The sequence below is a fragment of the Neolamprologus brichardi genome, chromosome 15 (assembly GCF_056152115.1).
Source record: "Neolamprologus brichardi isolate AB-2024 chromosome 15, ASM5615211v1, whole genome shotgun sequence".
Lineage (NCBI taxonomy): Eukaryota > Metazoa > Chordata > Actinopteri > Cichliformes > Cichlidae > Neolamprologus > Neolamprologus brichardi.
The window spans coordinates 8,402,322-8,524,217 of record NC_142118.1 but is presented as its reverse complement, the minus strand read 5'-3'; the positions used below and the strand labels follow the sequence as shown (position 1 = coordinate 8,524,217).

The 121,896-nt window shown below is 39.8% G+C and overlaps 7 protein-coding genes and 3 non-coding genes across 18 annotated transcripts; 8 read left to right on the top strand and 2 right to left on the bottom strand.

Moving 5' to 3' along the window:
* The first annotated feature begins 1,966 nt into the window (after positions 1-1,966).
* Positions 1,967-15,563, top strand: LOC102775744 (scavenger receptor cysteine-rich domain-containing protein DMBT1-like). 2 transcript variants are annotated; one of them, XM_035910478.2, is made up of 17 exons: positions 1,967-2,077; positions 3,101-3,178; positions 3,486-3,512; positions 3,614-3,925; positions 5,337-5,627; positions 5,739-6,053; positions 6,134-6,424; positions 7,777-8,091; positions 8,298-8,597; positions 9,112-9,411; positions 10,362-10,676; positions 11,255-11,563; positions 11,658-11,951; positions 12,038-12,373; positions 12,462-12,569; positions 14,605-14,689; positions 14,817-15,563. In XM_035910478.2, the coding sequence occupies exons 2-17, from the start codon at positions 3,127-3,129 to the stop codon at positions 14,962-14,964; spliced, it is 3,798 nt and encodes a 1,265-aa protein (XP_035766371.2). In that variant the 5' UTR covers positions 1,967-2,077; positions 3,101-3,126; the 3' UTR covers positions 14,965-15,563. The 2 variants fall into 2 exon arrangements, with proteins under 2 accessions (XP_035766371.2, XP_006797237.2); XM_006797174.3 differs by lacking the exon at positions 1,967-2,077 and adding an exon at positions 2,837-2,985.
* A 1,489-nt stretch (positions 15,564-17,052) lies between these two features.
* LOC102799142 (scavenger receptor cysteine-rich domain-containing protein DMBT1-like) lies at positions 17,053-31,133 on the bottom strand. 3 transcript variants are annotated; one of them, XM_087851933.1, is made up of 14 exons: positions 30,985-31,133; positions 30,838-30,915; positions 30,501-30,527; positions 30,057-30,368; positions 27,013-27,303; positions 26,613-26,927; positions 26,242-26,532; positions 24,929-25,243; positions 24,367-24,666; positions 22,989-23,288; positions 22,481-22,795; positions 21,548-21,856; positions 21,156-21,449; positions 17,053-20,429 (listed from the first exon to the last, which is right to left on the bottom strand). In XM_087851933.1, exons 2-14 carry the CDS (start codon positions 30,887-30,889, stop codon positions 20,218-20,220), a joined length of 3,333 nt encoding a protein of 1,110 aa, XP_087708059.1. In that variant the 5' UTR covers positions 30,890-30,915; positions 30,985-31,133; the 3' UTR covers positions 17,053-20,217. The 3 variants fall into 3 exon arrangements, with proteins under 3 accessions (XP_087708059.1, XP_087708060.1, XP_087708062.1); XM_087851934.1 differs by lacking the exon at positions 30,501-30,527; XM_087851936.1 differs by having other exon boundaries at positions 20,293-21,449.
* LOC118454680 (SH3 domain-binding glutamic acid-rich-like protein 3) lies at positions 18,016-20,204 on the top strand. Its single transcript, XM_087851937.1, has 3 exons — positions 18,016-18,190; positions 18,417-18,584; positions 19,961-20,204. The coding sequence occupies exons 1-3, from the start codon at positions 18,146-18,148 to the stop codon at positions 20,021-20,023; spliced, it is 276 nt and encodes a 91-aa protein (XP_087708063.1). The 5' UTR covers positions 18,016-18,145; the 3' UTR covers positions 20,024-20,204.
* A 3,610-nt stretch (positions 31,134-34,743) lies between the features above and the next one.
* Positions 34,744-38,267, top strand: rps12 (ribosomal protein S12). Its single transcript, XM_087852017.1, has 6 exons — positions 34,744-34,831; positions 34,956-35,002; positions 36,143-36,259; positions 36,397-36,499; positions 36,776-36,877; positions 38,180-38,267. The coding sequence occupies exons 2-6, from the start codon at positions 34,989-34,991 to the stop codon at positions 38,240-38,242; spliced, it is 399 nt and encodes a 132-aa protein (XP_087708143.1). The 5' UTR covers positions 34,744-34,831; positions 34,956-34,988; the 3' UTR covers positions 38,243-38,267.
* On the top strand, positions 35,983-36,059 carry LOC118454685 (small nucleolar RNA SNORD101). The gene has a single exon (XR_004843849.2). It is a non-coding gene; the product is annotated as a small nucleolar RNA SNORD101 (small nucleolar RNA).
* On the top strand, positions 36,585-36,668 carry LOC148098392 (small nucleolar RNA SNORD100). Its single transcript, XR_015720774.1, has one exon. It is a non-coding gene; the product is annotated as a small nucleolar RNA SNORD100 (small nucleolar RNA).
* A 2,512-nt stretch (positions 38,268-40,779) lies between the features above and the next one.
* On the top strand, positions 40,780-42,917 carry LOC148098391 (small ribosomal subunit protein eS12-like). Its single transcript, XM_087852018.1, has 4 exons — positions 40,780-40,896; positions 41,033-41,135; positions 41,425-41,526; positions 42,830-42,917. Exons 1-4 carry the CDS (start codon positions 40,799-40,801, stop codon positions 42,890-42,892), a joined length of 366 nt encoding a protein of 121 aa, XP_087708144.1. The 5' UTR covers positions 40,780-40,798; the 3' UTR covers positions 42,893-42,917.
* Positions 41,234-41,317, top strand: LOC118454686 (small nucleolar RNA SNORD100). Its single transcript, XR_004843850.1, has one exon. It is a non-coding gene; the product is annotated as a small nucleolar RNA SNORD100 (small nucleolar RNA).
* Positions 42,918-45,346: 2,429 nt separating the features above from the next.
* eya4 (EYA transcriptional coactivator and phosphatase 4) lies at positions 45,347-97,323 on the bottom strand. 5 transcript variants are annotated; one of them, XM_006797177.3, is made up of 20 exons: positions 96,976-97,323; positions 93,193-93,253; positions 73,737-73,786; positions 70,906-71,027; positions 66,084-66,167; positions 65,301-65,378; positions 64,120-64,186; positions 63,822-63,964; positions 61,066-61,209; positions 60,899-60,981; positions 59,616-59,790; positions 58,252-58,388; positions 56,849-56,932; positions 52,793-52,882; positions 52,250-52,308; positions 51,827-51,987; positions 51,317-51,431; positions 50,992-51,113; positions 49,532-49,632; positions 45,347-46,251 (listed from the first exon to the last, which is right to left on the bottom strand). In XM_006797177.3, exons 2-20 carry the CDS (start codon positions 93,223-93,225, stop codon positions 46,171-46,173), a joined length of 1,929 nt encoding a protein of 642 aa, XP_006797240.2. In that variant the 5' UTR covers positions 93,226-93,253; positions 96,976-97,323; the 3' UTR covers positions 45,347-46,170. The 5 variants fall into 5 exon arrangements, with proteins under 5 accessions (XP_006797240.2, XP_006797239.2, XP_035766418.2 ...); XM_006797176.3 differs by lacking the exon at positions 49,532-49,632 and adding an exon at positions 49,351-49,451; XM_035910525.2 differs by lacking the exons at positions 49,532-49,632; positions 66,084-66,167 and adding an exon at positions 49,351-49,451.
* Positions 97,324-105,864: 8,541 nt separating this feature from the next.
* On the top strand, positions 105,865-108,871 carry LOC102776793 (zinc-binding protein A33-like). 2 transcript variants are annotated; one of them, XM_006797178.3, is made up of 6 exons: positions 105,865-106,516; positions 106,651-106,746; positions 106,828-107,058; positions 107,157-107,179; positions 107,324-107,442; positions 107,594-108,871. In XM_006797178.3, exons 1-6 carry the CDS (start codon positions 106,115-106,117, stop codon positions 108,100-108,102), a joined length of 1,380 nt encoding a protein of 459 aa, XP_006797241.2. In that variant the 5' UTR covers positions 105,865-106,114; the 3' UTR covers positions 108,103-108,871. The 2 variants fall into 2 exon arrangements, with proteins under 2 accessions (XP_006797241.2, XP_087709016.1); XM_087852890.1 differs by having other exon boundaries at positions 106,651-107,058.
* Positions 108,872-121,896: the final 13,025 nt, after the last annotated feature.

The following is a 121,896-nucleotide window of genomic DNA, read 5'->3' as shown; positions in this document are numbered from 1 at the left end:
GTTTGGAAATAGAAGATTGCCAAGACTCAGTTCAATTCATTGGGCCAGTTAGTACTTTCACGTTATTCACAGCCTCTGGTTGTGCTACAACCCATTTTTTTTCTTCAAACAATCCCTATAAGGACATTTTCACTGCATGCAAGCTTTTAACAGATGAACCAAGTACTTCCCTCTGAGGACTGTTGACTGAGACTTTGTAACAAATAATATAAAACTGAATAGACAAACAAATGTATCTATTTTTTTCTATCACTTTATTCCCACACATGCGACTGAAGATGCTAAACTCTGGTTTTGAAGTATAAAGAAATGAATGGAGAGTGTTATAGAAATGCACACATGAACTTTAAAGTAATCAACCTACTATGTGACTTCATTTTATGCAATATATGAAAACATAAGCATAGACTTTGGCCACAAGTCTAAGCACAACCACAAACCAAACAAAGCTGAAATATTTGGCCAGTCATCCACCCATTTTCTTAGCTATCACCAGTCTGTTGCAAAACTAATTAAGAGAGACAGAAAACCATTCTCACAAACACACCTATAGTCAATTTACAATTAACAGTTAACTTAACATGCATGTCTTTGAACTGTGGGAGAAGACCAGAGTACCTCTAGAGAGGACACAAAGGAACATGCAAACTTCAAGATTCAAACCCATAAGTTTATTGCTGTGAGGGGACAATGATAACCTTTGCTAACCACATTGGATTTTTCTGTCTGACAAAAATTGATTCACAGTATATCATAGGATATACAAAAATAAGTCAGTGTGGAAAAGCTCACTGTAGCATCCACAAGTGCAGGTTAAAGCACTGCCATGCAAAGAAGAAGTCATCTATAAACAGTCTTATCTTGGTCAAAGCTCAATTAAAATAGACTGAGACAAAGTGGAATATTGGTCTTTGGTCAAAGGAATCAAAATTTGAAATTATTTTTGGAAAACATGGACAACACGTCCTCCAGACTAATGAACAGAGGGACCATCCAGCTTGTTATGAACATTTAGTTCAAAAGCCCGCATCCCTGATGGTACAGGTTGCATTAGAGCCTATGGAATTGGCAGCTTGCAATGGAAACTCACCATCCATGCAGTGAAAAGTAAACACTAGGTTTTAGAGCAACATATGCTCCCACCTAGACAATGTCTTTTTCAGGTAAGGCCTTGGATATGCCAGCGAAACACTTCTAAACGGCACGCTGGAACTATTACAACAGCATGGCTTCACTGCAGAAGAGTCCACATGCTGAACTACCTTTCACTACCTGAAAACATTTGAAACACACCATGAAATGAAAACTATAAAGATGACTCGTGACTGTTGAACAGCTATAATCCTATCAGACAAGAATGGGACAACTACTCATCTCCTCTTATTGCTCAATAGTTGCTCACGTCTCAAAAAAGCAGATAGGGCCATTTATTTGTAGGATCCCCTCTTCTTTGAATAAAAGTATGTAAATGGCAACACACTGGAAACAAACCATCAACTTTCTTCTCAATATTTGACATTTTCCTTGTTAAAATGTTGTTTTCTATCAGGAAAGCAAAAATGAAGGAAAAGTAAGGAATACATTGAGAGGCATAGGCTGGGAAAAGAGGAAGTTAAGATAATGTGAAGGAAATTGCTCTGTGTGACAACAGATAAAAAAATCTGCCAAAATCAACAAAAATGCTGAATGGACAAATTAATTAGGAAATAGCAAGTAAAGAATGAACACAGCGTTCTTAGAAAACAACAAAACATTTAATCGAAAGGTCATTTTAAAGCAATGATTAGTCATCAATTTCTTATTAATCTGACTAATTAAAGTAATGTATGCTTTTAGTATTTACAACAAAAAAGGAACAGATTTATAAGACTGACTGAGACTCAGAGGTTCACAACAGGAAGTGCTTTGCATACCCAATCCCAGATGAGAACGCCTTGAATAATAAAATACAGGACAAGAACTGGGTCTGAACAGTTTAGCGAAGGAACAAACTTTAGCAAGTTGAGATCTGGTACCTCAAAACAGAGTTATTCTTCATTATACTGATGAACAAAACCTACAATAATCTATTTTAAAGGTAAGAACATTATTTGCAAAATATATTCAAATAGCTTATTTAAAGTTTAAAGTTTGGTTCATCTAACATAACAAAAGACTTCTTTCTTATGCTGTGTTAGATGTACAGAGAGGAGAATAGAGATATCCTGCACAATAATCCAGGTTCAGAATATCACACTGTAAGCACAAAGTGCCACATCAGCATTAATATATGATATATATGAACATTGAAATTCCACTAACATGTGTAAAAGTTATTGTGATACTAAAAACAACTATAATTAAGCTCTATATTCACGTCAAATATCTGAAATCAGCTGTTCTCTGGAGGCTTCCTAAGAGAATCTGTGATGTAGAATTTTTATTTTTTTTATTAAAAAAAAGGTTGTTTGCACATGAGTTCATCCTGCTTAGTGGAATTAAATAGAAGGATTGTTGCAACATGTACAAATGAAAGATGAAAGCACTGCTGTGAATGATAACCAGAGGTGGGAGGAGGCAGGTGACGAGGGTGGTCAGTGGTCAAGTTCACCAATCAATATTTCACAAAAATCGTCCCTGTGATCTCTATTTCCTAATTATCTATGTTGCGTGCAAAAATAATTCTTACTGTTGTAACTCTTTTCCAGCATTATTTTAAATGGTTGTTTCTCTTTCTGCTCAATTTCACACCTGTTTTTTTTAAAATAGTAATGTAGGCTTTGTGTAAAAAACAAAATCCCCTCTCATCATCTCCCCTTTAATGATTGATCAAAATGTCAACATGGATCCAGTTTGCAGTCCAAGTCCAGGTGGTCCCTTTTGATTCATAACAATTACTGGATATGTTCATGGGGCCTTTTATCCGTAGGGTATTTCAAACATGAGCAAGTTAGTTTAAATTTTGATTTCATTTCAATAGTGTTCTAGACATTGTGAATTTAAAAGGTAAGAGGACTATATGATCACCTTCTAGATAAAAACAAAAAGGCTTTAAAAAGCTTTTCTAAACACAGGAGGAGAGGTAAAGCCACTGTTTTAATTTTACAAAAATATTTTACAGCATTTGATCAACACTGAAGACCAAATATGATCCTCATTTCGGATGAAAAACGACATTTTGTTTTTTACTTGTCTCTTGGTAAGTTACTGGAGGTTTTTTCTCAGTCTGACTTCTTGTGTTTTTTCTTGAGTGGACATAGTTTGATTGCTTGTTAACATCATAAGTGACCAATGGGAGTTTTAGTGTCTGCACTGAAATACTCCTGGATGACTGGAAGTGTTAAATATGCTTTACTGCATCAATTAGAAAATATTCCAGACTGTTCTGTATTTATAATATATTTCACATATTATAGCTATGACTGGCTGTTAACTGAAGAATATATCTAGATTTACATATCAGGCCTGTCAGGCTTAATCACATCATTTTGCTATTTCTGCTGCAGGCCTCTTGAGTTTTCTACAGTTTACTGGTCAGTAAGTAACACACAAATATATATATATATATATTAAATTTTTTGTAATGTCTTTATGGCCAAGGCATCCTTTGTGGTTTTGTTTTTCTCATATCCAGAATGTGAGAAAATTAGGCTGGTCGGACCTTCGCGTTGCTCTGGTAGAGTGGAGATCTTCTACCAAGACAGCTGGGGAACTATCTGTGATGATCAGTGGAGCATTGCCAATGCTGAGGTGGTGTGTCGAGAGCTAAGCTGTGGGGCAGCTATGGAGGCCAAAAAAGGTGCTTTCTTTGGACAGGGAAAAGATGAGATCTGGTTGGATGATGTACAGTGTGTTGGCCATGAGTCTTCAATCCTTAAGTGTCAACACAGACCGTTTGGGCAAAATAACTGTGGCCACAGTGAAGATGCGGGTGTGGTCTGTTCAGGTAAGCCTAAATAATGTTTGACTTCAGATGTGAGGTTTAACTTTATCAAATAGCATTTTCTCAAAGAAGATGTTTGTGTATTTGTTTTTCCTTATACGCATCTATTAAGAACTTTGCCAGTCTTACTTTAGGTTCAAATATAATATTGTTTTGATGAATGCAACATGTTTACATATGATTTTTTTTAAGGATTAAACAAGCAACACATGAAATGTTACACTAGTTGAGAAGGTGGATTTTGTCATTCTCAGACAATCTGGCTGTTTCCACTATTCTCTGATTTTTCTGCTAAGCTAAGCAAGCACTGTACTAACCATTATCATTACCACTGACAGCAGTCATGCAGAATTCCTTCATATGAGAAAGGTGTCAGCTCAGCAAAACCCCCAAATGTCCTTTTCTATGAAATGTGGAACTGTAGTTGAAATTGAGAAATACTGCACAACTTAAAAACCAGCTAACACAGCACTTATGTTAGCCTGCGGCATTATAGTATCTCCTGTTTTAAGTTCCTCTGTGATTATATTTCTGTGAAACAAAAATATAACTGATAAAACTGAATTTTATATATTGCTGTAGAAGCCATCATAAGCCTATATAAATTGTAACATGCAATCATGTGTTCATGTGTTTGGTATTGAAATACAGACAGCTATCTGTGTATATTATAGAGAAGATCCATTTATTTGCACAAAATATGAGTACAGATTTTATCACACAATCACAAACATTCATTTTTAGTCTTTTGTTCTTGCCATGTCCAACTAAAGAGGTAATAGTGTTTTCCTCCACTTTTTTGGACTATTAAAGTAGTTCACACCAGGAATTTGATATTTAATAGATTTATTATGTGTTGATCCTTGCTATAAAGATTTAAAGGTTGTGAAGGGCTACATTTAAAGCATATTTTACAGTGTACAATGTAACATGTACAATATATGCATTCCTATACACAAGACTATAATGATATATAATAATAATAATAGTACTAATAATAACATATACATTAATATACACAAAATAAATGTTTCTAATCTTTATTACAAACATTTATTTTTGCCCTTAATGTCTAGTGAAAGTGTCAAATGAAAACAGGTAAATTAAGAATTTGGTTTACTGGGAAGTACACGTATACCTATTACTGATCACTGATTACTAAGCAAATCAGCTTAAACAAACAAGATAAACCTGTCTGATGGTGATAGCTGACTCCAGTTTTGATTCTGGCCTTAACCAACCAGCTCCTGGCCAAAAAAGGCTTTAAAATTAGCAAGCTAACTTACCAAAAAAATTTCCATCCATCCATCCATCCATATTATTTAACACCGACTTACCTCTTAGTTTTATATTTAAGAGATATTTGTTATTACATTTTTTTTAAATATAATTTTTTTTTTAACATTATTTACAGAAAATGTGCGGTTTACAAATGGAACCACTCGTTGTAATGGCAGAGCGGAAGTCTACCATGAAGGTCAGTGGAAAAAAGTTTGCAATGACTGGGGCAAAGAAGCAGTTCAGGTGGTGTGCCGAGAGGCCGGCTGCGGTGATCCTCTCACTCAGACCGAAACACCCTATTTTGGAGAAGCACGTGACCTCACCGCAGTCAAAACCATCTGCTCTGGAAATGAGACCTCTGTCTCACAGTGCTCAGTTCTAAAAGTCAATGAAAGTTGTGAGGATGCTACTGTTGTCTGTGGAAGTAAGTCACACTTGTGCCCACAAAACTATCACTAATTTGTTGTAAACTGACACTGTTAGACTGTCCCCTTGCTGAATAAACTTACCCTCAACATTTTTTTTAACCCAACAGACAGTCAACCCATTCGGCTTGTGAATGGGACTAACCGCTGCTCTGGTAGAGTGGAAATCTACTATAATTCACAATGGGGAACAGTCTGTGATGACAGATGGGGGATGCAAGAAGCAACTGTGGCATGTCGAGAGATGAACTGTGGCAATGCTCTCGCAGTCAAGTACAAGGCTTACTTTGGGAGAGGCCAGGATCAGGTTTGGTTGGATGATATTGAGTGCACTGGTCATGAGAAGTCCCTTGCTCAATGTCCTCACAGAGGTTTTGGTGAACATGACTGTGACCACAATGAAGATGCTGGTCTCGTGTGCTCAGGTAACGCAGGCTCTATTCTGTTTGTTGTTCAAAACTGAGTTTTAAAGAAATTTTTAACAACACCAAATTTTGCTTTGCAGAAACAGTCAGATTGATAAACGGGACTGATGGTTGTTCTGGCAGACTGGAAATTTTCCACAATGGCCGATGGGGGAAAGTTTGTAATAATAACTGGGGCCTTAAAGAAGCTACAGTTGTGTGTAAGGAGCTCAACTGTGGAGTGCCAATGAAACCCCAAAACAACTTCTTTTTTGGTGACAGCTCACTGCGAGGGTTCACAAGTAGATGCACTGGTAATGTGAGCACTATCAGCCAATGTCTACTGCAAGAACACATGGGATCATGTGCAGGTGTTTCTCTCGCATGTGCAGGTAAGAGACTAAAGATACAGATAAATTGTGCCACTATTTTCCAAGGATAGCAAGCGTCATGTTTGATTATTTAAGAAGAATAGCTTTTGTCTATTATCTTTTTTTTTTACTAATTGTTTACCAGTAAATTAAATTAAAGGTTCGAGGCTCATCAGAAATATTAAATCTACCAACCCAGTGGTAGACACTGACAAGTTAAAGATAACATAATGGTTTCCAGTTATGCATTTAGTAATTTATAAAGGCAAAAGTCATTTATATTATAAGAAAATATTGAGTGAATAAGAATAGTAGTAGTAGTAGTAGTATAAATGTAGATGTGGCCCAGGTGGATACAAAGTATAACTTTGGATGGATACAAAGTATAACTTTGGATGGATACAAAGTATAACTTTGGATGGATACAAAGTATAACTTTGGATGGATACAAAGTTATACTTTGTATCCATCCAAAGTTATACTTTGTATCCACCTGGGCCACATCCACCTTACATGAAAGTTTCAGGAATTGCTCAGCAATGGAAGTTCATGCCATGAAGCTCCTAGCACACAGTTGTTGTGCTGACTTTAATGCTAGAGGTCTGGAACAGTTATTAAGTCAGCAGAACACATTAAACTATCCTACGACACTATCCTAGCTAATATAACCCTTGGGGTTCATGTGTGGACACTCGGCAAACCTACAGTGGGCTGCCTTCATAGGACCACACTGTGGTCCGAACATGTGCCATGTCTCTTCCCATGCCCAAACCAGGAATATTTGCTTTTTAGCAAAACATATAAACCACTACCCTTTGGAGTCACTTGCTCTCAAAGATAAAAAAAAAGTTCAGATCCTATCAAACAAGTTTGTCTGTCTCTATAAACACATCTAGAGTGAAAAGAAGTGAGTGAAGAAGAAATGCTCAATGCATTATGGGCAACTTCCAGTAGCCCAGGTCTACTGCAACATAACTAAAGAGCATTTAGGCTTACCTGATCTAGCCATAACTATAACTTTTAACAAAATAGGAAAGCTTTTAGTCCAATCTTAAAAACAGATAGGGTGTCTGTCTCTTGAATCGAAACTGGGAGCTGGTTCCACAGGAGAAAGGGGGCAGAAAGCTGAAGACTCTGCCTCCCATTCTACTTTTAATTATCCTAGAAATCACAAATAAGCCACTGGTCTGAGGGAGAAGTGCTTTATTGGGCTGGTATGGTACTATGAGGTCTTTAACATAAGAGGGTCCCTCATTATTCAAAATGAATAATGAGTCTGTTTTTTACAATATGCATGTAACTGCATGTAGCTTAATAGAATCAATTTGAAAGTTTGTAATATTTATTGCTAATGCCTTAATGTGTGCCCTTAGGTCAACCACCGCTAAGGCTTGTGAACGGCACTGACCGATGCTCTGGCCGAGTGGAGATTCTGCATGACGGCCAGTGGGGAACAGTGTGTGATGATGAATGGGACTTCAGAGATGCTGAGGTGGTGTGCAGAGCCATGGACTGTGGAACACCTCAGACTTCCAAATCCAGTGCCTTCTTTGGTGAAGGCCAAGGAGTGATCTGGCTTGATGATGTCAACTGTCATGGTAACGAGACGTCACTTGTGCACTGCAGACGTTCCTCCTTTGGAGAAAATAACTGCGGTCATGGTGAAGATGCAGGAGTGATTTGTTCAGGTACAAACTGTCGATGTTTCATTTCATACAATGTCTTCTTTTTACTTTTAGATGTTACTTTGTTTTTTTTCTGATTAGCATTTTATTATAAATTATACTGTAGTTATTTCTACAATACGAATAAGAATATCACACGGATTTCAATGAATTCACTTTTTTTGTATGAACACCAGCTCATTGCTGATTTTCTCCTCTTTGCTTTGTAGCTACCATTCGACTAATCAATGGGACTGACATGTGCTCAGGAAGGGTGGAGGTCCACCATGGTGACCAGTGGTCACCAGCACTTAATGTCAACTGGGGGAGGAATGAAGCTACAGTGGTGTGCAGAGAGATGAATTGTGGAGATCCTGTCAAGATGTCAGGGTCATTTGGTCAAGGTGGAGATCTGAGAGGGTACGAAATCCATTGTAATGGTAGAGAAACCTCTCTCACACAGTGCTCATTTAGAGACTATAGCAGATCTGCCACGAACCGTGTTGAAGAAGCCTCTGTGGTATGCTCAGGTAAGACTTTATGTCAAATTAAATTTCAGAGTTTCAAAATGTAAGTGAATCAATGATAGCCTTCTTAAAAAATATTAAATATCAGTGGTTCCAATTAATGTGCTGATGCAAACAACCAGACAGATATTTTTTCATAGTTGAAACCCATGTGTTGATGCATCTGGTACCAATACCAAAAACATGGTCGCTATGTTCAGACATGTGAGCTATGCCTGAGCATGTACTCTAAGAAGGTCACTAGAATCAGGCAAGCCAAAGTACACACAGATGTATAAGCACACAAAATAATTAGCCTGCAACTTTGTAAAGCAACAATGAAATACATAGTTATCTCATCTGTTCAGATGATTAACCTCCTCTTCAAACAGCAGGTGTAAGTATCATGGATTCAGACACACAGACACTGAAACTTAACAAAGGCTAAGACAATGTAAACAGGATTTAGTGTTTCTGTTTCTGACCTGGCCTCTAAGTTGGATTTCACGTACATTAATTTGAAAACAATGATTTCCAGGTAACGTGAGATTAAATGGTGGATCCACTCGTTGCGATGGAAGAGTAGAATATTTTGATAAAAACCAGTGGGGGACTGTGTGTGCTGAATCCTGGGACATGAATGATGCAACAGTGGTGTGCAAACAGTTGGATTGTGGGAGGCCCCATAAGCTTCTTCAGCTTGGCCCTGGTACGGGACAGACCTGGACGGATCAAATTGAATGCAATGGAAGAGAGTCTACATTTACTCAGTGTCCACAAAGACCATATCCAGACAGGACTTGCAACAACACTGTATTGGCTGGTGTTTTCTGCACAGGTGAGAGAAAAGCATACAATAAAGGCTGTGAAACTATGTGAAATGTCAATAAAAACAGAATTCAGTAATGTGAGAATCTTATAAATCCATGGTTGATTCACAAAAGAACCTAGAAAACACCAAAATTTAACATTCTTCTGGAAAAGCATTGATGACTATGAAATTAGCAGCTTACAAATCTGGAAAGAACCAAAATGCTGCATATAAGTTTTAAAGCAACATGTGTTTCCATGCAAGATGATGTTTATATCTGGGAACGCTTTGAGCAGTTGGAAATAGAGCAAATATTTTTCTTACATTTTGTCAGTTGAAATATTAGACTTTTTTTCCATGGTTCTATTGTGAATAAAATATTTTCTTACTGAATTCTGTTTTCACTTAGATTTCAAACAGTGTCCCAACTTTTTAGGAATTGGATTTGTACAAAAAATGCCAGAATGTAATGTCGGCAGCTCTTCTGAATTTAAATAATGTACAATATATCCCAAAAGGCTGATTCTGTTCATTTGGACGTAGCGTTTTCAGTGGGAGAAACATTTCAGTCTTATAAACAGAACATGATGAGGTCCGTTCCTTGATCATTAATATTTGATCAGTGGTTGTTGATCAACAGTCATGACAATTTGCATTTTAATTATCAAAGAATTGACCTTGCAGCTCATTGTTCATTCAGTTGTGCTGGTTTCAGTCATTATGCAATGTACTGTTTATAAGACTGGGGAAACCTGCAGTCAGCTGAGACTGAAGAAGTCACTTGGATGAGTAACGAAATGTTTCTCCCTCTGAAAACGTTACGTCCAGATGAACAGAATAAACCTTTTGGGATTTACTTAGCTGGATGATTGAGCATGCTTCAAGACAGTGTACAACATACCTAAACACATCACAGTTATTTTGTTGATTATTCTTCCACACCTGTGGCTACATTTTTGGTTTACTTGACTTCACAGGAAGCTTGGCTATCCGGGTGGCTAACACTAACGATGAGTGCTCTGGAAGAGTGGAGGTCCGTCATGGCGAGCAGTGGCACACAGTGTGTGACACGGACTGGACTCTAAGTAAAGCTCAAGTGGTGTGCGAGACGCTGGAGTGTGGACGTGCCATGAATGCTCCTGGTGCTGCTTTTTATGGCCCAGGCAGTGGACCAGTGGTGGAGGCTAGCTCTTCATGCTTTGATAATATGACTTCTCTTGAGCAATGCTCGAGCAAAGGTTTTACAAGAGCAACCTGCGGGCATGAACATGATGCTGGTGTTCTCTGTGCAGGTAAAGACTTTTATCATTGTGTGTTCAAAATTCTCAGATATTTTTTCCTAACATCAAAGACAGTATAAAAGATGAATGTAGCTCCAAGTGTCACCAACTGGTTTGTGAAGTCCCATTATGGAGCCTTGAGATGACTCTTTTTTCGTAGTCACCATCTTGGTGTTTTAAACTAGAGGTGATGAGAAACAGGCTGTTTGAACTGGGAAACCACATGCTAATGACATAATTGTAGCTAATGTAATTACCGAATTTAACCAAGTAATGTGTTACATTACCGCGTTACTGGGAAATGTAATGTGATTACAGTTATTTTGAAACCCGTTAAATAAACAGCACCGCTTATCTTACTCTATAGATTAAAAAGCAAAATGTAAAACATATTAAAATGTTTTTTAATATTTAATTTTCAATCAAAGTCACTAATAAACTATATAATATAAGTAATATTATACTTCAGTATTTTGTTATTAGTTGAAAAAGTCTGTATATGAGCTATATGATTCATGTATTAATACAAAAATATTATTTTAAGGACTTTCCTTTGCACTTGTATTCACTCTTTCTGCTCTGTCATGCAGCACAAGTCCGGTTGGTGGGTGGCTCAGGTGAATGCTCCGGCAGAGTGGAGGTCTTCTATAAAGGACAGTGGGGAACTGTGTGTGATGACGATTGGGAAATGAGCGATGCTGATGTGGTATGCAGACAGCTTGGTTGCGGTCATGCCGTTTCAGCACCTGCAAGTGCCCATTTTGGTAGAGGCACTGGCCCTATATGGCTGGATAACGTGGAATGCTCAGGCGAAGAGTCTGCACTTTCACACTGTTCACATCCTGGTTTTGGACAAAATAACTGTGGGCATGGTGAAGATGCCAGTGTTATCTGCTTAGGTAAGAGACATAGCTCATTTTGAACTAACAAATGATCTCATTGCTTGTAAGAATACCGTGTTGGCAGTTACACAACATTAATTTTCTCTTTTAGGTGCTCTGCAGAAGCCTGAAATCACAATCAACCCTGGGGTAGAGGTAAACTGGGGTGACAAAGTTGAAATTACCTGCACGCTATTAACAGAACACATGGGCGGTACATTTCTCCTGAAAAAAACCCAAGGGTCATTTCAAATTGAGAAATTCTCAGATCAAGCTTCTGCAACCTTTGTCTTCCCTAAAGTGGACTTTAGTCAGAAGGGTTCATACTACTGTGAATATCAAAAGAAAATGGCCAATCAAATCATCTACTATCCTCAAGGAATTCCTGCTGAGCTCTCTGTTGTAGGTCAGTGAATATCATGCACATTTTTTTATACTTGTTGGAAATTTGACTTTTTCTAATATATATTTATATATTTATATTGTTTGCAGTTAAACTGGAAAAACCCAGCATCTCCCTGGTGTCCCCCCATGCAATGGTGGTCTACAGTCCCGACAGAGTATCAGTCACTAAAGGCAGCACCTTCTCCGTCACTTGTTCTATTCATTCCGTTTACTCTAGAGGTTTCTTCAGTTTGACAAATTTAAACACGAACAATACCAAAACAATGTCAGCATTTGGCTACTCAGTCTTATACCTGGCCACTTTTGAGCTCCCTTCAGTAGATTTTAAAGACCAAGGATCGTATACGTGTCGCTACAGCGTTAACATCTCTGCAATGTCCTTCCCTTCTGATCCTTCAAGGAACCTTTATATCTCCGTTACCTGTAAGATCTGAAATTGAAAACAATAAATATATATTACTTTATATATTATTTATATGGTTATTGTGTCTAACTCTTTTTATTCCTACAGCAACCTTATCTTCTTCAGTTGTCGCAGCTGTTGTGAGTGTGCTAGTAGTTTTGCTACTCCTCGTGGTTATTATTTTCCTGGTCTGGAGAAGGAAGTGGGGGGTTTCTGGTAAGAAACAGTTTTTATAACTTCATTATCCTCTTTTTTATGATACATATTGTCTTTTAAAGTGCTCTAAACTATTTTGATGTTATCAATGGACAAATCTACTATGCATAATGTATAAGGTGGCACTTGTAGACATGAACGTACTCATTATTATTTAGGTATTTTAAAGCAACTTTGGGGTCCTTGTTTTGATTTTTATAAACACCAGCATTATTCTCTGGTAAACCCACTGAAAATCTTTCAATTGAGCAGTGTTCAGTCACATCAAACTGGTTAAGGAACTACTTTGCTACTAAACCTTTTCAACTTTATTTCAGAAAAATTCACAAAATTGTACCTTTGGGATTAATAACTGTTAAGAGATATATTCTAAAACACTTCTTCAGCAGAGAATCAGAGAGGAGAAACACACAGATTTTCTTGCTAGCAAGGGCAGCCTCCAGAGCTCACACACCAAGAGTGAGGCTCCAAGATTCGCAAATGAGAGACTGCCCCCGTCTTTATTTATACTTCAGTGGGTGCTTGTTCCTTACATTGGAATGTGGAGGTGTACGTGTGTGTGTGTGTGTGTGTGTGTGTGTGTGTGTGTGTGTGTGTAGGTGTGTGTGTGTGTGTGTGTGTCAGAGTGTGATCCCATAAACGACTTCCCTTAACCTGCTGGTCTGGAAGTCCAACAGTTCATCTATATGTAAAAAAGGCACTTAGACTAAAACTGACATAGCTACGTTAATCCTACAGTAAAACAATAAGACAAGGTACAACCTTTCCCATGCTCCTAGGATGTGGGGGTGAACGCCGGAACACCCTGGAATGTTACAGACCTCCTAGGATGAGACATTCTTTCAATATGCCACCAACTATATTGAAAGTTGGTGGCATATGGGTGGCTGTAGCTCAGCAGGTCAGCCACTAACCAGAAGGTCGGTGGTTCGATCCCTTCGAACCACCGACCATGCCAAATATCCTTGGGCAAGATACTAACCCCATGTTTGCCTACTGGTGGTGGTCAGAGGGCCCGGTGGCGCCAGTGTCCGGCAGCCTCGCCTCTGTCAGTGCGCCCCAGGGCAGCTGTGGCTACAATGTAGCTTGCCGTCACCAGTGTGTGAATGTGTGTGTAAATGGGTGGATGACTGAATGTAGTATAAAGCTCTTTGGGGTCCTTAGGGACTGAGTAAAGCGCTATACAAATGCAGGCCATTTACCATTTACCATATATACTTCTAAACACAAATCAAATCAAATCACTTTTATTGTCACATCACATGTGCAGGTACACTGGTACAGTACATGCGAGTGAAATTCTTGTGTGCAAGCTTCACTTCACAAGTGATTACATGCAGTATTCTACAATATGCAAACTAACTATCATTAAAAGATTATACTGACTACTAAGAACAATTTTCCATTGACAATAACTCATAAAAAGTTATTATAATATCCATTACAATACCTTCACTTTTCTCAATCACATCTGTAATGCAGAAAACTGTGAGAAGAGTACGCAAAGTGAAACACTGAAAAGACACAATACACACATGGCTTACTTTTTGTGATTCAAATATCGACATGGTTTAACATGTCATATTTTGTAGTTTAGCTGAGGTTGTAGTTAGATCATTTTAAGATCTGATAAAGACTGGATTATTTCCATTATGTCTTGACAAGTAAAACCTTTGAACTAAAAGAGGGTGCACTTTCTTTTTCACATGACAGTGAGTGGCAATATGTTGGCTGTCTCACCTTCATCATTTGTTAAAGATATTTATATTTACCGTACTTTCCAGACCAGTTGGTGTGATGTGCATAACTCCTGAGAGTGAATTTACACTGAAACAACAGAATCTCATAACCAGTGCATTGTTGCTCACTGTCTTCTTGAGGTGTAACTGAGCAACTGATTACACTGTTATCAACTTTATTTCTTTATAATGTCAGTGTTGATCCTCAGCAGCACCTTGAATCAGTTCATCGGCTCACTTCAATGTTAAAAAAAAAATGACTGCTAACGTTATGGTGATGTTTGCTCCATTTTCAGAAGTCATTGTTCAGTTTAGTAACAGATTTGGAGCAGCAATAAAACAAGAAATGGAGGACAAAACCACTGTAGCACTTGATGAAGGGTAAGGGGAAAAAATGAAACATGCATTTCAAATATGCACAAATATTTTGAATTTAAGAAAGTTTAAAAAATATATGATATGATATGATTATAATTGCCAATTTTGTGCTCTTTGTTCTCTCCTTCAGAGAGAGGAATAACCAACTGTATGAGCCATGCACTCCCAGCCCAGAACAGAGTAAAACTGATGCAGATACTGATAGCAATGCGGAGAGAGCACCCGAAGACCTGGCTGGAAAAGTGTGTTATGAGCTTGAACCTCTTGTTGTTTCATGATAACATGTATGAAAACATAACCTCAGTAATGTGGTTTTAGTAAATATAAAGAGGTAAAAAGCAGAACTTTAGTGAAATATTTGCAAAAAGTTTCATTTCTCTTTTGACATCTAAACCACATCCATAGTGATGTTGCAATGACCTACTCTGAATCATAATTTTCAACGCAACAGCAAAATGACTGCCAAACTATTTCAGATCAGCAAAGTAAACACTTTCATTCTGTGTGAAGTTGCTCTTTAGGACTGTTTAAGGATTGTCAGTTTTTTAAATTCTTTTGTCAACAAATAGACTTCATTTCATTAAACCTGAGCTGTTTCCAATCTTTTAAGAGAACTTTAAATGATTTGTTTAAAATAACATGTATGCTTATCCTGTCAGAGTATTCCTCTTTTGTGCAAAAGTCTTTCTCACGTGTTTTTATTTGGTAATTTTTGTCTTAACTGAGTGATTCTCACACTTCAAGGTTCAAGGACCTTTACAAAGATGCCTATTATGAATATCATGTTTGACTTTAACACTGACTATATTTCATGATGAGTTGCTTTTTCTTTCTTAATTTTTTCTGGTATAACAATAAATATGTACTTCATATACAACATGGGTCATTTGCACATCATAATTTAATTATCATAATCACAGATTACATATATATATACTTTATAGAGGTCATTCAAGTATCAAAGAGTATCAAAACTGACTATCATCATTAGTATCATTAGTCGATACTGGAAAAATATATAACTTACATATTTCATTTAATATAAATTTTTAACTTGTACATAACTTTTTTTTTTTTTAAATTATCATCGTAATATTAAAATATCTCAGTAGACCTTTGGTCAAAATACATTTGTAGATTAAATAAGCTACATAAAGTTCAATATATTTAGATTAACAAAATTAAAAGTGCCAAATGCACATCTTGATGCACAGTAGCTTTGCACAATAACTGACCTCACAGCCCATCGTTCATTCAGTGAGCTGGTTTCAGTCATTGTGCAAATGGCAGTTAGCAGTCAGCTGAGACTGAAGAAGTCACTTGGATAAGTGATGAAACGTTTCATCACTTGGATAATGCCTCAGTCTTTACTGGGATTTACTTACCTGGATGATTGAGCATGCATCAAGACATTTTGGATTTTAGTTTTTAAAGAACATTTTTTTTTATTGTGCAATTTTTTAATGGTGTTTATTCCTGTTTTCCTTCTCTGGGAATAAACCTTTTCTGATTGGACCTGCTGAGTCTGTGCCCTGGGTTCTGATTCACTTGCTCCCCCTTGTATTAAACTATACTGCCAAAAGTATTCAGTCACCTGTCCAAATCATTGAATTCAGGTGTTTCAAACACTTCCATGGCCACAGGTGAATAAAATCAAGCACCTAGGCTTGTACATTGCTTCTATAAAGATTTGTGAAAGAATGGGTGTGAATGAGCTTGGTGAATTCCAGCGTGGTACCGTGATAGGATGCCACCTGTGCAACAAGTGCAACAAGGAATTTCCTCACTACTAAATATTCCAGTCAACTGCTAGTGGTATTATAACAAAGTGGAAGTGCTTACAGCAATTAAATTAGCCCATATAAAATAAGAGAGTGGGGTCAGTGGATGCTGAAGTGCACAGAGGTCCCCATCTTCCTGCAGAGTCAATCACTACAGACCTCCAAACTTCATGTGGCCTTGAGAACATTGTGTAGAAAGTCCTATGGAGTGGGTTTCCATGGTCAAGCTGCACCCAAGCTATACATCACCAAGTGAAAAGCAAAGCATTGGTTGCAGTGGTTTATTTATTTATTTATTTATTAACCTTTATTTAACCAGGAAGATCCCCTTGAGATTAAAAACCTCTTTTTCAAGGGAGACCTGGCCAAGATAGGCAGCAACAAGTGTCTCACAGTTACAGAAATTACTCAATCAAACACAGGCAGCAACAACACACATGCAACAATAAGTGAAAGAATACAAATAAAATAAAATAAAATTCAATAAAATTCAGTAAAATTCATTTTAAAGTTTAAAGCATGTAACCACTGAACTCTAGAGTGGTGGAGACGTGTTCTCTGGAGGGACACTTCTCCATCTGGCAAACCAATGGACAAGTCTGTGTTTGACATTTCCCAGCAGAATGGTACTTGTCAAATTGTGCCGAGTGTAAGTTTTGTTGAGTGGGGTTGTTGGTCGAGTTGGTTTGCTCCTTAGTTCCAGTGAAAGGAACTCCTAATGCTTCAGCAAACCAAGACATTTTTGGACAGTTTCATCCTCCCAACTTTGAGGAAATAGTTTGTGGATGGCCTCTTCCTGTTCCAACATGACTGCACACCAGTGCACAAAGCAAGGTCCGTAAAGACATGGATGAGTAAGTATGTGAAGTCAAAGGCTTCATATGTGTGTATAGTTTTCTAGTTGATTAACAATTGTTTTGGGTAAACTCACAAGTGTCCTAGTGACAACCAAGGTGAGCGTGCATACAGGGCTAAATGAAATCCTGGCAACTTTTTGTCTGTTATTTAGTGCTTTTACTTTACAAGCCAAAATTTGTCTGTAACACAACTTACGCAGTTGTGTAAAAAGTACAATAGTTACCTGTGAACTTTGATGAAATGAAAGTGCCTAAGGAAATGTAGCAATGTGGTTATCTATCAATCTATGTGTGTGTATACATGTTTCGACATCTTTATGAGGACGGGAAATTGGCTTGCCACTATACCTTTAGGGGGACAAAATGCCTGTCCCCACAAGTTTGAAGGCATTTTTGAGGCTCAAAATGTAGTTTTAGTGTCAGGGTTACAATTAGTTTATTGTTAGGTTTAGGCTAAGAGTTAGGGTAACACATTCATTCTTGATGGTTAGGGTTAGGGTAACTGGCTAGGGAAAGCATTATGTTAAATAGATGTCCTCACTAAGATATGAAATAGAGTGTGTGTGTTTGTGTACTTGACTGGTTTCACAACTAAAGCAGACATGCCACAACTCGAAGTGCACTCAGTCCTGTAGGTGTGTCCTTGCAGACAGGTAAGAGTTGTCCAAACCTGTTTACTTTGTGTGTGGTTGCACCAGCAGTGCCTGCATATCTAGCACAGGATCACTCTGTGACTTGCCACTTCTCGCTGCGCTTCTGTCATTCCCACTCTGTCATTCAGTGTTTTTCTGTATTGGACTATTCCTGTTAATATAGCAGAAATGCCAGTCAAAGTGTTTTTTACAAGTGTGAGTGGTTCTACACAGGTACAGTACACAATCTTACTTGCCTTGTTCTTTTATTTGTAGCCAGTGATTAATATATGTCACTGATACTATGAAAATATTGTGAGATGTGTGTAAAGTATTTACTTTTATAGACAATCTTACTGCTCTCTATGCGCAACTCAACAACTTTTATTATAAAAGAAAACTTTTTATAACAAGTCACACAGCTATTAGTCTTGATAACGGATTAAATATGCCTTTTCAGATTAAGAAGAACCAAGAGAGAGTCTTTTCTATCTTAAATGCCAAGAAGATCCTCTTTCAATCTGTGGACATTTCTCAGAGTTCTGATGATAAGGATTTAATGAGGCAGGGAGCAGGAGATCCGACCGCGCTCCCTCCACAAATATTCAATGGAGACGTCTACTGTGGAGTAAGTCTCATAGAATAACTTGTGAATAATAATAAGCTGAACCTGCGATTCAAAACTTAAAATTATGATCAGGTGTGTTTTATTTACACGCTTTCTGATGGCGTCACACAAGAAAAGAATAGAAAACCATGTGGTTAGTCTAAGGCGTGGACACAGTTTTAAAATCAATATTTACACTGTATGCTAACTACTGGTTGTTCACACAGTTAAGCCAGGGGACAGAAATACATGGAGAAATGCATACATACCAATACTTTGACTTGTACACGCCCTATTCATTCAAGCACTCATCAGATTTCAGCCTTCCAGTTAAACTTTGTGAGACAAACTATTTGCTTGCAGAGTATTCCTTTCATCCTTCCAACTTACAAATGGTATATATACAGTTATATCAGAAGACTGAAATATAGGTGGAAAGAACCCGATTGGCAGCTTTTGATACAGACATTTATGTACCCACAAGTAATGAAGCATGTTAACGTTTCGCCATAGCAAACTTTAGTTTGTGTAATACTTTAGTTAAGGACCAAATATCTCCAAAACATTGAAACCTTTTAACTGCACTATAGACTGTGTTCAATTTACTTTTTATAACAGATACAGACTACAAGCATGCAAACAAAGAATATTGCCAAAAATACCTGAAGACCCAACCCATCAAAAATAGCCAGAAAATTATGATTTTTTTGGAACTGAGATGTTTATTAACCCATATAACAAAGGCAATTTTTTTCCTATGTCATGTTGTGTATGATATATTTTTTTATTATGTATTTATTATATATCTTCTGTATCACATTCGATACATTGGCAACTTTTTGTTAACAACAATGTTACTTTTAGCTAAAAAAAGAGTTTTGTCCATAATATTTTGAAATTATGGCAAGTATTGATCGTGTTGATGAGATAGAGGTCTCAGACACTCATGAATCTAATATAATACCAAGGGCATTATAGGGTTAAATCTGCCATTTTTTTCCTTTTTTATTATCCAGAGCAAGAACAAATTCAACTGAAAGAACTGGGCTATCAAGGAATGCAAAGAAAGATAAAACAAGAAACCCTTATTGGATTAAAAAATGTGTACCCAACAGTAGGGTACTGTTTTGTTTGTTCATGTGCAGTTGAGTTGTGTTTTTAATGGTTTGTGTCTCTTTGTGGGTTGTGAACATGAACATATGCGCACCCCAGTAAGCATAACTGTAGCTAATGGTGATCTCAGTTATCTGAATGTCTGGCTTGTTGTGTTCTATGTCATATTGGACAAATGTACAGTACACAGTGCAATATTTTTAAATAGGTTAATAATGCCTTTGTACTAATAGTGTTTTCACTCTGTTTCTCTGAATCCATCATGCATGTCTTCTCTTTTACAGGACATCAGTGCATTTGACAATGCAATAGAGATGGAACAATTGGAGGACTTCCTTAAGCTCTGAAAGGAACAGTGACAACAACTACATTGCCATAACCAACTAAACCTGTTAAAGAGGTGTTTTTTGTTCTTTTTCTTACTTTGGTTTTACCCACACTTGTGTGATAATATATCATGTATTCAAGTTTCCTCAGAGCTAGTCCTAGAAATGCAGTTTTTTTAAATAAAAAATGCTCAGAATAGAATTGCACGTGGCCTTCAGTGACATTTTTTATTTGTGAAGTTTATGTGGGACCACATCCTCTGTTCTCTTCGTGTAACACCTTCTGTGGGATTACTTGCATAGTAGCATTCAAGCTGTTGGTGTCCACTTATGCCTTCTTGTTCCAGTAGCCCACTATTGTGTGCTGTGCAGATGCCTCTGATGCCATGCTGGTCCTCATCCCCGCAACACATGACCAGCACACCCTCTTTTTACGTATAAAGACACGATGATAAAAACAATCCTCTGGTTCTTGGCAGGTCTTTGATAAACACAACCTTGGATGAACAACTATACATGGCATATTACAATGTGTTCCATTTATTTAACAGGAGCTAACCTTCCAATGTGGCTGAATTAAAACAAGTTTGTAAAGAAGAGTGGACCAAAATGGCTCCACAGTAAAAAGAAACACTCATCACCAGTGAGTGATGCAGAAGCAGTGTCCACAACTTACTGCTTCCATGTGCTGCTAATCAAATGCACTCGATTAACTTATTATCAGCAAGAAAAGAAGAAATAACAACGATATAAATGGTTTATATTACATTGATATTGAGAGTCTTCGAAGGAACTGAATTGAAGGATTTTTTGGCGATGCTAACGCTGTAGAGACAGGCATACTCTCCGTGCTGTTCATGACTTATTGCAGCGAGCTCAAAATTGGCCAGGTAGAAGGCTGAGTGGCCAAATGCTGACTTTGATTCAGTAGTGTTTGTGTTTAAATGTGTGAAATAGAAGACGCCTCTAGGGTATATAGAATGAACAGAGCAAGTGACAGTGAGGGTGCTGCCTCATGAGACAGAAATTGTGTCAGGATTGGTGAGTTCCACTGGGGGACATCAGGGAGATGTTGGGTTTTTCCAGTTTAACCGCAAACAACAATTTCCGATAATTGTGCAAAACAGAGGAAACAAGGCACAAAATTACTGACCTACAACGGAAAGGTCAGCAGGATTTCCTTGAGGATAGTAGATGACTTCACTGGCCAACACCTTTTGATATTCACAGTAGTATGAACCTTTTTGGCTTAAGTCCACTTTAGGGAAGACAAAGGTTGCAGATGCATGATCTGAGAATTTTTCCATTTGAAATGACCCTTGGGTTTTTTTCAGGAGAAATCTCCCACCCATGCGTTCTGTTACTAGCGTGCAGGTAATTTCAACTTTGTCACCCCACTTAACCTCTGCAGCAGGACTTATTGTGATTTTGGGCTTCTGTTGACCACCTGAAGCAGATAATAAATGTTTCTTGTGTAACAGCCAAAACAACTTTCTCAGGAGCAATGAGATCATTTGTCAGTTCAAAATGAGCTATGTCTCTTACCTAAGCAGATAACGCTGGCATCTTCATCGTGCCCACAGTTATTTTCTCCAAATCCATCGTGTGAACAATGAGTAAGTGCAGACTCTTGGCCTGAGCATCCCACATTATCCAGCCATACTGGACCAGAGCCGCTACCAAAATGGGCAGTTAGAGGTGCTGAAATGGCATGACCGCAATCAAGCTGTCTGCATACCACATCGGCATCGCTCATTTCCCAATCGTCATCACACACAGTTCCCCACTGTCCTTTATAGAAGACCTCCACTCTGCCGGAGCATTCACTTGAGCCACCCACCAACCGGACTTGTGCTGCATAACAGAGCAGAAAGAGTGAATACAAGTGCAAAGGAAAGTCCTTAAAACAACCAAAAAGAAGACAAAATTATAAAAGGACTTAAAAGGATTCTTCTGCATATATTATACAAAATGTTTGTATTAATGCATAAAAAACAAATACCAAAATATAATATTAATTGGATATTATATCGTTTATTAGTCCATTATGTTAAGCAAAAGGAGTATTGCAACAACTGGTTCAAGTCATGGGAAATATGACGTTTTCGCTTTTTAATGGATGAAGTCCATACTACTCAAGTCTATGTAAGATAAATAACTAGTAAGCTAGCTGAGCTTAGCTTAGCTATAAAGAAAGCATTACCTAGACTGGCTTTGTCTAACAGTGACCACTACAGAGCTTACTGTTTGGCAATACGTAGCAAGCAATAGGCAAAACAGTTGCTGGCTAATCCTACTTCCTAAGCCAGATAGGTGTAAAAAAAAAAGTACATTTTCTAAAGAAAAAAAACACAAAAAGAAAATAATTTTGTTAAACATTAATCTGCACATGGCTGACCAAATTAAATACGACGGTTTTTCAATCCAGTGTTATAATTTGGAAATTTATGAAACCAACTTTGATATAAAAGGCCTTACCAGCACAGAGAACGCCGGCGTCATGTTCATGCCCACAGACTTCTCTTGTAAAACCCTTCACCGAGCATTCTTGAAGAGAAGTCACGCTGTGGAAACAAGAAGTGCTAGCCTCCACCACTGACCCACTGCCTTGGCCAAAAAAAGCAGCACCAGAAGCATTCATGGCACGTCCGCACTCCAGCAGCTCGCACACCACTCCAGCTTTACTTAGAGTCCAGTCTGTGTCACATACTGCGTGCCACTGCTCGCCGTGACGTACCTCCACTCTCCCAGAGCACTCATCAGTACTGTTAACCAACCGCACTGCCAAGCTCCCTGTGAAGTAAACAAAAAATATAGCCACAGGTATATAAGAATATTCTTCTTTAAACTGTGACGTACTTAGGTATATTATACATTATTTAAATTCAGAAGACAATATCTTAAAAAGTAAGAAAAAGAAGAAGAAGAAGCAGAAGAAGAAGCTGCCAAAATTACATTTTGGCATTTTATTTTTGCTTCTTCTTACCTGTGCAGGAAACACCGGCAACTACAGTTGTGTCACAGGTTCTGTCCAGACCTGGTCTTTGTGGACACTGATTCAATGTAGGCTCCTTTCCATTGCATTCAATTTGATCATTCCAGGTCTGTCCTGTACCAGGGCCAAGCTGAATAAGCTTATGACGCCTCCCACAGTCCAACTGTCTGCACACCACTGCTGCATCATTCATGTCCCAGGATTCAGCACACACAGTCCCCCACTGGCCTTTGTCATAAATCTCTACTCTTCCATCACAACGAGTGGATCCACCGGTTAATCTCACGTTTCCTGGAAATGATATCTGTTATATCAATGTACATGAAATACAACTTGACACACACACAACTGTATATAGTGAACTGTATGACTTTTTTTTGTTTTGAACCAGGGATGTACTGCCGACTGATTAAGTGGTTAATATTTTTGTGTTGCATCACATTAATTTCGTGCTGGATCCAAACAGCAGTGGACAGTCCAAGCACGTAAAACATCTTTTATGCTGAAAATGTAGCCATACTGTAATATATCAACATGTATGTGATATCTGTAGAAGTTGGTCCAATGGAAATGACAGTTGAGAGAGGAACTCTATGAATGAGTGTGCTTGTTTGATACGAGGAGGACCCGTGGTTAATGGGCTTCTAAAATTTCATTTATGTTTACAGACATTACAGTTATCTTTATGCTTGGCTAGAGAGGCTAAATCCTTTTTTTTTGGCTTGTGGTTGCCATGCTGTATCCATTCTTCTGACTGGTAGTTGTCAATAAAGCCAGTCAAAAGCCAGAGTGATGCTATTGGTATTATTGATATATGACATTAATTTTGTATATACACAGTGTCTTAGTGTTTGATTATTTTAGTGACTGTGAGTGTGAAATCTTGATATTTTTGCTTCATGTCTGAGTAAGATGAATTTTTGTGTGGTATGTCGGGACTAAGCCTACTGAGCTTTTGACAGTATACGCAAAAACATAGCACACCTTAAAAACTCAGTATATAAGACTGTTGGAAAGTCTTAGGTTTTGTGCCTTCTAATCTAACCTTTTAGTTGAACATAGTTTCCATATTTATTCTAGATATTCCATATCTAGATTGGTACCTGACAAATCACCGCTTGGGGTTTCATTGCATAATTATAAATCTGGTGTTTTGCATGAACACGGTGTTTCAAAAAATCACTGGTCTTTTTTCTAAAGTTAGTCCAGTTTTCTGCATTTGTTCATGTAACTTGAAGCCCTTGTACCAATATTTAAAGGTTATGTGAAAGGGCCAGAAACAATTTCCATCTTAGTTTTTTTTAAAGAAGAATATAATGGATTCATTTTCTTTTTGAAAGTCTAATTTCAATTTGACATCAGACTTTACCTGAGCATACCACAGAGGCATCTTCAGTACCATCGGTTATAGATCTGGTATGGTCTCTAAACGTGCACTGCGTGAGAGAACTCTCTCTGCCGTTACAGCGAATCTCGTACCCTCTCAGATCTCGACCTTTACCAAATGACTCTGAGATCTTGACAGGATCTCCACAGTTCATCTCTCTGCACACCACAGCAGCTTCATTCATTCCCCAGTTAACATTAAATGCTTGTGACCAGTGTTCCCCATGGTGGACCTCCACTCTTCCTGAGCACATGTCAGTCCCATTGATTAGTCGAATGGTAGCTACAAAGCACAGTAGAGAAAAAATATCAGCAATTTGTTGGTGTTCATCTGAAAGAAATGTATTAATTGAAGCTCCATCTGATATTGGTGTTGTAGAAATAACTGCTATGTAATCAATAACTGAACATATTTTGGAGTACATAGTAAAAAAAAAAAAAAGAAAGAAATATCCAAAGAAAATGCTACATCCAGAACTTTTTGGGATCTAAAGGTAAAAAATAAAAAAAGACACTTTGTGAAATGAAACATCAATAGTTTGTACCTGAACAAATCACTCCTGCATCTTCATCATGACCACAGTTATTCTCTCCAAAGGAGCGATGACTGCATTGCCCAAGAGACGTCTCATTACCCAGACAGTTGACATTATCCAGCCAGATCACTCCTTGTCCTTCACCAAAGAAGGCACCAAGTTTAACTCTCTGAGGTGTTCCACAGTCTATGGCTCTGCACACCACCTCAGCAGCTCTTAAGTCCCATTCATCATCACACACTGTTCCCCAGTGGCCGTCATGCAGAATCTCCACTCGGCCAGAGCATCGGTCAATGCCGTTCACAAGCCTTAGCGGTGGTTGACCTGAGGGCACACATTAAACAAATAACAATAAATATTATAAGCTGTTGCTTTTTTTGGGGTTTTTTTCTTAAGGTTGTCATCAATTTTAAAATTTGTTGTAACAGATTTTTTTTATTTATTCATTTTTGGCATCTTGGGGACAGCAGAAACTAGCTTTACAGCAACATGTTGTGTAGCTTCATATTTATCCATCATACATGAGCAGTCTGAGCAACCTAAGAGCAGACTACATGGCCAAGAGACTGATTCAGGAATCAGTGTTGGCAATGGGGGTAGAATTCAAAGATTAAGAAGTGTTACCCAATACTTTTCACCATTTAGTGTATATCATGTAACAATCAGAGTTTGTGGATATAAAGGAGATGTTAATGTCTTGAAACAGAATGCTTTTATAACAAGCTCTAGGTGCATAAAGGCAAAAAACAGGTCATTTTAGTCCATTGCTAGTTGGTTCCAGCCTGATGGTGTCATAATGTCAGGAGTAACTGAGGTTGCGTAGATATAAATTACCTATTACTGTGGTGAAATAAAACGATACCTGTTGCAGGCAGACAAACATTAAAAATAGGTCATTTTAACATGTTGCTAGGTGGTTGCTAGGTTACATAGTGATATAATAATATCTGATATAGATAAGAAACTTCAAAGTCTTAAGCTATGCCATTTTTAGTTGCTCAGCTCCTAATTGTAAAGAAGTAGTTGGTGGACAACAAAAGAGACAGAAACACAGAGAATGCAGAAATGACTTTATGAAGCCTTTGTAAAAAGTTAAAGTGCAAAACTGTAACCCATTCTATTGTCTTTAACTTGTGAGTGTCTGTCAGTAGACTGAGCCTTCAGGATTTTAGTTTAAATGCTTTTGGTGAGCCTCAGACCTTTAAACACATTCACAAGTACATATTAAGTGAAAGAAATACTCCACAGAGCCAACCTTTTCTTTTAAAAGTTGTCCAAACATGACATTTGCTATTTTTGGAAAGCAGGATTGCAGCTTTTACCTGCACATGCGAGAGAAACACCTTCACATGGTCCTGTGTGTTCTTGAAGTTGACACTGGCTGATAGAGTTCACATTACCAGAGCATCTACTTGTGAGCCCTCGCAGTGAGCTGTCACCAAAGTAGAAGGTGTCTTTGGAATTTTTTGGGGCTCCACAGTTGAGCTCCTTGCATATGACTGTAGCTTCTTTAAGACCCCAGTTATTACTACAAAGTTTCCCCCATCGGCCATCGTGGAAAACCTCCACTCTGCCAGAACAAGCGTCACTCCCATTTATCAATCTGACTGTCTCTGCAAAGCAAAATTTGGCATCATTAGGATTGTCATTAAAACTCAGTTTTGAGAAACAAACAGAACAGAGCCTGTGTTACCTGAGCACACAAGACCAGCATCTTCATTGTGGTCACAGTCATGTTCTTCAAAATCTTTGTGAGGGCAGTCAGCGAGTAACATTTCATGACCAGTGCACTCCATCTCATCCAACCAAACCTGATCCTGGCCTCTCCCAAAGTAAGCCTTGTACTTGACTGAGAGAACATTCCCACAGTTCATCTCTCGACAAGCTACAGCTGCATCTTGCATCCCCCATTTGTCATCACAAACTGTTCCCCATTGTCCTTTATAGTAGATTTCCACTCTACCAGAGCAGCGGTTAGTCCCATTCACCAGCCGAATGGGTTGACTGTCTGTTAAGAAAAGTTAAGGGCATGGTTTTTCTTTCAGAAAGGGACAATCTAACAGTGTCAGTTTTACTGGCCATGTACAACTTACTTGCACAGACAACAGTAGCATCAACACAGCTTTCTCTGAAATCTTTAAGTTTGCACTGTGAGATTGAGTTCTCATTTCCAGAGCAGGTGGTTTTGATGGCAGACAGTTCACGTGCTTCTCCAAAATATGGTGTTTCATTCTGACTGAGAGGATCGCCGCAGCCGGCTTCTCTGCACGCCACCTGAGCTGCTTCCTTGCCCCAGTCATTGCAAATTCTTTTCCACTGACCCTTGTGGTAGACTTCCACTCTGCCATTACAACGAGTGGTTCCTTTCTCAAAGCGCACATGTTCTGCAAATGATGTGGATATTAAATGTAATAAAATAATAATATGTTTCATAAATAATAATACAATCAGCCAGTGTGTCTGTATTTCCCATAGTCTATATACAATAATACTACTAATTAGGGATGGGTATCGTTTAGGTTTTATCCGATACCGGTGCCAAACCGGTACTTTTGAAACGGTGCCGGTGCTTAAACGGTGCCCAAACCGGTGCCCAAACCGGTGCTTAAAGAATGGAAAACACAAAATTGGTCCAAAAACCTCTCATGTTTAGCTGTTTTCCACTTTTTCTTTGGTCATTTTAGCCTTTTTGGCCAGGGTGAAGGGAGCATCTGCCATCAAACAAGAAGACAGCCGCATGTAGCTATGATGATGTTTGCTAGTTCACCTTACATGCATTAATGTAATAACGTGGTTAGCCTACTCAACGTAAATTACACACGAACAACATTAAGCTACTCACGCAGAGAAGAACGGCTGCTGCTGCCATCATCATCCTTCATCATTTCTGCTACACTGGCAGGGCTAGGGGCCAGGACTCTACTCTTCGGTTTTTTGGGGGACGTTGCTAACTCCGGTCCGATAACAGGCACCACACCCGCAGTAGATGTGCATGGTGTGAGGTCTCGCAGCAAGCTATCAAATACGGTGCATTTCTCGGCTTTAAAAAAAACCCGCTATGCATCGCCAGGTGTTTCATCGGATTTAAAGTGTTACCTCCTTTGACAGTATCACAGTATCACCTTAAAGCACTTGTTGCAGGCTGCTGAGTTTGCATCTTTTGCTGTGAAGTACAGCCAGACATTTGACCGCTTCGCCTTGGGCATTTTTAATCTGTAGCTCTGCTCTAAAATAACGTACGTACCTGGACCCGCCTACTATCCTCGGAAACGTAAAATGATTGGCTAGAATCTAAAGTGTATCATTCCATACCAGTTGGTGGCAGTAATGCACCTTCAGTTGTTTGCCAACCGCCAATACAAATGTAAGGAAGAAGAAAGTGTGCCACAGCTCAGGGAAAAAAAAGCACCGAAATAAAGCACCGAAATGTGCGCTGCTTTTCGGTCTGGTACCCATCCCTACTACTAATTCTAGTGAAGATTTTAACTTTGTCAGAACCAAATTGGAAGAAACTGGCATCTAAAGCATATTACTAAAAGAGAACAAAAGAATGTCTTGATGCATGCTTAATCATCCGGGTAAGTAAATCCCAAAAGGTTTATTCTGTTCATCTGGACGTAACGTTTTCAGTAGGAGAAACGTTTCGTCACTAATTGAAGTGACTTCTTCAGTCTCAGCTGACTGCAGGTCTCCCCAACCTTATAAACAGTACATTTGAACAATAACTGAAACCAGCCTACTGAATGAACAATGGGCTGTGAGGTCAGTTCTTTGCTCATTAATATGCAAATTGTCATGATCATTGATCAACAACAACTGGTCAAAGACCACTGATCAATGGCCATGAGTCCCATTCACAGAGAGTTGGGGAATGGCTGCAATCACAGTGTTTTAAGACGGTGAAAGATGTACCCTTAGGCCCCCACCTCGATTCAGAGATGGTCTTTCCCTTTTCACGTAAATGGACTCCTTGACTCCTCGCTCCAATCAGCGTTCCTCCACGATGTGTACATCCTCATCATTGAAAGAGTGTCCACTGGCCTGCAGCGAGCTGAGACTGAAGAGGTCGCTTGGATGAGTGACAAAACGTTTCTCCCACTAAAAACGCTACGTGCAGATGAACAAAATCAACGTTTTGGGAAAGCAAAAGAATGTTAAAGGTCAATTGGAGAAATTAATACTGCTCTCATAAGTATCTGCTGATACCCTCAAGACTAGGAGAATGCTCTTGCCAGCGAAAAAAAATCGGTCTTCCACTATCACAAAAGCTCAAGTTTGCTTCCCAAGAAGCCAAACTGTTAATTTACCTGTTTTTAATTGATATTAAATTCTTGATAATGCACAAAATAATTGTTTGTAATCAAAGCTAAACTTTTAATGTATCAAGAGTTATACACTGCAAATTGTTTTCAACAGGACTGTGTGCGTATGTTTGATCAAAATGTTTTTTAGTGTCTGGGCAAGATAAACATACTAATTAATATATCTTAGCACAGTTTAAATACACTTTTTAAATATACCGACTCATGCATAAAAGTATGTGACATCAGTTTTCTTTCCACAACAGAAGGAGCAAAAACGAAATTAAATCATAAGACATGTACGTTATCTTTAAATGCTATAAGTATAGCACATTTGCTTCTTTCTCTAACTCAAGAAGAACAAATGTGACTCCATGGTGGCTGTTCTCAAAGCCTAACAATTGTGGAAATGTTGCAGCAACGAGAAACCTAAACCACATAACATGGTGAGCTAACATAATTGCTGTGTTAGCTGGTTTTCTCTTAGGTTGTACAGGATTTCTCAATTTCAACAACAGTTCCACATTTTACGAAAAGGGGCAGTTTTGACATCTTGCTGATGTGAATGAATTCTGCCTGACTTCTGATAACTTTAACTGTTAATGCAGTGCTAGCTTAGCTTGGCAGAAAGACTGGAAAATGGTAGAATGTGACAAAATCCACCTACCTAACCTAAACATGTTGCATTTGTTAAAGTGATATTATATTGGACTGTGAAAGCTGTTAACATGTGGCAGCAAATAAATAAATGTCTTAGCACATTTTCTCGAAGAAAAGGTTTTCTATGAAGGTTTGTGAGGGAAAACAAAAATATGTCAAACATCATTGGGGCTTACCTGAACAGACCACTCCTGCATCTTCATTGTGGCCACAGTTATTTACCCCAAACGGTTTGTGCTGACACTGAAGGATGGAAGACTCATGCCCAGTACACTGTACGTCATCCAACCAGATCTCATCCTTTCCCTGTCCAAAGAAGGCGTCTTTTTTAGCCTCGATAGCTGTCCCGCAGCTTAACTCTCGACACACCACCTCAGCGTTAGCAATGCTCCACTGATCGTGACAGACAGTTCCCCAACTGCCTTTGTGGAAGACCTCCACTCTACCAGAGCAATGCGAAGGTCCGACCAGCCTAATATTCTCACATTCTGGATATGAAAAAAAAAACAAAACCACAAAGGATGCAGAATGTGTCACCTTGTCCTCAACCACATTTCACAATTTTTATCTTTTTAATGTAGAAATCAAAGTATCCGAATACTCATAGGTTACTTACTGACCTGTAAACTGCAGGAAACTCAACAGGCCTGCAGCAAAAATACATATCGCAAAAGTGATCTGATTAAGCCTGACAGCCCAGAGGTTTAGATATAAAACAGCATTCTTTAGTTAAAAGCCTTCACTGTAGTCAATAATTTGTCAAATATTTTACAAATCGGGAACATAAGAGGGTCCCGGATCATTTTAAATTTATCCTGTAAACAATGTTTAACACTTTCAGTCATCAAATAATATTGTGACGTAAATACTGAAACTCGCACTTCTCACTCAGTCTCCACTCAAGAAAACACACGTCCACATGAAGTCAAACTGAGACAAAAACCTCCAGTAACTCACCAAGAGACAAGTGAAAAATAAAATGTCGTTTTCCATCAAAAATGAGGATCATATTGTGTCTTCAGTGTTGGCCAGAGACTGTAAAATAATACCATAATACCTTAGTCATTTTGTTTTCACCAAAAGGTGCTTATATAAGCCTCTTACCTTTTTAAATCCTCCAAGACTGCTGCGCTAACAGAAGGACCTCAGAATCTTTAATAAAAATGTTCTCATGTTCCCCAAGAACAGATCCAGTAACTATTTTAAATTAAAAGGTCCACCTGTATTGGACTCCAACCTGGACACATGTTGACTTTTTGATCAATCATTAAAGATGAGACGATGAGAGGGTTTTATCTTTTTTACCCACAAATATCAATATCCAAAGCCTGTGGAAATATTTAAAAGAAAAAGAAAACATTTAACTTAACTTATTAATGGAAGAAGATTGATGTCATTTTAGTAGAAAAAAAACCCAAATTGGGCCATGAGTTTTTTTCAGAATTCATGCTGTTTTTCTCAAAACAGGATGTTTTTGAGAAAAGTCTAGCAGAGAGCCTGTATGAATAATATGACCACTTCTGCTTTTCCTCTTGTTACATATCAGGAAGAAAGAAAAGCCTTTAAAAGAAAGCTACTCTTTTTGGGGTTTTAGATGGTTTACATTTTATGTATTTGTGTAACAGTAAAATTTAAAATAACTTATTATGACATTTGGCAAATCAGACCATTTATTCTTCTTGCAGTGAGCATATGTCTGCATATGAAACTATGCTGTATTTCCTTATGTTTCTATATTGTATATTATTTTAACACACAGTGATACTACACTTCAAAACTGAGCATGTTCAATAGGCTTATGGGATTGAATTAATAGGAAATAAAAACAAAGTTGTTAATTTATCCAATTTACTAATCAGCAAGGTATCATCTTAGGTACACCTTGCTAGTACATGGTTAGACCCCATTTTGCCTTCTGAACTGCCTTAATTCTGTGTGGCACGTATTCATCTGAGATTTTGTTCATGTTGACATGGCAGCATCACACAGTTGCTGCAGATTTGTTGGCTGCACAGCCACGATGTGAATCTCCCATTGCACCACTTCCTAAAAGTGCACTACTGGATTGAGATCTGGTGACTGTTGAGGACATTTAAGGACAGTGAACTGAGTGTCATGTTCAAGAAACCAGTTTGTGATGATTTGTGCTTTGAGGAATGGAATGGTGCTTTGTCCTGCTGGAAGCAGCCATCAGTACACATCTGCACACTGTGGGATGGACACTGTCAACTGCATTACTCAGGCAGGCTGTGGTGTTCAACTGATCTTCTACCGATGTGGAACTACACTCAAAAGCATCTAGCCCTAACGCTTAACACATTCAATGCCACTTAAATCACCTGTCATCCCCATTCTGATGCTCAGTTTGAACTTAATGAGGTTGTCTTAGCCATGTCTACCCTACTAAATGCATTGAATTGCTGCCATGTGATTGGTTGATTAGATATTTGAGTGAATGAACAATTGAACAATTGTACTTTATGAAGTGGCTGGTAGGTATATTTCAGTTGCGTGTTAAAGAGTCTTATTACTCGGAGGCCAGAGGGTCTGAACATTATGAAAACACTTCCTGGCCCGTTGTATTAAATATTGCCTTTTTTCTAACATTACTGAATACCAGTAACAGAACTAGAAACTAGAATTAGAGAATACTTATGTTTGTAATGGACAAGAAGTTAAGCACATATTGACATCTGGGTAAATCATTGCAGGATTTGAAATTCTCTGATGGGAAATTAGATCACATCTTTATTTGAACAAGAAGGCAACACGCGTGACCTGATAAACAGGGTGATTATGTCACAAGCAGGATAGTAGTCTAACAAGTAGATAGGCATAGAAATAGTGTGATTGCATTGCTAGGAACACGGTTATCCATTCATGTGCAGCTGTTGTGACCTTATGTTCTTGCTTTAAAGCAGTACATATCTAAACTTAGTGGCATCATTAAAAGCGTTTACTTTAATGCATCACTTCTCATGAATGACTAAATTATTTTGACCAACCTTTATTTAAATATTGCATTAATATAATTAAAATTGTGTCTAAGCACTTAAATGTGAGTCTGTCCTTAAGATGTACTTGTTTAAGTTACTGTGTTCGTCTCTGCAAGATATAGTGTGAGGGTAAACAATGATGTTATTTTTGTCATGTTTCGGCTGTGTGCAGGCAGGAGAAGACCCAAACACAAACTCACGGGGAATAAACTCAAAAGCACTGCTTTATTGCAGACTCGAGGAAAAGATACAAAATTAAACTATACTGGGAAAATACAAACTAAACTTCACAGTGAGGCACACAAGGGAACACACAGCATGAGGGACAACGCGACATGGAACAAAGCGAGACTCTGACATAAATACACAGAAGGTAATGAGGGAAGTGGAAGCACACGGGGAATACAGCTGAGGACAATTACACATGACAGCGTGGGGAGGACATGAAACTGAAAATGCTGACACCAAGACGCGGACCTCAAACATAACACAGAGAGTACACGGAGAGAACATGACGGAAAGAGGTAAACACAGAACACGAGGAGTATGAACAAAGCACAATAACTCACACCACTATATACACGGTCACACAGAGGGAGACAAGGGGGGATAAAGACACAAGGGGAAATCTAGTAAATTAACCTGAACAACTTAGGACCCATAGAATAACAAATGAACTTAAAATGACACAGGAACACAGGAAAACTAAGAACGCTAGGTAAAATGACCCAGGATCCTGACAATTTTGCTATCTTGTTTACTTTTCCCCCCTGTCTGAATCCGCAATGACTACATCCTGTACAGAACTGGTGTAAAAAGTATTTTGATTTATTGTAGTAAAATGAAGAATGGAAACTCACTAACAAATTTCTAAAGTAATCATTTATGCGAAATGAAAATTGGTGTGAATTTGATAGAAAAAGATTCAAAAGACATCCATCAATTCTTTTTGACTTTAAGGCTGAAATGATAAAATCAGGGTGTCTAATGTTAAAGCAACAGAGCTCCAATGAAGCTCAAGTACAATAAAATGTGATGCAGTCTTAAAACATGCATTATAAAGTTCTCGGCAGAGCAATTAGACTGTAACTGTAAGTAGACTTTAGAGATGCATAGGGCCCCCGCAGCCACTAGGGGGCAATTTTTGAGCCACTTCACTAAAAAGCCAGGAAGTAGCATGGTCACGGTTTAATGTGGCTCCTTTAAAAACACAGCATCACTCTTCCTATGAATTTGCTCTGATTATCTGCACATCAAAGAAGATGCTTATTTATTGTATTTTATGCTGTTTTGTTTTCTACTCATCTCATATTGTTGTTTCCATATTCATGTGAGAGCTGGTTAAATGTTTTTTTTTTTTTAGTTGGTAGGGGAGATCATATTTTATGTTATTATGTTTTCTATTGAAAAAAGGTATTTCCTAAATTTTAAAAAAAAAAAACATTTCTGAGGAAAATTATGCATCTTTTGCATATATGGATTATTATTTACGTTTTATCATTTTTTTTAAAACGTTTTCTTAAAGTTTAAACTTCTTTGGTTTGCTTGTTTTCCTCTAAACATTTAAAGGAAGAAAATTCCAGTAAGATCAAAATCCACCGTTTCTGAGGAGGATCAGTGTTTACACTGTGAAAATGTCCAATGGGAAATGTTGAATGACATTAAGAAGAGAAGTACCCCATATGACGAGTTTATCTAATGACATGAATAAATGTGTATCTGTCCTTGAGATGTGTTTGTCTGAATTGTGTCTGTGGGTCATAAAACGTGTTTTTCGCCTGTATTGACAGACCTGAATAATATCTAGGAGGCAACTTGTAGTTTCAGCTGTTAACTAAAGCTACAACAGGCAACTTATCTGGCGCCACAGTGAGGCGCAGATGGGGCCTGCTGGTTTTAAATTCGCGTCGCGGGCTTATGACGTCCTCTTTACTCGCTGCTTATCTGCAGGAAAGGTGCGTTCCCTCAACTCCTGACACAATCGTCTGGATTAATCAAACATCCTAACTTGTACATTCATAAGAGTTGGCGCTTTACAATGGATAATAACTTTTATATCACATTTCTTCTTCATTGCAGAACTTTTAGTTCACCATCCATCGCAAATCTACAATGGCCGAGGAAGGGTGAGCAAGACGTTTGTGTCTATGATGACTTGATAATAAAAGTTACTTAAACGAGCCGTAGTTAAACTACAGCTGAAATTTGTTTGGGAGAGGATAGTGACCTTGTAAACATAAGCTTTTTGGTAACAGTGTGCTTTATAGCGTAAAAGAGAATATTTCACATGAGACAAGTGGCTAGCTTAGCAGGGATAGAGGTTCAGTTATACTGCCAGCACGCATGTAGCAATTTACTATAAAATTGAATTGAATAGGCCTTTATTGTCATTGTACATGTACAACGCAATTGTGCAGGAATAAAATGTAAAGGGTCACCAGCCAGATAAATTGCAAACAGGAGAAATGTATACAGTCACAAGAAATCTGTGCAAATCAAGAGAAATGTGTACAAAAATGAGAGAAAGGCACATAATAGAAAGCTCATAAATAAGGCATGTCCATAGTCCGGTCCAGGGGGCTAATGTTTAACAGGTTTATACAATCACACAATAGTAAATCTAGTTTAAAATTAACCTGAGATACTGATGCGGCAGCTTCACTGACGTTTACAATTCCTCTTCCCTTTAATGATCACTAGTGTAATCACCTTGATCTTTGTTATATTGCTCGTTACTGCTAGCAGTAACTTATTTGAAACCTAGTGACAGTGTTGTGTAGAACACTGACTCAGTTGGCCTTTCTTCAGCTTAGATTTAAATGATTGAGAAGCCAAACATGTACACCTTGATGGAATATATCATGTTGTTTAAGGCTTTAAGCACATATGCCTCGTTATACAGAATTCTGTAATGCACATGGAGCCAGTCAGCAGTCTGGCTGCAACATTTACAACTAATTGTAACTTGGTAAGAGAGGAGTTCCAAACCGTCGTAGTCCAGTTTAGATGCAGGAAGGCTTGATAAACCTGTTATAGATTTAAGTTTTTAGTCTGGATATTATTCTGAAATTTCATTATTGTGTTTTTCTGCCAGCTGAGCTTTTGTGCATGACTGATGATCCCATCTTTTGTCGGATACCCCTTCACTCTACAATGAGTGAGATTCTCGCCGCTCTGACATGCCAAAAGCTCAGCTGAAGAGGCCCCAATTTCTTGTGCTCATCTTCCTCAAAATTTTAAGATTGTTTTTATCTTACTTCCAACAGCAGTCCTGCCGGAGGTGTGATGGATGTCAACACCGCTCTCCCCGAAGTGCTCAAGACCGCACTCATCCACGATGGCCTGGCCCGCGGTATCCGTGAGGCTGCCAAGGCTCTGGACAAGTAAGTCTTAAACCTTTTTAGAGAGCTTTAACTTCAAACGTCTATCTGAGCCATCCTATCAGTTTAAAGTGCGAATGGTATAATGTAGTAGCCTTTAATGTGAGTTAATTTTTTTTTTCCCCCCTGTTCTTTCATAGACGTCAGGCCCATCTCTGCGTCCTTGCTGCCAACTGCGATGAGCCCATGTACGTCAAGCTGGTGGAGGCCCTCTGCGCTGAGCATCAGATCAATCTCATCAAGGTACTGAATTTGCTTGGGTTTGGTTTGATGTTCATGGACAGTTGGACTGCGTTCTTTTATTGTTTTTAACCAGTTGTGGCACTGCTGTATCGCTGATGATAATTTGGCTCCCTCTACTGAACACTGTGAGGAGATTGCCAATTGTTACCCAATTTCTGTCTGAGATACAGTTGAGCCTGGACTATAATGCACTATTCTACCCGTGCTTATTATTATTTTTACTGTATTGACTTAAATTCATTCATGAAGTTGAAGTGACCTTTTAAACTCTGGCAGGTTGATGACAACAAGAAGCTTGGTGAGTGGGTTGGTCTGTGCAAGATTGACCGCGAGGGTAAACCGCGCAAGGTGGTTGGCTGCAGCTGCGTCGTTGTTAAGGTAATTATGCTGCTTTCTTTCTTTGGCAAGTCTGAATTCTCTTGATTAGCCTTTTGATCTATATAGGAAACCTTAAATGGAAATTCAGTGAGATTCCTCTAACATAACAGCGAAAGAAACATTATGAGTTAGGACTATATTTGCCAGTCAAGTGCAGTTGCTGTGCCTCATGCCATGCAGCTGTTTAACTCCTGGCTAGAGAGGAGCCAGCGTACAAGCCCCGTCATCTGCCTGTGGTGTCCGGGGTCCCTAAGGATGGCTACATAGCGTACCAAATGACAGTAGGCAAAAAAGGTGCTATAAAGGCAATCCATGCAATTCCTCTTCCCTTTAATGATCTCAATACAATACAACTTTATTTGTCTAGCATATTTAAAACCAGAGGTAGCCGAAGTGCTTCACATCATCCAATAAAACAGTAGTAAAGTACAAAAGCAGATACCAGAGAAGCTAGCAGGTGGAAGGCATTGATTAACCAAGTATACAAGTACGCAGATAAGCAAGCAAGACTTAACGATAAAAACAATAAAACAATATAGGCAAAGAAAGGGAAGGGCAAGAAAGTACACTTAAAAGGCATGCTCTGGGAGGCCGGGAAGGCTAAGCTAAAAAGGTGGGTTTTCAATCGAGACTTGAAGGTCTGGTTTGAATCAGACGTGCGAATAGTATGAGGGTTATTCCAGAGGTTAGGTGCAACTGAAGCGAAGGAACGGTCACCTCTGGTTTTCAGCTGTGACCTAGGTTGCACCAAGAGCAATTGGTCAGAAGATCTCAGTGTTCTGCTGGGAGTATACACACTAAGGAGATCAATAGGGTAGCTGGGTTCAATGTTATTTATGATTTTTATAACTAAGCAGTGTTTAATTGGAGGCCAGTGAGAATTGGGGTGATAGACTCAAGCCTACGAGTACCAGTTAGAAGGCGAGCCGCGGTGTCATCACTAGTGTAGTTATAAAATCAGGGTATCTTGAGTTGGTGTATTTAACTCAATCTAAGCAGCATACCTATACCACAGCTGCAGTAAACATGTGTGCCTGAACTAAACGAAATTCAGAGGTGAGTTGTTGACACGCTGTAACAAGCTGATCACCTCCACACTGCATTGAGCCATAATTTATGACAAAGACTGAAACAAGTAGTGTTTAAATAAAGCTGGACATGTGTTAATTGTAGCTCGTTATGTTTCCCTTGCGTAATAAACTTGTATTTATTTCCAAATGGCTGTTTAATCTTTGTAGGCATACATGTCTGTGACGTTGGGCTCAGTTGACCTTAATTTTATTTATTTATCCCCCCCTACAGGATTATGGCAAGGAGTCCCAGGCCAAGGATGTGATTGAGGAATACTTCAAGTCCAAGAAATGAAGTGTCAATAAAACGATGAAATGAAGCTCTGGAGTGTGTTATTGATTTGAGTTGCTTGGTTGGATATTGAGCATTATTTCACTGTGTACCAATCTTGTTGCTTGGTTAGTGCATCATTTCATGAGCTCTTTCTCCAAATTGAGAATTTCAGATTTTTTTAATTTTTTTAATTTTGAAAAAGCTCTTTGCCCTCTGGATAACATTGTTACTGCTTAGCCAGAAAACGTTGATGGTCAAGCAGCATGGATCCCAAATTTGTGAGTATGAACAAGTGAAACTTGAACCGTGCAATGCACAGTTTTGAAATTCACACCATTGGAGCATCTAGTAAAAGTTCAAATCCTGGTGACCTTAACTTGACCCCAAGTTGAGTCCACTTACTATGGTTTAGGCTCCATGGAGTGTTGCTGTCTGTAAGCTGGTTTGATGAAAAGCTAAAAAGCCAGTCAGATAATGAACGTTGTTGAAGCTTTCAAAACATCTTTAAAAACGTATAAATTGTTTTTCAGGTAATACTGAATGCCTCCCAATGTATTACATTGGACAGAGCTTTGAAATGTTAAAACGCAAACATCAAATGAAAGCACTTAAATGGAACATTATCCAAGAAAGAATATAAAGGAATAGCTTTTACCTAATTGGAGAGAATTGAAATAGTTGAGATTAATACCATTGAAGTAATTTGTTTTCTAGATTGTTCTATTTGCTATAGTACTAGTGTCAAAAAATGACATGAAAACCACCAAGTCTAATAACAGCGCTTGTGTATTATTTTTACATAAAATGATGCATGTGAAATCCTTTTGCATGAGAAGCTTACCATTTACCTTGTGCAGCTTGGTAGGTTTGCATACGTTTCCTCAGGTTACAATCGAGTACATCAAAAAGCCAGACTATCACGAGTGTGTTGCATAAGTCTTTTATCAAGTATGACTTGAAATATTTCAATCCTTTCATTTTGGGATTAAGGAAAGGAAATCATACATCAAGCCTGATAATTAGAATATTTCCTAAGATCATTAATTTATGATACAGAAATGCCCAGCTTCATTTAAATGGAACTCAATGGAGTCTCCTTTGCCTCAAATTACTGCATCAGTTTGTGGCCTTGCTGAGTTGATAATCAAAGTCCAGTTTGCTTTGACAGCAACCTTCAGATTGTCTGTATTTTGGTGTCGGATTATTTTTCTATCTTCCCTTTGACTTTAGCAACTCTACAGAGAACACGTGTACATGTTAGATTCAGTTGGGGAGCCATTAGGTTTGGTACTACAAGCAGGAGCCAGGTTTTGCTGGAAAAAGGAAATTGGCATCTCTATAAAGATTGTAAGCAAATGGATGCATGAAGTGCTTTAAAATCTCCTGGTAAATGGTTGTATTGACTTTGGACTTGATAAAACATAATGGACCGACTATAATCAACACTAGTATTTGACATGAAAATCCAAATCATCAGACTGAAAAAACTTCATTGGGTGAATCTGCAGTCTTCCTCCAGACTCAGGGACCTTAATTTTCAAACAAAAATCCCAAATTTACTTTAATCTGAAAAGATGACTTGAGACCACAGAGCAGCAGTCCACTTCTTTTCCTCCTCCGCTCAAGTAAGATGCTCCTCGCATTTCTGGTTCAGCAATGGTTTGACATGAGGAATGTGACATTTGTACATGTACAACGCAATTGTGCAGGAATAAAATGTAAAGGGTCACCAGCCAGATAAATTGCAAACAGGAGAAATGTATACAGTCACAAGAAATCTGTGCAAATCAAGAGAAATGTGTACAAAAATGAGAGAAAGGCACATAATAGAAAGCTCATAAATAAGGCATGTCCATAGTCCGGTCCAGGGGGCTAATGTTTAACAGGTTTATACAATCACACAATAGTAAATCTAGTTTAAAATTAACCTGAGATACTGATGCGGCAGCTTCACTGACGTTTACAATTCCTCTTCCCTTTAATGATCACTAGTGTAATCACCTTGATCTTTGTTATATTGCTCGTTACTGCTAGCAGTAACTTATTTGAAACCTAGTGACAGTGTTGTGTAGAACACTGACTCAGTTGGCCTTTCTTCAGCTTAGATTTAAATGATTGAGAAGCCAAACATGTACACCTTGATGGAATATATCATGTTGTTTAAGGCTTTCAGCACATATGCCTCGTTATACAGAATTCTGTAATGCACATGGAGCCAGTCAGCAGTCTGGCTGCAACATTTACAACTAATTGTAACTTGGTAAGAGAGGAGTTCCAAACCGTCGTAGTCCAGTTTAGATGCAGGAAGGCTTGATAAACCTGTTATAGATTTAAGTTTTTAGTCTGGATATTATTCTGAAATTTCATTATTGTGTTTTTCTGCCAGCTGAGCTTTTGTGCATGACTGATGATCCCATCTTTTGTCGGATACCCCTTCACTCTACAATGAGTGAGACTCTCGCCGCTCTGAGATGCCAAAAGCTCAGCTGAAGAGGCCCCAATTTCTTGTGCTCATCTTCCTCAAAAATTTAAGATTGTTTTTATCTTACTTCCAACAGCAGTCCTGCCGGAGGTGTGATGGATGTCAACACCGCTCTCCCTGAAGTGCTCAAGACCGCACTCATCCACGATGGCCTGGCCCGCGGTATCCGTGAGGCTGCCAAGGCTCTGGACAAGTAAGTCTTAAACCTTTTAGAGCGCTTTAACTTCAAACGTCTATCTGAGCCATCCTATCAGTTTAAAGTGTGAATGGTATAATGTAGTAGCCTTTAATGTGAGTTAATTTTTTTTTTCCCCCCTGTTCTTTCATAGACGTCAGGCCCATCTCTGCGTCCTTGCTGCCAACTGTGATGAGCCCATGTACGTCAAGCTGGTGGAGGCCCTCTGCGCTGAGCATCAGATCAATCTCATCAAGGTACTGAATTTGCTTGGGTTTGGTTTGATGTTCATGGACAGTTGGACTGCGTTCTTTTATTGTTTTTAACCAGTTGCATAAAGAGAATGTAGCACTGCTGTATCGCTGATGATAATTTGGCTCCCTCTACTGAACACTGTGAGGAGATTGCCAATTGTTACCCAATTTCTGTCTGAGATACAGTTGAGCCTGGACTATAATGCACTATTCTACCCGTGCTTATTATTATTTTTACTGTATTGACTTAAATTCATTCATGAAGTTGAAGTGACCTTTTAAACTCTGGCAGGTTGATGACAACAAGAAGCTTGGTGAGTGGGTTGGTCTGTGCAAGATCGACCGCGAGGGTAAACCGCGCAAGGTGGTTGGCTGCAGCTGCGTCGTTGTTAAGGTAATTATGCTGCTTTCTTTCTTTGGCAAGTCTGAATTCTCTTGATTAGCCTTTTGATCTATATAGGAAACCTTAAATGGAAATTCAGTGAGATTCCTCTTAACATAACAGCGAAAGAAACATTATGAGTTAGGACTATATTTGCCAGTCAAGTGCAGTTGCTGTGCCTCATGCCATGCAGCTGTTTAACTCCTGGCTAGAGAGGAGCCAGCGTACAAGCCCCGTCATCTGCCTGTGGTGTCCGGGGTCCCTAAGGATGGCTACATAGAGTACCAAATGACAGTAGGCAAAAAAGGTGCTATAAAGGCAATCCATGCAATTCCTCTTCCCTTTAATGATCTCAATACAATACAACTTTATTTGTCTAGCACATTTAAAACCAGAGGTAGCCAAAGTGCTTCACATCATCCAATAAAACAGTAGTAAAGTACAAAAGCAGATAGCAGAGAAGCTAGCAGGTGGAAGGCATTGATTAACCAAGTATACAAGTACGCAGATAAGCAAGCAAGACTTAACGATAAAAACAATAAAACAATATAGGCAAAGAAAGGGAAGGGCAAGAAAGTACACTTAAAAGGCATGCTCTAGGAGGCCGGGAAGGCTAAGCTAAAAAGGTGGGTTTTCAATCGAGACTTGAAGGTCTGGTTTGAATCAGACGTGCGAATAGTATGAGGGTTATTCCAGAGGTTAGGTGCAACTGAAGCGAAGGAACGGTCACCTCTGGTTTTCAGCTGTGACCTAGGTTGCACCAAGAGCAATTGGTCAGAAGATCTCAGTGTTCTGCTGGGAGTATACACACTAAGGAGATCAATAGGGTAGCTGGGTTCAATGTTATTTATGATTTTTATAACTAAGCAGTGTTTAATTGGAGGCCAGTGAGAATTGGGGTGATAGACTCAAGCCTACGAGTACCAGTTAGAAGGCGAGCCGCGGTGTCATCACTAGTGTAGTTATAAAATCAGGGTATCTTGAGTTGGTATATTTAACTCAATCTAAGCAGCATACCTATACCACAGCTGCAGTAAACATGTGTGCCTGAACTAAACGAAATTCAGAGGTGAGTTGTTGACACGCTGTAACAAGCTGATCACCTCCACACTGCATTGAGCCATAATTTATGACAAAGACTGAAACAAGTAGTGTTTAAATAAAGCTGGACATGTGTTAATTGTAGCTCGTTATGTTTCCCTTGCGTAATAAACTTGTATTTATTTCCAAATGGCTGTTTAATCTTTGTAGGCATACATGTCTGTGACGTTGGGCTCAGTTGACCTTAATTTTATTTATTTATCCTCCCCTACAGGATTATGGCAAGGAGTCCCAGGCCAAGGATGTGATTGAGGAATACTTCAAGTCCAAGAAATGAAGTGTCAATAAAACGATGAAATGAAGCTCTGGAGTGTGTTATTGATTTGAGTTGCTTGGTTGGATAGTGAGCATTATTTCACTGTGTACCAATCTTGTTGCTTGGTTAGTGCATCATTTCATGAGCTCTTTCTCCAAATTGAGAATTTCAGATTTTTTTAATTTTTTTAATTTTGAAAAAGCTCTTTGCCCTCTGGATAACATTGTTACTGCTTAGCCAGAAAACGTTGATGGTCAAGCAGCATGGATCCCAAACTTGTGAGTATGAACAAGTGAAACTTGAACCGTGCAATGCACAGTTTTGAAATTCACACCATTGGAGCATCTAGTAAAAGTTCAAATCCTGGTGACCTTAACTTGACCCCAAGTTGAGTCCACTTACTATGGTTTAGGCTCCATGGAGTGTTGCTGTCTGTAAGCTGGTTTGATGAAAAGCTAAAAAGCCAGTCAGATAATGAACGTTGTTGAAGCTTTCAAAACATCTTTAAAAACGTATAAATTGTTTTTCAGGTAATACTGAATGCCTCCCAATGTATTACATTGGACAGAGCTTTGAAATGTTAAAACGCAAACATCAAATGAAAGCACTTAAATGGAACATTATCCAAGAAAGAATATAAAGGAATAGCTTTTACCTAATTGGAGAGAATTGAAATAGTTGAGATTAATACCATTGAAGTAATTTGTTTTCTAGATTGTTCTATTTGCTATAGTACTAGTGTCAAAAAATGACATGAAAACCACCAAGTCTAATAACAGTGCTTATGTATTATTATTATTATTATTTTTACATAAAATGATGCATGTGAAATACTTTTGCATGAGAAGCTTACCATTTACCTTGTGCAGCTTGGTAGGTTTGCATACGTTTCCTCAGGTTACAATCGAGTACATCAAAAAGCCAGACTATTACGAGTGTGTTGCATAAGTCTTTTATCAAGTATGACTTGAAATATTTCAATCCTTTTATTTTGGGATTAATTATAATGGGTTATAACTCAAGGAAATCATACATCAAGCCTGATAATTAGAATATTTCCTAAGATCATTAATTTATAATACAGAAATGCCCAGCTTCATTTAAATGGAATTCAATGGAGTCTCCTTTGCCTCAAATTACTGCATCAGTTTGTGGCCTTGCTGAGTTGATAATCAAAGTCCAGTTCGCTTTGACAGCAACCTTCAGATTGTCTGTATTTTGGTGTCGGATTATTTTTCCATCTTCCCTTTGACTTTAGCAACTCTACAGAGAACACGTGTACATGTTAGATTCAGTTGGGGAGCCATTAGGTTTGGTACTACAAGCAGGAGCCAGGTTTTGCTGGAAAAAGGAAATTGGCATCTCTATAAAGATTGTAAGCAAATGGATGCATGAAGTGCATAATGGACCGACTACCATCAACACTAGTATTTGACATGAAAATCCAAATCATCAGACTGAAAAAACTTCATTGGGTGAATCTGCAGTCTTCCTCCAGACTCAGAGACCTTAATTTTCAAACAAAAATCCCAAATTTACTTTAATCTGAAAAGATGACTTGAGACCACAGAGCAGCAGTCCACTTCTTTTCCTCCTCAGCTCAAGTAAGATGCTCCTCGCATTTCTGGTTCAGCAGTGGTTTGACATGAGGAATGTGACATTTGTAGCCGCTTTCAAGCTGGTGGCACCAGCCTCGGTCCACTCCTTGTGATGCTCGCCCAAGTTGTTGACAATGCCCTCAAGGCAGCGGGCATCCCCATTGCTTGTGCACCTTTTCCTACGACAACTTTCCTTTCCAGTCAGTTTTCCATGAATATGCGTTGATACGGCACTGTGAACAACCAGCCTTTCAACAGTGACTTTCTGTGGCTTACCCTTCTTATGGAAGGTGTTAATGATCATAACCCGGAGAACTGTCAAGTCAGCAGTCTTCCTTAAGGTTGTGGGTACTTGAGCAGACCAAAAGAAAGAGTGTTTATACTGCTTGAAATCAAGTATTCTGATGGTTTTTATGAACTATAAATAAACCGTAATCAAATTAAAACAAAGGCCTAGAATTCTTCAATGTACATAAAATGGATATTGAATATGGGACAGTTATTATTCTGAATTTAGACAAAAAAAATCAAAATATTCTATTGTTTGTCATCTCTCTCAGTACATCAGCAGAATAGGAAATGGTACCTGTGTGGTGTGTGTGTTTGTTTTTTTTGGGTTTTCATGTTTTTTTTAAGCAAAAACCATGAAAATAACCTTAAGAGGAGTTAGGTATGCAATATAAGGTTCAAAGGCAATCTGTTCAGGTAGAGCACAATAGGGATATTAAACTCTAGCTTTAGGCTCAGTGTGCTCACTAACAGATTGCTCTCCCTTCTTATTATAGCCCTGTCATTTTGTGACTTTAGTTTCAGAGTATCACAGGTTGTGCTAAGGATCTTGTTTCTTTTATGAAAGAAGATGCATAGGTCATGTGGATAAGTTTTCTCCTTTATATCTACATACATAGACATTTCTGAATAAAGAAAAGACATTCAAACACATTAAGGCACAACACATCATGACGCACATCTTCAAGCCCCACCCACCAGAAAGAAAACAAAATACAAAAACCAGAAGGAAAAAACAAAAGAGCCTCAAAATTTCCAATTATTTGACCAAAAAGAAAAAGAAAAACAACCCCAAAACCCTACCACTGTCATGTAAGTTTATTGTAAATAATTTACACAAATTTCTACCACAGACTGCATTCTTTTGTCGTGATTATTATACCACCGGGAACAAAACCCTTACAAAAAAAGCTGTTATCCCAGTATACATGATATGGTCTGTACAGAGAAGCCTTCAAATTAATGCATAGCCAATGATCTTCCCCCCCAAGTGATGCCACAAGTCCTCATTTCCACCTGGGTGCTCTGACCACAAACTAGATCTCAAGGGGAAAAAAACATCCTCCCAGTCCAAGGAAGGTCTTAAGCCTTGACAGTTTTAGCCTGCTACAGCTGCAAGAACAGCAGACTGGATTTTCAGAGGTCTGTCCCCAGCATCAGGACCAGGGGGGCTGAGCAAGGATGTGTCGGATAGCCTTTTCCTAATCCCACTTTCCTCTTCTTTACCTCCTTTAACCTCTTAAGACCATTACGAGTTTGTAAATCCAGACATTCAAAAACAAGACAGGAAACGAAAGTAATCACAGAAACACTTGCAGTGTCGTGTGTTCTTAAATAGTTATACAAAAGAAAGGGGCTGCCTGGCTGACCGTGTCCATGTGACAATGCAATGAGTCCATATTGCTATAATAGTTACAGGTACTCAAACTCCAGTGCTTGGTGTAATGCCAGCAGGTCAGAGTGACTTGATATCCTCCAGAAAGGCATGTTGTGCTGCGGAGTGGACACACATCATTAAAATCAGACGTACAATTATCACTGTTGCACACCACCACCGCCTAACCACATGCAAGCTACACTACTGTAGCTTGTAGCTGCACTGCAAACAAAAATCCATGCATTTCTAAGGCTTTAAGACAAAGGGTGGCATTTTGGGAATTATGCTTATCCTTCTGTTCAGAAGGTTACATCAGATGACACAATTTATATCACTCATCTCTCCCCTCTTGGTGAAGCTACAGCCAGCGGTTCGTCAGTTTAGCTTAGCATAAAATTTTTTAAAAATAGGTATCTTAGCCTTAAAAAAAAGCACAAAAATCTACAAAGGGCAATTCTCAATATCACCAACTTAATTGTAACATACATGTATAAGCAATAATATGTACAAATAACTTTAAAAAAATGTATGAAGGATAACAAGATTTGTGCTGACTGATGCTAGCCTCTACTTTGACTGATGCTAGCCTTTACTTTGAAACACTCATATAACCCATAGAAAATCCATGCAGCTGTTGTTTTTGACTTTTGTTTTCATTATAATTAAATCAACACAATATAACTAAATTGGTGAGCTGTAAAGACTATGAATTTTTTACTTTTTAAAACACCAGTTTCCCCAATGTTTCCAGCCTTTATGCTAAGCTAATTTAACTTTTTGCTGACTGTAGCTTGAAGTCAATAGTTTCCTAAAAAGGTTTAACAGTGGTGCCAAAATTGTATGTGGGAAGTTTTTACACTCTGTTCTACATTTTATTATGTTTTAGACTAATCTTGAAATTAATTCAGTTTTTTTCTAAACAGTCTACACATAATACTCCACAATAACAAAACAACAGAGTTTTCAGAGTCCTGTGATACTGTACTAAAATTAGAGACAGAAATATTGTCTTCATGCGTAACCCCAAAAACTGTTGGGTCACTCTGTGAAATGTGAATAAAAACAGAATGCAATGATTTGCAAATCTCATAAACCCATATTTTAATAAAGATATTAAACTGAGAAAATATACCAAGAAAAGCCTAAAAGTGGTTCTAAAACAAATATCTAGATGAAGAGTTTGCTACTTATCAAGTTAACTTGAGGCAGGCCATTAAGATGATTGGGTATGAAAAGAGCATCAGGTTGAATTCAGTTTTATTTATAAAGCACCAAATCACAGCAACAGTTGCCTCAATGTGCTTTTTATTGTAAGGTCTTTACCTTACAATATTTAATATGTGCATTGAAGGAGACATCCTGGTCAAAAAAGACTCCAAGACTCATCCCAGTGTTACTGGAGGCCAAGGTAAAGCCATCCAGAGTAAGCATCTGGTTAGATACTGTATCTTTAAGATTTTTAGTACAATAACCTCAGCTTTTGAAGTGGAAAACTGTTCTGCAGTCAGATGAATCAAAATTTTGGTAAAATGGACTAAAGAGTGCTCAGTTTGAAAGCCTGCATTTCTGATGCTGTGACACTGGACTTTGTGAATGGAGCAACATTCCTTTCCCAAAAGTCCAGGAGCTGGTCTCCTCAGTTCCCAGATATTTAGAGACTGTTGTTAAAAGAAAAGGGGATGCTACAGAGGTAAACATGACCCCTGTGTTGTGAATAGACTGATGACCCAGTGTCAGATAAGTGGCAGAAGATTGATGGATGGATGAATGGATGGATGATAACAAACCTGTTGTTATGACACTCACAGTTGTGGTGCTTCCTACTTTTATTAAATGTCCTCCTTGTTTCAGCCAAACTCCGTAACTGGGACGGAGGCCATGTAACTAAGAACCCAGTAGTCACTATGAATAAAATCCTTTGTAGGGATGGGAGAAACATTCATTAAGACAGTAATCCAATCTGATCTAAAATGAAGACAGACGCATGGAGGAAACTAGGCACTGGGAATCACCTCATTAATTCCAATCCTACAGTCAAAGACAGAGGTGGCAGCACTATGCTCCATCAGTAATTTTCTGTCAAGTACTGGGAAACCAGTAAGGACAGAGGGAATAATGAAGGCAGAAAATATAAAGAAATCCTGAGTAAAAACCTTTGTCAGAGTGCTCAGGATTATATTTCAGCAGGAAAAAAAGGCCCTAGTGCAATGCCAAAAAAGCACAGGAGTGGCTCTGGGAAAACTCCTGGACTGACCCAGCCAGAGTCCAGACCTAAACACCTCTGGAGAGACCTGAAAATGTCTGACTGAGCTGGCTGAGGTTTAACAATTTTGCTAAGGAGAACTGGAGAACTCTTCAAATGAAAGCTTGAAGGTTCATTTCCGTTTGCTGCTGCCAAAGGAGCTTTAACAAAAGTGAAGGGTAGTCATGCAAAAGGGTTATTCCAGGTTTTTATTCTTAATAACTTGACAAAACACTTCAAAATCCTATTATACTAGGTTCTTGTGGAGTATTGTGTGTAGACTGATGGGGGCCAGGAGGGGGACTGAACCAATTTTAAGATGATGCTAATGTTGAAAACCATCCAAATCCAATGTATTTAGTGCTCAGTAAGAAAGTAAAAAAAAGAGTATATCCCAAAATGCAAAGCCATCTTTTAACAACCCCAGCACCCAGCACGATGAATGAAACCCAAAGCTGTAGAAGAGAGGATTAAGAAAATATTCTGGTGTAGCAAACTTAAAATAGATCACTACTTATCTCCCTTTTTTTGTTATACAACTACAACATCAGTTAAAAACACATAACAGGAGACACGTCACAGGATACGGCAGGATCATTGCTCTGAACAAATGAGGCTGTTCACAGCCCAGTCAGCGTGTACATTTACACAGCCATTCATTACACAATTGCAGATGCCAATGTCAATCTAATAAAAATCTGTTATTGACACAAATTTGGAATAGCTGACGCTGAAAAAGCTGGTGCAAAATATCCATCAGCAGCTGAGGCTCATTCTCAAATTTTCACTCTGACGGCTGCAAAAGTCTCCTGTCACTCCATGAAAAAAACAAAACAAAAACCAAAGCAAGTAGACCAGAAAAAGTAAAGGACCAACACAAAACTGCAGCAGCAAAGAAAGGCGGGCTTCGTCCAATCAGAGCACACGCTGTGCTGAGTAGGCGGGGGTCACGGTGAGGTTGCGGGTCCATTACCTTTTTGGCCGCCTGTTCCTCTTCCACACCGTCCCCAATTACAACATACACTACTTTCCTGCCAAACCTTTGCATTATGCGTTCAAAGCAACTCTCTTTTCCTGCAAAAAACAAATAAACAAGGGGGAGGAAGGAGGGTCACATGGTCAGAGGGGTCAAAGTTCAGGTGTCATTTGTTTACCTGGCTGGCGGCATGCTCTTCATCCTTTCCATCGCCAATCACAACATATGTAATGTTTGTGCCAAAGCGGGAGACTATACGCTCAAAACAGCTTTCTTTGCCTGGAGACAAACAAATGGCTTTCACAGGTTTTTCCTTTGTTTAGATGGAAATAAAACACAGGAAGAGGTAGAGCGGTGCGTACTAGGGTGAAGTGAACACACACACAAACACACAAGATGGTGTCTAGTGATTTAATAGTTAAAAATAGCGTACCCAGAAGTGGCGTGGCATCTGACCTTAAACACTAGTTTTTAAAGATATCAGTTACATCTGTTTGAATCAAGGCATATCACATAGTGACACACACATACATTTCCTGAGTGTTGTATCTTTCTACCCAAACCCCAGTCTGAGTTCGTTTCCACTCTTCAATAAGTTAGCACTGGCTATGGTTGCGGTACACTGTCACAACCAGCTGAGGTTAGAGTCCGTTCAGAGTGTAGGCGTGCAGCCTGAGCGACATGTGTGTCGAGGCCAGATCGGGAACGCACGAGCTGAGTGCAGATATAATGCTGGAAGAATACTGTAAGTGTGGGGATAAGTGAGTCATACTAAAGACACTCTACACCCACACAGGTGACTTCACCTAATGTGGCAAATGAAACATCTGCTGGGTGGAGCTATGTTTCGGATTGTGTGACGTCATCCACCTCAAAAAGATCATCTTCCCTTTCAATCAAAATCATTGACATTAGTAGTATAAGAGCACACGTTTAAATTAGTCTCGAGTCACCCCTCACTTGCTTCTAGCTATCCAGATTATCTTGCAATTTGTTTAGCAATGGTCTTGATATTTATTTATTTCTTTGCAGCTTTTACACCATTTTCAGTCGAGTTCTTATATCTGATCATTTTCACAGGGATGATTTTTTTGCTCGTTAAGCCATTTAACATCTTAACACTGGCCTATGAGTCATTCAAGCATAAAAAAAAGGAAAGGATGCAGTAAAAGCATACCTGGATTTAAAACACCCACACACACACACTCTCTTGACGGAGAGGGGAAGATTTGAATGTCTTTAAGAAGCCTGGAGAACTATTCCTGATGACTGCTCAAGGAATCTACCAGAAAGCCTAAATAAGAGAGTCCAGGCTGTGTATAAAAGTGGTCATATTTAACACTGACTTTCAAACTTGTGTGAATTGTACAAATGGACTGTTTTCCCGTGTGTGTTTGCGCATGTTTTAATAAATCATTGCACCTATTTCCCATTTTCCTAGAAAAACAAAGATATGAGGAGTGACTCAAGTCTTTTGCACAGTACTGTATCTATCCAGTTACTATTTTATGACTTCCATTCCACAATATATTGTATTATTTAATTCAGTCCATGAATGAAATCATTAATTTAGTCTTTGTTTTAAAATCATGGACTGTGTACGCATGAGTACAGATGCGTGTGTTTACGTGTGCTTACCTATTTTTGTTGCACTGTAAATGTTCTCAATAGGAAAAACAGATCCCAGACTATATAAGAGAACTTTGGCCAGCGCTGGTATGAGCTGTGTTGTGGTCACCAACACATTTACACAGTTACTCCTGAGGGACAAAGAGAAAGAATAGGCCATATTATGCACAGTGGAGGTGGGTAGGTAAATGCATGAATAGATCCACGAGTGCCTCTAGTGTCCACTGGTGCTCAGTTCCAACCCTAACTCTTAACCACGGAAATCAAAGGAAGAGAGGACTAGAAGAGACATTGCCATCTGTGTATATCGTGGAACTAAAATGAAAAGTGGCACCTGGAGCTGATTATGGACAGGGACTTGAGTGCGTGGGTGAGCCAGGAGTCAGTCAGAGCTTCCACCTCAGCTCTGAGCTGCAGCCAGGCGTCTCTCTTAGCAGGACCCAGCAGACCTAAAACACAGCACCAACTTCTTTACTCTATAAGCACTCTACAATGCACTCCAATTTTGTTTGAGCATTAAAAAATAAGCTGTATTTGCTGTATTTGTATCTATGTCTATACTGTTCCACTATTTCATTGCACAGTGTTCCCTGTGACAACAAGGGACTATTCTATTCTTCTATTCTGTTATTAATTAACTTTAATATTTAAATAGTCCTATACAAAGTTAAAAACCCCCAAAACAAAACAGTTTTTTAACATCTTATAGATGATCAGGATTGAATGCTCCCCCCTTTCCCAGACAGGGTGTGAATATAATTTTAGAACATTTCAACTCCTGTGGAGTTTAACTAAAGTAAAGCTCATTTTCAACTCTGTTCTGAGTCTATTCTGATTGGCTTACCCCCCACATTGTTTTTGTATGTGCTATACAACTCTTTGACTCGTCGGTAGCGGAAGGCCAGTTTCCTCATCCAGTCGACTCCACCGCGGACGCCCGTAGCCAGGCACAGGTTTGCGCTGGTTGCAGCTGCATGGAAGCCATCAGTTGCAAAACTGTAAGTACTGTCAATAATAATAATATGTTTTATTTGAAAATCTGCTCTGGTAGAAAAAAAAACAAGATGGTTATTTGTATTTTGGTATTGGTATCACAAACATAACGGCAAGCATTTATTTGTAGTGCAGTTAAGTGTCATCTATATACTTAGTAGTTAATATTAAAACGCAAACTGGACAAATGTTGTTAATGTTTATCTGAATATATGATCTACAGAAATGAATGAATACTACAACTTTACACAAAAGTTAATTTTTAAATAATCACCTTAAGTCCTGGCCATTGTCATCTGATGACACGTCATCAATATGCACCTGATCACATTCCTGTATACAGATACACATATAAATAACAATTATTGCAAGCACAATGTGCTGAAGATAGAATATAGACATGTTGTGACATTTACAGTATGTTAACTTCCTTTTCACCACTAGAGGGCAGCAGTTGTATCTAACTGGGTAATGGTTTGGACCTCAGGCTTCCTCCCACAGCCCAAAGTCATTATGTTAATTCAATTCAGTTCTATTCAGATTTTATTCCTATAGCACATTTAAAAGCAACAGAGTTGATCAAAGTGCTTCACAATTAGTTAAGAACAAGAGAAAACAATAGAGACTTTAGATGTGACTGTGAGCATGAATTTTGACAGTGGTGTGCCCTACCGTTTGCTCAGCCCAAGCTGGTGTGTGATAAGGTGTGTATATCAAATCAGTGGAACAATGACATTCTCAACATTATGCTTTGTGCAAAAAGCTGAAGACGGAGCAAAAACTTCAACTGTTGACAACGTTAACAGCTGTGACTCACCTCCAGGTCATTAAAAAATAAGTGTGTGTCAGCCAAGTTGAAGATCATCTCTTCCATCCTCAGACCCAGTGTTACCGCCATGGGAGGGTCCTAAGAGAAGAGGAAGATAACATCATCATGACATCAACATGACAACAAATTTCCAGAGTTAATACTTACTCCCATCTCAAAAACCATTTTAGACCCAAACCCCTATTTGTATACTTGGTACGTTCCGCTCATCACTGCAGACGCTGACAGACAGGTTGCACTTGTTCTGTCCCATCAGCATTCCTTACGTTTTGGGGGGGGGGGGGCAAGATTGTGTCCCTCCATGTGTGTGTGTTGCAAATTGTAGGTACCCTCAAAGGGAGATGCCTGGAGTGTATGTGGTGTGTGAATGGTTTGTGTGTGTCTATGAGTGTGTGTGTGCGGGCGTTCTGGAGAACGCGGCCTGCTCTGCCAGGCTAGCGCTCAGCTGCAAAAAACATCATCTGTGATAGGTCAGCAAGGGTCGACAGCTCGCCGCATGATTCGCTGACGCTGTCAGACGACCAGAATAGAAAGAAACTAACAGGAAGGAGAGTGAAAGTGAGCGGGCGAGGTGTTCAGGCACGGAAAGCGAGAGAAACTGGCGGCATTCATGAGTGTCAGAAAGTGCAAAAGGATGGGCATCTTAAATCAGAAATTTGCTAACGGTGAGGAAGACTGAGGACGATTGCCTAAAGTCTTTTTCATTTAATCAAAACCGTCGCCACATATACTTTGTGAAAAAAAGGTAATGAGTTTTGTACCATAACAACAAATGTTACTAAAATTTGTTATCTCTGACACACAGTGAACGACAGAGATTGAAGAGCATCTGTTAAATCTCCACTATTACTCATCACTGGCTATATTCTACGCGCATACAAAAGTCAATAACTCTTATTTGTTATTGCTAAATAACTATTATAATATTACTGCGCAAAAATCCAGATGCACTCTTCACCTTCGCTGGTATCACTCAAGCTCTGGAAACTCAACACTTCCTCATGATGTGAGCAGCATACTAAGTATAGTAAGAAACAGAGAGTGAGATTGGCTTGTGTGATAAAGACGTCTATGCTTGTATTGACGAAAAGGCGAAACATCATTTGGAGCAGCTGTATCCTCAAAGCTCCATGAGAGGGGCACTTAGGTCTTGTGGTTTCTATGTTAATAGTGTAAACACTATTTTGGGTGAGGTGTGAACAGACACAGCTGCTGCTATATTTCTCAAGGGCAGCGGCAGAAAACGAGGTGAAAGAAATTCTCTCGCAAATATTTTCAGGCAAATATTAGGAGGCATATCCTTTTTTAATGCCGATGATATGCCAGTTGTCATGAGCCATGCGGGTAATCCGACGTGGCGTGCTATGAGAGGGTACATTAAACCCCGATTTGAGTTCTTGGAAACATCTAATTCACTAGTTTGCAAGTCAAGACAAATGCAAAACCTCACTTCTTAATAATAATGGATTGGATTTATATAGCCATATAAATCCAATCTATTATTATATATACCCAAAGCGCTTTACAATGCCACTATTCATTCACATGGAGGCAAGCTACGGTTGTAGCCACAGCTGCCCTGGGACTGACAGAAGCGAGGCTGCCATATCGCGCCATCGGCCCCTCTGACCAACACCAGTAGGTCTTGCCCAAAGACACAACGACCAGGACACAACGACCTTCCGGTTAGAGATGCGCTTCCCAACCCCCTTCTTTTGTGATATTACCATTCAATTCAGTGCTTCTCTACAGTAAATACAACACAAGGAGGCTGAATTATCCATCAAGACCACGTTTGCCCTCGCTCTAAACATGGCGTTTTACAACTCACCAGGGCCTGTCTTATGCCCATTAAATCCCAATTGCCAAACCTTAAAGTCCACAAATGCATAACAACTAGGAAGCACATCAATGCCTGCAAACCCTATTTGTAAAAAGCCTGGGCTCCTATGGCTCAATGCAAGTCAGGCTCCAAATTGTGCATGCGCTGTGCCAGCTTTTGTTCGACTGCCAAACAGCAATATCAGAACGGATTTGTGATGCAAAGCCCGTACAGGCGGGCTGGTGGCCACGCCGGTGCCCACAGGAAACGACATCACCCAATAAAAATCTGCAGCCTTGGCTACGCGGGACGACCACAGATCAGTGCCAAGAACATTTTTTATTAAAATAAAGGGAACTATAAACAGGGATGCTGTTATGGGAGGAGAGACCACCAAATAAGTTCACAGAGAAAAGCGGAATAAACATCAGCCCAAGTAAGAAATTAGCACATTAAATTATCATTCAATTAAAGAAAGCACTGGCAATTATTAATAGCTACATTTAAAGACTTGTTTTATAAACCATTAGATTATCATCCCAAATTGACTGTAACATTCCTGAAATGGCTGATGTCATTTTGAAAAATCTACAGAGACAAATGAAGCTTATTCACTTTGCGTGCTCATTGTCAAATCAAAGTAAGAATGGAAAGTCTGGTTTCAGAGATGGTGTATGAAGGTGCTTCACTGATAGATCCTCACTACATTATATAATTTACCACTTTATGGTAAATGACCAATTTTAATCTATGTTGATTGTATCTTTTCAAGAAAACATTAACTTTCAAAGCTAAAATAGAAAGAAGAGGTGGGATGTGTTTTCAGAATGTGGCCATGTACCACCAAAAAAAACTCCACACCTCCCTACACCACAGGGCACAGTAGCCTGAGCAGCAAACCATCACCATATGTTTTCTTCAAGAGAGTAAGTATACCCTTGATTAACTATGCAGCAAATGTGAGCGTCCTTATAACAGCAGGAATTTTAGCTGTTTAATAGTGCAGATCATTCAGGTGTGCCCAAATCTCCCCAGCAAATTCACCTTAAAGTTATACCGTGAAATGTTGAGACAAATAGCCAAAACCCCAAGAGCTACATCTTAGACTTTACAGGTCTGTGGTAGCATACTAAATGCTCATGACAATGCAATTAGAAAAAATACTGAACAAGAATTGCTAGCTTGGAAGTGTTACCAGAAGAAAGGCTCCCGGGCAGGGTGAACATGGAGGCAGAATTTAGGGATGTAAAGTTGCTTCTGAACAAACCACAGGAACTTTTAGAACAATGTCCTTTGAACAGACGAGACCAAAGTGGAGATGTGTGGCCATAATGTGTGATGTTTAGAGAAAATCAAACACAGAATATCAGCACAAATGCCTTGTACCAACTGTCTGCCACAGCGGTTACACAGGGTGATGATTTGGGTTTGTTTTGCAGCTACAGGACCTCGGCACCTTGCAGTCATCGAGTTGACCATGAACCGCTCTGTATACTAAAGTGTTCTGGAGTAAAATTTGAGGCCATGTGTCTAGCAGCTAAAGCTGGCCCAAATTGGGTCGCGCAAAGGACAATGACCTCAAGCACAGCAGCAAATCTACAACAGAATGACTGAAAAAGGGAAAAGAAAAAAAACAAACAAACAAGGCAATCAAAGTCCAGATCTAAACGCCACTTAAGTGCTGTGGACATCAAACAATTTAACAAGTTATAGCTGCTAAAGCTAGCTGCACAAACTATCGAATCATTTGGTGTACTTAGAGCTGCGTTACATAGTTGAGGTGCAGCTTAGCAGACAGCTGCTGGGTGCAGCTGCTGGTGTCAGCACCAACACGCCACACCTCTAATAATGCGTAACATTAGGTGTCATCATTTAACTGGGTGAGTTTACCTCCTGTTCTACTGTAACAAATGAGTTTTAAATGAGTATCCACATGAATAGACTCACTTGGGGAGTTGAAGGTTCAAGAAACAACACTGGCTTTATTTTCATGCCCACCTTTTGTAAAGTTCAAGATTAGGCCCTCCTCTCGATGGCTCAGTTATTATGGATGATCTATTATGAGTTGTGTTAGTAGTGAAACTGATGCTCAAGCTTTAAATCTGGCACGATGTGAAGGTTCATTGCTCGTGAATCCAATGGGCAGTCAAGCGTAGATACATATAGAAGTTTTACGAACAGTAAACTTAACGTAGCAAGTAAACACAGTAAAACAGTCTTACCTTGCCATATTTTTGTGCATAGGAGCCTGTGAGCAGAGAATGGAAGACAATAATCGTCTCATCCAGATCCCAAACAAACACCCTCTGCACATCGCAACAAAAAAGACACAATGCAAGAAATTTGAGTCTATTCTTCTGATTTTACAAATGGCCCTTATTTAATAAGTACATTTATTTATTAAGTACAAATGTTTCAAGCACAAGTCACTAATTTATCAACATTTTTCATTCCTGAATCTACTTATACTTCATGAACAAATGTAGAAGTGAATCTGTACATGAAAATATTATGATTGTCTAGGTGGAGTTAGAAAACAGACAAACATAGGCTACAATCATTATAGTAAGATGATAGCATGATTATTATACTACTATTATTGCCTATTGGTTATTATTTACCGCTTTCAAAAACACCATAAATCAATAAAATGCTCAGAATTACAGTCAGATTTAACCTAAAATTAAATTGTATGTAAAGAAAACCAAATAGGAGATATAAAGATGCAGACTTTAAAGTTTTTACTTAAACATATCCCAGCATTCCTTTTCTCTTATCTTAAAATATCTGGTCTTCCATTAAAAATGACTTCTATTATTGCTGGATGTCATCACCTACAGTCTAATATCTTGGCACTATCCCACTGGTGCTTTTTATTTATTTTTAATGAGTTTCTCGTCACAGGCTGACAGATCATGTTCTCCTTGTCGTCCATCTGTTTTCTTCTTTTTCTTATACTCTGTTAGCCTTTTTTTCACATCAGCTTTGATGTCCAAACCTGAGCCACAGTGAGCGTTCTCAGGAGAAACAATATTCTAAACCTCTGTTATTTCAGCCGGACCCTCGCTTTATGAAGAGGGCGCCTTTTCTGTCCTCGTCTTTGGATGCGATTGTTTCAGTTTCTTCAGTCTGTCTCCTGCTTTCTTGCTTTAGAGATGCAGGCTCAACTCTCACAACGCTGTCACCGCTTCTTTCTTTTTTTCCCCTGCCATCTAATCTAATTCCATCTAACGGTACATACTTCCTTATATAGAGAAACTGGGATGGAGCAGGATGCAGATTGCACAACCCTGCTGTTTCACAGTTTGATTTACTAATATAATGCGCAGTAGTACAAATAAAATAGTCGGGTGTACAGATTTTATAAATCTGCTGTTAATATGGCATCTACACTTTTTTTTTTTGTTTTACATATACGCATATTAGCAAATAAGGGCCAATATATACATTCAGGCCTGTATTGACAATGACAATGACTCTAATAGCTTCTCCTTGATTGAATTTGGAGACTAAAGTAAAGAAAATGGACAAAGATCAAAGAAAATACCATGTGTCCATGGAGAATTGAAGGGAGCATTCATTCAGTAATCTCGGTGCTCTCGGTGTATGTTTTCTAGTCTCTTACCTCCAGGTCACTATCAGGAGGAGGGGAGGGGTTGTTCTTGCGGCCCCTGCCCCGAGACTTAGACCCCCCACTCCGGCAGGCTCTGTCATCCAGCTCTTTGATGGGTGTGGAAGGGCTCTGCACTGTATCAAAGTCCCCTGAGAGTGCATATAAACACACACAGGGCTTTTGAAACATTTTAAATTTACATGTGATCAAATATCTGTCTTAAACTGCACAAGCAATCACAAACTAAAGTCACTCCATTAAAAGCAGCACTAATGATGCGGTTTGAGGTGATCCCACAGGTGCTCTGGAGTTGTAGCCACTTCAGGAGAAGCAATAATTCAAACCCTGTACAGTAATAAGCCATGTTGTCAGGTTTAATAATTCAAGGTAATTGGCATGACGGATCAACTTAAAGGCTACCAAGAAACCTAAACAAAAGTACCACCGGTATTCTGACTGATTCATGACAGCGTGCACATGCAAAGATTTAACGGGGTAGTGGGAAGATTGAAGTGTGCAATAAATTAGTTAGGTTAGGTAATGTGATGCTTCTTGCTAAGATACAGTACATACAATTTTCTTGAGGAGAATACATGGGAATGCTCCCAAAGGCTCAAACACACACACACGCACACTTTCCTAACGCCATATGCTCCCACTGCTGCGCGGTAACCAGAACCAGACTCTGAGCTTCGGCTCGCATATTATTATGTCTCAATCAGGGAGAAAAAGGGGGGGTGGGGTGGAGAGAGTGAAAAGAGGGAGGGGGGGGGTGGATAAAGATACTCACACACAAGAAAAAGTTGGTGATAAAAAAAAAAAAAGACACTCCTGGACAAAGAGCGAAAGAGAAAAAGTGAGAAAGCCAGCGGAAGAAAAAGAGCTAGTGACAGGAAGAATGATAAGCTCCTTTAATCAGGCTTCCTGAATTACAGCCAAAATAAACCAAATAATAATATGGAAAAAATGAAAAGCCGAACACGAATCCATATTCCTGAGCACAAGTGTGCAGTTTAAGTCCTTCTTGCTTCCCGCTTTCTCCTCCGGCTTGCCCACCAAAGTGCAATATTTAACGTGACTTGTCTCTAATCAAAGTCTCGGACGCTAATGTAAACACATGTCGATTCTCCAATTAGCCAGCGCAATGCCAGGTAACTATGGCTACAGTCTAAAGTTACTTCCTGTGCTTCATCATCGTAGAAAGAGGGCTTTGAACTCGGTTAACTTAAAACTGTGGAAACAAGATTATGAAACCGCAATCAGAAGTGGTGAAAAAAAATTCTGACATTTGTTTGCATATTTATGAAGTTAGAGCCGGGGTGTGGTGTTGGTAATTCGACTGCTTCTTCCTAAACTATGCCCATGTTAACACAAACCTGGGTGAAGTTCAGCAGCCTGTCCGGTTATGGCGGGGGCGGGATCTTGCAGCTGGTAGGCTGCTGTGGAACCGGTGCCATCCACGTTGTTGGAGGTCATGTACGTCCCGTAAGGGGAGGTGGAATAATACTGAGCATACTGGTTTTGGCCAAACGTCGTATATGAGGGATAATCCTGCGGAAAATAACAAGAATTATGAGCACGCAAAGACATACCAAGCAAACAAAAAGAAACAGGGAGACGGGGAGGTTTTCCTGAAAGCACCAGTCTGACTTCTGAGGACAGATTTTACAAGTGTTCCCTCTCATGTCTCTAATCTTTTGTCCCTGCCTTTCTGTATTTTATATCTCTGAAACAATTAAAACCTCGTGCTGCTGCTTTTTACAGACCCAGTGGAGATGGACGCTTTTTATGAGTCAGCTCTCTAAACCTGTCACTACATCCATCTCCAGAAGTCCTTAAACAAAGCCACACACAATAAGAAGGCGCAGTTGGTGTGTAGTCATACAGTGCAACACTTGTGCGCACGCTCTGAAGTATCGAAAGAAGTAAAGAAAAAATGTAAATGCAACAGAGTCATAGAAAGTAAGCTTGTTTCTACATAGAGATTTTTAATTTGACGTGCATTTGTTTCCCGGAGACCAACCATGACTTCGACTGTACTTTGCTTACCCAACAAGATTAACCCTAACCTTAAACCAACTTAAATGTTGCAATTCATGCAACTGGATCTTGCTTCTTTGTCCCCAAAAGGGAGGCAGGTCCCCACAGTGTGACTGTTTAAAAAGATTTATGTCCCCACAACATGAGTAATACAAGTACACACACATGCGCACACACTATATTCCCCCTTAATCCACCCACATGGGCCAAACCTTGACTTTCTTCCTGTAAACAGCCACATCTATCATAGTGAGACATTAAAATCCCCCTTTAAGCATTTTTACTACCACAATGCAATTCATCATATGGACATAGAGAAATATTCAGACCATAACACTCTTTCACAAAGACTAATTGTCTGTTTCTCTCCCAGAATTTTCCCTGTTGCAAGGTTGCATTGTGATGATGAAAATTGCGTGGGAGCATGCCTGGAAAATCATTTCTGGTCTGAAATCCTAATGCAACTAATATGAAATTTGGATCCTTTTTTCCCCTTTCTTTCTTTCTTTCTGCTTTGGAGACAGCATTATAAGATAATCACATTAAATGACAACAAAGAGCTAACACATTAGCTTCGTTTGATAGACCAACCTGTGTTCACAAATGCATGCGGTCGTACCTGCTGTGTGGCAGTGTAGTTGGCGGGGTTGGACACTGAGTTGTTGGTGGTGTAGAGGCCTGAGGAAGGAGTGAAACTGGAACCTGTTCAAAAATCAATCCCCCTTTAGCAAGAACTTAAATACCAAAAATGTTTAAGTTAAATAAAAGGCTGTGCTATAAACAGACCTGGCATTGGATAGGGGGAGTAGGCAGTCTGTCCAGGCTGAGGTGTGGTAAAGCCGGGGCTGTAGCTGAGGCCTGTCTGCAGAGGAGACTGACTCTGGGCTAGGCCGCTTTCTGTTTTTATGCCGGGAAGCATCACACCGAGGTCTATGGCAATTGAGAAGAGAAAAAAAAAAAGATATTAAATGTTTCAGCTTTAATTTGCAGAGTTTAACAAAAGTCTCTTCTTCCTCAGAAGACTTAGAGACTTCAATCTGCCACTGAGGGTGCTTAAGAACCTCTACTCCTGCGCCATCAAGAGCGTCCTGACGGGAAACATCTGCACCTGGTTTGGGAACGGCACCAAGCAGGACAGACAAGATCTGCAAAGAGTGGTGCGCTCGGCTGAACGCATCATTCAATCAGAGCTTCCTGACCTGCTGTCCATCTACACCAAGCAGTGCAAGACTAAAGCCAGGAAGATTATGATGGACCTCTCCCATCCCAACAATGGACTCTTCTCATTTCTTTTTATTCATCATTTCTTACGTAAACTGTTATTTGCACATTTTAACTGTAAATTTCTAAGTTAAAATCTACAAATTTTGTAGTAATCTGTTAATATGTAAATCATTTAATGGTCGGGCATTGCACAGCAATAAGCATTTCACCACATGTCGTACTGTGTATGGTTGTGTGTGTGACAAATAAAATTTGAATTTGAAAAGTATTGCATTAACTATTTATATATACACTGTCCCCAGTTTTAGAGGATCGAAATAAACTGAACAAACTAACCGAATTTTAATTATAAGGATTATTTTTATAACTATAATCCTTTGCAGTTAATGACTGACTGAAGTCAAGATACTATGGGCATCACTAAATGCTCCTTCCATGCTTGAAATGCTCTGCCAGGCCTTTACTTCCACCACCTTCAGTTGCTGCTTGTTTGAGGGTCTCGCTGCATTCAGTTTTGTCATCAGTAACTGCAAAGCATCCAATCAGTTTTGCAGCTGAATCTGAGCAGAGAGTAAAGCCCATAATACTTCACAATTCATCCTGCTACTTCTATCAGCAGTCACATCATCAATAAATACTAGTGACCCAGCTCCACTGGCACCCATACACATTAATCTCAGTTCCATGTGTCCAAAGATTTTTGTCAGAACTGTGCAGACTCTTAGATGTTTTCTGGCAAAGTCCACTCTGGCCTTCTTGTTCTTGAGTGTAACCAGCGGTCTGCACTTTGCTGGTCTGCATTTCCATTCATGAAGGCGTTGCTTGATTGTAGGCCTTGACAATGAAACACCTATCTCTGTGAAAGTGTTCCCGACGTGTTTAAATGTTCTGAAGTTGTTTTTCTTAACCACAGAAATAGTTCTGTCCTCATCCGCTTTAGTTAGCCTCTGTGTTCTTTCAAGACTTGGTGTTGCTGAGATGGGCAGTAACGCCGTAGATTTTTAAGAATCTACCACTGTCTTGGCCACTGTCTCTCTGATAGCTTTATTTGGGCTTCCCTCACTTACATCAACATCTCTTTACACCTCATTTTGACAGTTTTAATGAAGAATAACCAAAATGTAATATAAAAACACTTTGAATCAACTCTTCTCTTTTTATCTGCTTAATTTTTCATTGAATAACAAATGAATAGGCCTTACTGGGACACGAAACTGCTCAACAGTCAACTGCGCAATTAATTTTGAGCCTCTAAAAATGGGGAGACTGGTATAAAAATGGCTGTAATTTCTAAACAGTTAATACAATATGTCTGTGAAGGTTCTCAGTCATCCAGGTCATCGTAGTCAAAGGAGCTTGCAAAGAAAAGCGTCTGGACTTCTTTAAGTTACTTGAAGACGTTTCACCTCTCATCCGAGAGGCTTCTTCAGTTCTAAGGTCAAATGGTGGAGAGTCCCAGATATAACCCTAGTGGGAGTGTCCCCCCACAGAGGGACAAAAGGACCCCCTGATGAACACAATGAACCCACAATGAACCCACCCGAAACTCTGGCTGATTGGGACCCATACCCAGTTCCACACCTTGGCTCAGGCGATTAGAGGATCATCAGGGGGTCCTTTTGTCCCTCTGTGGGGGGACACTCCCACTAGGGTTATATCTGGGACTCTCCACCATTTGACCTTAGAACTGAAGAAGCCTCTCGGATGAGAGGTGAAACGTCTTCAAGTAACTTAAAGAAGTCCAGACGCTTTTCTTTGCAAGCTCCTTTGACAAGTTAATACAATACTTTTGTTAATTCAATTTAATTAAAGCTGGAAGTCTGCCCCTTCAATCACATCTTGATTGCTTGTTTTAAAATCCAGTGCGGTGGTGTACAACAGGAAAAGTTACAAAAGATTGTTTCATCGCCCCAATACTTATGGATCTAACTGCATATTGTCCTCATTCTGCTCCAAGTTCACTTTCAGTTCAGTTTATTCGAATCTTTGGCTGTACCCAGTTGCAATGATTGAATGGGTGAAAATATTTAATTTCTCCCCAAATAGAATACAGCATAATGAGTTTACTTCTAGTTTTTAAAGGGCGTCCAAACCAGTCACTCAGCACAAACACATCAACCCAGTTGCATGGGAAAACTTAGGTTTGAGTTTGAACAATGTCTCCTACCACAAAATAATAGCATATAAATAAGATTCCTTCTTTCACACAACACTTGCAGTTTAGTTTGTAAATCTTCAAAAAATAATTTTTCTGCAGTTTTTGTATGGACATGTGTGGGTAGAACTATGTGGCTTATTCAGCGTGTGTTGGTTCACACCATAGGTAGACAATCCGTAGGCCTGGCCTGTCTGAGAATAAGCAGTATAGACGGTTGATTGCTGCATGCTGCTGAACTGAGGTTGGCCGGTGTACGTCGGCATGGAAGGAGCTGCCGGCGTGGAGAGGATGTGAGGGTAGGGCCTATAAGAGAGAGGAAAGTGACAGTGGCAGTAGGTAAATTAGCCACTTGGTATATTATAGCATTTAGGACTTATTTCGTTGAGTAAAATTCAACTTTAGCTAACCTTACAGAATGTAAACAAAGATGCCTGTTCAGTTTTAAAACTTGGACTTACTTGGATGGGTAGAGAGGGGGAGAGTACTGGTGGGCTGAACGAGGGCTGTAGCCGCTGCTGGTGATTACTAAAAACAGCAAAATAATCGAAAACAACAAGGCAAAAACATGTTACGGATGGTGTCAACTCAAATCTGCTGTTTTTCTGAGCATTTACCAAAACCGCTCCTGAGCAGGACAATTCGGGGCCTCCAGCTTATTTGAGCCGAGATGCCGTTCCAGTAAACATAATTTGAAGCATTTTGAATGGAGGGGAGCCAAGTTCTTCCTTTAGAAATCACTGCAGTCCCTGAATCCCTTACAGTGGGCCTCATAGCAAAACACAATGTCTGTTTGTGGTCATTGAGATGTCAGAGCTCAGTACTGACAAACACCCTGCTGGGTTTAAACCCCTCTCTCTGTTTTGTAGAATGGCTTTGTGTGTGTGTTACAGTGTGAAAGAGAATGGAGGACGTGTGTGAGTCCAAAAAAAAAAAAAAGACAAGTGTAAAATGTCTCTGCCCCTCTCTTATCCCTCTGCCAGCCTTTGATGATGATGCAATCCAAGGACAGGCAATATTTCACTGGATTAAAGCTTTCAGCAGGTCTACCAGTGAGCTCAAATGGATGATGGTGTTTGTGTGACTTCTGTGCGTCTGAACAAAAACAGAGCAAGTCAAGCGGAGACCAGAAGGCATTTATATTTCTGCGTCTATCTATGGATGATTCAATTGTCAACTCACTGTACTTTTTTCCCCCATCTACAGTCTTACAGCAACTCCAAGTGCAGAGGGATTTGATTTTTTCAAACCTACACTGTTTTTAAAAAGCAGTGTATTCACCTGAATCACAGAATGTATATTATATATTGATCAGCTCTCTGACCAGTATCACAGCTACTTATACAACTACTACTACTAAAAAATAAATAAAGAAAAGATGGTCAAAAGGTTAAACTCAAGCCTGCAAATTTAAAATTAGCAATAGCTGTTTTGGGGAAGCAAGTTAAAAACTAACTATAATCTATGCAAAATACACTTCTCAAGTCCACACGCCATTATCCTGCCCATGATGCTTTGCAAATTCCTAGTCTTCCTTTTGGATTCTTAATGCTAGATTAATGAATAAACTCTGATTGACAGGTATGGACTTTGGTGATATTTATGAATTGTGTGCATATTTATCCAAGGGTCTGTGCTTTACCTGAGCCTGCGTATGTATCCAGGGCTGTGTCCCCTGTCGTAGTAACTGTATCGCTGTTGTTCAACGGCTCTGTTTTCACTTAAAGGAAAAGGAAAAGGTCAGTATTAGGGTAAAGCAGTAAAGACTTCCCACAACACACAGACAGAAACGAACCTTAGCGGGTAAGAGCAGAAAACGTCCATGCAATTCCAGCATGTCAACTTAATGCTGCGTGCAGGGTTCACATTGCAAGCGCTATTGAATTTCACAGTCTTTAAATGGCTCTCTGTAACCACTATGCTCGAAGCTTTTTACTTCGTCATTGTTTTCTGATGCTGTTTTTAAGATATGGATGACTTTGAAAACTATAAAATGTAAGTGACACATTCAAAAATGGATTAATGCAAAGTGATCCTTAACAAATATTTGCGATTTATTGCCCTCCCCCTGCAAATTTATCAAATTCACCTCTTTTCAGAGGGTCTTTGGTAGGAACCCTGTAAATATACTGTATTTAAAATAAAAAAATAAAAAAGAGAGAAAGAAACTTCACACACAGTAATAAACTGGGATGCAGAAAAACAATGAAGATTCAGAAAGCAGAGAAAAAATTCACAGCAAACCAAAAATCAGTCAGAGCAACTCTGGCAAGAACCAACAAACAAAACCCAAAATAAAAAAAACACAACTAACAACAAGTCAACAACCGTGGCTAGCTAAAACTAAAGAAAGGCATCCCTTATGCTTTTACTGTATTGCTGTAAAAATTTTTGCTCTGGGATTCACACACATGCACCTCTGTACCATATTCCTTGGAGCCTGTGGCAGGGGATGGGCTGCTGCAGCCCAACAGCCAATCAGCCGTGTTAAGAACGGTCATGCTTTCACCTATAGGGGTGCAAGGTGGGAAGGTGATGAGGATACGACCCACTGAAAACCAGATGCAGGTCAAAGGTATACGGGGTCACATGGTACTGATCTTTTTGTAGACATTTGCATTAAATATAAAAGAAAAAAAAACCATTCCCGAAATAGTTATATTGTGGGAATATTTAAAGACTTGTGGGGTTTTTTTCCCCATCGTCTTGCTTTCATGTTTTCTTGCCAAGTTATTAAGATGGTCAGTAACAATTTTGTCTCTATGCTAAATATGAAGCTAGAGTAAGGAAATGGTTAGCTTATAAAACTGGTAGAACAGCTGCTTCCCAGCGATCCAAAAGCTTAGAAACAAAATGTCATTAAAGGCATATATAACCCCCAACCTGCTGATTTTTTGTACAGATTAAACCAAACTGATTTCAGAACTCTAGAGGTGCTGGTAGGTGGATTTTGTTACCCTTGGACAAAGCCAGTTAAAGTTTTCCCACCTGTTAAGTCTAGTTTGAGTCTTAAAGCAAAGGTAATATATCCATTTGGGTGTAGGTCAAAATAACCCTTATTTATCTCACACTGGATTTTGGTAAGCCCTTCAATTCATTCTCTGTCTGAATAATTTTCCCTTTAAGTCATTCCATTTATGCAAGCTTTCTTGTAATTGGCTGCCCCTTAGGGAAAAAGAGAAAAGAAAAATAGCTGGCTGAGTCAATGTGATGCGAATGGTTGTCTATCTCTATGTGTTTTCCCCGCGACAGACTGACGACCTCTCCGGGGTGTACCCTGCCTCCCACCCTAAGACAGCTGAGATAGGCTCCAGCCAACCAGCGACCCTGAATTGGATAAACGGAAGAGAACGGATGGATTGGGCTCCTGTGCTCACATCCATAACCAGAAGGCTGTGATGACCATATTAAGGATATCCCCTCTTTATGATATCAAAGATCCAATAAAAAACTTTCTGAAACTGAGCATGTTTCAGAAGAAAGAACTGATGCTGCCATGTAGTGAGTCTTCAAGTCACTTCGGAGGAATTTTGGCCCACTCTTCTTTGCAGAATAGTTTCAATCCAACAACATTAAGGGTTTTTAAGCATGATCATCCTGTCATGCCAAAGAATCTCAATCAGAAGTCCAGACTATAACTAGGCCACTCCAAAACCTTTTTTTCCCCTGAGCCATTCAGAGGTGGAATGCTGGTGTTTCAAATCATTGTCCTGCTTGAGTATCACGGCATGAACTGATGGCCGGACATTCTCCTCATTCTCCAGAATTTTCTGGTAGAGAGCAGAATTTATGGTTCCATCAGTTATAGCAAGTCGTCCAGGTCCTGAAACATCAAAGCAGCCACAAACCATCCCACTACCACCACCATGTTTGACTATTGGTTTGCTATTTTTATGAAATACTGTGTTAGTTTCATGCCAGATAAAATAGAACTCAGATCTTCCCATAAGTTCAAGTGTTGTCTCATCAGTCCAGAGAATATTTTCCCAGAAGTCTTGGGCATCATCAAGTTTTTTGGCAAATGTGAATCTTTGTGTTCTTTTTGGTCATCAGTGGTTTCCTCCTTGGAACTCTCCAATGGGTGCCATTTTTGCACAGTCTCTTTGTTATTGTTGAATCATGAACACTGACCATAACTGAAGGAACGTATGGCCTTTTAGTTCTTTAGATGTTATTCTCAGTTCTTTTGTGACCTCCTGAATGAATTGTCGATGCGCTCTTGGAGTAATTTTGGTAGCTTGACCACTCCGGAGAAGGTTCACCATGGTTCCACGTTTTCTCCATTTGTGGAAAATAGCTCTCACCATTCAGTCCCAATGCCTTAGAAATGGCAGTTTCCAACCAGTGACATTAACCGATTCTAAACAGGTCTTACATTTCTATAGATGGTGGCATGATCTGTGACTTTTTGAGGTCTATAAGCCTATTTCACTTTGTCATACAGATTCTGTTTCAATAAGTTCTTGATTCAACAGGTCTGGTAGTAGCCAGGACTGGTTGTAGCTAATGAAACTGAACTGAATTTTGGTTAAACACATTTAATCCCTGATTCATCCACAAAAAGGAACATTTAGATAGCTTGAGTTAGAGTGAGAAATATAAATACATATACATTCTGGGGACATGTGAGGCTAACATTAATATGTCAAAGTAGAAGGTTATGCAACTTTTAAGACAGAGCTATTTTATTATAATACATGACAACTGTATCTGCTTTAACAAACAGCTATGAGATTAATCTCCTGGTATTTCTGTCTATACAAATATGTTCTTGCTAAAGTCTCGAGCTATTCTTCTAATTAGCAGCTCATCTATCATCACGTGATTACGCTTTTTAAAAGAAGAGGACACCTGTTAATCAGTTTATCATTCTACATAATGTTTTTCAGGGGTTTCTTTTCGCAAACGCCCATCACTAGCAACCATCTGAAAACTCAATTGAGTTCAGGACAACTTCATTAACCCCCTAAGGGAACAATACAATCCACTGGACAAGCTGTAATGAAGACAAATGAATTGCTATGGAGATGGCCTTTGGGCTGAGCGTTCGCTGATGTCAGGTGAGGGGAATGTTGAGTATGTAGATTGTTTTGGCTCTCTGTGAAGCCCGAGCTCTGTCTGCTTAAATCATTAACTGTGAGCTCATCAAAAATGATTTAATGTGCTCTAATACAGTCTCGGTGTGCTGTTAGCCCACATTGAGCATGTGTGACTGCGAGTATGTTAACACATCAAAATGACTAAAATACAGCATCTCACTTTTTCCATGACATTATTATTATTATTAGAAGTGGTTTCCACCGCCTGGTAAATCAGCAATAGATCAAACGATGGCCCTCAACAAAAGCACCATGTCCAGGGCTATATCATCAAACTGTCCTGACAGAAATGGTTCCAGAGGCTAGAGCATGAGAAAGTGGGAAGATCAAGGGTGAGAGGAGAAAAAAAAAGATTAATAGAAAGAAGGAGAAACGCATACAGACTCAGAGTAAAGAAAAAGAAGAAAAAGAGAGGAGCGGGCTCACTGGTGTTGACATATAAGAGAGCAGTGATGCTTTAATGCTCTTGTAGAGGAAATAGTTTCCAGTGGGATTTTGAGCTTGCTCTCCAACACACACTTACAGACACTTTGCCAAGCCGTTAGCGGAGGAGTGCAGAAGTGCTTCGCCGTGTGTTTACACACATTCTCCGGTGGTTTATTCAAGAGCTCATGCCAGCTTGGAAGTGTGTATGCATGCATTTGTATGTGCGTGTGTCCCTCCATCTCCATAAATTCCTCAAAAAGTATTTATCTCTACATGCTGAAAGGATTTCTGACTGATGATTTTGCAATAAATTTCATTGCATTACATTTTTCTCATCAAATGCTCTTGCGTTAAGTGACTTTCAACATGTGCATTGGACCTCCTTTGGCGTTAAGATTATATTAAAAAAAGGAATAAAAGACAATGAGTATTCTGAATGGAGGAGTTTAGACTTTCAACTACATTTTACACAACGTTAAAAAAAAATAGAAATCAGTAAATTCACTGTTCCTGCATCAATGGCTCTCTCCTTTCTTCGAAGAAATAATTCACCCTTTAACTTTAATACATCAGGGACCTTTATGCAGGATTTCAAGTAAACGTACATACTGGCAAATTTGTTTTCTAGCTTAGAGTTAGAAAGGACTAAGATCATTTTCAGAGGGTCAGATTAGTTAGCCTTGAAACACGTGAAACTGTTGGCTTTTTCCTGTCCAAATGTAACCAATCTGGCTTACCAGCACCTTTTTAAGCTTAAAAATGAACAAATCTTGTTTGTTTAGTTCAAAAGGGAAACATATAGGTTTTATTTATTTATTTCTTATATAGTATATTTGATATTTATGTATCTGACATACCCCATGTTGGTGTTGTTCCTGGATAAACATTGCATCTAACGGATGATGTTGTCTGAGCAATCAGTTAGCATTAGCCAAGAGGTTAGCTAATGCTATAATGAAACTATCACTTGTAGCTAAGCAACATTGGTAACCTAAGTTTAAATCTAAATGTAACCCAAACAATATTTATCATATTGTATAAATGAATGAAGAAAATGCTTGAAATGCTTAGCATTTGTTCCAGAAAAGAATTTTATACTAACAAAAGCCCCCCCACCCCAACATAACAAAGCTATGACATCACAACATTATTGGTCAGCTGTAACGTTCATTCTGGACCAACATTAATATGACGATGTGGGAAAAGCATCCACACAGGGATATTAGGTCATGCCTTTGACTACAGTTGGCCATAGTCAGACAGTGGTTTTGTGACACAGTGGGCAGTCAATAATGCAAAGATCTATTGCAGCAGCACATCAGATGTCCTTTTTCATGGAAGAAGATTGCAAACAAAGAAAGATTCATATAATTTAACGTCAACCTTTATTTTGGAAAAATAAAACTTAATTTTTAAAATTCTTAGTTCTTTTTTTGTGCTTTACTTAAACTGGCATCTTAGACTGGGAGAGAGCTGCTCAGCTACTTGAAAGTAACGTGGGATGGTGAAGAAGCATTGGGGTTGCCATGAGCCCATAAGCCCACTTTTTCTCAGAAAACAACTAAATCTATGCATTTGCCATCATATTGACTTCCTCTGGGAACGTGTGCAGATTTATTAAGCAGTCGACACAGATAGTTTTTTCTTTGAGTTTCAGATACACAGCTGAATACAAAATACTGGAGCCCCTAAGAAAACGTCCTAGAAATCCCATCTTCTCACCTCCTGTTCCATTGGTGGTGATAGACGGGCTGCCAAGGTTGTTCTTGTCCAGCTTGGAGCCTGTTGAATCTCCACCTCCCACTCGGTTATGAGGACTGGCTAGGTCCTGCATTTCCATAGACCTATTTGGGGACAGAAGATGGCAAGGAAAAAGAGGTAAACTCTCTTCTACTGTTATGTGTTGTTTTTATTCTATTTAATGAATAGCAGATCAATGCCAATATGTTCTCACAGGTGGAAATTTACATCGACCATACATTATGTTAAGATCCCACTGTACTGTAGATCCTCACAGTCATAAACTTCATACTTCTCAGCACCAGTTAGCTTACATGAGCATGTGTTCAGAGGGGCTACACCTTGTATGTGGGCCTGCTGGCTCTTTTATGGTGTGGCGGTATGTGTGTGTGTGTGTGTGTGTGTGTGTCTGTGTGTGTGTGTGTGTGTGTGTGTGTGTGTGTGTGTGTGTGTGTGTGTCTGTATAAATTCTGGGCTCCAATACAAACCCACAGCCTGCCAGCGTGCTTTAGTTTTACAATGTGTTCCACATGCATGACTGGGACGAACCAGCACACAAGGTGGTAATGGTAAAGTGAGAGTGTGTCTGCGTGTGTGCGCGGATGACTGGAAGTGGAAGTAAGTAAGACATGAACAGAGTGCAGATGCACACAGTGGAATAAAAGTCTGCCTTTTGTGTATTACAGTTTATTGTGGCAACAACTGCTCTCTCTATAGGCTCTATAACCCCTAACTAAGAGGTAAAAATCCTATTAATACATTTTTATAGTTGTAGATTTCAAGCAAATGTATATTAAATACTTTATTCAGACTTTTCACCACTGTTACCACAAACCCACATTTCAGTACATTCGGACCAAGCCTGTAGTTTCATGTAGAATCGGTCTGTGTGTGGACAATACTTCTTACGAATGTGCGTGTGTGCATATTTCTGAGCACTGACTCATGCTGCCCGCAGGTTGGTCACACTTGTGCTCTTGTGTGAGACATCAAAGCCAGAAATGACAGAGATGGAAGAAGAATAAAACAAATGCGGGCCGCTGCAGCTCGGTGTGTGTTTATGCACGCGCGCGTGTGTGTGTGTACGAAAAGAGAGCGTGTGCATCTGTGTGGCGGTCTGGCAGAAGGCCATCTCAATGCTATGGGCAGATAGTATCTCCACACATGACTGCAATCCACAGTCGGACTGACGGGTATAAACATATAGCTTTCAGCAAACGAGAAAGACCCTGCTAAACGGTGCAAAATGGAGAATGCGTGAAAGATAAACACTCTAAATCAGCTCTCTCCATTTCGGTCAACTCTTCTTTTTGTTTCCTTATTTACGGCTAAACACTCATTTTGTTCTCCCGTTCATTGCATGGACGTCAACGACAGTTTACGGCGGACAAAATAAACGAGCCAAGTCCTACCTTCAAACAAAGGCCTTAAGTGTATCTGCTACACAAGGGAAAAGTTAAGAACTTTCACAGGTTATGTTGCCGCCACCACTTCGTTTCCCACCCCCAACCCGCATTTCTTTTTCTCTCTATCATGTGCTTAAACCCCGTCATCCATCCTTTTCTTTTGTCTTTCAACAGCAGGAAATGATTCTGTCTCCCCTTCTTGTTTTTTCCTCTTTTCCCTCCGTTTCACTCCTCTCGGGAGGCGATGGCAAGAGTTGTGGTGTTTCATAAACTCTTCTCTGGTTTTCACATCATGGCTCGGTCATTGAAAAAATATGCTCTATATTACCGAGATGCACGGCGCGTTTTGTTAAATTAGCAGATTTAGGCCTGTAGCTGGTTGTTTTTGATTTATCTACTCCTTTCCCCCCTCTTAACTGAATAAGTTGCAGTATATAAACAGAAGTCCATTTCAGAGGATTTTTTATGCAAGAAAGTGCCTTCTTGTCAATTCCTTCTGAAGGCAAAAAAAAAGAAGAAGAAGAAAAAGAAAAGTAGTAAAAAGCTGCAATGCAGCTGTTAAGAAGTATAAACTGCTTCATCAATAAGCTACCAAAGGGGGACAAAAGGGGAAAACAGGCAGTAAGAGAAGAATGGCAAAGCTACAGGATCCTGGCATGCAGTAAGTCAAATCTCCAAATTGTCAGGTTGCAGCTACTTGGTTTCTGCAATTTAAGCTATTTCAGACTAGGATAAGTAGTTAAAGTGGATAATTAAAAAACAAAAACAAAACCGTCTACATTTGCCAGCACTTCAGGCTATCAACAGCTAACTAGATACAGCATGCTACAGCAGTCTTTTGACACTGTAAAGATTTTTGACTCTCGATGTCTGATGAAGCTCCCAGCGCACAGTTTTTGTGCTGATGTTAATGCCTCAATAATAAAGCTTTCAGCTGATCGTAGAATCCCCAAGAGGGGAGGAATTCCACAAACTGGAGGGGGCATTGTAGTACAGAGACAGACAGACTGCACTAAGGGTGCTTGATTTTCCTGAATTCAAAGATTCAGAGGTGTAGCATTTTAGTGCATATAGTTGATTTCCTAATTCGACTAATTGATGTACTGACTGTGTGTAAAGCACGTTCCCTTTTTATTGTTTGTTTGATCAAATCAGTATATCTTTTCCTCTTTGTGAGTGCGTGTGTGTTGTGTGTGTAGGTGTGCAGTTTTAGGACACAGAGGTCTTGGGGAAGTGTTGATGACCTCATCACTGCTTGCAACTGCAGTGAAACCTCACCTCTCTGCACCATGACTAAAGAACTAGGACGGACACACACAGAGACACAGACACACACACACACACACACAAAGTTCTGAAAAAGCACATTCTGTATCTCACATTATGCAAACAGACACATGAGCGTACCTGACGTCTGAAGGGTCTGGAACATGAGATTCAGTGTGTGATTTCTTTACCTGCCGAGACAACAGAGGAAAGGAAATGTTATTAAACACACACACACACACACACACACACACACACACACACACATATACAGTTCATGTGAAAACGCATTTAGTGTGTCATAAACGGGCCTCATAAACCAGTTTGCAAACAGGACAGATTATATTAGTATTAACACCGAAGGGGCTAACACATTTAACTAAGAAATTAAGGTTTGCCAGTTCGATCCTGGGAGGAGACACAAATCCCTTCGGGCTTGCATTTGGGAAGGGCGTCCCGCATAAAAATCTGCCAATTCCAACATGTGCCACTACCCGCCGTGTTAATATGTGAGCAGCTGAACACAGATCTTTTTCTCTTTTTTTCATATACTAGAATCATCACATTTTGAACAACACCAAATACAGAGAAAATTCTGCCAAGGAGGCATTAAAAACCCAAATCGCATCATCAGTTATCTCAACGGGAAATTACATCACATTAAATGTGACTTGTTTTCTCATTTTCAAATGTTAAATGTTTAAAAAGAAATAAATCGGGACGTGGTGTCAGTAGCTGTAGCCGCCACTGTGACAGAAGTACTAACGGGCATCTAAGTGACAGATATTAATTTCCCCTTGTTCACCCGTGACCTCACTCCAGCTCACTCTCAAGCCTCATTTTCAACCCTTAAAGAGTTGAAAGGTCACGGCGGGGTCATGTTAGGTCAAAGCACGGGGTTTAGTCTTCGCCGTTAAACAGGTCACCACAGACACTAAAACAAGCCTTAACTTTTTTGTGTGGGTGGGGGGGGGGACATTTGGCCATGTCAGTTAGTGTGCTGGAACTTTTTACTTCTTCACTGATGTAGGGAAGAAAAAAAGAATCAAGAAAACACTCTTCAGCCGCAAACTTTCTCCCTGTGCTCACAGGCAGGCTGTGTGTGAGGGTATGTGCAGCTAGACTGCAGACCAGTGGTTCTCTATTAAAATTCCTCTGTCTTATTTGCAACAGGAACTAATTAGAACAGTAAATGCAGGGCGGAGCCAGGGCCAATGTGTACCAGCTGCCCTATAATCACTGTGTCAACACACTGTTGAGGTGTAGGGCACGTGTGGGGTGCCAAAGACACACACCCGTACATGGAAATGCACATACAGACGCACACCCGCACCACATTCAAGCAGTCATTTGCACATTATCGCAATCACAGGTAAGTATACAGAGAAAGTGCATGGCTAAGCAGACTCTGAACTGCAGGTATGTAGACATTTCAATATTTATGTGTGTGTGTGTGTGTGTGTGTGTGTGTGTGTGTGTGTGTGTGTGTGTGTGTGTGTGTGTGTGTGTGTAGAACACACTGTGCTGTTATGGTTCTGATTAGAGGGTCCTGCTGTGAGTGAATAAGAAGCAGCACTTAGCTGTTTAAGACGGGGTTCAAAGGTTAGCCGGTGCCCTAGTATGGATCACTTTACACACGCGCACACACACACACACACACTAAGTCACACACACAAGCCACTTTCATGTCACGTTTCATGCTTTAGTGAAATTTAACAAGGCTGTCACTCACGACATCAGCGCCATGGCCGTGAGAAACTGCAATGCACATGTAACGTACACATAGGGCTACATACAGCACGCAGGTGTACACACAGCTCTCGTGCGTATACACACACACACACACTTGAAAATACACAAGCCGGGCTGTTTCTGTCCCGGCATGATCTGTGAAAGCACACGCGGGCTTTGATCCTGAAAAGCTTTTATCGTCGTGCTTTATCCCCGCGCACGCTTTCCCTCCGCGTCGAGCGCGGTCTAGAGGCTCTCACCTCTCTTAACATCTCGCCACTTTTATCTTTTTCAGTCGGATCGAGGACAACTAGTTTCACATTTAAACAAATTCCACACATTGATTTTACTCCACTAACTTACTGATCTAATCACATCGCGATTTCTTTTTAACATAATAAAACAATCAAAAGCATTATTTTTCCTGTTTCATCCAGTTTTCATTTGTTCCACTTGTTTTGGCTTTGATCAATACAGACTTTAACCATTTTCATCGACTATATTATTAAACTACATTATTGATGTCAACTTGCAGCACATTAAAAAAAGCTACAAATAAATGATGACTAAGCCCCGCATTTAGATAGTCTATGCTATTCTTCCTTTATTTTGTAGTACAACGCACCAATTTTCATTTCTAATACTGAAACGACACACCTCTGAGTCCACTCTTTGGTGGCCACTATGCTCGAAGACCCCAATTGTGTCACTTGAGCCATTTAAAAAGGTGACCTTTGACCTGGTTGGCCAGGTGACCGGTCTAGAACACTACCTAGGCAGCCCGAGCACTCCCTACGGGAAAAATACAAGTGCTACAGGTAATTAGCACTAATAACAATGATTTATTAAAGGGACTTATACACTGCTGTGTTTGTGTAACTAATGATGTTTGTTCAATCTAATGGATGTAATAATAACGTGAGGCCTTCTTTGGCCTTAAGAAGCACTAACGCGTATGTGAGAGTCAGAAATAAGCAGAAGCTGCCCTTGGTCTAGTCAGAGTTGTGTTTCCTTCTCTTGTTCTTCTAAAAAGAAAAGTTCACCACAGAATCCAAAAGTGTTCATAAAAATGGTGCTCGAACGAGTTTTTTGTTATTTTCTTTGATACATTATGGAAGCTCAGTGCAGGAAGACAAAACAAGGATGGAGAATGAAGAACAACACATAATCCAGCACATCAGCAATAAGTGAGTTACACACAGACTTAATATTTGATGGTTTTAAAAAACACAATTTCTACATTTGTCTACAAATAAGATTTTATGGTTCACAATTTTTTTTAAAGTTTTTTTTTTTAATTTCTGTCGCTATCCTACTTTGATCAAAATTGTAAATTTTTTTTAAACTTTTTTAAAAACTGGACAATACAGATGAGGTTACATTTTCTACATTAACATTTAAAAAAACAAGTGGAATATTTTACAGTATATGTGAAAACAGTCCTATGAAAAATAAAACACGCCTTGTATTAAAAGCACAAAGAAAAACGTATTTACACAGAATTACGGTAAAAGCGTGTCTTATTTAAGTAAAACAAATGTTAATCCAGTAACACTGCTGTCGCCATACCTTTAAAAATTCTCCGAGTGCTGTGTCAAATGATGTCCAACTTACATTTGTTCACAAATGAGCAAAATACGTAAGAATATAGAAAATATCTCAGTTGCTTGAATAAAAATAACTAGCATTACTCTGAGCGTGGAACGCACTCACGTCCATACAGACCGAGAGATCCTTTTCTTACCTCAGGGTGTAATCGGGTCCGTTAGCAGTCCTTTACTTCCACAAAGCATTACAGAGCTGTACGATCCACCAACTTCCCCTTCCCAGGCAGGCTCGCTGGTCTCTCACACACTATCGGAAAACACACTAAGCGCTCGTCTCTGTCTACCTGCCTCTCCTCACTTTGCACTCCAGGTGTTACGTTTATCTAGTTTCTGCTTTAAGGGAGCAAATGACGACTTTTTTCCTGCTTCCTTTTGTGACGCTCCCTTTCACTCAGAAGAAATATCTAGGGGCTAGAAAATGACGACCGCACAAAAACCAAGCGTTTTCTCTTCCTCTCTGTCTCTAAGGTCAATCCATGCTCAGCTTCTGTCTTCTCGACTCCAGTAATGGGGAACATTTCACTCGTCCCATTTCCCTCCTCCTTTGCCTCCACCCCCTCTTTTTCTCTTCTCCTCTTCCTCCTCCTCCTCCTCTCTCCCTCCCTCTCTCAGCTGTCACTCATTACAGGCTCACTCAAGCTTACGTTTAAACCCAAAGAACTTTTTAAATGTAACAGATGTCATTGTTTTTATGTGTGGGTCCAATCCTAACATAGGCACCGTTAAACGTAATTCCCTAACTCGATTGTGAATGAAAACATAAAAGGAAGAGAATTTAAATGAAAAACAGAAGTAACTAAGTTAGGAAACATCCGAGCTGTACACACGTTTTTAGGATGTTTCCTAAAATCAAAGACTTCCACGTATATAAATCCTGCTGATGGCAGCTCTGCCGTGATTACTTCCATGAAGCTGAAATGGTGTGGACGCAGTGTCAATATCTTGCTGTGCAGTAGAAAGTACAGGCCAGACCATAAACTTCACACCATGCAGGAGACCCCCCTACACACACACCACTACCCCCACACACCCTCCCCCATCTCACCCACTGACTCACATGTGCACCTGAGCACACGCGCACACGCATACTTTCAATCTGTGTTAACTGGAAACACACGTCTGCACATCTGTCTCATATGTGAAGTCTAACAGAGCTAGTGCAATGGACTGAGTGTAATATCAAATCACACTCACACACAGACAGACAAGCGGCCAGTTTCCTCTGTCTGAAGATGGCACCCTTTCACAACAACAGGGGTCAAAGTGGGCTCGGAATGATCTGGACCGGCGTTCCGGCACTGTCAACTAACAAGCAATTAACTCCAAAAGGCATCTTAAGACGTGTTACCGTCAAACAAGTTAATGTTTCATGGAGATACTTGCTCAGTAACAAGAAAATAAAGACATCCCACAGCCCACTTAAACCCTCCACACATCCTTTCCTCTCATCCGTGTGATGCGTTCAAGGTGTAGATATAAACTGCTCCTCAACTAGCTAGCGGTACTGAATGCAGCTATGAGCAGTAACTTTTTTTTGTCTTTACTTGGGAGATAAATTAAGATGCATCTTTGTGAGCCTCTGAACAAATATCAGCAAGTACACAAACGGGAATATGTTTGTCACAAAATAGAGAAAAATGTAAGAAAGAGGACAGGAGGTACGGAATGCTCAACAAAGCATTGTAGAGCAGGCTAAACAGGTTGGCTTGTGCTATTATGGTGAAGTTCACAGTGATACACTATATGCTGGACGGGTACACAGGAGACACGGCATTCAAGATCAGTGTTAGGTTACATCAAAAGGTAGCAAAAATCTGTTTATATTTAAGGTAAAGATGCTGATTAGATTTACTCACTCAATTCTACCTTTTATATTAGCTTCACAGTCTTTGCGGACTGGAAAATCAGCCATGGCTCATGAAACATTTGCTTATATTTTGTAGAACCCACAGAGAGCCATAAATCAGGGTAGCAGCTTGGGTCAGCTGATCACAGCTTCACAAGTGATTCTTTTACCCATACGGTGCCTCTACAACCAATCTTAGGGTTCCTCAACATGCCAAATCCCACTTTAACCCCTGGAGACAGACTCAAACACACATTTGCACACTCACTAGGAGTTAAGCAAACAAAAGTGAATGATTTCACACTCATACATGCGCCTAATCTAGGCCACTGCAAATTTCTGACACTCACTTCTTTACCTAAACGTCACCATAGAACCAATACTGGGATCGGATTGCCCACATTACAAAACTGGCTTTATCAGCACAGGATCATGCGTATAGTTTTGAGATACATGTTTTTCGCGATTTCCCAGTAAACACAAGACTAATGCTATTCTGTTTATACTGCTATGGTTAAAATGGGAAAAAATAGAGATCATTACTTTTTTCCCCATGATTTGAAGAAAAAAAAAATCTGAGTTTTAAAGCTGAAAGGACCTAAAAAAAAAAACAACAAAAACACATTTAACACAAAAGCACTTGAGGAGAAAAATATTTCATGAAGCAAACTCTTGGCATCTGACTCCCTCAGCACATTTTGGAGAGACGTGGCCCAATTTTAGTCCTGTTTAACCCAGAGGGGAAGAAAAGAACTTTATATTACATGAAGGTGCCTTGTGAAAAAAATTTATGAATTTAGACACAACAAAACTCCTCCTGTTCACATTTTAGACCTCATATTGTTGCATATTGCTGGGGAAACCAGTGGATCTTGTCTCTTTTAGATTTATGCACACAAAGCATCACATTTCTAAAGTTAGTATTAACATTTTAGTTTTAGTTATTGCATTTTTTGCTGTTTCAATATGTGTGTGGATGGGTTTCAATGTCAAAGCACTTAAAATTCTGGAAAATATGAGATGTAAAACATGATGTGTAGGCTTTTTATGCTGGTGATGCCACTTTAAATAGACCGATCAAGAATGAATTGACTGTTAATAGTTGCAAATGGTGGCTAGATACGATTATAACACAACAAAAGTTTTAATTGGCATGAATGATCCTTCAACAACATTCAGAACATTTTGAATGTTGCTGTGTGCGTAGACGGCAATAGAAAATAGCTAAGGGAGCAGCAACAAATCTATACAGGCCTGGAGACCAATCTGGAACAGAGCCACTGTCTCCAACTGTGCTCCAGCCACCTTTAGCTCGCTCACCATAGTGACAGCATGCGGCCCCGTCCCAAAGCATTTATCCCCAGCCCCAATAAACTCCGTGATTGATAGACTGTCTGGAGGACCTGTGTGCACAGATCATGGCGAATGTCTGTTGAAAGTGTGTTATATGTGGATGCCGACGTGCGTTCGCGTGTGTGTGTACTGGACGTTTGAGAGTGAATGTGGAGGACTGGCTGTCAGAACAGATTAGGGTGTTGCCGAAGCGCTTGACAACTCAAGCACTTTATTATTAGCAAGGCTAGACCCGATCGGGGGGCGGGGGGTCGTCCAAAAACATCCCCGATGAAATATTTTCACAGCAAGTGGAGAAGGGAGCAGGGGAGGCGTCCCAAAACACGCCTGATGAAATGCACTTGCACACACACACACACACACACACACATACAAAAAGAAAAAAAAAAAACAGGAGTGGGGCATGGGCACATCTGAGCAGTAAACTGAGCAGAGGAAGAGGGCATTATATTAATACAGTCAAATAGCTGCACTTACTTTTGGTTTTTGTTGACTTTAGGAGTGTTTTCAAAGGGCCTGTTGGAGGTGGCTCATTCACTTTAAAGAGGCCCTTGAGAATAACTGTGTTCTTCAAGTGGAACAACAGCAGTTTATCTCTTCACCTTCGACAGCAGGGCTGACTAAGACAGACCCTGCTCCCTTTTTATCTAGCTGTTTTCATGATTTACTTATATTTTTTTAGCTCCATCATCACACTTTAAAAATCCACTTCTGAGCACTTTGATGTTGATCTAACAAATTTAGAATTGATTTATTAAATCTGGCCTAAGCATACGTTCATTCACTTCCTCAGTTAAAGTTAGACAAGAAGATCAAGTCAAGTCAGATCAAATGTGTTTTATTCATATGGCACATTTAAATCAACAGAAGTTGCACTAAAATGCTTTCCAGACAAAAGCATTAACATTCCAGATCTCCAAAAACCTCATTTCAAGACACAATATTGCACCAGAATTCCCAGCTAAGGCCAGTGTTTGGCTAGGTTTAGTAAGCTAACTTTAGTGGTGTTAAAGGTATTCACATTCTATTTATCCTTAGCACATCCTTTTAAAGTACTAAAGTACCACTACTTTAAAACAGCCCTTACAGGACATTTTAGTTAAAAACACAATGATCCAGGTGGTGCTGTGAGCAGTGTTGGGAAGGTTACTTTTAAAATGTATTCCATTACAGAATACAGAATACATGCCCCAAAATGTATTCTGTAACGTATTCCGTTACGTTACTCAATGAGAGTAACGTAATCTGAATACTTTGATTACTTAATATATTATCATGCTGTTTACAACTACATGAATGTACTATTGCTGTGATTTATTACTGTTACTGAAGGTCCGCGGCTCCAAACCGTAGTAAAGGGACCTCTGGCTAATACGGTGGGTTCTGTGTCGGGCTCATAGCCGAAAACTAGCTTTACTTTGTTGTCTGGGTCAACTTTGCTTGTGAGACAGAGAGAGGCGTTGAAAGGCTGCTCCAAAGGAACTTATTGTTTTTGGAGGAAAACACGAACACGGTGTACAGTCGAGTCTTAATAGCTTACTTACAACTGGGCTCGTCAGGCTCTCTTCTTGGCTGCAGTGGTTATTATTATATTTACATGCTTCCAGCTCCCGTTTTTGCTCGATGACAGCTCGTACTTTTCCTTTTTCTCCCTCCCTCGCTCACAGACACATAACGGGTATGGCAGTCCATTCTCCCTGCAGCACGGACTACACTGCCTATGATGCTACATTCTTTAGAGCTATACCTGTAGCATTCTGCCTATTAGCTTAGCACAACAACAACAGGCGCTCTCTCACCCAGGAAACACGCAGAGAGAGGGCGTCACCCTGTAACCATGGCAACCGTAACGCTGCCGCCTGGAACAACAGAACGTAGCTGTCAAACAAAACCCAAACAGTCCTGACCCGCCACAATATGAAACAGGGAAGTACCGCCGTGTAATCCATTTATTTCAACAAAGTAACTGTATTCTAAATACCACCTTTTTAAACGGTAACTGTAACGGAATACAGTTACTCATATTTTGTATTTTAAATACGTAACGGCGGTACATGTATTCCGTTACTCCCCAACACTGGCTGTGAGTGAGCGCCTAGCAACAATGGAGAAAAAACTAAATAAAAACACCCTCTTTTTAACCTGAAAGAGTCAGACCCAAGGAATCTATTACAGAGGGGTGACCAGCTTAATTATGTTAGTTTTTTCTTCTTCTTTTTCATATGATTGATTATCTGATTTGGATAAAATTCTAAAAAGGGTGAAAAAAAAAAATAGTCACAACTGCTCTAAATAGTTACTGATGATAATCCTAAAACTTGAAAACTGTAAATGTAAATGGACACTAAATGTTTTTCTGTATTAAATAAATCCTATAATTAAATTGCATTTAAAAAAGGCTAAAAAAACATCAGGATCAGAAAAAGAACGTAGCTGTGCAGTCTTTAGTTGTGTAGTTAATGGGACACAGAGGGACAGTCGCTGCACACGCGCACAAACACGGGCATGCACGCATACACCTGTGCAACACGATCACCCAACCATCCCTGCCTGCGCCATCGGCTGGTGTGTCGACCACAAAACATTCATGAAGAATGTTACTCGCCACACAAACACAAGCTCCATCTCGATCTATACTCTGCATTTTCCCCTCGTGCACGCATATGCACACACACAGAGTCACCCGTTTACCTGTCCCCTGCTCAAAGCTCTCTGCTCTCCACGTTTGTATGAGTGGTTATCGGGATGGTAACTCTATCCCCTTCCTTTCATGTAAAATACATTGTGCCGAGCCTCCACCCTCCAGCCCTCCCTCCTCCTACACCCCACAGTTCCCCAAGCCTGGGGAGGTGTAAATCTATCCCTCTCTTTATGCCTCCAAAAATGCCCCTTTTTCAGGTGTAGTAGGAAGCTATAAAGGAGGGGGAAAAAAGTGAGGGAGTGAAAGGAGAGAACAGTTTGTGGAGCAGGGAGAAGGAGGAGGTGTTTGGGTGAAATAGGTACTCTCCGAAAACCCCTCTCACTCTCTCTCCCTCCATGTCTTTCTAGCCAGGTATACTTCGCTTCACCTGGCCATGCTTACATAAATTTGCCAGCCTGGTGTTGTTCACAACTTTAACTACATAGAAAGAGAGCCTAACTCACAACACCGAGTGACTTGCGATGTCTTTAGCAAACCATGCCAGGGGAATATATTTGTACTAATATGATGAAGTTGGACAGCATAACTAACCGCAGTGAAAGATTTCACCAAATAAATAGTTATTGTTACAACAAGCAGTAGCTACGTTATGCTAATCAATTAAAGACATTTAAAAATATAAACAGTTAAATACAAATATAAATGAAGCCAGCAAAATGTTGCACAATACTGTGTTCTAAGCTGTTCTGTTATCAGCTTCTCTAAAGGTAAACTGAGACTTTTTTTAATATAAAAATACATAAAAAACAAGTTTTTTTTATTTCTCCTTTCTAACAAGCTTGCTGACAAAGGTCAGAATGAGCCACTAAAGGCTAAGTGGGATGCCTACAAGGAATCAATGACTATCGCCCGCCTCGTGGATCTAGTTTTTGTTCCATGCGGCTCGCTGATAAAAGTTGCACTTTTACAATAAAACTGTTTTTCTTTTTCCATTTAAGTCTTATCACAGTATAAATTCTGGGCGTTTATGTTTAAGCAAAACCGCAGATATCATTAGTGCATCTTACTAATCTTGAAGTCCCAAGCGTTTGTTTTTATTCAGTCGAACTGCGGTAGTAAATCCACGTGTTTGGGGGAGGAAGAGCTACAGAGGGGAACAGACCAGTCTCCATGCTGCTCACCGTGCTGGTGGTCTTCATATCGCCTATTTAAATTGGCTCCTCATTGTCTCAGGGAGTGACGGATCACAGACACGATTTAATGCAGCTTTACTCAGTGGAGACAAATGAAAAGTCAGTGATGGATGTGTGTGTGCGTGTGTGTGTGTGTACACTGGTTCTGGGTTGTTAATAGTGCGTTTGGCCTCAACTGGCCCAGCTCAGCTAATCTGATGAGAGTGATTAAAAAAACAACTGGGAGAAACTTAAACCACTCCATGGCTGACTGCGTGCACGGACACACACACACATACTGAGCACATCACTCAACTACTTAGTGGTATAGAACCACACTCCAGAACAAACACCTTAATATGAAGTTCTTGAAAGTCTGACAGTAGGTCAGATAAGTGGACAATGAACTGGAAGGATCAGTATAATTTAAAATGCTATTTAATCGACTGTCGGTTAACCTTTTTCAGACACAATGATTAATCAGTGACCCTTAATTGATCTAAATGACAATATTAAGTATGCATCATTAAGTGACTCCCATATCCGGCTGCATTGCGATTTAGTATGCTGTTTAAAGGACCAATGTTAAATTTTATTAAAAGAAAATTCAGCACAATGGCAAACTAATTTGCAAATTTCCCTGCATGTAAGGTAATATAAGTAATTTTCACGCAATTATTTTTCTTTTGTCATCTTTTCTCCACCTGCATTAGCTTTATCCCCATAAATCGCTGGTTTAGACCCCATGATGCAGTCGTAAAAATTATGACTAGAATATATGAAACTCCTGGGAAGTGTGATATGAATGTAAAAGCCTTGAGGTGAAAGAGAAGGAATATGAGTTTTCACAGTAAGTGAGAAGACTTTTCTGGACCGTGGTGTTATAAGCTGTTCTAAAAGCCTTGATCAAGCAATCTGCCTAACTTGGAACCATTTTACCTAGCCAATATTCCACTTTTTCATTTTTTTAATGGTGTTCTATTTAAACATACTGGTGACCCTTTCTCTCGCGTCATGACCTTGGACAGATAGATTGAATTTTAATTATAAATTACATTTTAAACAGAAAATAGAAAGAGGTTTTTAAAGGGCAGAGGTCTTCAGAGTTTTTATTATCTGAACAACATGTGATTGCGGCCCAAGTCATCTAGACTTGGTCGAACCGGGACAACCATCCCGAGGCTTTACTGAGAATGGCCCAATAAAGAGAAAATATCCAGTGAGCTACAGATGTTCAGGTGAAAATGTCTTGTTGATGCCAGAGGTCAGAGGAGAATGCCTTGGAACTTAACTAGTCATTCCAACCATGCATAAAAACATCTGAATGGACAACAAGATAAAGCAGATAGGCTACAGTAATAAAAAACCCCACTCCTGACAGCAAAGAACAGGAAACGGAGCCCACTTTTCACACTGGCTCATGAAAATTGAACAACTGAAGATTAGAATAACTTTGCCCGGTCTGATGAATCTCATTTTCTGCTGCAACGTTCGGATGTTAGGCTCAGAATTTGGGGTACACAGTGTGAAAGCATGGATCCATCCTGTCTTGTACCAGAAGTTCAGGGTGGTGCTGGTGTAATAGTGTGGGGGATATTTTCTTAGCACACTTGTGAGCCTTCTAGTACCAACTGAGCATGATCACAGCCTAGCTGATATTTTAGCTGACTGTTATTTTTTGCTCTCTTTATAACTACAGTGTACCCATCTTCTCATGGCTACTTGCAGCAGGATAACACACCACAGCACAAAGTTCAAAGAATTTCAAATTCATTTCTTGAACATGACATTGAGTTCACTGCCCTCAAATGGCCTCCACAGTCACCGGATCGCAATCCAATAGAGCGCCTTTGGGATGTGGAAGAACAGGAGAATCACATCATGGATGTGAGGTTGATAAATCTGCAGCAATTGTTTGATGCTCTCATAAATCTCTGAGAAATGTTTCCAGCACCTTTTTGAATCTATTTCATGAGGAATTATGGCCATCCTGAAGACATTTGGTAGTCCAACCTAACACTAGCAAGGTGTACCTAATAGTGTTCTTCAACGATTAATAAAGGCGACACCAGATCCTTGTTAACATTAAAAAGGTTTGGCCTGCTATGATAAGCTACAGCCAGAGTGGAAGAAAATGCTGTCTGGGTCTGGTTCTATACTAATGTTTCATAGTGTGACATGAAGTAAGTTGTTATCACAAGCCATACAAAATATTACCTTCTGCCCAGGCTACAGTATGAAAACCAAGGACTTAACAGAATGGATCCAAAATAAATCCACCGATATGTATGAATGCGATGAAACTAAAGGGAAAGAAATAAAGCAGCGAGTTCTCTGCTGGTGTGCGAGACCTAAAGAAACTCAACACCAGCCTCAAGCAACACCCCCATCGCCAACCTGACCACAGCTACCGCACCCCCTGTTTGGTCTTCATACCGTAGCCCCCTCCCCCCTCAAATATACCGCCCCCCCCCCAAAGCACCTTGACATCCCAAAGGGAAACAAAAATCAATGGGATGTGCGTGCGTCTGGGAAGACATCAGGTAGGGAAGAAAAAAACCGAAAAGCAAAAAAAAAATGTGCATGCAACTACTTGTGTTAAGGCTGAAAGACTAGACGGTCTAAATATCCGTGGTGGTCATCACTGGAGGTGGTGTGTGTGTGGGGCAGCAGCAGCAGCGGCATCAATAATTAAAGCTAATCTCATTAGGCCTCAGATCCCTTTCAGACGCTTTTAATTAAATGATGAATGGCCTCCCAGCTGCCTGTTAAATAATGCTGCTCATGACATCACAGTGTGCATGCATGCGAGAGGTACAACATAAGGTAGATATCCTTAAAAAAAAAAAAAAAAGGGACACAAGGAGAGACTTTCAGTGCAGAGAAAGGTATGGTCTCTCTCGCACACACCCACACATGCAAACACCATCTGCTCATGGATTCTTTATGCGGCTGATTATTAGAAGTTACGGCTGGCCTATGCACCACGGAGAGCGAACAGGAGTTAAATGTCTCAGAAGTGGCAAGCTGTTCCATCATACCAGGCCTTGAAACACTTCATATCAACTTCCTAATAAAATCACTCACAATACCAGATGTCTACAAAAAAGGAAGACAGATTGAGGGGAGAGAGAGAGTATGTAAGTGTAAAAAAAAAAAAAAAAAAAAGATGGTCAAGGAGCTTAAAAAAAAGAAAAAAGAAAAAAGGGTCAGTGAGGAGTTCGGTGGGTGTGAGGAGGATAAAGATAAAGGAAAACAAAGAAGGAGAGACACGTAGACTACAGAGTGAACTTGGAGAATGAGAGCAACAGGTAAAGCAGAGGACAGGTAAGGGTGCCAAACCGCCTAGGGCTCGCAATAGCACGGACGCCGCTACGAGAACACCCATAATCCTGTTTCTCATCCCCCCCCCCCCCCCCCCCCCGCTCTCTCCCTCTCTCTATCCTTCCATCCACCCCCTCCTCCCTCCCCACCCTCGCTCTTGGGCTTGCTCTGTATCGGATTGCTGACTTCACAATAGGGCCTGAATCATCACTCTGTAGCCAGAGAGACACAGAGAGAGACGAAGAGGCGGGTAGGCCGGCGGGGAAAGAGAAGGTGGGACAGACAGTCAGTCAGACAGATCGAAGAAAAAAAAAGAAAAAAAATCAAGGACATGGAGCAAAAAAAAAAAAAAGAAGAAGAAGAAGAAGAAGAAAAACACAACAAAACCAAAAACAACAACAACAAAAAAAAAAGACTTAATTTTTTCTCTTTGGATATCACTGCTGCAATGATGCAGTTCAGATGTGGTCGCAAAAAACCAAAACCAAAAAGTCTTTCATGAATATTAAGATTAATAAATTATTTTTTTACTTTCAGTGTATCCAGTCATTGTTCTACTCCATGCAGAACTTTAGGCTAACACCAGCACCAAATACAAAGCACAAACATATAAGAAATGAATATTAATATTATTTTAATGTATTCAGGAAGGAATACTCTTAAGAGACAGGAAAGCACGAATTGCACACAAATGCAAAATTCCAATTCCAAACTGTCAGATTCGATGAAAAACTGAAGATCTTTTGGTTTTAAATGGATTTTTTAAAATATGTGACTTGGCCATGCTCGTGACTATGAACACTAATAATATAAGACATTAATCTCTGCTTAAAACAAGAAACAAAGTAGCAGATAATGAAAACAGCCATTAGTTGTAGCAATAGTCAAGTCAGCACAGAGACACAGGTCACAGCCTCGCCGACCCCTCTCTCCCACCTCTCTGATTCTGCGCTGCTGCAGAGAAAGAAATCCAATCTCCCAGCAGAGCAACAGAGGAAGTTCTTGCGGCAGGCGAGGCAGAAGGTTCCTCCGTTACCAAAGCACAATTGTTGCAATTTCATTTCCTTCCCAGCAAAATGAGGAAATATGCTCCTCTTTTTGGAACCAATGGCAGATGAGCATTAGCCAGAAGTTGGGGCCGAACAAAAGGTGGGCTATATCGACGGCTCTATTTATGGAAGTTACTGCAAACAAAGAAGAAAATGTTTTACTATTTTAATAATTACTTCTTCTTGGGGTTATGCTTTCACATTTTAAACGTGTTTTGTCTTTACGGAGCAAATTCAAAGCATCAGTTCAGCACGTCAGTTACAAAAAAAAGAAAAGAAAGAAATAATAACCAACTATGTTAAAATGTCACATCTGGCAATATAGGGATTTTCTTGAGAAGTCTCAGAGTAATCAATAAAGTGATGAGTCTTGGCAAGAAATACATAGCCCTGATTGACTTCCATTAAACAAGCATGGCCACAGTATTAGACAGTCTCCACTCAGATGACCTCAGCCAACCCACACCACAGAGAGTATATGCGTATAACAGAGAAAGAAACACCTACACACTCGTACTCTCACACACCAGACACTAAAGCACACATATCATGTGGTTTCCTGTCTGGTGTGTTCTTCTAGAAAACCCACGCCACTTGCTCTGGCTTCTAGATGGATTCTCCAGTCTGTTTTGGGGGCTTTGACTCTGTCAGGCTTTGAGTGGCTCAGGGACTGTCTGTGACCCGCTGACCTCACACCTAGCTGCCTTTCTCTGGCCAGACAGACTCTCACTCTATTCTCATATACGAGTTATAAATTATCTGTACCAAAGCATGGACTGAAGGGCTTTTGGCGAAAGACAGATGTTTTGGTTGTTTCACGCGTCTTAAATAATAACAATGTGAACACACAAAGCTCGGTAGAAGTTCTTTTTCCAAAAGTAAGATCCTGTATCAACGATCACCTGTGCTGATTTTGCCCATTTTTCAACATTTGGCAAAGAAGAACAAAAAAAAGACTGATTCAATTACTTAAATTCAAAGAGGGGAGGAAACAACACACAGTAAAATAATCAATTATTCATTGTTTGCTATGCAATAACACATTATAACAGTTTAAAGTTTGGTCATAAAATAATGTTAAAAGGGGGTTGGGGTGTTTTTTTTCCCTCTGCAGGTTACATGAAGGCTAACATAGTGAACAACCCTCCCTTCACAGCACCAGGACGATTCATGTTATGGATGCACTAAGCCAAGGAAAAACACTGTGCTGTGCACTTCCCTACATCTTTATTACAGTAACGCGCAACTATGCAATGCCACATGGGTGGAGCCGTTGGGAATCTGTTGTGAGTCTTATCCATTGTTGCATCAGTGCAACAACAGGTTTAGCTTATTTAGCGGTTCAGGTGCTGATGGGTGATTTAGTGACTGGGGAAAGAAGTCCTTTAGAGATGAAACATGTGTCCAACTGTTTGACACACCTTTCAGTGAATTTCTCCAGTTTAATGTGATTCTCCCCCCCCCCACACACACACCATTTAGATCAAACGGTGTTGCCATGTTAAGCCCGATTTAACTCATTGGCCAAAAACTAGCATTTCCCGCTAAAATTGTAAGTACTTACCATATTGGGCTCATGCTAAAGTTTGTAGCTTTAACAATATACTGTTTAGTCAACCTGAATACCACATTAATATAAACCTTGGGATGGAGGCTCAGAGTTTGTCGGTCCTTGAAAGGCATTCCTTCAATTAAATATATGTACATATTGAAATTCTTCTGCATGCAATCTTAAAACTATCATAACTCCTGCTATTTTGCTATGATTTTCTAAATCTGCTCTCATTTGCTTGGTTTTCTTGTCACGGTTTCTCTGCAACTGCATGCAGTGCAGTTTAATATCATTTAGCATTTATTGTCTACATTGTGCATGCCATATTTTGTATCCTGCCCTCCCTACTCCTCTGCCTTCTCCTGTGCTGATTTTACTCAAAATAATCTGCAGCGTTTCTTGCACAGAGAGAGAAGACTCACTCAGCAACACTCAGCTGTCAGCTACACATAAATCTTACGAGAAGCACTGTACACCAAGCTGAAATTGAAGTGCCCCTCGGTGCCCCAGCTAGGATGCCAGCCTACCAGAGGGATGCCAGTGGGGTAGCTGTTACACTCTACACTTCAGTGATCTGTCCCGTTGCCGGGCAGATTTTGAAACGGCCATCTATGACGCCAGTGCAATCTTAGCAAGCAGGGTTGGGCTGTAGTCATATTAAGCTACTGCTGCTGCATGTAAGTTTGTGTGAATGTGTCTGTATGGGGTTGTAGGGGTGAAAGAGGGGTGCAACCTGACCCCTTTCCTTCTCCTACTTGGTCTCTCGCTCTGTGTCTCACGCACATGCACACACACTAGGACAGCTGCCATACTAGGGGCCTCTCCCAGTGCACCAGAGGAAAAGGCTAAAGCTAAAAGAACCCTTTCCCCTCGTGTTTCAGACGCTTTTTCCTTCTTCTCCATCTCTCTTACTTTTTTTCCCTTCAGGTGGCTCAACATTTTAAATCCTGCAAAGCTCCCTGGGGTCAACAAATGCTCCTGCTCCCCCATCTCTCACTGCTTCCACCTCCACCAAGCCAAAGACCGGAGACTTCAATCGGAGGTCTGTTGGATCAGGAGCTCTTGAGACTGTGTGTGGAGTTTGTATGCGTTTTCTGTTTTCTGTGTGTGCACTGAATGACTGACGCTGATCTGTCGTTCCAATCTCCTTAATGTTCACAGCTGAATTCAAATACAAATCGTTGTATTCGTCGACATCATCTCGCAGAGCATCACCTAAAAACAACAGCTTTTCTCCAAAGCGAAACAAAATATGCGACAACAGGTGGAGCAAAACACCTCAAGAAGCTGTAAGCAGCACTTCGGAGCGAACCATTGCGAGTGCCATCTCAGGCTCCTTTCCAGCGCTCCCAGAGGACCCCAGACGGCAGGCTGGCTCTCGACAGGCAGGCGGCCAGAGAGGACGCCTGACCATAACCCAGATGACGTGCGATGGATGTGGTGGGAAAAGGGCGGGGTGGAGGAAGTAAGGGTACTTTAAAGGGTAAAGAGGAGGAGTGGGGGTATTAAATATCAACAGACAACTCCCCGAAACCTTGTGTGTGAGGTCTGAGTTGTTTTCTTAGTCACCCGAGACACGCCTATTTCAATGAAGGAGTGCGGGGAAAGAATTAGCCAATTTCAGTTTAAAGACTAAAACCAAAAGGAAAGCTTGAAAATTTTTTTACAAGTATAGGATACGTTTATAATTTAAAATGTTCAGTCAGACGTTAAAGCTGTCATTCATACTTAGAATCAAAGGTTTAAAGGTTCAGCTGTAATCAGACTGAAACAATACGAGCAAAGCTGCAAATTAAATTTCCACTTAAAGCCTTGAAAAAGAGGTTAAATGTATTTGAGGTTGACATATTTTGTACCGTTTTTAAAAGGAAAAATGGCATATGTCAGCTGGTTTAACAGTTTCAAAACTGCAGTTTTCTTTATCTTTTTGATAAACCTTTGAAATTAGACTGCAGTTCAAAGTTTACCCATATATCTGAAAACAGTGGCCACCTTATAGTAATTCAGTCTCAGTCCTTAAGTACAGTTACAGCATATTGTCGGGTGTTAGAACTGGAACTAATGACCCCAAATATCACTCAATTTTTCCAATAACTGAAAGTAGTATTAGTGCAGGGCTATTATATTGACCTGTATTGATTTTAGCTATGTCCACATGTGAAAACCATATACCGAGTTTCCTAAATACCAACAACCCTGAATTCTCCCATTGTCCAAGTTACAAAGTAAGCTTTGGCCCCTTTACAGAAAATGCTGAGCCAGTCACAAATCTGAGCCTATAAAACCATCGAACTAATAAAAATCTCTGTCCTTGCTCCGATATCTCATTTCCAACACGAACAATTAATCAATGTCTTTGAGCCGCAGCTCAAATTCACTTATAGATGATATCACTGCCCTATTTAAAGTAGGTGAAGTAACTGTGGAATATGCACATCAATATTTGATGTCGCGATAGCGGCAAGACAAGATGGATGTTTTTCTCTGTTCTCTCTTTATTTCTGTGTTTTTGTGTTCTTTAGTGTGCGCGCCTGTGTGTGCGCGCGCGCGTGCATTTTATGTATGAGTGACATGTACTCCGCTGGGGTCCGCCTGTAATCCAACCTGAAGTGAGGCTAACAGAGCAGCACAAAAAGTCGGGGGGGGGAAAAAAAAAAACAACATACTTCGTGGGCTCTGTCCCACTTTGCGCTATTATTACTGTCGAGGCTGGCAGGTCAGAGAGAGGGAGGGAGAGAGAACGCTGCTTCATGGAGGAGGAGGAGGAGGAGAAGAAGATGAAATTACACCTGTTCTGGTGGCTGACTAACGACTTTGAAATGCGAGTGGCCCGAGCTCGCCGCCAAAATCATTTTCCCAACAATACGGCCTGATCTTTAAACAAGCAGAACTGGGACGCTGCGCTGACGTGACGCAGAGATGGCCCGCTGTCCTGGGACGCTCACAAACCCTCGGGCTCAAGTGTGGTGTGTGTGCGTGTGCGTTTGTGTGTCTGTCTTTTTTTTTTAATTACCTCCTTTTTCAATTTAATGAGTGATTTGAATTGCGTTACACACTTCGGCTCACAAAATTCACACACATGATTGTTAAATTGACGTCTATGCCCAACATTGTTTCTCCTGAAGTCTCATTCACTCTGACTGGTGCCATATGGTTACTGTACGCTCACTGAAACACAGCTGCTGTGTATTAGCCTCGACACACACACACACACACACACAATGTATGTCTCTAATGCACCCATTCCTCACACTTGTGTGGCCGATACAAGGTATACTTACTCGCTCAGCCACACACTTACATACAGTAGCCTTTAACTCACCATCTGTTCGCTGAGGTCCTGTGAGGCCTCCATGGCTCCTCTGGCTTTGATCTGCCACACACTTGAAAGCCAAAAAAGAAAATAGGGAAATAAAATAGATGTCAGAAGCCTAAAAGTGACGCTTTGTTTACTTGAAAGTAAACAAGATCATCTGATAGACTGAGATGTTTTCCACCAAAATCCCGGCAAAAACAAACCACTCTTTTGGGAGTTTCATGGCTTATATCGTGAATGAAATCGCGCACGGTTCAGCATTTAAGTTACTTTGTACGTGTGTGTGCATCTGTCGGTTAGCCCTTCAGTCACTGCGTTTATGTGTGAGCAACAGGAGAGCGAAGGAGGGAAGCGACAGCGTTAACTTCAGCATATCATCTTCAGCCGAGGGTGAAGTGGGGAGATAATTGCAGAAGTAAATATCAACAATGAAAATGGAGAAGTGTAAGTGATAGGGCCGCTTGGCTGCCTCTGGACCACAGACACAGTGGCTGGCTAGTGCACGAAGATAGTGAGTGACCCTATTAATACTAGACAGGAGACAGGTTGGCGGAGGAGTTCGGAGAAGCCTGAGGTGATTGTCTACAAGTTAAGCGAAGATGAGGCGTTGCGATCAGCCAGATGAGGACAGAAGCCACAATGCGTCCTCGTCTTGTTGTCGCTACTGTCACGCACGGAGTGACGCGGCAACAAAGGACTGCAAAAAAACAAAACAAAACAATGGAAAATGGTGCCATTATCCCAACAGGGTGACACTGAATGGCTCCTTTCTGGTATGTTGCGCAAAAGGCGTCAGAAAAAAGAATAAGCTGCTAAAACACACACACACACACAACCTGCAAACACAAAGGTCCTCCCCGTCATTAGATCTGTTGTTCCCAGCAATGTGGTAAAGAGTGCCACTAACTGTACCTATCTCAAGTTCTCCATCAAAATGCAGTTTTTATTTTACTGTAACACTTTTTGACTGTAATAGTGAATACTACAATGTGCATACAAGTGTGTTGCTCTTTCTAAAAGACAGATACAAGGGATTTGTTTACTTTTACCACAAAGACTGATCAGGGTCTAAAATGTTTTTCCCAAAATATGGACAGGTATGAGCACAAAATTGGGGCACTCCAAGTTGTTCTTCAGTCTGCGCAGTGTTTTGTTGCCCAGTGTGTTTGCATGTGTGTGCACTGTGGAGTTTTCTGGCTCGATCCTTTAAACTAACTGGCATCCTTTTAATTTTTCATAGCGCTCAGCTCCTCCTAGCCTGAAACCGAAGACAATAATGCGTCTCTCAGGTGAATTGATTTGTGCCCAAGCCTCCCTGCTTCCCTCAACCCCCACCCTCTCCCTCCCTCCCGCCCTCTCTCTCTCACCTTTGTGGAGGACATAATCAGCCTTCTATTCGATCTGGCTGGGTTTCACCCTTCCCTTCATGATTTATTCTTCTTTAGCGGAAACGTGATGGGCAGTAAAGCCACAAAGAGCAAAGTTTACTTCATGCTTGTAATGGAGCATTTGTCTTAGTTTTCCTTAGTTTTTTTTTATTTTATTATTAAACTATAGCACAAATAAGCCACAAGGAGTTTTGCTGATTAAAAGGGGATTTTTTTTATTTTTTTTTTAAATGTCAGAACTAATTCTTATTAAATGATTCTGTCTATCTGCCCCAGCTGCCCTGCACGGCCCTAAAACCCACCCAGCAGTTACCTGACACTAAACAGGGAATCAATAGTGCCTGCCATTTCCTTCGGTGTCCCAGAAGAGAGAATTATATTTCTCACTATGGCTATTGACAGCGACATAAGAAACACATATGGGACGGCGGAGGGTTAAAAAGTGGACCAAATAGCTACACCGCGGTAATTTCACGCTATAAAAGCCGAAGGAAGGAGAATGTTGAACAAACCGCAGACTGCTGCTGGTTGGAGTGGCTGTAGAGAAAAATCATATGTTAAATTTGAGTTTAACCTCGCTGTCTTAGCAATCGCTTATATGCAGCTATCGATCTTTAAATGACACGAGCAGTTTCCAAGATTAAGGATTAGTCTGTGCAAAATTTAAACTGTTTACACCCCCCCCCCCCCCCCCAAAAAAAAAAAAAAAAAAATCCCTAAGGCCTCTGACGTTTAAATTGTAAATATTTACATTTGCTTTTAACCTAAAAAGTTAAAATAAACAAATAAATAAAAATACAATAAAAATGAAGCGCACATTACCTGATATGAAAACTCAAATCTTCATATCAGAATAAAATATTTTATGCTAGGCAGGTTTAGGCCTAACGCAACATTTCTATAAACAATACGATATGCATATACGGGTTAATTTTTTTTTTTAAGTACAAAAAATGATTTGGAAAATGTAAAGGTGCGATGCTGTTCTTTATTCTGGTCATTTTAAAAGGGATAAAACAGTGTGTTTTGCAGCCCTCCCCGTTTCGGGTCAGGGTTAAACAACATAAACAGTTTCGAGATAATGAAACGGATACTCTTAGAGTTCTCCCACTAGAGGAAAAATAAAATGAATAAATAGAAACAAATGTGACGTGTTAAGTACAGTATATATAAAGGATTATTTAATGCCTTAAGATGGCCTCTAATTAACCGATATTACAAAGAACCAAAAAAACATTTAAACAAAAAATTTAAATACTAACTAATAATAACACCCACTAAAAATCCCCTTTGGCTGCATTAAAATATTTAATCCTAAATATTTCACATTTCTGGTGGGATTATCATCCTTAGAATAACCGAGCCGCAATGTAAAATGAGATAGAAGGCCAGTGCAGGAGTTTACAATTTTCCAAAAAAATTCTCCACACTCTAAATCTTGCGCATTAATGCGCGTTGTTTAAGTATGAGCCCTTAATGTGAAATCTAATCTGTATGGATTACGGCGCAGTAGGCCCCTATCAGATTTTGAGTCGGCGTGTAACTTGTCATGTTGTTAGAGGCAGGCCAATAGCCAGGGGCCATTCAAGCCCTGAGAGCCCGGCAGTGGTATAAGATTCCCATTTCCTACATATCAAATATAAACACAAACTCCACGTGGGATGAGAGGCGAGATGGAGAGAAAAAGCCATGGACACGCGGAGGGATGAAGACTGAGGAGACTGAGGGGACACCAAGGGGACTAAACTTCTTCACGTGTCCACAAACTGAGAGGGAAAAAAAGGATGGACCGCACTGACCTGCAGTTAAAGACCGATGTATGACCAATAACTACAAAAAAAATAATCACTGTAATTTTATCATTCTTTTCTTTTTAATAAGAAAACCCTTTTGCACAACTATTCAGTTTTACGGGGAAGGATCTGACGTAATTGTCTGTTCATTTATTGCCATGTTTCAGCAAAATTACAGCAACCACTAAATCTTTATTATTATTTTTTGTCCACTTGTATAATATCAGATGATCTATCGGTGTGCCGAGATTCCGGGGCTGGGATGAAGTCGGAGAAAAATGAACACACACTTAACACATCAGCGTTATTAACGGGCATGCACTGGCCTTACAACAACAATAACGTAAGGTAAAGACTTATATTAATAATAATATTATAGAAAACTGGACAGTCTATCACTCTTTGATGGAGGATAATTCATTTTAATGTTACTGATACATTTTACTGAATTGTGTTTTTTTTTTTCATATAAATGTTTTTAAATCGGAATTAATCAAACTCAACAAAACTATGACAGTTTTCTCGCTTCTGCCACCTGACCTACAATTTAAGTGTCTAATAATAAAACCACAGCCGTCTGGGGAAAACACAAACTAGTTTAAACATACCTGTGTTAAACCTATTGTCGTCCCAGCGAGAAATCAGCTCCCAGATTCTCTTCACTTCTTGCGAGCGCTCATAATCAAGTACTGCGTGATCGCCACACAGCTCTCCCTGCCGTCTGCAGGCTGTCACTGACCGGGATCAAAACACTCAGCTACTGCTTGCCATTATCAGCAAGAGTCCAAAAACAAGCCGACGAGTTATTCAGAGTCCTTAAAACAATTTTACAAACTCAAACACGACTCCCGAGGCTCGCTTTCGGTGACCGGAACGCTCGCCCCCGCGGGAAACAACATTATTTTCAGTCCGCGTCCAAGTTTGAGCACCAGGCAGTTCAGAGGCATGGGACATTATTGAAGATTGCTCCTGCGCATGCGTCCAGCTGCCATGCGGATACTACCGGGCAAGAGTCCAAAGAAGTAATGGGGTTCAGAGTGGGGTGGGGTGGAGGGGACCAAAATGATTTCTTATTAATAGTTTGGCCCAAATGATGTGCTCACAGTTTTATATATCCCACAGGAGCAAAAACATCTAGCTATCAATCTATCTAGCTGGTTTCCAATTAGTCCATTAATCCAGTATTATAAAGGATTCAGAAAAAAATTGTATAGCAAAAGTATATATAGACTTTTTACTGTATTTTTATAGCAAAAAACAACATCCCTAGAAAGCCAGCTTTTTAAAAATACACAGTACATATGTAAACATGAAAGGCAAAAATGCAAACTTATGCAAACACGTCGAAGGAAAATGTGGTGGTTAATCTGTATACAGTTACAGGCAGGGGATCAGACAGAGGACAACGATGCCAGAAAACACGCTGGAGATGCAACGAAAAAACAAACAGAAAACAGCATGAGAGTAAAGTCAGACAGGACTGTTTTGGAGACGCCCCAGAAAGATGACAGGCTTGGCCATGGGATCTGTTTATTTGAAATATTGTTTGTTATGGCTTATGGATTCTCCGACTGTTGGGCCCCGCTGGCTTCGGATCAGCGCTCTTTTACCATGCTGTCATTTATTTAAGATCGTGATGTCAGCGACCACTCTGACTGATCGCTGATTGTTGCTTTAGAGATCCTGTTAATGTTCACACACGCATGCCCACACAGACTCACACACACACACACACACACACAGATACAAAAAAGTGAAAAATGCTTTGCACTACTTTCTTTTACTATCCCTCGCATACACACACTCACAAACACACAATCTTTGTTTATGTGCAAAGTTTTCTTGGTAATATTATGTAAGATGAAAAGAGCCAAAGTTTCTGTGGTTTCAAATGCTTTGCACAAACACTAAAAAACCAAAAAAAAAAGTTCCTCGTTTGACTGGCTGGCAGTTTAACTGGCAATCCCAGAGACAAAAAGTCTAAGTCGCCCTAAAAAAAAGGCAGGAAAGTGGGAGCAGCCCTTTACCAAAACTATACCTTCTAATGGAAGTAAATGTCTTTCTTTGTGTTTGTGGGTAAGAAAGGAAAGACGTATCTCACATTAAGTTTCATAGCCGCTTTCACGATGTTCATTTTTTACAGTGATCACCAAATGACAGGGCACAGAAATGAGGTCTGTCATCTTCCAAAGTCACACTGCTGCACAATTGAACTTTTTCATAATTTATCACATGGAATTGGACAGGATAAGTAGTGCAAAGTCATTTGATGCCATTTGTAGCTGGCATGAAATCGCATGATGACTGATATGTGTGTTTTGGCACCGCATTGGGCGGGTCAAATTCAAACCCTTGGCATGGCTTGTGTACAGGAACTTGCATGGCAAATGGTACCCTGATGGTAGAAGAAAGAGAAAGCTGTAGTTGCATTTACTCTCAAATACACAGCAATTAGAAATAAAATGCTTTATAAAATAGACTTAGAGTGTTATCTTGAAAGGAGGTGAAGCACAGTGCTCTGTGACTAGTACCCCCACTCTCTTTTAATATAAACACTTGGAAATATCAGTCTCATTTTCTTATTTGTCACCTAGTTTAAACTATGTAAACAGCCAACTTGTTGTTGTGCACGTGTCAGTCTGTTTTACCTGTGCTACCCCCTCGCCCCCTCTAACACCCCACCTGTGAAGAAAGTCTATGAATATCACAGTTTAGCTGAATCCTTCTTTGACTCCTTTAATAAGGCCTAGCCTGTTGTGCCTTCCTGCTTCTCAGTCCAGCAGCAGAACCCGGGCCTGGACCCCGCCGCTAAGTGATTGACACATTCTGGCAGAATGAATTAAAACCTCGTGCTGTGACACATCCCAGAATAGCAAGAAGCTGTTGCTGAACTGCAGTCTCTAGTGCCGCATGTCAGCAAGCTTAAAAAACTTGGCAGAACATTCTGCACAAAGGAAGCATGTACAGGTGTTTGTGTGTTCCTCTCGGTGTGTGTGAGACCGCCTGTGCGTATGAGCCCGACATGCGCTGACGTACGGTATGTTAATGCTTCAGCTACATCAGCAGTCTAAAGAGTTAATCCAACAGGCGGCCTAAAGCAGAGCCGGTGTGCCGATATTTGTCATGTTTTACACGATTTTGTGAAGCCCGATTGACGCTTTTTCAATTAAACTGAGACCACTTTGGAATTTGAAGGCAGTGGCAGATGGATCTATTTTTTTGGCCAGCTGTTCTCTGGAGGGTGACGCTGGGGTGGGGTGCGGGGGGGGCTAAGCCCCAAGATGTTTCGTGGCGTAGGACTGTGAGTCTGTGTGCCAAGTCACAGAGCTCCCGGTTCTTGCCAAGCAGGGGGTGGGTTGAGAGAAAATGCCATTTAGCTGGCTGGTATTTATAGATATGTGAGGAACTTGTGCTCAGTCCTGGCCGAGGTGCTGACGACGTAAAACGAGAGGACGATTCCAGAAGTCGAGTGTCAGGGCACACAGATAAAAATACCCGGTGAAAGATGGGTCCGGTCATTAGTGGTGCAGTGTGGCATGTGACATGGCAGCATTTCAGAGGTGATTTATGGTTATTACTACAGCTAACCTATACCTCTCCCTTTACTGCCCCCACCCTACATCTCAAATTGGTTTGCAAAATGGAATGGCAAATGGAGTTTATTTCAGGGGCCGAGTGCCCAGAAAAAAACAGAAGAAGTGTGGAGCAATTTAGACTTTGGCAAGGTGCCACGGCTTGGTGTAAGATTTTACCACAATACTGGGAAAACATGATGATAAATTACACTTCTAACAGCTATTTAAGGTGGAAATGCAGAAGGCAAAAGCTACTTTCATGTTACAACTAACCCCGTGTTACTGCAAGAGCTGAAAAAGAGCATATGAAAAGTTTTCCTGTGTCAATCATATCATACTGGACAAAAATGATGTGGGCTGATGATAGGTTGTGAGGGGTAATGATCTCATTTCAGGTCACTGCGTTCTGTAATTGCCCGGAGCAAGCTGCCACAGGGAGGAACAAAGGAAACATTTCACACGTCGTAAATTCATGTAATGCCCTGCTGCAGTGCTGCTCCTCTGGTTACATTGCTCCTCAAATTTTCTTTTTGTTTTGTTTTAACTTAGTTAATCATTAAAAAAATAACAGTTTGCATTCAGATAGGGAAAGTTTCATATGTAGCAGGCCTAAGGAGCCACATTGCCAGCTGAGGCTGAGCAGCTTTTTTTCCCTGCTCTGTTTTAGTTGTACCTGCCTGTCCTCTAGGGGTGGGGGAAAAAATCGATTCTGTGTAGTATCGTGATATTTTGTTTGGTAATAATGTATCGATACAGGGACAGCAGAAATTGATATTTTGTTACAAAAAAGGTGACTTCAGAGCATGTTGATCCTTTTTCTGAGCAAGAATCCTGACATTCCTTCACTGTCCAAATGTGTTTAACTTTTTTTTGGCAGCAATAAACATGACAGTTTACTTATTTTAATTTAAGACATGTTTTATTTTAATTAAGTTTAAAACTTTTTTATTTAACGTAAAATTATATTTTGTTTCAATTTACTTTCAAATTCTTCAGTTGCTGAAGGGGCTGCATAGTTTTCATAAATTGCATAGTTCAGAATAGCTATAATTGTACCAGATGGTTGCGTTCAGTTAAGTTGGACTAGACTGTAATACAAACCGTTCAGTTTGTCAACAATAAAACTGACTGAAATGATCGAAAGACTGAGTGTGAGACTTTGATATTAGATAAAATGAATATTGATAAAGTTTACCTTTATGTACAGAATCTGAATATCGTAAAATATTTTAAAAAATTGCAATAATATCGTATCGTGCGTTAAGTATTGTGATAATATCGTATCGTGGGATGTATGGTGATTCCCACCTCTACTGTCCTCTGTTCATCCTCCACCCCAATTTGTGTGTCACAGTGACAAAAACACACACTGAGCAGAGAGGAAGAGGATGGGGACAGGTGTAGTAAGGATAACATTGCTCTACTTGGTGATGTTCGGTTGCTGCAACCATTGGTATAGTCCTTTAGTTTTTGAAAGATGTTATCCAGAATGAGCCACAATGTAGAAATAAAATTGTGTTTCATCTTACCCACTAGCCTTTATATACATCATAAACCGTGCAGTCACAATTTACATTCAAATGCAGAAGGTAAACTATTCAATTCAATTCAGTTTTATTTATTTAGCCAAATCACAAAAACAGTCATGTAAAGGCACTTTATATTGTAAGGTAAAGGTAAAGAGCCTACCATAGTACAGAGAAACCCCAAGAAGTAGACCAGCTCCTATGATCAAGCAATTGGTGACAGTGGGAAGGAAAAAACTCATTTAAACAGGAAGAAACCAGGCTTAGGAAATGGCAGCCATCTACCACAAATGCTTGAAATGTATTACTGGTCATATTTTATTAATTTTGATCATTTGTTAAGTGTCAGGGTCCTGGGTCCCCTGACCCAGCATGTTTAGTTCTTTGTGCTTTTTGTATTATTGTACTTGTGTGCGTTATTCTATGGTTTCTAGTTTCGATCCCTTGCCCTTCATGTTTCTCTGTGTACCCTCTGTTCTGTGTAAGTCTGTGTCTGCATGTTTGAGTTTACCTCTGTGTCTTTCGGTTCTTAGAGTCCTCTACCTTATGGTTTGTCTCTGTGTTTCTTAGTTGCTGTCTCCACCGTGTCAAGTTTGCGTCTCTATGTCGTACTTCCTGTTTTACTTTGAAGGTCCGTGTCTTATGTGAATGCGTCCTGCTTTCCTTGTCTCGTCAGTCCTGATTTCTCCCAGCTGTGCCCTCCTTCTGTGTCTCATTCTCCTCGTTACTTCCCAGTGTATTTAAACCCTGTGTTTCTCTGAGTCAGTGTCGCGTCGTCCCTCTTGCTGTGTGGATCTACCGGTGAGGCTTAGCTTAGCTTAGCTTAGCTTAGCTTAGCTTAGCTTAGCTTAGCTTAGCTTAGCTTAGCTTAGCTTAGCAAGCTGTGACTTAGAGTTAACACCTTGAGTTTGAGCGCCTGCATTTTGGGTACTCCTGCCTGCCACACTGCACTCCTTGACATTAAGAAGACTTGTATGAGAAACATTTATCTGACACATTTATCTTAAGAGTATTTATGGTTATTAAATTCACCTTCTTAATGTGAGTCAAGTCTTTTCTCCCGTCTTTCTCTGTTCTTTTTCCCCCTCCTCCCCCACTGGTCATTGCACATTTTGTCAATGACCAGGTCAACAGTGATCGCTGACTGTTTTAGGAGCTTTTTGAGATTAAATAGAAGAAAATACAAAACATTAAACATGTTAACAACACAAAAGCCATATTAAACGCAGACTACTTTAGGCCCGGAAGTAGGATTCGTCACGTCATCACTTAACGACCGGATAAAGCACCTTGAGGTGAGTTTTATTGTGCACTGAACAGAAGAAGAAGACATATCCAGGGAGAACAGTTGCACTTGAAAGAAATGTAGTGTGTGATTTGCATGGCCAGGCAGGAGGGGATGGACATGAGGTCTTTTCTCTCCTCTGACCCGCCAGAACGGTGCCCTAGCTGGGTTACAGACTTCCTGATTTACTAATAAGGCACTGATGAGGCCTTACTAATAAGGCCCTCTCCCGCTTAACAAAACACACACTTCAGCAGTGTAGCCCACCCCTTTGTCACAAGAGAACTTGTGAGTAGGGTTTACAGAGGCGAGGAGTGATTTGCATGTTAATGGATTTGCGGATTCTAAATGAGGCCAGTTTACAGTTACACCTTTTTGCATGTATGAAGGTCTAACGTCTAATTATGTCATTTTAATGAGCTGAGATGAGCTTTAGAGGTCTAAAAAAATGCTGAGATTTTTTAATATATATAAATATACTGTATCAAAAATGTTCTCCAAAGTCTCCAAACACATTTCAAATATCATACAACACTTTTCTCCAACACTTGGTGTCTCACTGAACTACTTCCCAGTATTTAGTCTTTTGTCCCTGGAGGCAGTTGATGGAGCATATGCCTTACTCGCTGAGATGGAGATCAAGTGTGTGTTAGAGCAGCTGAGAAGCAAGATGGAAAGAGCAGGAAAGTGTGTGATTTCGTCCTACATTCAGAGGCTCGAGAGGCTACTCTCATGTGTGAAAGCACAGTGCAGTGTCTGTGTTTCACTTAGAAGCATGTGGCTTGTGTGTGTATGCGTGTGTATTGGGTAGGGGTATCAGGCCAACAAAATTAGTTTACCATCAGCTGTGCTCTCGTTCAGTCCCGGCCACCATCCAGTATTTCTTCCAACTCTCTCCATCTAATTGTGGCTCTGGACGGCTTTACAGCACCACCCTTGGGATGCTACTGTGGCCAGATCCAGAACACTAGGCTTTATGTGGATTGAATGTTTTATAGTTATGGACATAATATTTAAGTATAGAAACAGTCGCACCACAGCACCCTGCTCTAATAATTACGCCAGCCTGTAGGTAAGTGGGAAAAGCTGTGTAACTGACCTCACACTGCGTAGTGTGAGAGATGTAGATAACCCAACAGTTGAATCAAATCAATGCCATGTCTCAAGTTGGTTACATTAAGCGGGAGGGGACAGACAGACTCCACATTTTTTTAAAGTAGAGCGGGGAGAGCGGGAACTGTAGTAGCCACATGGTGGTGAGTGCTGTCATGTTAAAACAGTTAGCCTTTGATAGCTGCTGCAGTGGTCAGAGGACAAATCATTAGAAATTTTCACTGTCTAGAATCTGATGGATGTAGCTTATGTGTGTGCCTTCACGCAAATGCATGGCCATGAGAAAAACGATTGGTGGGGGAAGAGAATGGAAGAAAATGATTGGTGATGTGCTTTTGCTTGTAACAGTGACTTGACTTATAAGTTAGTCAGCAATTTGGAAAAAAAATGTGATCTCAAATTCTAGGTACCCATATACGACTTTTACCCAGTATGTATCTGCTTCAGAATTTCTTATGTTCAATCAATTCCGTTTTTATATATGTACCACCAAACTGGAACACTCACCTCAAGGCACTTTACATTGTAAGGTAAAACTCCAATGATCACCTGACTCCCTACAGACAGAGGCAGATTTTTTAAAATCAATTTTAAATCATGCTTTTTATTGTTTTTGTTTTTTAATGTCTCTGTAAAGCACTTTGAATCACCTTGTTGTTGAATTGTGCTATATAAATAAACTTGCCTTGCCTTGCCTTACATCTAATGTAGCATAACTAAGGGATGGTTCAGTGTCCTCTGATGCAGTCCTAATTATGAGCTTTATTGAAAAGGCTATTGTGTCATAGAAGACAGTAACTCCAACTCCAGTAATTTGCCAAATTCAGTCCCATTTTCAAGGAAAATTATCTTAATTTTTTTCCTTGATCGCTTTTAGCATAGCTATGCAGCAGGTGTTTGTTGGAGAATACATGTACCGGTGTTATGTAAAATACAAAATATGAATAACTTTATTCCGTTACAGTTACTGTTTTAAAAGGTGATAATTAGAATACAGTTACTTTGTTGAAATAAACGGATTACACGGTGGTCTTTTCCTGTTTCATATGTTAGGCTATTCCCTCTCTCATATTGGTAATCCCACGCATCGCAGAAAACCCAAACAAAACACTAAATAAGAGGTTCTAATGTAAGCATCCTGTTAATTTTAGTGGCATCAGTTACACAAAGGACCCAGAGCCAGAAGTGCACGGGCAGGAATGCATTTCTTACTTGGAAATTCTGACACCACTTCACATTTAAAGAAGAAAAAGGGATGAGCAAAATCTGACCATTCAATGCAAGGTTTGTTCGCCAGCAACCAAGCTGCTCTCAGCATCAAATGACTCCACTTCCAACCTAAAGAAACATCTGGAAGCAACTTCTTTTTAAAAACTAATGTTAGCCTACTGCAACTACCTTGTGTTAGCTGTGGTAGCTATCTGTGTTATGTGCCACTTCAGTATCTTCGATGTACTATTGCTGTGTGCTGTGTACTGAAGGCTAATCGCCATCAAGCTAACATTGTTAGCTGAGGTCTCTTACTTACTTAGACTTTCTAAATAATAACATGAACTTATGAACTATATGAACTTTTGAATTAAGCAAAAAAATTTATATCTGTATTTATAAATTACAAACTAAGTATGAGTAATGCTTTATAAATGATGAATTAAGCATTTACCGATACCTTTCTAGTACAAAATAGTGTGATATTTTTATAAAAATAAATATAAGAACGATTATTATCACCAAATAGGTTTTTCCTTAAGACTTTTTTTTTAAGAAACTGAAGGGAACCTTATAGTAATGTAATATTTCTTAAATCAGGTCTTTTTTCTTTTTTTCCCTCTTTCTTTCTTTCTTTCTTTCTTTCTTTCTTTCTTTCTTTCTTTCTTTCTTTATTTATTTTGCATAACAGAAACCAACTGGAAAAAACTAGTATTTCCTCCCTCTTTGGCCAGAGCAGACCATGTGATTGTGTTTCACAGGGTCAAACAAAGCTCCTCCCCTATTTTTTTTCCTTAGTGGACAGGAAGGAGGTCCGCACCTACAGCTGTGCTACGTATGTGGATTTTCAAATGAATATCGGTAAAAGAATATACAGTAAATACAACATTTAGTAAGGTCAATTTATGAGAGGTTTTGAAGCTACTTGAACTGTGAGTACTACATTTGAGGAAACAGATGTGACTCTTTGAAAGTGAAAGTGAAAGTAAGGCTGCTTAAGGGAAAACGGAAAAAGACAACCAGAGGACAAAACAGCAAAATGGCTTCTAATGTATCACAGTCTGAGCTGGACTGCACTTGCCCTGTTTGTTGTGATATATTTAAGGATCCTGTTGTCTTGCTGTGTGGTCACAGCTTCTGTAAGTACTGTCTTGAGGAGTGGTGGAGGCAGAGTAGCCTTCAGGCTTGCCCGGTCTGTAAAGAAATATTTCCAATGTCTCGGGCACCACGTAACCTGGCACTGAGAAACCTCTCTGACAACCTAAGAAGAGAGAGGAGTCAGGCTGCATCAGCATCTAAGGAGCTCTGCAGTCTGCACAACGAGAAACTCAGACTCTTCTGTCAGGATGACCAGCAGCTCATCTGTGTGGTTTGCAGGGATGCAAAACAACACAAGAAACACAACTGTGTCCCCATCAACGAAGCAGCAGAAGAGCACAGAGTAAGCAGTGCATGGATATTTGTTTTTAATTTGGTAGTTAACATAAGTTAACAAATGTTTTGTAAATAATCTAAGTGAAATCTAACTAAGTGATCTCCCGTATACTATGTAATAATTATTTACTTTATGTGTAGACTAAAATCAAGATTGAGGTGATGCACTTAAAGAGCAAACTGGGGACGTTTGAAGCAGAAAAACTCAAATATGATAAAATGGCTAACCACATTAAGGTAAGTTACAGACATACAATGCTATTGAAGCTAAAGCAAACATTGTATCTTGTCTTCCATCAGAATTGTGTTTCTCCTCAGCTCCAGGCCCAGGATACAGAGAAGACGATCAAAGGAGAGTTTCAGAAGTTTTACCAGTTCCTGAGAGCAGAGGAAGCTGGGAGGATAGATGCAGTGAGGAAGGAGGCAGCACTCAAGAGTCAGACAATGAACCTGAAGATCGTAAACATGACTGCTGAGATCTCCTCACTTAGAGACAAAATCAAAACCTTAGAGGGGGAGATGAAAGCTGGAGGCATGGCATTTATGATGGTATGTGTGTAATCAATACTTTTGATTTAATGTTGTCTATCTGACAAAATCCGAAGTACTGACTTTTTAAAAATATTTTCTTCTTCTTTATTTGATAGAACATCAAATCCACTATGGCGCAGTAAGTACAAGAAAGTGCTGGTTAATGATGTGTTCAAGTATGAAAATCCATCCATCATAACCACTCACTTCTCTTTGAGTTAGTTAGATGTGAAGAAAAAAAATAAAAAATCTAGAGGTATATTTTTCTTATTGTTACTTTCAGATCTCAGTGCACACTCTCAGATCCAGTCACTCCATCAGGAGCTCTGATCGATGAGGCCAAACACCTTGGGAAACTGCTCTTCTCAGTCTGGATAAAAATGAAGACTCTAATCCAATACAGTAAGCAAAATATTGTTGTTTCTGACTCCCCTTTTTGACCTTATATCTGAAGTACCTGGGACTTTTGCAAGTACCTGTTGAATGTTTTCATTAAGTAAAAGAACAAGATGTTGTACTAAAACCCTATTATTTCTATTTCTTTACCCAATAGCTCCTGTAGTTATGGATCCCAACACTTGCGCCCAGAGAATGACTGTATCAGAACATTTGACTTGTCTAACATCATGCAATTCTACATTATTTCCTGAAAACCCTGAAAGGCTGCGTGTTTCAGATATTCTTGGATATGAAGGCTTTAGTTCTGGAAAGCACAGCTGGGATGTAGAGGTAGATGGTTACTGGGCTGTTGGTGTGGCTGCTCGAACCAGTGTGTCTTATTCTAAAAAGATCTGGGGCATCTATGTGTGTTCTTGCACTAACATTCTGCGTGAACTTACACCAGAAGACTATGTCAAAGAGGTAATGAAAGATTCATTTCCTCAGAAGGTCAGAGTGAACTTAGATTATGACAAAGGGATACTATCATTTTTTGACCTTGGCCGGAAAGTGCCCGTACGTACCATCAGATACACTTTTACCGAAAAACTCTTTCCATACTTTTGTAATAAGACAAAAATTCTTCCACCTGAATTGTCAGTAGGGATAATACAAGTAAAATAGACATTCTGCAAAACTACAAAGTCCTCCTAAAATAAGGACTCATTTGAAACTCTCTTTTTTGTAATGTTGTGGATATTTACAATGTAACCAAAATTTTCAGTGATTGAATGTAATAGATATACAGTATTTCCACAATGCCCCATATTGTGGCTAATATCGGTCTACATGTATACATAGTATATGAGGTAATACCACATGACACTAGTGTACTACCATCTCGCTCTCTTTTTCTCAGCCCACTAAAACACTCACATGTATGAATCCACAGCCGTGCTGATACTGAATCTCGGTGGTATTACAGCTGGAATGCCTGCTATGTTTTTTCAACTAATGAAAGAATGAAGAAAAACAAACAGAGGGGCCAAATTAAAAGAGAAAAGGGATCGAGAGAAGAAAACACTGAGGGAGAAAAGGAAAAAATGGAAGAACGGGGCATACGGGCTTCATTTAGTCTGGACTCCTCTGCATGTTTTACACAAGTGTGAGTCTGCTTTTGTCAGAGCTAATGAAGGTTCGAGATGGAGAATGACTGACAAGCCTGCTTAACTGTGGTGTGAGGGAATTATGTTTGAATTACTTTAATTTGAGAAACGTGTATTTTTCAGATTTATATGAAGGGAATTTTGCTTTTGCTATTTTAAAAGTTGTTTTAATCATCAGTATATTGTTCATATTTTCTGAGTTAAAATTGATTTGTAAATGTACAGACCTTACTGCAAACTCAATTGTGACAAATTGCAATTTCTGGAATAAAAATGTGTTTCCTCTATGGTTTGTTGTTGTTGTTTACTCACACTGTTTTCCCTACACAGTCAATTTCTTTAAAAGTGTAGCAACTGTTTTTCTCTCTCAAAATCCCCTTTAAATAATCAATCATTTGATATTTGGACAGAGAACTGAGCCACTGAGCAGAATATGTCAAATGTTATTTTAAAGGAATTTCTCTTTAAATCAAATCTGAGAATTTTCGAAGCTCAAGCCGTTGTTTTTGTAAGTTCGTGGACATTAGTGTTGTCCCAAAACATTACAGAGAAAGTCAAGAACTTTTTTTAGCACCAGATAATTTCCTTAGATAAATTAAGAGGGACATAAATATAATCGTTGTGTGTATATTGTACACGGGATTCAAACATGTAGGTACTTTATGTGAGTGTGCTGTTCATAAATCACTGCGCACAGGTCAGAGGTAAAGAAGGACTGAACTAATGAAGCAGGGCAAAGATATCAAAAGTGGAGCAATGAGATTGACAACATGGCTCCGAGCAGGAGTGGTAACAGTAAGCAGATCACAAGTTTAGATAGGAATAGAAAGAAAACAAGCGAGATGAGCAAAGGGAGGGGAGAGATGTGCCAACTGCCCTGAGGTTCGAGACATAAGATCTGTAGTACTTCGGACCAGCGCTTCTGTAGTCAGACTTGGCTTGGCTTCTGAGGAGATGACAGTGTGTCTCAGTGTATGTGCTCAGTTGGTGATGAAAGAGTTGCAAATGTGCAATACTGTGCCAATTTTCTAAAGAGCCCTTGTAGAGATTTAGATTATTTATCATGTAATACCATCAGGTATCATTTGAGTGACCTCAGATTCAGTCTGCAACATGGAAATGACCCCAAACACGCAGGTTGGCCCTGAATACACTATATGAATAAAATGCCTTATAAAAGTTGTATAGGATAAAGGTATAATCATCTCTTAGTTTACTCAGATTGCACAGAGTGTATATTTGTTAATAATTTGAATCATTTTGGATAAGGATAAGTGTAAGATAATGGGGAATTTCAGTTTTTACTTTATAATTTGTTTAGTGTAAGACTTACAGTTAAATTGTATTTTTTTCTTGCCTTATTTAATTTTTACGTACTGTTCCTTTAACACACGGTAACTGTGCACTGGGGGAGCGTTTTTGCGACGGACAGTGTGGAGCAACGGGGGCTTTAACTAGCTGTGGAGAAAAACAGTTTCTTACCGTGTTTGTAGTGTACATGAGCATTCAAACGGATCACTGTATTTGTGGATCACTGTGGAAATAAATGTTTGCCTGTTTGTTTTTCGACTACAAGCGGACTTTGTGGATTGTGTTCAACTGCACTAAGACACGCGTACGGCCTGACCACCAGCTAGTGCTTCCGCGGTAATAAAAGTATTGAAAAGTACTAGGCCACACCTCTTGATCTTTGAATCCTGGTCCCAATGCTACAACATCAAGCACCTAAGCACTGTGCCTTTACAAATATTTGCAAAAGAATGGGTCATTCTAAAGAGCTCAGCAAATACAAGAGTGATACTGTAATATGATGCTAATATTGCCCGTAGATAATCCATTATCAAGTATCAAGTCGTATTAGTGCAGACTCAGCAACAAAGTTACAGAGTGGGTATTGTTATCAGCATAAAAACTGTGCACTGGGAGCTTCATGCCATGGATTCCATGGCTAGGCAGTTCCTATAAGAACGATGTAAGTGGTCCGCTACTTTTGCCCTTGTAGTGTAGCTTGAGCGACAAGAAGAAGTTCAGCAACAGACAGTATGGTCTCCACAGAGCCAGTGTAGTCCCAGACTCACTGAGTCAGGCTCAAACTACACAAAGAGAACTAAGACACATAGAAAAAGCCGGAATCCACAGAACAACTTAATTATATGCACTATAAATGGGAGCAAATATCTGTTTTTCTAATTTTTTCACAGTATTATTAAAACCTGACTCTCTTTTTTTTCATTAAGAGCTTGCAAACCTTTGCACAGTGTGCACAAATGGATAGATGATGGACATACAAATCAGTTAAAATAAGTGGTGGAATAAGAAAAACAGCTATACGCACAACAACCTGTATGCACACGCGACAGTTACTGAAAACACCACAGCAGTCAGTGTACATAAAGTAATATATAGATAAATGAGCATGAGCATGGAAACACACGTGTGCACTCTTATGCGGTTGTTTTTCCATCTGCTCCTTGTTTTCAGGTCCTTCTTGGTCTCTTTTTACTCTTGTTATTGTGGTCTGGATATCTTCAAGAAACAAGACTCCGAGTATAGGATGTTGTCATCTCTCTCTCTCTCCTGCATTATGTTTCGTTTGGAGGCAATCACCGAGAAGAATCTGAGCAGTACGTGTCCTCAGCAATCATAATCATGAACTCCCCACTGGTCTGATACACACACACACACACACACACACACAGGCCTGATTGCTCCTCAGTCTGGTCTGTATAATGTTATAGATGCAGATTGAACATGCCAGTCAGGACCTCACAGGAGGACACTGGGAGGAAAAGTGACGCAAGAGAGGAAAGTAATAATTTATTAGAAAATCTGAGTAAAATGTAGCAATGAAAGAAAGTTAGTGCCAAATAAAATCTTTCTCTGACTAAAACGATGCTAGACTTTAAGAGACTGGGCTTTCACCCTGTAATAAATGATTAACAAACTGTTTTGCAAATGTTGCAATCTGTAACATAAAGGCGCACACTAATACACACACTTAACGCTCGTTGAGCTGCGATATTCAAGTGCTCTGATAAAGTGCTGTCTGGTGTTCTCTCACTCTCTAAGCCCCCTGAGACTAGATCAATACTCACTCAGCGTCAAGTTACTGCTAATGTCTTCATGTTTTTAACCAGGCAGTGTGTGCGTGTGGTTAGTGAACCTGTGTGTGTGTGTGTGTGTGTGTATGTGCCCCTGATGTGACCCAAGTTATAATTATCATTAGATGTCAATGAAAGTGAAAGGAAGAGTGAGACTCTCCAAAAAATTCCCAAAGTCCTGACCCACAGCGCCCCCTAAGGACAAGTATTGGAAGCTGCAGCTTTCCTGAAAGATTGATTTACTTCTGTGAGAGGAAAGAAGCTCAGTTAACTTATGAGAAATTCAATGGTTGACTTATATTTGAGAATACCTTTATGTCTTCCATAATTAGCCTACATTCATACCTATAAATTACAGGGTCATACAGAAGAATATTGTAGCAATATATGTCCTGAATCAACAGGCATACATTAGCTCACACCCAATATAGTGTGGTTTGCAGGATTTTAAATAAAAGGATGCTCTGTTTGATTAGGTGTCTGCACATCAGACAGGAACCAAATAGAAAAACTTATCAAGAAGCCAGGCTATGTGGTCAGGTCTGAAGAGAAGAGAGTCCAGCAGTTTATGGAGAGATGAATGCTCTAGAAGCTGAAATCAGTTATGACCTATACTGCACATCCACTTCATACCCTTCAGGTTGTCAACCGTAGCATTTTCAGTCAAAGACTGCAACTCTGAGCATCCCAGGAGGTCCTTCATACCCACTGTGATAAGACTGTTTATAGAAAAATAATTATATATTTTCATCTGCATATTTGCATGTTGGCAAATATTAATTCAATTCAATTCAATTTTATTTATATAGCGCCAAATCACAACAAAAGTCACCTCAAGGCGCTTCATAGATACAGAGAAAAACCCAACAATCATATGACCCCCTATGAGCAAGCACTTTGGCGACAGTGGGAAGGAAAAACTCCCTTTTAACAGGAAGAAACCTCCAGCAGAACCAGGCTCAGGGAGGGGCGGGGCCATCTGCTGCGACCGGTTGGGGCGAGAGAAAAAAAACAGGACAAAGACATGCTGTGGAAGAGAGACAGAGGTTAATAACAGATATGAATTTTATTATAATATTAGTAATTGACAGTTTTATTCTTTTATATGTTACAAACTTTATTGGGAATTAATATTGTTTTGCTGTTTGGGATATGTGGTGTTATGTCCGTGTTGTAGTTGCTGTGGCAATGTAATTTCCTGCAAATGATTAATAAAGGATTGATCTATCTAACGGGCAGAGAAAGCACAATATGCATTCGTACATATCAGGAATAATTTTACATTGCAGTGGAAAGCCACAGAGCAGTAAGCTTGGTAAGTTAGTAATCCTGTGTCCTAAAGGTTGCATCTTTTTTACCCACTACAAAGATTACTTTAACAGTATTTCCAGTCCAGGAAGTAGACATAAAGCAATAAAAATGCTTTGGCTCTTTTAAGAGAGATCACTGTAAAGTCAAATGTGAAGCCAAATGTTTAGAAGAATTGACAGAAATGGACAACTTGGATAAAAAATTGAATGAAATTGGGTTGTCGGGGATTGATCAAAACCTCTGTAATGGTCTGATTTTTTTCTAGATTTTAGGAAGTTGGTTGCAAATAATGGCCAAAACAGAAAAAATAATGGCAGGTTGAATGAAAAAGACTGAATATAGACTTTCAATCATATTCAGAAGGCCGGTGGAAGTCCTGTACATATACAAGCTTTGACTGTTATAATATAAAGAAGTGTTTTTTCCACATTCAGCCATTCTCTGATCTCACCTCCACCTCTCTTTATCCGTCCCCTCATCTCTTCATCCCAATCAATCTCTCTCTCTCTCTCTCTCTCCCTCTCACTAATGCACTCTTTCATGTGCTCTCCTATTTCTCTCTCTCTCACTGCTGCCCTCTTTCCCTCACCCTGATGTCTCATGGCTCTTTTGTAGGCCCTCTACATTTTTGGGGGTAATGTGATCTCCCCTATTCCTCCCCAGGGTGGTCCACTCCTCTCATTCAAATAACAAGGTCAGGCTGAATGGAGTTGGTGAACAGAGGAGGGACAGTGAGAGAACAAGTCTCAAAGAGAGAATGGGGAGAAAGTTAGATGACGGGTATGTAAAACTGCCATTATATCTCATTTGTGTTCATTCGCAGCTTATGCTACAGGTAGGGTGTGCATCGAGTGTGCAATGTGATGCATTGCATCATGCAAGCAGAGTGTGTGTGTCTTAGCAATGTACCTGTACCATCTGTTAGATCCCATCCAGCAGCTGCTGCTGTTTTCAGCCTAACAAGGCAAGCCTAACATTTTCCCAAATAAGTATTCCATTAAAATCTACCTTATCTTTATTTACACTTACACTGTAACAAAACATACTTATCTCATGTAGTCAGTACAATTTTTCATTAGAGTGCTAATATCTAGTGCTTCACATTTCAAGCCACACTTAACCATTCACACATCTCTTTTCACACTCAAACAGATGGATATATTTAGAGCTCTGCCGATATATCGATCAATATTAGCTATTTGTCAATATATAAGTATCAGTATTTAAAATTGTGGATGAGAGAGATAAGAAACACCTTGCTCATCAGAGGTAAACTTCCCAACTTCCTTGTTGGCAATAGATCTGTTTGGAATACCGTGAACTAAACAACCGACTGATCGAAGCAGAGCGTAAACAAGACGTAAAACATGACTTGCTTTAACAATAAAGCAGGATTCTTGTTAAAAGCATTTTCACTGTATCTGAAAGAAAAATGAGCCCTGCCTAAGATCACTTTGGTGTGCAGAGACCAAACACCAACTTTGCTATTAATGAACTCTCAGCTTTACTTCCTGAGCAGCAGCTGTTTAGATCTCTAACTGCACATTATGTCTTTCATTTCTTGTGGTACACCAATGGCATACGATACCTTTCACCCCCCCACCATCCTAGATGCTGGATGAATGCGATGAGAATGATTACAAAACAGTAATGTTACAGGCTATGAAGCCAAATTAGCAATTAGTAAATGCATTCCACATTAAACATTAGTCATCCGATGTACCGCCAATGTAAACATAATAATTTGCGCAGCTTTAAGATTGCTGTCAGAATTAACTTTATTGATGCTTTTCCACAATTCAGTAACAAGTTTCTCTTTCTGCAATGCTGTCAACTGTTTTACTTGGATTTCCATATAATGAGACTATAATGAAACAGGAGGATTAAGATGGCATTAGTGAAAGTCGTGCACGGGCCAGTCAGGGTTTAGTATTATTGCCACTCTGTTTATAACAGCAGATCTTACAAATAAGGATTTTAAGCATACAGAATGAAAACAAATTTACTTCCATAAAGAAATAATATGTAGTATTATTCCCTGTGTTTCTGTGCTATTTTTTCTGTTTTTATTTCAGTGCATTTTTCTTTGTTTGCTCTTACTGTGGGTTACTATCTTTCATATGCAGTGTTGGGAAGGTTACTTTTAAAATGTATTCCATTACAGAATACAGAATACATGCCCCAAAATGTATTCTGTAACGTATTCCGTTACGTTACTCAATGAGAGTAACGTATTCTGAGTACTTTGGATTACTTAATATATTATCATGCTGTTTACAACTACATGAATGTACTATTGCTGTGATTTATTACTGTTACTGAAGGTCCGCGGCTCCGAACCGTAGTAAAGGGACCTCTGGCTAATACGGTGGGTTCTGTGTCGGGCTCGTAGCCGAAAACTAGCTTTACTTTGTTGTCTGGGTCAACTTTGCTAGCCAGAGACAGAGAGAGGCGTTGAAAGGCTGCTCCAACGGAACTTATTGTTTTCGGAGGAAAACACGAACACGGTGTACAGTCGAGTCTTAATAGCTTACTTACAACTGGGCTCGTCAGGCACTCTTCTTGGCTGCAGTGGTTATTATTATATTTACATGCTTCCAGCTCCCGTTTTTTCTCGATGACAGCTCGTACTTTTCCTTTTTCTCCCTCCCTCGCTCACAGACACATAACGTGTATGGCAGTCCATTCTCCCTGCAGCACGGACTACACTGCCTATGATGCTACATTCTTTAGAGCTATGCCTGTAGCATTCTGCCTATTAGCTTAGCACAACAACAACAACAGGCGCCCTTTCACCCAGGAAACACAGAGAGAGAGAGAGCGTCACCTTGTAACCATGGCAACCGTAACGCTGCCGCCTGGAACAACAGAACGTAGCTGTCAAACAAAACCCAAACAGTCCTGACCCGCCACAATATGAAACAGGGAAGTACCGCCGTGTAATCCATTTATTTCAACAAAGTAACTGTATTCTAAATACCACCTTTTTAAACGGTAACTGTAACGGAATACAGTTACTCATATTTTGTATTTTAAATACGTAACGGCGGTACATGTATTCCGTTACTTCCCAACACTGTTCATATGATAGACTCACATGTTTACCTCTTTTTCTACCACAGGCTGCCATCTTTCTTTCCCCATGCATGAACCACCATGTTTCCTTACCAGGGGATGAGTATGCACATCCACACCCATACACACACCTATGCACACCGCTGCAGTGCCCCAGGCAGCATTCTATAATGTAGATGCCCCAAAGGAGCATGGGTAACTCAGTCCCCTCTATCTGCCAACTGCTGTGTCACAAAGAGGCTCGCATTACACACACACACACACACACACACGCACACACACACACACACGCACACACACACACACACACACACACACACACACACACACACACACACACACACACACAATTAACCACACAAGCTCATGCATTTATACAAGCACATACTCCATATTTTAGCTCTGGTTGTCATGACGCAGACACATTTCAAGCACATAATCAGCCAAATTTCCTTCATTCAAACCTGAAGCCAAAAGAGCGAGGATTAAGAGAAGAAAAAAGTGAAACCAAGCTAATGTCCTAACACACTGTCAGGGACGCTTTAAGGCATCGTACACACTCACCGCTGCACACTCGCTCACACAACAACACAAACCACCCATTTGCTTTTTTACCAGTGCACACTGAGAAAGTTCCAAGGACAAGTTACCCATAATTAAACGTCGAAAGCTGCGTGTTCAAATGAAAATCATTTTCCCCCTCACTTGTCACCTCACAACGTGCAAATGTGTTTAACAAAGTCTGTGTTTGTGTGTCAGTGTGTGTGCGTTTGAATTTAAAATTGTTGTTATTGGCTGGAGGAATGAAGTTCAGCTCCAGTTTGGCTGCAAGCTACAAACCTCAAACACACACACACACACACACACACACATTGGTCTGCTAAAATGTACAGAGGGAACGCTGTGGTCACACCTGGGAATGCTCTTTCAGCTAACCTGCCGAACATTTTCTCTCTCCCCATCATTTCCTCTCTTTTGCGGGGGAAAGTATCAAACTGACTTTACTTATGTTTACTTCTACTTTAAAGCAGAGCTTTAGATGTAGGAAGAAGTGTAAAAAAGGAACCTTTTGTTTGTGTGGAGAGAAAATCAGTTCATGGGCATTCTGATTCTGTCTAATGAATAAGCACAGATCTAAAAAAGCATCCATCATGCATGCTATAATATATATTATAGAGCACATATTTTCTACACTGAAATGAGATAGTTGTTTTTCAGTTTGTGCTGTTTAATAGAAATATTTGCTCAAATAATGTTCTTAGTTTTTTGTTTGTTTGTTTCGTGCTTTTATTTCTTAGTTCTGTGAAAATTATTAACCTCCGTGAGAAGACTGTCATAACTATGAAGTAAATATTAAATTAAAGCCAGGAGACGGTTGCGTCACAGCATGTGGACTGGAGACAGACTTTCTAACATTTTCTTTGTTCTGTTGTAAGGAAATCACCTGACACTGAGGTTTACACTGAAATGACACATATAGGAGCAGTACTGATCATCAATGGGAGTTCCCTTCGTTGTGCTATGTACTGTTGTGGTCAGACGTTCACACACACTCATCATAAATGTCATATAGCTTATAACTTAGGGCTTTGAATGATTTCTGCAAACTGTCCTTTTTCGAGGGTGAAACAATTATAAAGCATGCATCTTTAATTAATTAAAAAAACTATAATTGGGTGCACAAGTTTGACTTTTTTAATTTAATTTTTCTAACCCACACACAATATATACAGGCTCAAATACATACATACACTCATTTAAATCCTTTAACATGTGGTACAGAAGGTTCTACACTGCCGTGTAGTTCGAAAAGGACTATTAACCTCTGATTATTGATCACGACTGACTACAACCGAAAGTTTCTCTTGGCCAGCATAAAAGAGACTTGATTGACTCGCTGGATTGAGAAATACTGAGAACAATGGGAAAGTCCAGGAATCTAAGAAGATCTAAGAAGAAGAAATACAAACTACAACACAACTATTGTATGTAAGTACATTCAAATGTGTCACCACTTTGGAAGAAAGCCCAAACTGATCCTTGGTGTTTCAGAAGGCTGTCATGAACAGGATCATGAACCAGTGTTACTATCCACAGTGAAGTGAGTTTTACATTGCCACTGATGGAGAGGGTGCTGACCGGGAAATAAGTCCTTGCCCTGAAATCTACATCTTTAGGCTTGACTAAAATTTGTAGCTGCTTTTTATGTCGTTATGCTGCTTTTTAAGTTGTATGATCAGATGAGGCCAACAATTGAACAGAATGAAAATAAATATGTTTGGAGGAGTAAAGGTGAGGCTTTCAAACCTATGAACACTCTACCATCAAGCATGGTGGTGGCATTTTTTGCTGCCAGTGGTTCTGGAACATTGCACATAATGGATTTAATAATGGTTGAAAGTTGGACACAGTTTAGACCAATAGAACAATAGTTCATCAGGAACCCAATCACTTAAAATGAACTCTACCAATTTGTCTAAGAGAAGTGGTCAAATATCCACACAGAAATATACCAAAAGCTTGTTGATGGATACCAGAAATATCTTATCGAGGTGCAACTGTCTTAGGAACATTTAAACAAATATCAGTGGGGGTGTATGTGTATATTTGAGCCCCTATATGTACTTTTTACCCTCGATTCAAACTCGTGTGCCCTGGGGAAAGGAAAAAAGCTGTTAAAAAAAATTAGGTACCCCAGATTACCATAACACTCATGCCCATAACTTCAGACCATAACTGTATGACTCACACATTTTGTTACAATGGTGAATGTTCATATTAAAATTTTCAAAGAAACAAAGTTTCAAATAGTCAAATAAAGTTAAAACATTGGATGTCAGTAAGAGTGAATATCTTTATTGTGGTTAACTACGAGGCACAGCTCTTGCTGTGAGCGCAGAAGCCACACCCACCTCTTATTCAAACCACCTTCATGTAGGAACAGCCAATCACAACAAACTTGGCTTAAAAGAGAAGCTAAAGCCGCTAGTTTCATGCGCAGGATGAGCTAAGGAGCTGCACCAGTAAATGATACATAAGCATTATTTTAATCTGGAAGGCATGGAAACTAACTGTAGTAGTATTCAGGAATAAAGATCTGGAGCTGGAAATAAGAATAACAGGTCCCCTATAAGATATAACTTCAAATTATTTCCTCCTGTGTTATCTTTAGTTACTTTAAGCTTAAATATTGACAAATGTCTTGTTCTTGACCTTTCCCTCTGACCACAACAATTAAATGGAATATCATTTTAATAATAGTGCTGTGGTTTCTGTTAAGTATACCCTGTTATAGATCTCCTATCTCAATGAATGTTACACACACACACACACACACACATAATTTGACAATTTAGCACATAGCAGACTGCTATCACAGAGTGTAGGATGTACATAATCTCACAAAGTGAATTTTAATTCTGATTTAATTGGAATTAAAGTGGTTTTAAGCCAGAGTTAATGGATTTAGGCGGACTCTAATCCTGGTTTAATGAAGGCTGGTTTAGTGTGCTGCTCGCCCCTTTCATCATCCTAGACATTGGACCACTGCAGTCCAAGTGGTGAATTAATCAGCCACTTTACTTTTTGGTAAGCGGAGGATGGGTGTGTGTGTGTCTGTATGTGTGGTCTTTGTTTTGGGAAACGTGTAAGGAAAGAATCTCTGCTAAATTTGTCTGTATAAATTTGTGAAAATGTTTCATCTTTTGCGACTTTAGCGCGAAGCATTTCTGATTTTCTTTCCTAGTTGTTTCCACGATGTGTGTGCGTGCGCACATTCTTCACCGTGTTCTTGTGGGTGTGTGTTGCTCGCTCGCTCTCCATCCCTATGTAACTGGAGCCCACCCTCTCCTGTCAAAAATAAAAATCATTTGTCCGTTGCACGAGTGTGTCCATTAAAAATGCATGGTGGAGGGAACTGGGGGACACTGGGGAAGAAACGTGATACTCGACTCTCCGGAAGGGCATCAGAGTACCACGGTGGACAAATGGCATCTAGAGAGAAAGAATGGGATGGAGAGGGAGAGAAGTGAGGGAGAGACGGGTGAAGTGAATGGGTAAGTAGGTGGGCATTGTGTTCTTCTCCTGAACAGCTCGCTGCTAATGGGCAGAAGTAACGACTTTTGGGGTCCTTTGCTCTTCTTGTAGGTATACAAATAATCACACCACACAGATCCATCATGTCACTGTTATATTATATCATGAATAAGCCAAGGTCTTTGCAGATGTGTTTTATTTTTATTAAACTAGTACAGAAGCTCTTCTAGATTCCAAAACAAATACCAAGTCAAGAGCTCTACAGTAAATTAGAGTTGATTTCTTTCCCCTTATCGCATGTGTCTCTGTAATGAGAGACTGTTTTAAGGCCAAAACACACAACGCATGACAGCAAAACGTATCTAACCCTCCTCATTGGCTCTTTGAGGCCTGGTGAGATTGGGGATAATTGAACATGCACTGAATGTTGGGAAACCCCAGAGCAAACTAAAAAGTTTGTTAACTACTGTAAGTTGCTGAAAGTGAGGTCAAATAACCCTCCGTTTGACTATAGCGTGTGCAAACTGCTCTGCTTTTGTCCAGGTCCAACTGAGGAGACAATGTTCAAGTGGTAGGCGCAGTACAGCTAACGTAGCTTCTTTTATCTCTTACTCGTTTTAAAATCAAAGGCCAGAGCTGAATAGGTCGGTTACTTTATGCAAATTTGCCTGTACAAGCTCGTGAAAGTGGAACATTATCGCTACTGCACAGGTCTTATTCAGCACGGCAATATCTTTGAAACTGATTTATTTCAATGCCAAGGGTCCCAATTTTAAGTAGTGACAGCATTTGGTTAAACAAGAGAAAAAGAGACCAATGTAAAGGAAATGCAGGAAAAGTGTAAATGTCTGAGTCTGAATCTGTGAGTATTTCAGAAGGGTGTCATTATTTTATCTTTAAATTTTACTAAGATAAGAAAGTAAGGCTTTCTACCTGCCATACATGAAATCCCTTTGGGGTTCTTTAGAATATGTTGTTTGTTAAGATAAAAATAAATATGGGAGTGAATTAAATGTCGTCTTTTCTGCTTATGTGAACAATAGTCGTTTTTTTTGGGGGGGGGGGGTCTTTTGCTTTACTTTTCTTCCCTCAGGGGTGTCTCTAAGCTGTCAGTGCCGATGACGTTCAGGTGTGACTTGTGTACGTGACTATGTGTGTGAATCAGTGAGGGTCTATGGATTTGGGTTTTTCCCCCAAACTTCTGGCCTGGTGTGCTAAACTCATCAAGACAGTAAGCAATCAGATTTGAATGTTCTGTGTACTCTGGTATAAGTCATACATGCACATATTTTGAGGAGTACGGTGAGGCCGTTTTCTCATGTTCACATTGCTTGCTGTCATCTGTCATGCTAACTCTTTCTATATCTTACTGTGAGCCTTACTGTGCCTCTCTTAAGGGACTCTCTGTTTTCTTTCCTTAGTCCTGTCCATCTGCTTCCTATAACACTCGGGCAGTCCAACCTGGCTTTCCAGAAACGCCTTCGACAAAATCAGACATTTATTCACGTACAACCAAAATAGTCCCCCCCCTTCCAACAAAATAAGCCCACTAAAAAAAAACTGTCCTGGGCCTGTGTCAATAGGGTGGTCGAATCTGGACCCAATTAAAACAGGGGACCCCCTAAATTTCCTTCACACCCAGCTTGAGGAAGACCCCAGATTAGAGGAATATTTTCCTTATTGCCGACTTTCACTTTTCACGGGACGGTAATTGAGCCCATGTGTGCTCGGCATTGCGAGGTGTTCCCTTTTTTGGTGGAGTGTGGATAAAAACGGCTCGTTGTTAAAGC

What these genes read in the sequence shown, in the direction of transcription:
- LOC148098391 (XM_087852018.1), top strand. Translation starts at nt 40,799, where the DNA reads ATGGATGTCAACACCGCTCTCCCTGAAGTGCTCAAGACCGCACTCATC. An exon ending in GCTGCCAAGGCTCTGGACAA is followed by an intron (nt 40,897 to 41,032) that starts GTAAGTCTTAAA and finishes GTTCTTTCATAG; the next exon opens with ACGTCAGGCCCATCTCTGCG. An exon ending in GCAGCTGCGTCGTTGTTAAG is followed by an intron (nt 41,527 to 42,829) that starts GTAATTATGCTG and finishes CCTCCCCTACAG; the next exon opens with GATTATGGCAAGGAGTCCCA.
- LOC118454680 (XM_087851937.1), top strand. Translation starts at nt 18,146, where the DNA reads ATGCCAGTCAAAGTGTTTTTTACAAGTGTGAGTGGTTCTACACAG. An exon ending in GTGTGAGTGGTTCTACACAG is followed by an intron (nt 18,191 to 18,416) that starts GTACAGTACACA and finishes ATGCCTTTTCAG; the next exon opens with ATTAAGAAGAACCAAGAGAG. An exon ending in ATGGAGACGTCTACTGTGGA is followed by an intron (nt 18,585 to 19,960) that starts GTAAGTCTCATA and finishes TCTCTTTTACAG; the next exon opens with GACATCAGTGCATTTGACAA.
- LOC102775744 (XM_035910478.2), top strand. Translation starts at nt 3,127, where the DNA reads ATGATCCTCATTTCGGATGAAAAACGACATTTTGTTTTTTACTTGTCT. An exon ending in TGTTTTTTACTTGTCTCTTG is followed by an intron (nt 3,179 to 3,485) that starts GTAAGTTACTGG and finishes TTTCTGCTGCAG; the next exon opens with GCCTCTTGAGTTTTCTACAG. An exon ending in GAGTTTTCTACAGTTTACTG is followed by an intron (nt 3,513 to 3,613) that starts GTCAGTAAGTAA and finishes TCTCATATCCAG; the next exon opens with AATGTGAGAAAATTAGGCTG.
- LOC102799142 (XM_087851933.1), bottom strand. Translation starts at nt 30,889, where the DNA reads ATGATCCTCATTTTTGATGGAAAACGACATTTTATTTTTCACTTGTCT. An exon ending in TATTTTTCACTTGTCTCTTG is followed by an intron (nt 30,528 to 30,837) that starts GTGAGTTACTGG and finishes TTTTTGCTGCAG; the next exon opens with GCCTGTTGAGTTTCCTGCAG. An exon ending in TGCCTCTGTGGTATGCTCAG is followed by an intron (nt 23,289 to 24,366) that starts GTAAAGTCTGAT and finishes TATCATTTCCAG; the next exon opens with GAAACGTGAGATTAACCGGT.
- LOC102776793 (XM_087852890.1), top strand. Translation starts at nt 106,115, where the DNA reads ATGGCTTCTAATGTATCACAGTCTGAGCTGGACTGCACTTGCCCTGTT. An exon ending in ATCAAATCCACTATGGCGCA is followed by an intron (nt 107,180 to 107,323) that starts GTAAGTACAAGA and finishes TGTTACTTTCAG; the next exon opens with ATCTCAGTGCACACTCTCAG. An exon ending in GAAGACTCTAATCCAATACA is followed by an intron (nt 107,443 to 107,593) that starts GTAAGCAAAATA and finishes TTTACCCAATAG; the next exon opens with CTCCTGTAGTTATGGATCCC.
- eya4 (XM_087852891.1), bottom strand. Translation starts at nt 93,225, where the DNA reads ATGGAGGCCTCACAGGACCTCAGCGAACAGATG. An exon ending in TATTTTTTAATGACCTGGAG is followed by an intron (nt 52,309 to 52,792) that starts GTGAGTCACAGC and finishes ATCTGTATACAG; the next exon opens with GAATGTGATCAGGTGCATAT. An exon ending in GACAATGGCCAGGACTTAAG is followed by an intron (nt 51,988 to 52,249) that starts GTGATTATTTAA and finishes TATTATTGACAG; the next exon opens with TACTTACAGTTTTGCAACTG.
- rps12 (XM_087852017.1), top strand. An exon ending in ATCAGATCAATCTCATCAAG is followed by an intron (nt 36,500 to 36,775) that starts GTACTGAATTTG and finishes AAACTCTGGCAG; the next exon opens with GTTGATGACAACAAGAAGCT. An exon ending in GCAGCTGCGTCGTTGTTAAG is followed by an intron (nt 36,878 to 38,179) that starts GTAATTATGCTG and finishes CCCCCCCTACAG; the next exon opens with GATTATGGCAAGGAGTCCCA.